Raw genomic sequence first — 144,179 nt, forward strand, 5'->3', positions numbered from 1 at the left:
GAAAAATTTTGAGCCAGAACTGCATTTTTGTGTAAAAAAATGTAATTTTTCATTTTCACTGCCCAGTTGTATCAAAATTGGTGAAACCCCTGGGGGTTTGAAATGTACACTATACCCCTAGATGAATTCCCTGAGGGGTGTAGTTTGCAAAATGGGGTCACTTGTGGGGGGGTTCCACTGTATTGGTGCTTTGGGGGTCTTGCTAATGCGACATAGCACCCACCAACATTCCACCAGAATCTGTGCTGCAAAATCCAAATATCACCCCTTCCCTTCTGAGTCCTGCCACTTTTTGGTCACACATGAGGCATTGCCGTACTCGGGAGAAATTGGGGCACAGATTTTGGGGTGCTTTTTCTCCTTCATACCTTCTGAAAATGAAAAATTTTGAGCCAGAACTGCATTTTTGTGTAAAAAAATGTAATTTTTCATTTTCACTGCCCAGTTTTATCAAAATTGGTGAAACCCCTGGGGGTTTGAAATGTACACTATACCCCTAGATGAATTCCCTGAGGGGTGTAGTTTGCAAAATGGGGTCACTTGTGGGGGGGTTCCACTGTATTGGTGCTTTGGGGGTCTTGCTAATGCGACATAGCACCCACCAACATTACACCAGAATCTGTGCTGCAAAATCCAAATATCACTCCTTCCCTTCTGAGTCCTGCCACTTTTTGGTCACTCATGAGGCATTGCCGTACTCGGGAGAAATTGGGGCACAGATTTTGGGGTGCTTTTTCTCCTTCATACCTTCTGAAAATGAAAAATTTTGAGCCAGAACTGCATTTTTGTGTAAAAAAATGTAATTTTTCATTTTCACTGCCCAGTTGTATCAAAATTGGTGAAACCCCTGGGGGTTTGAAATGTACAATATACCCCTAGATGAATTCCCTGAGGGGTGTAGTTTGCAAAATGGGGTCACTTGTGGGGGGTTCCACTGTATTGGTGCTTGGGGGGTCTTGCTAATGCGACATAGCACCCACCAACATTCCACCAGAATCTGTGCTGCAAAATCCAAAAATCACTCCTTCCCTTCTGAGTCCTGCCATGCACCCAAATGGTATTTTTTGGTCACATGTGAGACATTGCCGTACTCGGGAGAAATTGGGGCACAGATTTTGGGGTGCTTTTTCTCCTTCATTCCTTGTGAAAATTAAAAATTTTGAGCCAGAACTGCATTTTTGTGTAAAAAATGTAATTTTTCATTTGCACAGCCCAGGTGTATCAAAATTGGTGAAACCCCTGGGGGTTTGAAATGTACACTATACCCCTAGATGAATTCCCTGAGGGGTGTAGTTTGCAAAATGGGGTCACTTGTGGGGGGGTTCCACTGTATTGGTGCTTGGGGGGTCTTGCTAATGCGACATAGCACCCACCAACATTCCACCAGAATCTGTGCTGCAAAATCCAAAAATCACTCCTTCCCTTCTGAGTCCTGCCATGCACCCAAATGGTATTTTTTGGTCACATGTGAGACATTGCCATACTCGGGAGAAATTGGGGCACAGATTTTGGGGTGCTTTTTCTCCTTCATTCCTTGTGAAAATGAAAAATTTTGAGCCAGAACTGCATTTTTGTGAAAAAAATGTAATTTTTCATTTGCACAGCCCAGTTGTATCAAAATTGGTGAAACCCCTGGGGGTTTGAAATGTACACTATACCCCTAGATGAATTCCCTCAGGGGTGTAGTTTGCAAAATGGGGTCACTTGTGGGGGGGTTCCACTGTATTGGTGCTTGGGGGGTCTTGCTAATGCGACATAGCACCCACCAACATTCCACCAGAATCTGAGCTGCAAAATCCAAAAATCACTCCTTCCCTTCTGAGTCCTGCCATGCACCCAAATGGTATTTTTTGGTCACATGTGAGGCATTGCCGTACTCGGGAGAAATTGGGGCACAGATTTTGGGGTGCTTTTTCTCCTTCATACCTTCTGAAAATGACAAATTTTGAGCCAGAACTGCATTTTTGTGTAAAAAAATTTAATTTTTCATTTTCACTGCCCAGTTGTATCAAAATTGGTGAAACCCCTGGGGGTTTGAAATGTACACTATACCCCTAGATGAATTCCCTGAGGGGTGTAGTTTGCAAAATGGGGTCACTTGTGGGGGGGTTCCACTGTATTGGTGCTTGGGGGGTCTTGCTAATGCGACATAGCACCCACCAACATTCCACCAGAATCTGAGCTGCAAAATCCAAAAATCACTCCTTCCCTTCTGAGTCCTGCCATGCACCCAAATGGTATTTTTTGGTCACATTTGAGACATTGCCGTACTCGGGAGAAATTGGGGCACAGATTTTGGGGTGCTTTTTCTCCTTCATTCCTTGTGAAAATGAAAAATTTTGAGCCAGAACTGCATTTTTGTGTAAAAAATGTAATTTTTCATTTGCACAGCCCAGTTGTATCAAAATTGGTGAAACCCCTGGGGGTTTGAAATGTACACTATACCCCTAGATGAATTCCCTGAGGGGTGTAGTTTGCAAAATGGGGTCACTTGTGGGGGGGGTTCCACTGTATTGGTGCTTGGGGGGTCTTGCTAATGCGACATAGCACCCACCAACATTCCACCAGAATCTGAGCTGCAAAATCCAAAAATCACTCCTTCCCTTCTGAGTCCTGCCATGCACCCAAATGGTATTTTTTGGTCACATGTGAGGCATTGCCGTACTCGGGAGAAATTGGGGCACAGATTCTGGGGTGCTTTTTCTCCTTCATACCTTCTGAAAATGAAAAATTTTGAGCCAGAACTGCATTTTTGTGTAAAAAAATGTAATTTTTCATTTTCACTGCCCAGTTGTATCAAAATTGGTGAAACCCCTGGGGGTTTGAAATGTACACTATACCCCTAGATGAATTCCCTGAGGGGTGTAGTTTGCAAAATGGGGTCACTTGTGGGGGGGTTCCACTGTATTGGTGCTTGGGGGGTCTTGCTAATGCGACATAGCACCCACCAACATTCCACCAGAATCTGAGCTGCAAAATCCAAAAATCACTCCTTCCCTTCTGAGTCCTGCCATGCACCCAAATGGTATTTTTTGGTCACATGTGAGGCATTGCCGTACTCGGGAGAAATTGGGGCACAGATTTTGGGGTGCTTTGTCTCCTTCATTCCTTGTGAAAATGACAAATTTTGAGCCAGAACTGCATTTTTGTGTAAAAAATTTAATTTTTCATTTTCACTGCCCAGTTGTACCACAATTTGTGAAACCCCTGGGGGTTTGAAATGTACACTATACCCCTAGATGAATTCCCTGAGGGGTGTAGTTTGCAAAATGGGGTCACTTGTGGGGGGGTTCCTAAATTTTAGCATCTTATGGTGCCTAGAAACCTACATGGTGCCTAAAAAATAATCTCATAAAAAGGAGGCTCCAAAATCAAGTAGGTGCTCCTTCTATTATGAAGCCTGTGGTTTGGTCAACGTGCACACTAGGGCCACATATAGGATATTTCTGAAAACAAAAGAATTGGGGGAATCAATTTTTAGTCACATTTCTCTAGTAAAATCTACTGTGTTCCTTAGAAAAATGTATTAAAATTGCAAATCTGCAAAAAAAATGAAATTTTTAAATTTCATCTACACTTTGTTTTAATTCCTGTGAAACACCTAAAGGGTTAACAAACTTCCAAAATGCTGTTTTGAATACTGTGAGGGGTGCAGTTTTTGAAATGGCATCATTTATGGTGGTGTCTCACATACAAGTCCCTCAAAGTCACATCAGAACTGAACTGGTCCCTAAAAAAATCAGTGTTTGAAATTTTCTTGAAAATTTGAGAATTTGCTATTCATATTGTAAGCCTCCTAGTGTCCAAAAAAATTAAAAGGAAGTTGAAATAATGATGGAAACATAAAGTAGACATATGGTCTATGTTAGTTATTAACTATTTTGAGTGGTATGATTATTTGTCTCACAAGCAGAAAATTTAACATTTTGCAAATTGCTAAATTTTCCATTTTTTTACGACATTTTGGTATTTTTCACAAAAAAATACAGACTGTATCGACCCAAATTTACCACTAATTTGAAGTACAATGTGTCACGAGAAAACAATCTCAAAATCACTGGGATAAGTAAAAGCAAAAAAAAGTTATCCCCACTTAAGTGATACATGTCAAATTTGAAAAAAAGGGCTCTGTCAGGAAGGCAAAAACTGGCTGTGTCAGGAAGGGGTTAATGGGTGACGATTTGCGGCATAAATCGCACTTTTTGCCGCTAATTCGCACTTTCTGAAGTGCCGATTTACAACATCGCATCCAGATGTTTTACCATTGAAAAATATACAAATCGTTCATTTAATGTCTGCCGCATTTGGAAATCGACAGCAAAATGCGATTTTAGCCCAAAAAAAAAAATCGCCATTGTTTAAGCGTAGAAACGGTTAAATCTCTCACAGGTGACCCCAGTGGCGTAGCTACGTTTTGGGCGCCCCCCCCGCAGTTAGGGGGGGGCGCCCATACCCACCCCCCGCCGCCGCCCCATCAAGTACCCCCCCCCGGCCACCCCGTCGCCTATGCTAACCCCCTCCCCCGCAGTCTTACCTATCGCGCTGGTCTCGGCGGCTCCGTCCGTTCATCTGCTGAGGACCACCACAAAATGGCCGCCCCCGTACAGCAGACAGTTTCAGAGAACTGTTTGCTATATGGGGGCGGCCATTTTGTTGTGGTCCTCATCAGAAGAACGGAGCCGCCGGGACCAGCAAGATACGTAAGTCTGCGGGGGATTGGGGGGGGGTAACTATAGCACCGCAGCCCCCGGCGCCCCCACATGCACAGCGCCCCCCCGCGGTGGCGGGGGCTGCGGTGCTATAGTTACGCCCCTGGGTGACCCACATAGCACTTACTAACTCCCCTACATATACTCCCACATGATTATGGACACCTGTGAGGCTGTTTGAGATGGACATTTTGCAGAGTGGACTGGAGGTGCTAGTCTGTGAGCTGGGGCGTTTGGAGGAGCTACGCAGGAGGGATGCTGCTGCTGCCCACCAGATCCAGGTACCCCGACCACTCCGTGCTTCTTGTCGGTACCGTGCTAGGGTGTACCTGGACTCCCTCTCTTATCAACAGGTGGTGGACATGTTTAGGTTGAACCGACAGAACCTGTTGAACTTATATGAGCAGGTGAGAGATGATTTGGACCCTTGTGGGGGGGGGGGGCAACTATGCAGTGTCTGGGCTGCAGAAATTAATGTGCGCCCTCCACTGTGAGCTCATGGGCCTTGGGGGTGTCACAAGCCACTTTCTCTAAACATTTTTCTCAAGTGTTAAATGCATTAAAGAAGCTGTGGCGCACATATATCACATTCCCATGTTGTGAGTCCGAGTGGCAGGACCTGAAGGTGGCATTCTATCGACTCTCAGCATTTCCAAATGTGCTGGGAGCCATAGACTGCACCCACATTGGGATTCAGGCCCCGCACGTGAGGGAGCATGTCTATGTGAATCGCAGGGGCAGACATTCCCTCAATGTGCAGGTGGTCTGCGATGCCAACCTCAGAATTCTCAGTGTGGTTGCAGGCTACCCCGGGAACTGCCATGATGCCTATATCCTGCGGCACTCAGCTCTCTGGGACCGTTTCCACAACAACACCATGCCAGAGGGCTGGCTACTTGGTAAGTCACTTACCACTGTTTACATGCTGTTTGCTTACCTGTGTCTTTCCCTTTAACATCCATGTGTGGAACCTTCTATTCAAGAGTCATTTCTGTTGTAATTGTTTATACCAGGCCAAACAATGTAGTATAGGCTGCTACTATTATGTACCAATTACCCACATGATATGTGACCACACAAATCCCTTTACATGTTAGGTGACTCAGGATATGGGTGTCATTCGTGGCTCATGACACCTCTGCGGAACCCACAAAGCCCTGCACAGCACCGCTACAATGCTGCACATATTGCTACCTGCAATGTAGTGGAACGCACCTTTGGGGGTTTAAAAGCCGATTTTGGTGTTTGGACAGGTCAGCAGGTACACTGCTATACCACTCTGCCAAAGTGGTTTTGGTTGTCCAGGCTTGCTGCATGCTGCATAACATAGCTTTGGGTCAACCAAATTATGTAGATGTGGCCCCTGCAGCAGTCGTGCAGGAAGCTCAAACTACTGATGTTGTAGTGCGAGGTACACGGAGGGGGGATGTGGTTCGTACACGGATAATCCGGCAGCATTTCACAGGTAATTAGTGTGTGTACAATGATTAGTAATGGGGAACCTGTAACACACATACATTGGTAACATAACATTTTTCCCTGTCCATCTTAATTGCCCTGAAGCAGACCAACACTAATGGCCCACACCTGAAAGCTACCCCACCACAGCATACTTTATGGCTGGCAACATGATAACACCTATAACAATGTCAAGTAAGTACTGTAGTTTTCAGTGTGTGCAAATGTTGGCAACTACAAATTAACATAAGCTTCATGGATGGAGGTGACATGGATCATTGATCTCAGGTCCTTGAAATGGTGCAAAACAAGTGGTGCCTACATACAGTATGCAATCCCCTTCAAATGTGACTATTTCCTTAAAATCCCATTACTAATAAGCACACCCAACCCAAAGTCCCATGGCTGCTAAAATGTCACTAGTTGACAATACATAATAGAACAGTGTGGGTAATCATTTGGAAAAAATTACAACAAGTTTGCTGGATGCAAATATTTTTTACTTGCAGAAACATTTAGCCATAGGCCATAGCATTTGAAACATTTGCAGGAACAATCACTGCAACAGTGAATGCAAAAAAGAATAAACATGATACACATGCAAATGCAAAGAAGATTATTCATGTTAAAATACTGCCCGGGTATTAGCACCCTTACCAGTAGTGGCACCACCACCCCTAGTACGGACACTACGCCGTGGGGGAGTAGTGGGGGACCCACTCATAGGTGTGAAGGATACACTACTGCTTTGGGTAGATGTGGTTTGGTGCTGACCTAACAAAGTAGTTGCACTGAGGCTGATTTGCGTTTGTAGGGACATCAACGCAGTTGTTTGCCCATTAATTGCTTGGGTCTGTTCAACCATATTGGTATTTAGACCTCTAAAATTAGTAGTTTGACCCTGATTGGCTTGGCCAATTTCTGCTAAGCGTGTGTCTAATGTAGAGACAAGACAAATTTGTGTCCCTACATTAGCCTGCACACTTTGCGAAATTCTTCTCATTTGCAGATACTCATTTGCAGATTCCGCACATACCCCTTCACCATTTCTAGTTGGGTGGTCTGCACCTCCATAAAAGCGAGTTGTTTCCCCTTAAAAATATGGATGGATTGCGCCAACTCCTCCGCACTAGTGGGTGTGTTGGTGGGTGCAATGATTGTGGGCTGCTGCCTATGTGACTGCGTATAGGGGGCTTCATTGACTGGGTGTGCTTGGTTTTGTGCAGGCTTCAACGATGTCACCGTCTCCAGTATGATTTCACTCATGTCGTCCATATTTTGCATGGGATCCGTTGGTTCAGGCATCGGTTGTGAAGGACCTACACATGAGAAAAGAGTGGTAAGTATGCTATGCAGATTGGTGTATGATGGGTCATGTTACCTTAGTTGAAATGGTTAGGTGTTGCTCATGCATTATGCATTTGCACAGGCTACTGTGGTGGGGACAGGCATGTGTGATTTGTGCAATGTGTGTGTGTAACACTATGATATCTCACCTGCAGACTGGACAGTGTCACCAATCGGATGTGGCTGATGTTGGTCAACAGCAGGCTGGGACTCCAGAGCTGGAGCTGTTTGAAAGAAGAAGACATTTTCGATTATTATCATTTGCACCTAACTGGCACTTTTCGCATTATGCAGATAAAAACTTTTCATCAATCAAACTTTTTGACCCTGATATGATTACATAAGGAATTTGAAGACTTTGACCTAAAGTGCTTATTTGAGTATTATGACTGTGACCAATATTTTGAATCCACTTGCAAATAACAGGAAAGACCAGCAGATTAAACATGTAAAAGTGACTGTAAAGTGCTTTTCCAACTACCCAGAGGATTGATTTGGATTAACAATCAAGTACACTGCAGGCCTACAGTGTTTAGGACAGCACACATTAATTGGATCTGTGGAACTACATAACCCAGCATTATTTAGCAATGCAAGGTAGCAAAATGTGATTTTGCTGGGATATGTAGTTCCACACACAGCAATCTTTTGGACACATAAAGCATAGCAGCATAATAGCATGCGCACATGACATAGCAAAATGTGTAGTTGACATGTTTGGACACTTACCAGTTGCCGGTGGAGTGGGTGGCCTGTCTGTGTCGGCAATGTGGATGCCGGGAAGCACCTCCGGTGGGATGATTCGGCGTAGCAGCCTCTCATAGGCCTTAAAGCGGACCTCCTGCCTAGGGCCACCTCCTGTGCGACAGGCCTCTTTCTTCTCCAGGGCAAGCTTGGCTTTGAGGAGGCGCTTGATGTCATTGTAACGCTTTTTGACGTTAAGCACACTCCTCTTGTGTGTGCTAACTGCATTTACCGCGGAGGTGATACTGTCCCACATCCCCTTCTTCCTTGCCACACTTGTGCGATGATGGTGAGGACCAAGTAGGCGGTCATACAGGGGCAAGAGTGCACGCACCAGGGCCATATTCTCCTCATATGAGAACCTGACTTTCCTCCCACTAGCTGTACGAGCTGCATCATCCTCCTCCACATTTCCAGCCTCACCCTCTTCCTCCTCCTCCTCCTCCTCCTCCTCCTCCTGTCCTGGTTCTTCACCCAGCACCTCAAATTCAGCTTCCTCTGCCTCCTGCACAGGCCAGTCCACCTCCGAGAAATCCCCCTCTTGCAGCTCCTCCTCTGTGTGCCTGGCACTCTGTTCCTCCTGTGAGGACACCTGGCTTGTGCCTGCTTCCTCCTCATCCTCCATAGCCACCTGCTCAGCTTCCACCATGTGGCCTCACCCTGGCGCAGCTCTTGCTGGGAGCATGCTGGCTCTCCCTGTCCTGCCTCTGCCAGTGCTGGCTCTCACTCCCCTACCTCTCCCAGTGGTTGGGGTGTTTGGGCCCAAGCTGGCTGTCCCTGTGCCTCCTCTGCACCTAACAAAAACTCCTCTCCTCTCCATCTCAAACGCCTTACTCCCTTTCAAAGGGTAAAATGGCATCTGCGCCCCTTTATATAGGGGGTGTGATGCGTATTGCAAGGGACTAAGGTGGGCCAATAGGTTAGCATGTTGTATGGGCTGTTCAGGTGTATTGGTGTAAATCGCATTCCGGTTAGCCGCAAATACGCACATGACCTAACCCGGAAATCGCACTTTTATGGCGTATTACATCGACTCAATTCGCACCTTATCGCCGTCTATCGCCATGTATCGCACTTTTCAGGCGGCTTTGCGCCTGCCATTCAATACGCGATTTTTGGAAAAAAATGCGATATAAAAAAATGGCGATACACGGCGATTTGAGTTTAAATCGCATTTTCACAAAAACGGTCAACACAATAAATCTCGCCCAACCCGTTTAGAACACTCTCCCTATACTTTCCTATCTCTGCCATACTGGCCACTTTATATTCAGGGTACCCTGTATTCACTAAAAACTAATGGGTTGTAGCAAGCAACCTGACATTTAGGATGACAACAGTCACAATACTGTCAGAATCCCGACATATTTGGCTGGTTAGTATTGTGGTTAGTGAGTTAGGCCGAAGTCAGTAAGGTCGGATGGTGGGTTAGGTTTGTGCTGTAGTGGTAAAGGTTGTGGTTAGACTGTGGGATGGGTAGGTTAGGGTTAGGCTGCATGAGAGAAGGCTTTGGGTTACAGATGAGTGGGGTCAGGGCCGGCGCTACCCACTCAGCAGCTCCTGCAAAGCAGGGAGGCTCCATGCTGAAAAGGCGCTCCCTCCCTCACTGCTCTGCTAAAGCTGCCTCAGCCCTCACTGTCACTACCTCCTGCACGCCGCCCACAGCGCCTGTCTGACAGCGGGCGGGCGGCAGTATAAAGAGCTGCTCCCTGCACCGCGCACACACTGTCCTCCTCCTGTGACCTGCCCCATCTTCCTCACGGACACTTGCGCTGAGGCATTTAGCGCTGTCTGTGAATGCCTGGATGACATGTCATGTCCGGATCCGCCCCCTACCCATTGCTTCCTGCACCTGTCAGCTGTCAAACAAATGACGAACAGGCAGCAGCGCCGCCCTTCTTTCCCTCTTCTCAGTGTGCTGTTCCAGTGCCACTGCCAGTCCTCAAAATCCGCCCCCTCTATCTCCTCTCTCTTCTTCTTCCATCTCCTCCTTCTCTCTCCTCCTTTCCCCCTCAGTCAAGAGAGGGGTGCAATGGCGTCCTCAGCTTCCTGCCTACGCAGATAGAAGAGGAGGGATTTAACAAGAGTTAAACAGCAAAAGAACAGTGAGTCTTTTATTATACATGTTTATAACAATTTTTTTTATAATTGTAGATTTTTTTAATAATCATTTAGACACTTTTTTAAATAATGGGCTGGGTTATGTGCCTAAAGGTGGCCATACATGCCACAATAGCAGCGTGCGATGCGATGTGCGCTCCTGCGGGCATCAGACGGTACAAAAAGTATGTGCTGCACATACTTTTTGTACTGCTTTTGGATCGCATCGCACACACATTACATGCATGCCGTGCGATGAGATCTAGCATGTAACGTATGCGACATGCACCCGAGATCCTCCATAGGATCGCATGTTGCATACGCTCCCACAATTGGGCTGCAGCTTGTTGCAATGGCAATGTGAAAGGGCGCAAAATTTATGGTTTACAGGAGGGCGCCGGACACCCTAGCACCGGCCCTGAGTGGGGTTGGTTCTCATGAAACCAAGGCCAACCGAAGTTCTGGGATGCAAAGCTGTCTGATATGGGACTCGGATCTCCCAGCTGCATCAATCCCAAAATAATACAAAACATCCCACTATTGGATCTCAAATCTCACAGGTTTTGTATTAAGGTAACCTGTGGTTTCCAGCTGCTGTGAAACTACATATCCCAGCATGCATTGCCACCGCTTTAGCATTTCCTAATAACAAAAAAGTGGCAATGGATGCTGGGACTTGTACTTTCACAACATCTGGAGAGCCACAGGTTGCCCATGCCTGGTCTAGGGAATGTTTAAAGGGGTTGTTTATCCTGTATTAAACTTTTTTTAAATAGTATTTATATAATAAATATACTGTACAGTATACAGCAAGTCCATAACCTTTTTTGTTGATGTCTGAATGTGCTAAAGAGCCAGCATCTCAAAGAAAATAATGAAATGTCATATATTAGAGATATTTAGCTTGTACGCATATTTGGCTGCTGTGATTGGTAACTGACAAGTATTGCTAAATTATGTATAGCTATGGGACTTTATAGGCTGAAGTGTTAATGACCCCATTTGTACTATGGTAACCATATAATTAGGTGATATTTTTCAAATGTAACGCTCTGTTGAGTTATTTGAATGTAACACTGGGTGAGAGTGACTTTTTCACTATTAGAGTCCTCCAATACAATACAAGGAGTGGTTTTTCCATGCCAAGACTGGGCAGATATAAAATGTGTGACAACCAATCACAGGCCACAGTCCTACTGCTCATGCCCATTCCCTGATTTTTAGCCAGAGAAATGAAAAGATCTCTGGGAAAGGAATGGAGCAGACACCCGGGCTCTGGCTGGGATAATAGGAAACATAAGACAATACTTTCCTATGTAGTAATACAGCTTTAAATGAGATTTAAGAAATGGAAAGTTTGCATTAGGTGGTTGTTCCCCTATTTGCGGACAGCTGAAGAGCATTTGTAACCCAAAGACGTTCTTCCGTGTGCTGAAAATCAGACCTTGGGCTGTTCTTGCTATGGATAGATTTTTTTCACCTTCCCAGGTGGACTTCATATGGAAAAATATAATTGTATGTGCATTTAGAAAAACGCAATAAACATTAAATTCAAAAACACAATAATGATACATAATAAAGACGGGAGTGGATCATAGGATAAACAGTGTCTAGGATGACAACAAAAGGTCAACATTTCTGGTCTAGTTCTGGAGCAACAAAGATGGCTCATCCTTGGGGATTTCAATGCACACTGAATGCTCTCGGGCTCACACAAGTTATCACCTCTGCTACGCATAAAAGTGGTCACACTCTTGATCTTGTCTTCCATATTGGATTAGAAGTCTCTGACCTAAAGATAAACCCAGTCACATGGTCAGATCACCACTCAATATGGTTCTCAGTCGCACCCCCTCAAATTAGATCATTGCCCATGGAATTGACCAAATATCGCCCAAGGAGGGGTATGACTCCTCAGGATCTGGCACCTTACTTGGACCTCTCGACAGTAATGGGGACTGTAAAGATCCATGTTCCCTAGTCCATTATTATAACAGGGCTGTGACACCGGCACTGGATAGCATAGCCCCTGTGCATATACGACCCTGCAAACCACACCATCAAGTACCTTGGTTTGACAACAGTATTCGTGTTCTCAAGAAAAGGGGTCGTATACTTGAAAGACGATGGAGGAAGACAAACCTGGCAGAGGATAAATTAAATCTAATCAAACACATTGGAATATACCAATCAACAATCACCCGCAAGAAAACAGAGTTCCTTTCAAATGAGATCATGGCAGAAAAAAATAGGTCCGCTCAGCTTTTCCGAACAGTGCTCTGCAAACTAGCATGCCTGCAGACTGATGTAACCCTCTCCCAGTCAAGATGCAATGAGTTTGCTAAATTCTTTGCAGATAAAGGGAGAAATTTACTAACAAAAATTTGTAAAAAAAATCATATTTTCATACGAAAATACGATCGATAGAATACGCCAGTAATCACCATTCAAAAGAATGGTGGTTCCTGATTTACAAAGCTGCCGTATTGGCCGCCGGACCTTATCTAATAAGTGTCCCCCGGCTGTGACATTAACCTGCTGGTTTGGCCTGGGGCTGGTTCTTAGAATATGGGGGACCCCTAGTCATTTTGTCTGGAGCCTGGGGCTGGTTTTAAAAAATTGGGGAACCCCTATTTGTCGGGTTTCCTGATTTTTTTATTACCGGCCCGGCTCTTTCAGCCTGGTGCTGGTTACGGCTGTGGGGAGGACCCCACGCTGATTTTTTAAATTTTTTATTTCTTTTTCTTTTTTTTTTACACCTTGCAGCCTGCACGGATCTGACTGATCCGTGCAGACTGCCGGTAGGTTACAAAGCAGTCGTATTTGACTGCTTTGTAAATTCCCCTCCGGAACACGACTTTGCATACGACGTATGCAGTCATAGTCATTCGTATCAAGAATACGAATACAATTTTTTGTATTCGTATTCTTAGTAAATTTCCCCCAAAGTATCTATCATACGGGCTGGAATCCCCACAGTGACACTAAAGTAATACCAACATACCAAGCCTTCCAGTGTAAGACACCTGCCTTCATGGGACATCTTTGACCAAGTTGATGTACAATACAGTGCTGGAATTTCCCGACTGTTGCGTCCCTCCTAATGTGATCTAGACCCTGCCCCATCCATGCTTCTTTTAGGGTGTATGGAAATAATTGGCCCTGCATTCACACAAAAAGTTCAATGCTCTTTGCAGACAGGCATTTTTCCAGAACCACTAAAGGAAGCAATAGTCAGACCACTTCTTAAAAAATCTAATTTAGACCCTGACTACATGACCAACTACACACCAGTATCAAATCTTCCTTTTCTAGGAAAGTTTATTGAGAAAGTGGTTTCAACTCAACTAGAGACCCACCTGTCAACCCATGACATTTATGATCCATTCCAGTCAGGATTCAGGAGAAGACATAGCACATAAGCAGCTCTGGTATGTGTGCTCAATGATCTTCTAAATGCAAGGGATAGGGGACACTGTTCAATCCTAATCCTTCTGGACCTCTCTGCAGCATTTGATACCGTTGTCCATGGGATTCTAATTGAAGAAGAATTTCTGTGGTCTGCGTGGCACAGTCCTTAGCTGGTTCAAATCATTTCTCACTGGAAGGTCACAGAGAGTTTCATCGGGAGTATACTCTTCACCACCAGTGCTGTTGTCTTATGGTGTCCCACAGAGGTCTATACTATCTCCCATACTATTTGCAGTATACATGCTTCTATTGGGTGACATAATCAGACAGCATGGCCTGGTCTACCATTGCTATGCAGATGATACACAACTGTACCTGTCCTTTGCTCCAGGCACCAATAACACAATAACAACCTTAAATGGCTGCCTAGCTGAGCTCCAGGAGTGGATGAGTGCCAGTTGGCTGATACTGAACCCAGATAAAACAGAATTCCTGATGATAAATCACAATGATGATAAATAACTCTGATCATGTGCGGAATCTTGGTGTTGTCCTGGATAGTGGCCTGACACTTATACATCAGGTGTCAGCCACAATCAAATCCTCATTCTTTCATCTGAGAAACATAGCCAGAATCAAGCACTTAATTCCCTCAGAAGACCTGCCTAAAGTCATAAATGCATTTATATCATCACTACTAGACTACTGCAATGCTCTCTACCTGGGTCTTCCAGCAAAAGAATTGCACCGCTTGCAGCTGGTACAAAATGCATCCGCCAGACTATTAACTAACCAGCCCCACACCAGCCACATAACTCCCATTCCCTTCACTGGCTACCTGTAAAATGGCGAATCGTTTTCAAGATTGGCTTACTTACTTTCAACGCCCTACATGACCAGGGCCCAAGGTACCTGCAGCAGCAGCTACTGATTCCATACTGTCCTACTTGATTACTACGATCCGTTGAAGAAGGACTACTAACAGTACCCAGAATTTCCCTGAATTCATCTGGGGGTCGAGCTTTCAACTTTGTTCTCCAACTCTATGGAACTCTCTTCCTCGCACAGTGCGAGAAGCCCCCACTGTAGAATCTTTTAAAAAGAGACTAAAGACATACTTATTTACTCAAGTATTTCACTGACATCTACTGTTAAGCTTGTTTTGTATTTTGAGCTGTAAAGACAATGGTAAAGCACGTTGAGTCCTATTGGGAGAAAAGTGCTATATAAATATCATTATTACTATTATTATTATTATTAACAAGCCAAAGGTTGACATATAGTAGGTTAACATTGACAAAAGGCCACCACCAGCAAAATATCGACATGTGTTTCACAGTTTTTTTCTGATGTCATTGTCGACACCTGAGCACGTGGACCCCTAATTAGTTTAAATGAAACAGAGAAAACATGTTGGGTGTTATTCAGATGTGGCTGTAGTTTCTTTCTGATGTGTAAAGTACCGATTATCGGTGTTTTTTACATGTGCAGGACTTATTCTGCCTGTGTGCAAATGGGTCATGCAACACTGGATAGCAGTAGACTGTCAGTTACTGACATTCTGCTGCCGCTTGGAGGGCATGGAGGGGGTGGTGAGTGACTGCGATGGAAATCCAGCCACATCCGAATCAGTCCTACATTATAACTGCTTAAAGTTTAAGTCAAATCCATGAACAGTATGGTGGCATAGTGAATACTTGACACCATACTATCTGTTGTGAGGAAAAAAGGGGGTTGGGAGGAGCACGCCTCTAACTGGCAGCTGGTACTGGGGTTGTCAGCCCCGATACAAAGTAATACTATAGGAAAAAGCAGATGTACCAACGCAGGCTGTTAGTAGGGAATAAATACACTCAATATAAAATATATCGTCAATTTAATCCAAATATACATATAAAAATTACACATGGAATTCCATTGTAACAATGGAATTCCATGTGTAATTTTTTATATGTATATTTGGATTAAATTGACAATATATTTTATATTGAGTGTACAGGTTGAGTATCCTGTATCCGTGCGTCCATTATCCGAATTATTCCAAAAACCGTGGTTTTTGGAATCATTCAATTTTTTTTTTTACCCCCCTAACCCTCTTTTCATACTTACCAAGTCCCCGGGCGTCCACAGCAGGCCTCCGGCATCTTCTCCAGAGCCTCCAGCGGTCCCAGGAATGCCTTGCGCAAGTGTGCGTGCGCGCCGGTGACATCACCGGTGCGTGCGTGCGCACACCCACACAATGCATTCCTGGGACCACTGGAGACCCAGAGAAGATGCCGGAGGCCTCTTGTGGACGCCCGGGGACTGCGTGGACGCCGAGGGACCACCAGACACCATCAGGGGACAGGTAAGTATGCCTTAAAAAAATTATTCCAAAAACCGAAAAATTCCCCTATCCGGAATGCTCGTGGTCCCGAGCATTTCGGATAGGGGATACTCAACCTGTATTTATTCACTACTAACAGCCGGCGCTGGTACATCTGCTTTTTCCTATCTGTTGTGAGGGTAGGGTAATTCAATGGGTGGGATACGACAACCTGTATTTTAATGTCAAACCTATAAAACTACACCAAGTTCTGGAATAGGATACATTCTTGTACATGGTCCTCATGTGTAAACCGACTCTGGGCTTATATGGGCTTTTCAGAGAGGGATACGTCCCTGGCATGTGCATCACATGACGCATGAAGAAAAAACTCCCGGGTCACAAACACAGACATCCCCAAAACCGCAAAGGACAGAGAGCTGTCCTTTCCAGAATTATTCAGCATATGGCATTAATAAACTGTGATATGCATTTGATATGTGTCATGTCGCCCCTATGTAGCAAGAAAAAAATACATAACTGGTTTTACTGAATGAGCAATACAATCAACAACTTAATTAAAACACAAGGGGGAAGTACCCTTACCAGTAAAATCTCTACATGTACATGTATATTCCCAATAAAAAGTGAATGCCAGAGAACACATCTCCTTGATGTTGGATATGTAAGTATAGATGTAATCCACATATATGTACAGTTCTGATGAATGAGAAATCAGTTTCAGAGTTATTTCAATTTGGAAAATCATTTAATGGTGAATGAATTGTGGATGGATTTGCAGATGGATTGCAAGTAACGATTTATTCTCAATTCAACCACAGATTTGCAGAGAGCAGGTTATCACTCTGTCTGGGTAGCGGCTGTCTGTCTGGGTGGCGGCTGTCTGCTTGCAGTCACTTGCAAATTTGTAGATGAGCGATAAGGTCTAAATCAGGCGCTATATTAATTACTGCTAATTAATAAATGTCTGTCCCCTAAAAATTCTTTATTATGGGGCCCGGGACCATATGTCTCCAGTAATTGGGGAAATTCTCTGTTGTGCTGGATCAAGGGTTAAGAAAAATCTCAGTTAACTGTTTCCGTCCCAAAATGATGTGAACTGATGAGGCAGACATATTTGACATGTAATAATTACCAAGTCCGGCAAAGTTTGTGCTCCCAGACTGGTGGATGACAGAGCGAGTACCGTTAACTACCCGTAGATGGCATCGGCCAGACACCGGGATGCAGCGGCGTGACCACTGTTCTGGGAGCTCTCAGGAGAATGTATTAAAGCAACCCTAGAAAAACACTTAGATGTAAAGTAAGTGTTTCTCAGACACCAGATCTGTCAGGGACTGGATATTGGTCTGGGACTGGCTAAGCAGGTTACTGGCTGCGACCAGCTAAGAAGTAAACTGGACTGGGACCGGCTAAGCAGGATTCCAGGCTGGTAGTGGCAATGCAGGATACTAGGATGGGACCTGCTAAGAAGGGTCCCAGGCTAGGACACTTGTTAAGAGTACGAAATACTGTCTAATATAACCAGGCTTGAAATTGAAGTTTATACATTTTGTGGGAGCCTGGGGAAAGTGGTGTTGAAGAATTTTCCAGGCTCTATCTGGAAGTAAACTGGTGCAGAAATAAATTAGGCTTGAATTGAAGGTTGATTCACTGTCAGGAACCAGTGATACGGCAGTTATTAAACAGTGAACAGCAAATCAGGAGCTATACAGCGTAGCTACAAAGTGACGTTGCACTGGCAACTGGCCAGAGCCTCAGAAAGTCTAAATAGGAACTGCTCTTCATTGATTGGGGGATGAAGTCTTGTGACCCATGCCACTGTGCCATTGTGTGTCAGGGGGTCCGGTGACTGAAAGTAGATGGTGGTACCCAGGAGACAGTGGGAGAAGACGGATGAAAGGAACACTTGTGGCAGAACTGTAGCAGGGATTGCGTGGACCATTGGGAGGACAGCGGTGACTCCAGTACCCCACCAGGAGCATGCAGACCAGTAAAGTGGTAATAGGGGAAATAAATATCTCAGCTCAGCATCAGCTCAGCATCAGGGATTTGGGCAATTTCCCTCATTGCGATCTTCTTCGATTTGTTTGTGTAATAACTGTTAACAATGTTTAAATGTTTGTAAACGTATGAAGACTAACGAATAGGACATCTACAGGGTACTGTATATATATATATATATATATATATATATATATATGTATATATAAATAAATATATATGTATATATATATATTTAGAGAGTCTGGTGGTGCGGCACTCTCGGCTTAATAGTAAGAAATAAATACTCCGTACAACGGGATAGTGATCAACGTTTCAAATGACGTATATTTGTCATCAGGATGACAAATACACGTTATTCGAAACGTTGATCACTATCCTGTTGTACGGAGTATTTATTTCTTACTATTAAGCCGAGAGTGCCGCACCACCAGACTCTCTATCTATTACCCTTTGAGGGCATCGGCTGCAGTTTAACAGCGTTGTATGGGAGTGCCAGACCCAAAACCCCTCTATATATATATATATATATATATATATATATATATATATATATATATATATATATTTATATATTTATTGTAGGAAGTAAGCAGGAAAAGTGCTTGATTGCAGGTATGTACCACTGAGGCTGCTGATGTCACTGGTATAAATCCCAGACAGGTTTGAAATTAATGGTATGGTCCAGGGCCTTGGTATGCTTGTAGGGATTTAGTACTAGGCCATTTCCATACTACACACCAGGTTAATTATCTCCTGCTTCTGAAGATGAATGATGGTTGGGATCAAGCCTGCCCCTCCGTCCAGGTATGATGACATCATCCTATTTGGATGTGTCACCTGTGAACACCCATCACCATGAAAACCAAAATTAAACAACAAGAGCTAGAACCTGAAATAACGTAATGGTAACATACAAAGAAACAAAGTTACACATTAATATCATTTAAGCGATATTGTATCAATGCAATACAAAGTCGATACATATATATATATATATATCTCAATAGAGCAAAATTCTAATGACACAGACTATCTAAAAACATCCAATGGGAACTGTTCGTTAAGGCCACGTGGGGCAATAGTGTCCAATTGGTGAATCCACCAGGATTCCTTCCGAAGTAGTGCTCTGGCCCGATCTCCACCCCTCTTAGTGGGAGCGATACAGTCAATTATTCTGTATTTCAGACTTGATAGGGGGTGTTTCAAATTGGCAAAGTGCCTAGCCACCGGCTGGTCACTATTGCCGCTTTCAATAGCATTGCGTATAGCAAGTCTATGTACGGCCATCCGTTCCTTTAGTTTACGTTCCGTTTTGCCTATATAACATAAGCTGCAGGGACAGGTAATAATATACACAATGTAATTAGGTTTACATGTAAAATGGAATTTGATCTTATATAATCTACCTGTATGCGGATGATTAAAAGTGTCACCAGTTTGCAAGAACTGGCAGGTAACACAGGTGCATCGGAAGTTACCTGTCCGTTGTCCACCCAGCCATGTCGATTTGCTAGTGAACGGTTTGTAGCTAATGTCTGTTTTCACCAAAAGTTGGTGTAAATTGTGACCTCTAGTGAAACACGGCATCATCCGTTGCCCCTTAAATGGAAGCGATTGATCGCTTTCCAGTATTGGCCAGTTCTTTTTCACCGTAGAGACAATAGCGTCAGAAGCAGTGGTGAAACGGGTAACCATAGGTAACACATTCTCTGGGCTAGTTTCCTTGTTAACAGCATCACTCAATAATTCTTCTCTCTTAATACCCAGCACTCTTCTTTTGCAACTCAGCAATTCTTTGCGAGTATAGCCACGCTTATGTAGCTTCTCTATCAAATCGTCTATAAATGTGGCTAGAGGTTGCAATAAAGAGTCTTGTGCTGCCACAATAGGACGTCCTGGTGGTGGGGAGATACCTTTATGGACTTTAGGGAGCGTATAAAAAATCGGAATCTTAGGAGCAGTTGGGAATAGAATCTTTTTAATAGGAGGTGAAATGATTCCAATTTGTAATCCATTCTCAAGTATGTCATTTAGTTGTTGTTTGCATTTTGTCAAGGGGTTGATGTCCAATTTTCTATAAGTCAGGGTGTCAGATAACTGCCGCTGGATCTCAGAGTCATAATCGTCGATATCTTGTAAGACCACCGCACCCCCCTTATCAGCGGGGCGGATGATCAGGTTGTTGTTAGCCTTAAGATTTTTTAATGCATATCTTTCATCAGGTGACAAGTTAGGGTGTGTCGATTTTTGCTGACGCACCACTGTGTCGACTTGTTGGTCTACAAGTTGTGTGAACGTTTTTATGGTAGCGTTAGTGGAATATGGCTCAAACGTAGATGGAGGTTTGAACTTCTTGATAGCCGATGGTATCGGGATTGACTCTACTTCAGTAGGAGCATCAGAGGAATTATTTGAAAAATGTTCTTTCAGTTTAAGCTTGCGAATAAATTCGTGTTGGTCGATTTTCCATTGTAGATCATCATATGGAACTGTTGGAATGAATGGCAGACCTCTATTAAGCAGGTGGACCTCACTTGCAGATAATTCATAGGATGATAGATTGAAAATTAGCGTCTCGTCGGGGGGCGACCTACACCTCTTTTGCCGCCTCTGGTGTTGCTGACCCCTCAGTGTATAGCGCCTCTTCCTGTGATATTTTTTGTCGGGGGTCGTCTGGTTTGTGTCCCTAAAGGGATACTGTCGCCCAGCCTTGGTTCTTGATCACTGTTAGAACTCATCTGTTCCTGTGAGGATTCAGTATCGAATTGGCTAGGGGCATTTTTACCACGGAATCGGGGACGAAAGAAAGGATATATGTCGACATGAGAATAGTTTGGTTACCAGTGTCTATATTAAAACCACAGACCTTAACACATTCTTGCAGCCACAAAGTTGTCACCCAGTTAGGCTTCTCAGAAGTCTACCATACTCACAGATGATTCGGTACAGAAGGATAAATAGTGAGGATCTACATGTGTCAAGCAACTTGACGATTTGATAGAGAAGCTAATAAGCGTGGCTATACCCGCAAAGAATTGCTGAGTTGCAAAAGAAGAGTGCTGGGTATTAAGAGAGAAGAATTATTGAGTGATGCTGTTAACAAAAAAACTAGCCCAGAGAATGTGTTACCTATGGTTACCCGTTTCACCACTGCTTCTGACGCTATTGTCTCTACGGTGAAAAAGAACTGGCCAATACTGGAAAGCGATCAATCGCTTCCATTTAAGGGGCAACAGATGATGCCGTGTTTCACTAGAGGTCACAATTTACACCAACTTTTGGTGAAAACAGACATTAGCTACAAACTGTTCACTAGCAAATCTACATGGCTGGGTGGACAACGGAGTGGTGACTTCCGATGCACCTGTGTTACCTGCCAGTTCTTGCAAACTGGTGACACTTTTAATCATCCGCATACAGGTAGATTATATAAGATCAAATTCCATTTTACATGTAATTCTAATTACATTGTGTATATGATTACCTGTCCCTGCAGCTTATGTTATATAGGCAAAACGGAACGTAAACTAAAGGAATGGATGGCCGTACATAGACTTGCTATTTGCAATGCTATTGAAAGCGGCAATAGTGACCAGCCGGTGGCTAGGCACTTTGCCAATTTTAAGCACCCCCTATCAAGTCTGAAATACAGAATAATTGACTGTATCGCTCCCACTAAGAGGGGTGGAGATCGGGCCAGAGCACTACTTAGGAAGGAATCCTGGTGGATTCACCAATTGGACACTATTGCCCCACGTGGCCTTAACGAACAGTTCCCATTGGGTGTTTTTAGATAGTCTGCATCCTTAGAATTTTGCTCTATTGAGATATATATATGTATCGACTTTGTATTGCATTGATACAATATCGCTTAAATGATATTAATGTGTAACTTTGTTTCTTTGTATGTTACCATTACGTTATTTCAGGTTCTAGCTCTTGTTGTTTAATTTTGGTTTCCATGGTGATGGGTGTTCACAGGTGACACATCCAAATAGGATGATGTCATCATACCTGGACGGAGGGGCGGGCTTGATCCCACCCCCACCGCCGGGATCTGCACAGTCAGTGTTTGTATTGTATTTTATCCTGAAGACAAAAGAAATAAATTTTTAAACGTTGTAATATATACTGGCTACAGTCTAGTATCTCTGTAAGAGTCGTGAGTGCCGCACCTTGGGTCTCTCTCTCTCTCTCTCTCTCTCTCTATATATATATATATATATATATATATATATATAGTGAGATCAGCGCCAACTTTGTGGATGCTTCTGTCTGACTGAAGCATTATGCGCATCATTATGGTGGCGAATAGGGAGCTATGTGTATCAAGAAAAAATGCCAGTGTGGATGAAACTTTACATCTGGTCCTGGTTTTTTGCAAGTCAAAGTACTGTGTTAACATACTTTTATACTGATTTTGTATTTTTCAACACCTGTGTTTTGTACTTCCTAAGAAAGATGCAGTTGCTGTAATTGGACCATATATACACTGCAAGTACTGTATATAGTAATGTACTACTATTTTTATTCATGTGAATATGGCAGGTGTTTACCACAAATTACTATTTAACTGGGTGGCATTTCATGACTGAATTTCCTCACATATATCATTGTTTCAAAAAAATGAAATGTAAAAAGCACTGGAAAAAAAAAAATAAGAGACCAAATATTTAATACGGAAATTAAAAGTAAATTGAATTAATGTATATGTGTTTGAATTAGATTCTCTGGTGTGTTAGAGATTGGGAGGATTTAAATATAGAGCTGCTCCTGTGTAATCTTTTCTTTTTTAGACCTGCAAAGAAAACAAAGCTGTTGATTTAAGATAGTTAGCACAAAGGATTGAAGTGGCTTGCAGGAGGCCAGGGTTAAAGTTCACAACATGAGGCCTACTGATTTGGGATTACAGTCAAGTTTCTGTAGTGATGGAAAAAACGTTTGACGCTTTTCCTCAATGACTCCTGCTAACATGAGCCAGCTGAGTGAACACAAACAGAGGTTCTGGAGCAGGCACAAATCCTCACTTCCTCTGAAATTTCCAGCGCACTTTTTTCCTGCCGAATTCCAGACAGATGAAATTTTCCTGGCTCCCTCCTATTGTTGGCAATATCTTTTATCTACATGGCTGTAAATCAGGGGAAAATGAAGGATTTCTCTCTGACTGACAGCTCAAAATGATCTAATGTACATATATTCTTATTGTGTGGCTCAAGTTTAATTATTTATAATAGTGTTCAAAGGAATATCTCCATAAGGTTGTAAAGGGATTTCTGCAGGTGCGGAGAGGTGAGTTTCTCTACAGGGGATTTACTGGTCAGTGTTTGCTAGTCTTCCTACTAACACCCCAACCAAGCTCACAGATATATACGTAATCAACACTTTAGAAGTATTCTCAGTTTTATCTGTTGAATATAATTTTTTTTAATTTGTTTTTAGAGAGAGAAATTGACGGCTTTCATAGGGTAAAATAAGGCAACACAAAATACAATTTTTTAAGTAATCAAATATGTGATTTTAAAACCAATTTTTATTTATTATCCTTTAGAATGTAAGTACCTGCGAGTTGGGCCCCTTACTCTTGGCTTCTCTATGTGCGTATGTATATTGCAGAATTAATCATATAAAATTGGGAGCCTATCTGTAATAGTTTGTACATTGTCATGCGCTATAGAGTGTAAGCTTCGAGCAGGGTCCTCATACCTTTTGACTGTCTGTAAATACCCAGTTTGTTGTATCACTGTCTCCTATTGTAAAATGCAATGGAATGTGCTGCGCTATATAAGAAACTGTTAACAAATAAATAAATAAATTATGTGTTTTAGCCTTGTGTATGAACTTATGGAATTTGTGTGGTGCCATAGAAATAAAAGAAAATAGCAACAATGTCAGACATTTTTCTTCTGCGTAAACTAACCTATGTCCGTGCATGTTACTTAACACATAAACCAAAACCTCTGTATATCAATAAATTAAATATTCAGTTTAAATGGACATAAATTATTATTATTATTATTATTATTATTATTATTATTAATATTATTATTATTATTATTTTGATGTAGTACACACTCTGTTATTACTATAAGTATTCTAAATTAAAATGTAAAATTGGGGGTTTCTGTCTGTTATATTTATCTGGTATTACTGCACATGCAGGTCCACTGTGTTTAAGTAAGAACGGTAAATGTGCCCATACACAGGGCTATTTGTGCTAGGTGTGTTTTGTAGTAGATTGCATTGCAACTAGTTCAAATTGCATGCGGTACACTAAAACAGCACGCAATTTGAACAAGATGCAATGCGATCTAGTACAAAAAGGTACAAAGCACATACTTTTTTGGCTTGCAAGATGAGCTATGTCAGAGCACACATTGCATCACAAACCAAACACGGTGCAATTTGAGCTACAAGCGATGCATTTTGAACTAAAGGTTCAAACGGCATCAGAGAATTGCGCTATGTGTGGGTTCCATCAGGCCTTACTTTACGACAACTATTCTTTCATTCACTTATACAGCCATACACAGTGGGGGAAATTTACTAAGATGGGAGTTCAATTTCACATGGGATGTTGCTATGGGCAACCAATCAGAATCTGCTTCTTATTTAGTTAGCACCTGCTACAAGAAAATATTTACTGGGATCTGTTTGGGGATTCTGACTGTTGGTACTCCGCTGTAATGCTGTGTACACACGGTCCGATTTCCTTTCCGATGTTGACGATATAGTCAACATCGGATCGGCATCGGATCAACATCGGATGCAGATCGCAAGGGTTTTAACCCTTGCGATCCCGATCCGATCCCGATGCGCGTTCACGTATCGGAAGCCAGAAAGTCTTGGCTGCCTTGTCTATATAGTGCAGATCTGCACTATATAGTCAAGATAGGATGCAAATCGGATGTGCCTTAAGATCCTATCCACGATCCTATCTGATCAGATCGTGGATAGGATCTTAAGGCACATCTAACGTGTGTACACACCATTAGCCTTATAATTGTCAGGATACCGGTTGCTGGAATTTTATACCCAAAGCAGAAGAAATCACAGGTTTCTAAAAGGTAAATAAGCACACTTTTACTGAATGCATTAATTACATTAAAAATGAACATGATATTAGATTTATCAATTTACTAAACTGTGCACTTGGTATATTTTTTACTTTCAGAATCCCAGACAAAGCAAAGAGTTACTTTTCTTAAATGTTATATATATAATACATACATTTCTCTCTCGGCAACATTAAGATGAACACGTTCTGTTCACTCACACACGTGTTAGAAGAATACAATCCTAGTGGAACTCTGTCATCACACAGAAAAGTGTCTTATGATGAATTGTTTTGTCAAATTAAAAGAACGGAAATGTGCTGCAGTCTGTTAGAATCGAGCTCTGACCGCAGTGGAACGGCAAGTTATTTCACAAACAATATTGGAGGAAACAATTTCATTATAAATGGCCCATTTACTAATTACGTTGTCTTATTTAATTCATGCAGTGGACATTGTAGCAGCAACAATGTTGCTAGGTGTTGCAGTAAATACTGTCCTATAGTTTGCTGCAGTGTATGCAGGTCTGACTCTAGTTAATAATTGCCTACAGCTTTCAGTTACCAACTAAAATCCAAGTACATTTTTAACTTTAAACCATATCAAACAACAACTTTTTGCTGAATTTATATTGTGTGTGTGTATATACAGTGTATATGCAATAGCATGTGATATATGATTAGACTAGGAGCGCTTTGAAGTACACATATTGCAAGCCGCAAATAAGAGACATGTAACATAAATATTCAAACGTGCTGAGATTCTTTTATACATTTTATCCTACGCACCCAAGCATTTGGCCCTTATTCTAATCGGCTCGGTACGGCCCGCGTGCGGCCGTACCGCCGATGTTTTCTCTCTGCACATGCGCAGAGGTCACTCTGCGCATGTGCAGGGGAATTCTCCGTGATAAAAATTTAGACGCCGCAAAGGGGGCGTATAGGGGCGTGAGGGGCTTCATCCCCTCATTTCCCTATGTGTACGCCCCGCGTTTCATGGGCGTTCCCATGCAAACGCGGGGCGTACGCATGGTAATGAGGGCATGACGCCACTCATGGGGGCGGAAAGCTGACGTCGCCGGATGTCAGCTTTCAGCCCCCATACAAGCTACCACACGGACGATTGTCCGTGTGGTCTCAGCTTGCGGGAGCTGCCGCGGCGTGCGGTCCTGCCTTCGATGGTCGTCGACCATCGAATGCAGGGGGCAGCTCCCAGCATGGTGGAGGCGTACGCCTCCACCATTTTCGTGCGGTTCGCCAGCCGTCCGTGTACGGACGGCCGTGGCGAACCGTATGGTGGGCGGGGATTCGTCTGGTGCGGTCGGAGCCGCATATGCGGCTCGACCGCACCAACCAGAATAAGGGCCTTTATCTAGTAGCTGCACGTTTTATATTTCAAGTATTGTAATAGTTTGTATCACATATCCAACAATTTATACTGTTGGTCTTAATTTTAGAGCACACGCACGGCAGACCCGGCTGACTTGGTATCAGGTGTCTAGGGTTACCATGACAACAGCCGGACGTCACAGTGGGCTGAACCGTGGGTCCCGGAAGCAGGATCCCGTGCACGCCGGGGAGCTACACAGACCAGCTACATAAAGGTAAGAGAGCAGACTGCTCGGTTTATTTCACTGCACAGGCACTTTTTGCACTTTATAGCGCATCATGAGGAAAAGGCTAACCAGCATCGATAATGCTGTACACGATGTCACTTTGAACTTATAAAACCTTATCTTCAAAAAAATCTGCGAGTGCCGTTTTCCTTCCCCAGCACCTGGCTACAGGACAGGGGATATGATTAAATATATATATATATATATATATATATATATATATAGGTACTTATGTATTATCTGGGCTCCCATGTTAAATGCACCCCAGTTTTTCATACCCCTACTATCCAACTACGCACGGAGTTGATATTATATAGTGTGGCGAGCGCAGCGAGCCACCGTGCCCGAAGCGTGGCGAGCGCAGCGAGCCCCGCGAGGGGACGTGGTCTCATAAGAAAAACGGGAGCCCAGATATTACATAAGTACCTATATATATATATATATATATTCACCCGTATAGGCCAGCACACCTCGACAGCAGCAGCTGCAGCGTTGCCTTCCCCTGGTCTCCGGCAGGATTCAGCGACTGGGAACATTGTCTCCTGGTGGGCTGAACGAGGCACATGGACTCCATTGTTTTTTGTAAGTCTTGCTGTTTTATGTAGAGATTCTTTATGTAAAAAAATTTATGGAAATTTGGTATGTGCTTAATTATCTGGATTATGAGATTAACTTGTGCTGCAACTCTTTTGAATGCTCTCAGCTAACTTCTGCCTTTTATTTTATTTTGTTACATTTTTTCTGCATGACATTTTTTCTGTATGACATACATTAATACTGTGTGACAAACTGTAGTAGTATAAATCAATGCACACAGCAACTATTTATATTTGGCATCGGGCGCTTGTTGATGATGTTTTTCCCTGCAACATCCGGCATCATGGGTTCCGGGCGTCCTCGTGCACGGTGATCTTGGTATGTATAAATATGCTGGTGTTTTATTTATTATTTGTATGTCCTGAAGACGGAGTGTGATTAAAGAGCTCCGAAACGTAGACCTTATAACTCCACTTGTGAAGTGTCTTTATTCAAGCGAGTGCTGCCCCACAAACTTGGTATCGGACCGGCACTCAATCACTTCTAGTACTTTGCTCCAGTGCCTTCCAAAACAATGGATGCAGCGTGGAAAAAATGGCGGAACTTGGAGACTTGCAGTAAAAAACAATTCTTCTTTATAAGTACATGGTGCAAAACATACCAACGTTTCGTGAAGACCCCGTTATCAAGGTGCAGAAATACAACAAGTGCACAAGTGAAAAGACCCTTACCTTTATGTGGTGAGGGAAGCCTGAGAAGGGAGCCCGTCCCCCCTGACCGTGTCCAGCATGTGGCAGGAAGTTGCTGGTGCAGCACTTCCTGTCCTCCACCGGCAACGCGCGTCAGGGGTTGTCTAGGCAACCTGTGTAATACATGGTGAAGTGAATATTTGTAAGTGCTAGTGGTGACAACATTAAAACATAAACAACAGCGTAAGACTGGTCTAGCACATATATATATATATATATATATATATATATATATATATGAAAATAACTCACAACAGCGGCACTCTCAAGGAATTTTTCAGCGTGTATTGAAAACCAAATCCAACGTTTGGTGTGGCACTTCCCTCAGTGTAGGTAGATTACTTGGAGGCTGCCTGCTTGCCTGCACAGCATACAGAATTCCAATTTAGAAGCAGCACTCCATCAATGTTAGACAAAATTGTATTTCTACAGCAACATTTCAATGCTACACACACATTGAAACATTGATAACAATGCGTGTGTGCTTTACATTGATCGAGTGCTGCTTCTAAAGGCCCATGTATACTGGGCGACTTTGGGCTGAAAGCTGCTCAAAACAGCATGTTTGAGCGACTTTCAGCTCAAAGCCGCCCAGTGTGTATGGTCCAGCGATGAGCGGTGAAGAAAGCTGGGAAAGCCGCGCATCTGCTGGTATGAATGGCTCAGTGTGTATGCACTGAGCGGCTTTCCGCCCAGCGATGATAGTGATGAATGCTGTCCATACACGCTGGCCATAATCGCCCAGTGTGTATGGACCTTTAATTGGAGTTATATAAAAGTATATTCGATATGGTTCATGTTGTCAAACATGTATATTTTGCTATATTTTGTATATTATAATAATATAAACTGTGTTAATGGTGCTCTCCTATGGGTGCCTTTCACTCATTGATTTAAGCACAATATCGGCCCCATAGAAATAATTTATTTCTATGAGCAGAGTATATTTTCTATGAGCAAAGAATAATGCTCATAACATTATACTGTGCTCATAGAAAAGTATAAATGCTGTCTGGGACAATAGACTGTTATAAACTTTTTTGCCGTCTTTACAAAATCTACACAGACGTCATCAGAGCTTTGCGCATAGAGTCAGAACAAATGTCTCTAAAGAATTCTATGAAATCTAAGGCCGGACCATGAAGGATTTCCTCAAATTGCCTTCCATTGTCTTTCCCTTAAACAAGTCAATTCATGCTGCAGAGGATGTTTCTCTTAAAGGAAATGGTTCTAGCTTGGAGACATTCCACTCTAGGCTGCCTGGTTGCATTTTCAACCCTTCATCCTATCTCCTCGGCAAGCCAAAGTCACAGTATTCAGTTGCCCCCTCCAGTGGTATAAATACACAGACACACCAATCCACCGTTTGAGTATTACATATAAGGTATCACTTCTAAACTTTTACAGTGGTTCTTCCATTGGGTTTGGATTTATTCATATACTGTAGGACCATTGCATTCTTATATTGTGTAGTCATCAGTACCAGGACCTCATTGTCTTTGGATTAGGTCCAGTTTATTAGAGTTAAGTATCTGCCTTTCCAAGCACACTGTTCACTTTAGGGTCTCTGTATCGTCTTTGAATTTAGCCTGAATTTACCAGTGGTTCCTGTAATTACTCTTCAAAGTGCAACTTTTTGTCCGGCTTTATGAGAAAGGCATTACACATCACAGTATACTAAGCTAGATTATTCACATAGACATATTTCATTTGCAAATGTTTTATTTTTTGTATATTCATCATGAAGATTATGGTGCATTTAACAGATTGAATGTGGACTAAGCCTTTTTTTTTATTCTGAATATTTTTTTTTGTAAGCTTAACCCTTTGAGTGCCAATGGAATTTGTAAAAATAGGTGTGGAAATTGGCAAGCAAACCTTTTTATTACCCTTTGAGTGCCAACGTTGCTGTGAGAGATCCTCAAAATATCTGTTAAAAATGCCAGTGCCACTCACAGCGACTTTTTTTTGGTTGCTATATTTAACTTAACTTCAATTCATTGACTTGGCTGCATTTGTATTTATTCATACTTAAACGAACAGTCGCTGTGAGCGATGCTGGTTTATTTAATGGATATTTTGAGGACCGCTCACAGCAACGTTGGCACTCAAAGGGTTAACCACAGCTGCACCTGGTCCATTGACAAGAAAAGTTGTTGGTTTGTCTCTGTGCTACACATTGCATGAGAGACATCAGGTTCAAACCTTTTATTAAAGTACGGGACTTAATGAAGTGATGTGCGGAGATGTTGGTCAAGAGGCTTTATTAACTCCAATTTCAACATTTCTTAAAGGAGACTGTAGATCCACTTGTAGGAGACCCACTGTGCAACTGCTAAGGAAAGCAATCTTTGAATAGTGATTCCCAGTCTTCTCTCCTTCCTTTCTACCACTAATAAAATCTGTCCAGATGTCTCGCCAACAGCAGGACACCCACAGCCCAGCTCCAGGAAGACCAAGCTGGAAGACAAACGTGTTTGGAAGAATGATGTCACTCTGTCTGTGCCTGAAAGAAAGGTATGCAGAAAATAGTCACCAAGAACACTAATGGAAGGAGCAGACATTGCAGACATCTATTTAGAGAAGGGGAGGAGTGAATTCTATATAGTTTATAGGTCTAGATTTTTTTTTTCCTCCTATAGCAAATGTCTCTACTTTTATAATATGTAATGGAAATAGTCTGTAGCAATGTTGGTAGTCAATTCATACATTTTTTTTTTTTTATATTCACTGTTTTTTAAAACTTTATTTATAATTAGGGGTTTATTAAATCTGTAAACTGCAACGTTCACAAAATATAACTACATTTTATTTATAAGTACAGTGACTATATGTTTTATTACACATAAAGCATTTTTTACTTTTTTTTTGTATTCTTTAAATGTTTATGCATTTTTTTTGTGCAAAATAGCACTGAGCAAAATGTGCAGTAGATTATTAAGGTATTGTCCATATTAGAGAAGCTGGATTACTGAAATGAAATAACAGGATGAAGAGGGAACATTTATAGGCTTATTCACTGCACATTGGGGTCATTCAGGTGCGGTTGGATTTGCTATCAACGGAAGAAGCAATGATAGCGCTGCAGCAGGAGGCATCTATTACAAGCAAATGCATCATGATGAATTAGTGATCACGCCTAGAACGCACCACCGGACCTCTCTACCACCATCAGGCAGCTTACAGCACCCAGAGGCCAGGAAATCTCCTATGATATAGATCCCTGATCTCTTCCCACCTCTAAACAGCAGTGACACACCTCCTTTTTCATAAACAGAGGCCATTGCAGCACCCGCCCTATCCCCCGAACAGCAGCAGATTGACAGTAATTTACAGTCTGCTGCTTCCTGATTGTGACCTCACAGGACCCATTTGTGCAAGCAAACATCGCCACTTTGCACATGATATTGCAGGTGCAAGCAGACCAGAATGACCCCCTTAAGGTTTCCATTACTTGAGTTTTGTATCAGGTCAGAGTTGGTAGACTTCATGGCTCCTCATTTACTTTTTATTGGCTCATATTGTAATGCCAACTGCATATTGAAGCTACAGTAAATGGGCATCACTGTAAGAGACAAATGGACAGGTTTATTTTATTGTAAGATGTGCAATAACATGTTAGTAAATAGGATTTTGATGTTACATGTATGCTTTTGCATAGTGCACACCCAAGAGTGCAGAGCAGACTTGCAGCTTTGATATTAACTGAGTGCAATGGCGCAATATCAAGACATTGCAAGGCGTACAGACAGACAGTATGCAGGTACAGATGTATTTTATATAAACAGTTATTTATAAAGTGCACATATATTGCACTATTAATCCCTACCTCCACGCATGTAGATATGCCAATACCCTAGGGATAAGATAAGCCTGACCCCAGCTCCACCTAAACTTTTTCCCATTCTACCAAAATCATGTTAAATCTTCCACTACTACACCCTTCCTACCACCGCTCTGTACTACAACTCTCATACTGCCCACTCCTCTGCACTACTTATAATATTCCCATCCTCTACCACAGTGGAGTAGCTCCCGTACAGCAGCCACCGCGGCTGCTTGGAGGAGCAAGCGCCAGTGGGGCGCCGCCGGTTCTCATCAGGGCATACTGCTCAGAGCCGACTCCCTTACCCCTCCGCATGCTGCCGCCGCATCCCTGCATGGTCCGGCATCGCAGATATCCTCCTGTCGTGTATTGAAAAATTACACGGCAAAATGGCTGCCCCCATACAGCAGACAGTTTTTTAGGAATGTTAGAGGAGGCAGCCTCCTCTAGCATCCTTAAAAACTGTCTGCTATTAGGGGGGGGGGGGGGGGGGCAAAAATATTAGTTACGCCACTGCTCTACCATGATCTGCACTACTCGGATCAATCCCCCTGCTTTCCATTACTACTACCATCCTGTCCCAGCTCTGCACTACTACTACCACCACTACTTTTACTTGCATTCTACCCCTTGATCTGCAGTACTACTTCTACCATCTCGACTCCTGTGCCCCACTACTACTACTACTTTGAAGCCTGCACTCTGATCTACACTACTACTCCTGTCCCATTATCTGCATTACTACTACTATATCCTGTCCTGTGCTTACCACTACTGCTCCCATCCTGTCCTATGCTTACCACCACTACTCTCATTCTGTCTTGTGCTTACCCCTACTACTCCCATTCTGTCCCCTGCATCCCATTATAACTAATACTCTCGCCCTGCTCCCAGCAGTGGCAGAAGTGTATGGACCTCATGCTCCAGGCATGGCTCTGGTCAGCAGCAAGCTGACCTAAGATTGCTTTGCCTTCCATCCCCAGTGTCATACACTACTCACCATACCCCCCTGGCCCCAGGGAAATGTACTGCCAACCCCACCCCCTGGCCACCTGTTTTGTCTGTGGAGGTCAATGTGTTTGTTTTATTCCTGAGGGGGGAATGTGTTTTTTTTTTTGATGTAGGCTAATGGGTTTTAACTTTTTTCATGTGGGGGGTCTGTATGTTTTTTTCATATCAGGGCCAGTTATTTGTACTTATTTCCAGTGGGTGCCAATGTCATTTATTGATTTCTGTGGGGGCTAATGTCCTTATGGCTGCCCCGGCCGCTCATCTGTCGCAGATGAGGGAATGGATAGCTCTCCATAGGGTCCCGCTATAAAAAGCCATCTGCCCTGGGGAAAATCGCTGAAATGTGTGAAAATGCTCAGTGTGGCTGAGTATGCACTGAGTGTTATTCAGCCCATCGGTTTCCCCCATAATTGTTATCCATACACGCTTGGTACTTGTGGAAAAGTGGCTAAAACGAAAAAAACAGAATTTTGGCTGCATTTTCAACAAAAAGAGGCCAACCAGAAAGGTAAATGAAGTTACAGTGTCCATCCATATAATCCTTGGGAACCTTGAAAAGGACAGATTACTTCCAATGAAATGCATTACACACTTGTAAAATATCCATTTGGCTCCACCCAAAAACTTACCTGTATCTTCTGCTGGAAATGCAATATAAATTGAATACAACTAATTTGGCCAACGTTAAATATCTAGGTTTGTTTATAATATGATATTGTACACATAATTACTGTCCTTTATTCCTCACATTTAATCTGGCTCTAAATCCTGTTACATGCATCTGAAAAACATATCATATCCAAAATTCTTCCGTACCTTACACAGGGCCGAAACTATTGTTTCCGGCGCCCGGGGCAAGGCAGTCTTTTGGTGCCCCCACCCCCTAGTGATTCTGGGGGGCGTGGCCTAATTTGGGGGCGTGGCCTATAAGCGCTGCTCTCCCGCGAGGCCACGCCCCCATTTTGCCGCTATGGGGGCATGACCCAGAGGCTCTGTGAGCCTCTAGCCATGCCCCCAGCCCCCTGGCTGCGGGAATAGACGCTGTGCGCATGCGCACAGCGTTTATTCCCCGCTGCTTAGTTAGCAGCTGACAGGGGGGACCGACCAAATGACGCCTTGTCCCTGGCGCCGGAGACCCCCCTCCCCGCACAGTCCTCTCACCGTTGAAGCCGCAGCCGCATCTTACTTTGACTTCGTCCATCTCCTACTAGCGCTGCGGCGGGAAGCGCTGATGACTTCAAAAAGACTTGCCGGACGCTGATTGGCTGAATTCAGCCAATCAGCGTCCGGCAAGTCTTTTCGAAGTCATCAGAGCTTCCTGCAGCCGCGCTAGTAGGAGATGGACGGAGTCAAAGTAACATGCCCGCCGCTACAGCGTCCACATACACCGGACCTCACAGCGCCCCTCACCTCCAGCGCCCGGTGCGCGTGACCCCCAGCCCCCCCCTAGTTACGGCCCTGCCTTACATGACCCTGCAAAAACTCTAATCCATGCACTCATTATATCACGCATTGATTATTGCAATGGCCTCCTTACCGGTCTTCCTAAGAAAAGACTCTCACCACTACAATCCATGTACAATGCTGCTGCTAGGCTGATCTTCCTGTTCATCATCTGCTGATCCATTCTGCCAGTCCCTCCATTGATTGCCTGTATATTACCGCATTCAATATAAAATACTTCTACTTACATACAAAGCCATTACTCTGACTATACTGACTTATATCTCTTCACTTATCTCAAAATATATTTACATCCAACCTCTCCGCTCTGCACAAGATCTGCATCTCTCATCCACACTCATTACTTGCTCCCACTTACACTTGCAGGATTTTCGTCAGGCAGCACCCACCTTATGGAATGTCCTTCCACGCACACTAAGACTCTCCTCTAGCCTCCAAACTTTCAAGTGTTCCCTGAAAACAATCATACTCAGGACCCCCACACAAACTCCTGTAGCATTTATATCTAATTGCATCCCATCAGTACTGTGTTGTAATCTGATGGGACTACCATGCTATGAAATTCTATCCTTATGTATCTATTTTCCCTATAGATTGTAAACTTGCAAGCAGGGCCCTCCTACCTCTATGTCAGTGTGTTTCTACCCAGTTTGTTTAATCACTGTTGTTTTCACTTGTAAAGCGCAACGGAATATGCTGGGCTATATAAGGAACTGTAAATTAAAAAAAATAATTGTTTTGTCAAGTTGAAAGACAATTTGAGTGTTTTTACTCTTTCAAAACCCAAATGGACAATGGTATACGTATTTTCCAGAATTGAAGTTGCTGAATTTGCAGTTGGTAAAGATGACAAAGATTTTACCATACGTTTTATTTGTGTGATTTCATGAAATAAGGTTCAGAACTTCCTTTTTATTATTAAGATGCTTGTTTCCATGGCCATGGAACTGAAATTTCCATTTGAAGGGCTGAAGATTGCTGGAACATGAAGAGTGCTGCCAGGAATTGGAGAAATCCAATGCTATGTTTAGACCCCTTTTCTAGCTTATAATGACAAGTTGAAACATCTTTCTACTTAATAATAAACTGTTATTCAATTTTGAGAAACTCCTGCTCACTTTGCATCTGTACATGTGTTTCATCCGATATAATAAAAGGCTTAAGCTGCTCCTAGATTGTGCAGGGGGTGTTTCAAGTGTTATTCAATTTTGAGAAACTCCTGCTCACTTTGCATCTGTACATGTGTTTCATCCGATATAATAAAAGGCTTAAGCTGCTCCTAGATTGTGCAGGGGGTGTTTCAAGTGTTATTAAATTTTGAGAACCTCCTGCTCACTTTGCATCTGTACATGTGTTTCATCTGATATAATAAAAGGCATAAGCTGCTCCTAGATTGTGCAGGGGGTGTTTCAAGTGTTATTAAATTTTGAGAACCTCCTGCTCACTTTGCATCTGTACATGTGTTTCATCTGATATAATAAAAGGCTTAAGCTGCTCCTAGACTGTGCAGGGGGTGTTTCAAGTGTTTTGTACCCCAGCGGCCACTACATGGCTCACAAAGGAGAAGTTCAAGAATTCAAGTGTAGCTCCATTCAGGCATGCACATCCACCGGCGCTGACATTACATGTTATTTCATCAATTTGATGGGCTGAAAACCAGTACACTGCAATGCTTAATTACATTTTTTTTAAAACATAACACATTATAGCAATATTAAATGTACAGTAATAATGAGTATTTTGACCTAGGGGGCAAATGCAATAGCGGAAGTTATTCTGTAGCCGTTACAGACACCAGAAATGAGAACAAATTTGTGTCACAGGAAGCTAAAGGGGTGTCATTAGCTCTTATCCAATCTGTATTTAGCCTAAATACTTTTACATTTAAAGACTAATAGGGCCTACACACATCCCGATTTTGGCCAGAGATATAGCATGCCAGATTTAGCATAGCAGATTTCCTTTGAGCACAAAATCATCTATATTGCTTAGAACGTGCAAAATGTGTCAACGATATGCCTCAGCGATTCTGCTTAGCGATTTAAGCATGCCAGATTCTTCTCAAGCATGGGAAAAAGAAAAAAAAACTCATTTAAATAAAAATGGGCAGTTCAAAGGGCTGGGGGAGTTCTTGGGGAGTTTTAAGGGGAGAGAAGTCAGGAGAAGTGTTGCAAAGAGTACCTGTACATAATAGCACCTTACCAGAGTGTTTGCAGTACTTTCTCTTCACTCCTCACCCCTTGAAAAAGATTATTTTTCAAGGGGAGAGAAGTCAGGAGAAGTGTTGCAAACAGGAACCATACCTGTACATAATTGAACTTAAAATTAACAATAAATAACATTTTGAAATGAAATGACACCATACCGTGTTTTTTATAATTTTTTATAAATACTATAAAAGTATAAAATTGAACACCACTGGGTTCATCAACAATATCAGGCCGAGAAATGCCTCTGGCCCAAAGACTTTTCAAACAAACAAAGGGATCAGGCCAACAAACTCACAACAGTATACTAGAGCCAACAGAAGTGATGACTCACAAAATGTGCAAAGAAGAGATAGCAAAGGTAAGGACAGTCTTCAGTGAAGGACACACAACAGTGACTGATAACGCATCATTCTGGAGTCAGGGCCAAATGACGTATACAAGCAGACATTATAGTCTACACAGAATCGAAAACGCATGGAAGAGCAATTTTTTCAACTTTTAAAATTTGGAATGTTTTTGGTTTTGAAAATTATAATGGATAATAAACAGCATCGTCCTGTCCTTGTGTACTCGAGAACGCTGAGTACATTCCACTGGACAGACTGCTGGTGGTGGCTGATGTGGGCGGGTTGGGTGAAGGGGCTCCCGTCGTGGTAGCTGGGGCAAGCTGCGGAGGATTTGCCGCCGGATTAATATAGGGTTGGTGGTAGGGATACTGTGGTGTGGGTCCGCCAGATGCGTAATGCATCGGGTCGCGCATTAATTTGAGGTCATCAGGAATGTTTTTATCCTGTGCCCGAATTATTGCGTCGTACACGATGCATTTGAATTTCCGACGGGTGTCGTCATCCATAGAACGCATCTCCGAGTCTACCGTGTTTGAAAATTGCCGAATTGAATCAATAGGCTTATTAAGCCTTGCCTCCGCGAATTGAAAAAATTGCTCTGAGCTGCCGGCTACAGATCTTTTGGCTGCCTTCTTCCTCTGCCTGGGTGGTGGCGTTGGCGTTGGCAGGGGGGTAGAGGTCGAGGGTTCCACTTCCTCGCACTCTAGATCTGTAGCCGCTGTAGTCTCGGACGTCTCCGCAAACAGCTCCGGAGTAGCATCCTGTAAAATAAAATACTTTAGGACCATGAATAATGATGACATGTAGCATATCTATATGTGTTCACACTTACCAGATCCTGGCTCTCCTCCTCTTGCCTAATTGGAGGCACAGGATCCATGCTATTCTGTCCATGCGTCTTCGATTCTTTCTCCAGCAGGAAGTGCATCTGGTCGTAGTACCATAACGTTGGCTTGTATACGTCATCGGCACCGGCTCCAGAACTCTGCGACTCAGTCACTTTTGCGTGCTCCTTCACAAAGACGGTCCTCAAATTCGCTATCTTCTTCTTCACACATTCCATGGTGGCATCACTTCTGTTGGCTTTAGCATAGGCCAGCAAAGCATTGTAGGCCTGATCCCTTTTCTGTTTGTTTGAAAAGTCTTTGCTTGTAATTTGCCACAGGCATTCATGGGCCCGATATATGTCGATGAACCCAGTGGTGAATTTCTTGGAACTATTCTGTTTTGCCATTTCTGTGTGAATAATATGGTATAAAATGTAAATACATAATTAACAAATATGCATCCACCATTATGTACATAAACAGTCCAAACTAGGTCAGCTTACAATCTATTGTCCCTACCACATGTACATGCGCACACATTCACTGTTTTTGTAGGGGGTCTGGTAAGACAATTTACCCCATCATAGACATGCAAGTAAACAACACATGACTAGCTTTTGCAATGTGCCATCCCCCCAGACCATGCAAGTAAACAACACATGACTAGCTTTTGCAATGTGCCATCCCCCCAGACCATGCAAGTAAACACCACATGACTAGCTTTTACAATGTGCCATCACCCCAGAGCATGCAAGCAAACACCACATGGCTAGCTTTTACAATGTGCCAACACCCCAGAGCATGCAAGCAAACACCACATGGCTAGCTTTTACAATGTGCCAACACCCCAGAGCATGCAAGCAAACACCACATGGCTATCTTTTACAATGTGCCAACACCCCAGAGCATGCAAGCAAACACCACATGGCTAGCTTAGCAATGTGCCATCACCCCTCTCCAAACTTGCGCTGGGGGCAGCGGGCTTCACATGACACCCTCACCCTCACCCATGCTTTATTTTATAACATTGGTGGCACAGTGGGCGCCTCACATCCCCCCAAACATCATTGTGCCCATATTCTTGCGCTGGGGGGGCAGCGCGCGGCGGGTGCAGCGCGCATCACGTGACACCCTCACCCATGCTTTAATTTATAACATTGGTGGCACAGTGGGCGCCTCTCATCCCCCCAAACATCATTGTGCCCATATTCTTGCGCTGGGGGGGCAGCGCGCAGCGGGTGCAGTGCGCATCACGTGACACCCTCACCCATGAAGTTTACATTGGTGGCACAGTGGACCCCTCTCATTACCAACCCACCCCACCTGTGATCAGTGCGTTTGTGGTGCATAGTGGAGAGCAAAGTACTTACCAGCTCCAGAGGGTTCACAGCGCGTGGTGTCTGACAGCAGCATGTGCAGAATGGAGAGGAGGGCTTCAGGGAGTGTCCAGATGAGCAAAATCGGTGGTCAGTTGAACACAAAAAAAAGACACCACACAGAAGGCGCCCGATATGCAGGGTCTTGCTAAACGATTTTGCTAGATTGATGGGACATGCTCATTCTTCATCTTAATGCGATTTAGACGCGCGGGGCCGCGCATCTATATCGGTTTAGCCCCCACACACACACCGATGTATGCTTAGTTTCTAAGCGACCTTGCTAAATCGCTTAGAAAATGGCACAAAATCGGCATGTGTGTAGGCCCCATAAGGGTGACATTTAATGAGATGCGAAAATGTGTCTTGTGCGATTTTTAGGCAAAAAAACGGCACACATGCAGACCAGGTTCTGACAGGCGAATTTGCCAGAACCATGCACAGATCATTGAGCTCTGTGCATGGTCCTGTCTTAAAAATGTGTAAAAGTTATTTTTTTTTTTTAAATGGCGTGAGGTCCCCCCTCCTAAGTATAACCAGCCCCAGACTCATTGAGCAGAACCTGGATCCAAAAATATGGAGGGGGGGGCAAAAAATCGTAGGGGTCACCCGTATTTCTGAAACCAGCCCCAGACTCTTGGACCGGTCCTGGTTCCATAAATACAGGGGACAAAAATCTGGGGGTCCTCTGTATTTTGAAACCAGCACCGGGCTCCAACAGCCCACGGTGTCATGCCACAGCCGGGGGACATTTTTTTAAATAAGGTCCCCTGGCCGTACCATGAGCACCCTGGCTGGTCAGAGCCAGCTCACCCCGCACTGACAGCGGGGTGAGCCGGCTTCCTCCGGTGCTGATCACAGCTTCTATAGCAGTGTCCCAGCGCTACAGAGGCTGCTAGAGTGGTTGATTGATGCATCTCCATAGAGACGCATAGCTCAGCCATGTTTGGCTGAGCTATGCATCTCCATGGAGACACATCAGCCAAGGACGCTAGCAGCCTCTATAGCGCTGGGACAGTGCTATAGACACTGTGATCACCACTGGAGCAAGCCGGCTCACCCTGCTGTCAGTGCGGGGTGAGCTGGTTCTGGAGGAGTGAGTCAGCGCTGGACCCTGGGTCAGTAAGTATATTAGTGTAAAATTGAGGTGTGTGTGTGAGTGTTTAATAAAGTTCTACTTTTCTGTGTGTGTGTTTTATTTTAACAGTCTTTTTACAGGTGGACTACAAGTGCCATCGGGCCCATTAATGTGATGTATGATTGTTTTAACCCTATCAGGCCGGCGTCCAATGGCCAGGGATGCCGGTGAAGCCTGGGGGGGACCCCTTTATTGGGAGGGGGGCAATCCCCCACGGTGCTCATGGTACGGCCGGGGCACCTAATGTAAAAGTGTCCCCCGGCTGTGGCATGACACAGCGGGCCGATGGAGCCTGGTACTGGTTTCAAAATACGGGAGACTCCCAGATTTTTGTCCCCTGTATTTTTGGAACCAGGACCGGTCCAAGAGTCTGAGTGTCAGCAGCGCTGACAGATGTTGTGCTGCGGTGCCGCCGAAGCAAGGTTCCCCGGCGCCCTGAGAAGGGCGTTCCGGGTACAACTGTCAGCAGCCCTGACATTTGTCTGGTGCTGCGGCACCACCGCAGCAGGAGACTTGATGTCCTTAGAAGGGCGTACCAGGCACTTCTGCCCGGCGGTGCGCAACCCCGCCGCGTCACTTCCGCCCAGCCGGTGCGTGTCATCGCCGGCCGGGCAACAGTACTGTTAGCACTCAGAGTTCCCCGGCAGCCGCCCAGCGGTTCCCAGGCAACAGGGGACGCCGGGGATTGTGCGCCCGGCCACCTGATAGCCATCAGGGCAGGTAGGCCGGGTGCTGAGGTGGAGGCTGATAGGCTGGGCTATCCCTCTTAAGGGATTCAGCCCTGATGAGCCTCTCCGGTTATATTGTCCTGTCCAGTTCAGTTCTGTCCTGTCTTATCTGGTTCTGTCCTGGTCCTGTTAGTCGTGGTCCAGTCAAGTGTCTTGTCCTGCTGCAGTCTGGGTCCAGTCATCTCCCAGTTGCTGTCCTGGTCCGCTCACAGTCCTGCCTTGGTCCAGTCTATATCCTATCATGGTCCCATTCTGATCTGGACCAGTCCTGTTCCTTTCCTGATCCGGTCCCGTCTTGGTCCCGTCTTGGTCCGGTTGTGGTTCAGTCATTGTCTAGCTGTGGTTCAGCCATTGTCCAGCTGCCATCTTGCTGTGGTTTGCGTCCAGTCCTGATCTGATCTCAGTCCAGTCTTGGTCCGGTTACCGTCCCGTCTTGGTCCGGTCCAGGCCCAGTCTTCATCCGGTTCCGTCTTGGTCAGCATGGCACCATCCAGTCCTGCAATTCGCTCCCGGCGTGCACGTTACCATCCTGTGCTGCCGGAGGGTTTGGTCCGGTCATGAAAGTGCTCCAAGTGTAGCCTGGTTCCTTATTCTTTATTTCTGCGGGCAAGCTGCCCTTTATCCTGTTATTATTATTATTATTGTTCTTGTTCAGCTCTCTGTGATTCGGAGAGGCCCAGGGCTGTGGGTCCATGCCTGTTTTGGGGTGTATTTTGTTTGGTGGCACCCCATTATTACTTGGTCCGGTGCTTGTGACTCGGTCACACTCCCCGTCCATGGCCTGGTGCCGTTAGCCAGGGTGTTTAGTCCAGATAGACCCTGTTAGTAAGATCGTCCTCTTTGTCCTGTTCCTGACGGTTGCCGTAGGTTTGTACCATCCTAAAACCTGGTTGCATCGGGGTCGGAGCGGGCTTAACTCGCTCCTTCAAACGCAGCGACTAAAGGAGAAGCCTAGCACCTAGCAACCTATGGTCACCTGCCAGGATGGCCAATAGAATCAGGGTAGGGTTTTGCTGTGGCCGTTCTAAACAGCGGTCCTGGCTGAGGGCTCAGCCCACCACCATCGTCCACATGTGCCTGTCCCAGTACTCCAACGGTGGGTTCTCACCCAGATCCGTAACACCGGGGCTGGTTTCAGAAATACGGGGGACCCCCACGCTTTTTGTCCCCCGTATTTTTGGAACCAGGTCAATGAACCCAGGGCTGGTTATGCTCAAGAGGGGGGACCTCGCTCCATTTTTCCCCCTTTTTTAACACAAATTTGCACATTTCCTCAAATTCGCCCATTTTCATGGCTAAAATCGCCCATTTTCATGATGAAAAATCGCTCATTTTCATGACTAAAAATCACCCATTATCGCACTTTATTGCCCGGAACATGCAGCTCATTAAATATGTGATTTTGCGGCAAAAAATTTTGATTTAAAAAAATGCGATAATGGGCGATTTTGGAAAGTGACTAAAACTCTCATCCTATTAAATATCACCCTATGGATCAGATGTATCAAGCTTACAAAAGTGATAGGGCAGGATGTACTAACTGAAAATGCGGTAAAACCCCCTTATCAGGGTTTTTACCACATTTTCATATGCATTAAAGCCCCACAGCCATGTATTCACCACGAGCAGTTATGATAACTCTAGCTGGCCTAACCCCATAGAAGCCTATGGGCTTCTTTTCGCATCCGCTGCTACACCGACCCCTGCCACCCTCACCTGTGCTGGGCAGACCAGTGACCTCCTCCTCTCTGCACCTCTCTTGCTTGCAGGGATGAGCCCCTGCAGCCATCTGAGCAGGGGACTGCCGGGCACAGAAGGAGGGGGTGTGCCCCAGAGACCCGCTCACCCCCCTCCGGCTGTTATTGCAAGAACTGCCATTTGTGATACTAATCGCATATGTTAGTACATATGCAATTAGTAGAATTGCAATGTGTGGCTGGATGTACCGAAGTTGCTTGGTACATCCCGTCCATAAAGTGGAGAGTGATAAACAACCAGTCAATCAGCTCCTACCTAGCATTTTTCAAACCCAGTCTGTAACCTGACAGAAGCTTATTGGCTGGATGCTTACCACTCTCCATTTTATCACTTTTTAAAGCTTGATACATATGTCCCTAAATGTCACTTCCTCAACAATACCTGCAAATTTTCCATTTTCTCACTCTTTTTATCTTTTCAATTAATTTTTTTGTATGCTCAGAAAAAAATTATTGCCATTTATTTTGCTCATAAATGGGTGGTACTCCTTGAAACTAGACAGTAATTAGCAATGCAATAATGGGGCTGTTCCTTCCCTATGCAGCCATGCCCCCTGATCAATGGTGGTATAGATGAGGGTGCCTGCCTGGAATATCTAAACGATGCTTCAACTGGATTAGCAGCAGAGATCCTAGGCACCCTGCTAGCCAAATTTGGGGCATTTGAGACAGTGACTGAGCCATCACGCGATCGCTGTGTAAAACGCACCACTCACACACACCCACCCAGTTATGGTTCTGGTTTTAAGCTAGTGGTCTACATAAAATGGAGAGGAAATTCACAAAGACAATTCAGATCATGATTTCCAGCCATACCGCCAAACCCACAAAGGTTGCATATACCGTTTTTCCATGACAACTACACAATCCAGACTAAGGATGAGCTCTTTGTTATGCTCAAAACTGACAATTAGGCACATTTACATAAGCAGATATTTATTATAGTACTTAATTTGCAGTTCTTAAATGACCTTTACTGTGTCCATAAACATCTGGTTAAGATAAATTGATGATATATTATTTGGAGAGGGCTTGAAGATCTATTGAAGGAATTTATCTTCATCCTGAATAGCAATATCATTCTTCTTTACCTGACCCTGGGTTTCAGTTGTGAATATACTGTATTTCTTTCTTAAAACTAAAAATAGATGTGGTTGAATCAGGATTAGTTTAAATTACATTTTCAAAAAAATTGACAGCTATCTAGAGTTTGTGACCTTCTAGCAGATGAATTATTTGAATTGCGTTGGAAATTGCTCTGATTTTTAGTTGTAAAGCTTTTTCAGAAAAGTGATCAGTGGATATATTTTATAATTATATTAAGCATAAAATAAAACTGACATAATCGACTATATTCACTAAGGCAGGGTTTTTTAGAAGTGAAGATATTGCCCCTAGTTACCAATAAGGTTCTACTTATTATTTATCCAGCACCTTATCTAATTGTTTGCTATGAGCAAAATCTCCACTTCTGAAACCAGCACCTTAGTAAATTTACCTCTTACCATTCCGGTTCCCATTGAAGATGGGTGCAGCCCATTAATTTGGACTTCACCCATCCTCAAAATGGGAGAAGATAGGAGAGCATATTCATATATGATCGATGATCTTGGTAGACTAGATTAATGGTTAAAGTGTGGCGAAAAAAGCTAAATCATGGACTTGGGTCTTAAAAACCAAACCAAATCTAAGATCTATCCATATTGGAAAATATGGTGCTGTACAAAGTAAGATTAATAAAAAAATTACCAACAAATGTTCTGCTCTCTATGTGCAATGCACACTTGCTATAAATTTTAGAATTTAGATCAGTTAATTTTTTTTTTTTTTTTACAACAAGAAACAAAAAAAGTAGAATTCTCTGATACCTGTTCATGTATTTTACCTTGTACAGCACCATATTTTTTCCCTTGCAAGTAATTTTTTTCATGAAATTCTATTTCCCATGACTTGAAAGTTTACGTAATACAATGATGTGTCAAAAGTCATGGGTTAGGTGCCAAATATTGAATAATACTATGTCTAATCTGGTGAAGTGAAGCACCTCAATGTGAGATTGATTCCACAAGTGGACATAAGAAATGTTGACCCATGCTGTCTAGATAACTTCCCCACCTCCATGATATTTGTAGGTGCAGGATCTTGGATGTAAATGGACCCCTTCGCCACAACCCATAAATGTTGATCAGCCCGTAATAACTTGAACCGTGACTCATTGGACCACACCACATGTTGCCAGTCCTCCAGGGTTCAATTAGCCACATCCCATGTCCAGGAGAGAAACTGTATTCTGTGTTGTATTGTTAACAGGGGAACTCTGGTGGTTTTTTTGCTCCTATACTGTATGTCATGGAAGCTAAAGAAACTAAAAACCTGTTGGATATGTGTCTGGTATCTATTACATTGAATGTGGATGTGATTTGGGCCAGCGTAGCTTGGCTGTTTTTACAGAAAATTCGGGCCATATGCTGCTAGTTACAATCATTAAGCACCAGGGGTTGTAAACGATCAGCCTAGCCAGTGTTCTGACATCCTATGAGTCCGTTTTTCCATGGCAACTACAACTGATACAGATTACAGGATGTCACAGTATGGTGATGCCATCTACCATTACTTTTACATACTGCCATCCCTTGACTTTTTGCTCTTCAGTGTAAATTTGGTAATTCTGCCTATTAATTGAATGCAAAAAAAATACTCATTACAAAAGAAAAAAGATACTAGCAAAAAATCAGATTGTACTGTATAAAACAAAACATGCCCCAGAGACTGCTGCCTATTCCTTTTCCTGAATCACACTGTTAAATCCCATACACACTAGGCAATATATTGTAGTAAAAGATATCGATCAGAACGGACCTTCTGAGTGATATATTTTACTATATCACCTAGTGTGTACAACAAGTATTACATACAACCCTCTCTCTTGTCTTACATGTTCTGATGAGGTAGGTCCTCATTAAACGATAGCCAAGCTGTGGCTGCAGCATGGCCATTGCATAGCACTGTCGGCGCTCCCTTCCATGCCACCAGGCACATCATTAATGATATTCAGTGTACACTCTAGGTGATAAGTCTAAGGGGGTCTTTCTGAGTTATAACTGTTATTATATTGCCTAGTGTGAATGGGACTTAAGACATTGGAAAAGGCTCACAAGTGCTGTCTGTCTTAAAATATTCCACTCAGTGCAAACCACACTAGACTTCATCATTTTGTTTCTCTGAAAGTAGCCTTCCCTGAGTCACCAGTGCATAGAGAAGAAAGAGGGAAGACAAATGGTCGAATCTCTTCACAAAATTCTTGGAAGTGCCATAGAGGATATATATGAAGTCTGGGCTTTTATTTTGCAGCAGGCAAACAGCATTCCAGGTTAACAGCTCAGCAAACAAGTTAACAGCATTGCAGAGTTTTCAACAGATTTCACAGTTAGGGTACACTCCAAAGCACCTAACCGTTGGCGTAACTAGAACTTTGTGGGCCCCATAGCAAAATCTTGAAAGCCCCCCCCCCCGGCCGGAGGAATAGGGGGAATGGTTGAAGAGATAGACGGACAAATGGTAGAGGGCATTACCGAACGCATTGACAGGAGGGTGCATAGCCGGAGAGGCAGGCTGGACCCTTTATCTACAGATAGTACAGGGGATGCAATTCATATGGGGCCCAATGACTTGTGGTGGCCCCAAGGCAATCCCACTGCACCCTGTGTCCTATTTTTTATCTTTAACTACTGCTGCTGCAGACCAGTTTGGGCCATCACCTCCTCCCATTATTGTGCCACCCTCTACATAGACCTAATTGTTCTCCAGACATGTCCTGGAGTGTATAACCATTGTTGTGTCACCCTCTCCCCCATATATCCTTTATTATTCCAATATTGCCAATATTTCCCCACCATTCCAATCCCCCTCCCCTCCCCATAGTTTTTAATGTAGCTGCCGCTGCCCCATCTTGTGAGCCCTGGCTGTCAGTATGTTTGAGCATGTATGTCACTTACTGGGTGAGAGGACGGGACGAGGACAGAGGTGAAGCCACTTCCTGTGCAGTCTCTGAATCTACAGTAGCTGCGGCGCCGGCTGTGCGCGGCTGATGGACTGTTCAAGCACTTCAATTCGCGTCCGTCAGCCGCGCACAGCCAGCGCCGCAGCTACTGTAGATTCAGAGAATGCACAGGAAGCGGCTTCACCTCCGTCCTCCATCCTACGTTCTCTCACCCAGTAAGTGACATGCTGTTCTCACTATACTATAGAGGTTGCAGGGGATTGCTGTGGGGCCCCACAACCCGCCGGGCCCCATAGCAACTGCATCCCCTGCACCCTCTATAGTTACGCCACTGACCTAACGTAATACTATATTACTGTTCTATCTCCCAGCTGCTTTTCAGCATTGGGAGCCACGACCTCCTGCCCTGGGCACACATGTAACAGGAAGCCATAAGTGCTGCTAATCAGCCAAACCTTGATCACATCAGTTTAGGAAACCTTGGATGGACCTTATTTTCCTGCTGCTGCTCTAAAACCTGAACTGGATCTTCCACATTATCCTCATGTAAAAATATGTTGTCCCTGTCACAATATATATATATATATATATATATATATATATATATATATATATACAGTATATATATATATATATATATATATATATATATATATATATATATGCATTCCTTTATGCTCTCCTCTGCTCTCCACTGTGTTGTGGCAGTGCTGTGTATGACTTCTCACTTACAGTAGAACACACAGACAGAGAGAAGCCAACAATAAATGGTGAGGCGTGCTATCAGTAGCACCAGCATAAGTTCCCCAAATCAGTATCCACTCCTTAATAACTTCATGTTATGTTGGCGAAGTGGAGGAAATTTTGGGTGGTGAAACTATGTAGAAAAATATTATTTGGGCCCCCTTCTCCACCCCAACCCAAGTTCACAATATGCAACATGGCAGTGGGTGACAGGGAGAGGCAGAGGGTGACAGGAAAAAAACAGTGAGACAGGAAGATAATGATAAGGGCAGCAGTGGACCCTTTAGTCCTCAGGTGCCCCAGTGCACTGCACCTGCTGTACCAATGGTAGTAATTCCTCTGCATTGGTTGTGGTTGGGGTTGTTGTTTGCTGCAACATTCACCTGCCGGAGGGAGTTGGGGTGATTTATTGCAAGCATATAATGAAGGCTAAATATATGCATGCATATCAGGTATGGGGAGTAGGATGACAGGTTTCCGCCACAGCACACCCCAGCCAAGTATGATGCTCAGTAAGTACAAAAATAAGAGAGAGTATAATTTGGATAGTCTAAACAAGCATAAAAATGAATCACTTTATTTTTTTAAAGTAGTACTGATAATGTTCATTGCAAAATATGGTACACACCATACATTGCACTGCCATAAATACTGTACAATCGTCTATATGATGACGCAATGTATTGTAAAGTTCTCCCTGTAATAACCAACATAATGTTGGTCACTGAATCATCTGTCAGTCAATATTATTTTTTTTTAAATGTGGCCCTCGCTCCCTCCGTTCTGACACACAGCTTTTGCCGATTCACAAAGTAGAGTACACAAAGCTGCAAAAACTCATCTAAGGCAGGTGTCCATCTACTGTACATCCATCTGTTACAGGAACAGTAGAGGTTGCTAACAATGTCTGGGTTGCTTCTGGGCTCCATTGAGGGAAGGGGGGTTGATATTTGGGAGATTATGGAAATTAGTTGTCTGCTTGATAAAGGTTTTGGAATCTGTGTTCAGTCTCAGTGGGGGAAGGGGGTTATTATGTGAAATGTGGAGGTTTGGGATTTGTCACATCAGCTTAAAGCTTTGATGGAAAAAACAACAGCTTCCCCATAGGGGTAGTGATGTAGTAATCCTACCTATTTTATTCTGGTTCCTCCTACATTCGATTTGTTGCTGTCCACTTGAGGCCACTGCTAGACATTTTTCCAGGGCCACTTTTAGTTCCCAATCCACCCCTGCTTGCAATCCATCATGGGTTGCAACATCATATATATCGTATATAGGCCCCATCGTAGCTTACCGATTGCCTGATACACCACCAAGCCGAATACCCCATGCCTCCACTAGCAGGACAACTGACAGGCAGGCACTGACCCGCCCTCGCACCCATGGGAACACCCAGCGTTTTCAAAAGGATGCCCAATAAAATGCTGGGTATTCCCATGGGTGAGCCCTGTTTTCATCCATGTCCTCCATGACCGCCCCCGCCCTCCCTCCCCACAGTGATTGGAGCGAGTATGTAACTTGCCAAAGCCTTTCACTGTCAGAGTTTGTGCATGTGTAGAAATGCACATGTTCATGCACAAACTCAGACCATAGGGGCTGAGGACGAATTCAAATCGCTGCAAGTGATCCTGAATCAGCCCCATAGTGTGTACCCAGCTTTAGATAAGAACTGTTCTTACATCTGTGAAAGCGTGTTAACAAAATGCTTACATGCTAAGTGCTACATGTAAATGTCAGTAGCTGCACTTACAGTATTCATACCGTATAAAGATATGCATATCGCAAAATGTGGCACACCACCAACATCCCCACGATAACAGCAGGACATAATATTGCATTTACAGTACATTTACAATTCCAACTGTCAGCAGCAATAAACTGTAGTAATGTTATACAGCTTTAGTGCACTGGATGGTTTTGATGTTCATCTGTTGTCCATGTTCATATCTGAAGCCATTGGCATGTATTCAATGCTCCTATGTCGCTGTAAAAAACGGTGAGAGTGCATGTTTTTTGGAGAGTGGTGAACTTTTCTCTCCTATTTTGTGCTTCCCTCTATTCAGCTCTGTTGCTTCTCCAAAAATATTTTGCGAAGCTAACTCAGTTCACCCTTCACTTCTCACCATTTCTGTTCAATGGGGATTTTAGTGTCTCTCTCCAAAAGTGTATTCAATGCACAAATTGCGAGTCCTGCTGGTTTCTTTTTTTACAGCAGTTCACCGTTTTTCCCTCGGCATCTTTTTTAGGTGAACTGTAGGACTATCTTTGTTAAAGTTGTTATTTTTTTTATTTTTTATGGCTTATAAATTAAAAAAAATGTACTCTAATGTATTTATTGCAAGTGCCATAATGCTGTACTTCTATATTAATTTATTTTGAATTAATAAGTTATTTTAATGGTAACCAATAAGAAATCATTTTGGAATGCTCCTAGTAATTTCCCATGCTTCCTCACCTAACCCCCAAACAGGCTTTTAAACACACTAACAATGATAAAATAAATTAAATAAAAACACAGGGCAAAGAAACAATGCTAAAAGCACAACACAAGGATAAAGGCCAAACAGAACAAAATACACCCTGCACAAACCCAATTAAAATAGTCACACAGCCATTTGTTGTAAAATAAATACTGAACAAAACATTTACCTTTCTAAACCTTTGTAAAAAAATACAAGTCCACAAATGTGAGGAACACGCTGCTGAGAATATCCCAGTCTGACCAGCTCACAGAGCAGGAGATAACAGAAGTCTCCAGTTACAGCTCTCCCATTTGAACTCGCATAATTATGCTAAGTTCGCAAAAGGGGTCAGTGAGCTGGACACACGTTGAATACTGAGGAAGCCAGAAATGAGGAGATAAGAAAAAGTGGTGAGCACTTCAGCGAGATCACAGGGACACAGAACAGTGAGCGGTGAGCCAGACTCTCAAAAAACATTGAATACTCCTAATTGTCACAGCGCCAAAGGCGTCTTCATTGCTGAGCTACAGTGTACCGTAAATCAAAAGAAACATGCTCCATCAGAATAAAAATTAGAAGTAAAACCTAAACATGGGAGTTGGCACATAGCTCTAATTCATCTACGGGTTTTGCCACAACTGACCTAACTGGTTTTGGAGCTGCATTTTTTCTCTCAAAAATACACATAATATGGGCATTTGTTTTTGTCCCTATAGTATTATTAACCTCAATAACATTCATTATTTTCACTCAATTTTTACCTACTCAGCTCATAATGTTGTTTTTATCCAATTTAGACCTAAACGTTTCACCAAGCTTGCTAGCTGACTAAGATAATTTACAGCAATGGGTGGCACAATCACCTGGCAGTTTAACTTCAAACAAGGCACTCCTGCAACACATTGTGGCACTGCAGTGGCAGATAGGATGGCGGATTAACAAACTATATGACCTCATAGATAGTAACCATGAATATTTTCATTAATCATGAAGTATATCAGAAGTTACAATTAATTTTTAGGTCAATTTAATAAAATGTTGCCAAAAATGTTAATCAACGGAAAGATAGACGACAGTATAGAATATTCTACTTTTATTACCTTTTCTCTCCTCAGTTTCTGTAAAATGCTAGAGTTCTTGAATGAGGACTTTACACATGTTTATTTTAAGAGATCAATCAATTTATAATTCTGGAGTTCTATTATAGCCTTTTCACTCTTCAGTTCCTACAAAATAGACTTTGAAAAAATAAATTTTAGAAAGACAAGCACAGTTTAACCAACCAAGCACTTTTCTGACACCTACTACCAGGGCTATTTTTCTGCAGGCTCCAGCAGGAACTGTGGCCATTATTCTAGTTCACTCTTTCTGACAAAATATTTCTTAGATGGACAAAACTATGTGCACTGCAGGTGAGGCAGGTGTAAAACCCCACCCCAATCTAATTATCTTTGCACAAGTAACACCTGCCCCACCTGCAGTGCACATGGTTTTGTCCATCTAAGAAATATTTTGTCAGAAAGAGTGAACTAGAATAAGGGCCACAGTTCCTGCTGGAGCCTGCAGAAAAATAGCCCTGCCTACTACTGCTTTTGTGGTTGAAGTGCTTGGTTTGTTTGCCACCACAAATCAAACTACCAATGAGCTTTTTACTGTGTTAAGCCCAGCATTAACAACACTGTTAGCAGCTCATTGGTAGTTTGATTTTTCGTGGTAAACAAACCAAGCACTTCAGCCACATAGCATCATCTCCCTGTTGCTGGAGTGCTTGTTTTGTTAAACTGTGCATTTCCTTTTTAATATACACTATACGCAAGGGATTCAGTATGAAATCCCGGCGGTCGGAATCCCGACAAGGAGGGGACGTGCATCGCCCCCCCCCTTGCGGGCTCGCTGCGCTCGCCACGCAGTGTGCCCGGTGCCTCGCTACGCTCGGCACGCTAATTTATTCTCCCTCCAGGGGTGTCGTGGACACTCACGGAGGGAGAAAGTGTCGGGATTTCGACGGTCGGGATTCCAGCGTCAGGATTCTGAACGCCGGGATCCCGACCGCCGGGATTTAAACTGCATCCCATACGCAAGGTTGGGATGTCCATATTGCAATGCTTTTCTTTAATTATGGCGGTTAGCAGTGTTGTTAATGATGTGTTGTTAACACAGTTAACAGCTATAATTAAAGAAAAGTTGTGTAATATGCACCTCCCAACCACACTTATGTTGTATAGTGAAAAGGAAATGCACAAAACAAGCACTTCAGTGAAAGGGACTGCCACTTTGTGCCTGAAGTGCTTGTTTTGTTTGGTCTCCTCAAAACTATTTTTTGCGAGGGCTACCTCCTATCACTAATGGTGAGGTTGATGATGATTAGGTCAAATACATCAAATTATTATAATATTGTTAAATGAATTTCAGAAACTTGTTGCAAATTATGTGACATGGAGGAGGTGCCTAGATGGTTGGTGTCCCTATGTCTACAAACTGTAGCCGCACAAATGAAGCAGATGCCTTCACAACTTTTATCAGGATGTGGGTAAAAATAATCCCACACCGAAGACTTTTTTGTTCTTATGCCCAGGCTTTCATTTTATTATGGAGAAGAACTGCAATCACTGGTTCCTGGCTTACACAAACAACATATTCAACATCCTCATCATTGTCAGTATCAGTACACAAATGTCCCCCACATCCTTTTCCACACCAGCACCCTCAATTTAAATCACATAGGGTGAAATTTAAAAGGATGAGAGATTCAAAAAGTGAGAGATTTCGTAAGAGTTTTTTTTAAAGCGGCAATCATTTCCACTTCCACTTCCACTTCAAAATCAAACTGGTTTTGCAGTGTAAATTATAGCTGCTTTAAAAAACCATGGAGATTTCTTACCAAAACTTTCACTTTCTGAATCTCTCATCCTATTACATTTCCCCCATAGTTTGTTTTTTAGCCTAAGTGTTCTTTTTTTTTGAGGTGTTGTTGGTTTTTAATGTGACATCCCTACCTTTTATCACAGTGAGACATATTTTAATTTCAGGTGACCTTTCCAAATCCATCTGTCCCCTGAGATTGGCATATCTATAATGGGTGGAAAGTGTGCATTGGCAGAAGCTGCAGTGGGTGGCCATTTTCTTGGTTTTTCATACATGCACAGTAGAAAAGTCACTGGGAAAATTGTCGCTGTGCTATTTTCCCAAAGACCTATGCATGCACACTAGACTTTGGGACAGTGTTAGAGTCTTCTAGTCACCCAATGTCTAGTGTATTTTGCTCTGCTGGCTTGAAGAGAGGTGTCTGTATTAAGACTGGCACCTGAGCCTCCTTCTCTCTTGATTCTCCCCTGCTCCCGGACTACCTTTACTGGGTGCTGTAGTACTATCATGACTGGCAGCAGCCATTCTAATGACTGATGATGATCCATATCGACACAGTGCTTATATTTATGTGAAAGCAGTGGGACACAACACCTACAGCACATACAAAAGCAACTTTAATTTTTAAACTTTTTTCAATAACTAACTCTGCGGACTCATATTGATTCTATTTAGTGAATGCAGTGTGGCATAGCAACTACACCACAAATCATTTGTACAAAAATGTATTAGATATGGGGTGCAGCTTTACTGTGGGCAGTGACAAAAAATACATCATCAGTGTGACACGTAGGTTTTTTTTATTTGCATCGTTTTAGACTGAGCCTGTACATTTCTAACAAATATATATAAAATACTAGTGTTTATTTCAGAGTGTGGGGAAAGAGTAATCAGCCTTGAAATGTGATAAAATTGAGAGAGATAATGTGCAATCCAAACAGCTCCTGATTGCCACATTACAGGCGGTGTTTAAAAAATGACAGTTAGGAGCTGCTGGTTGGTACTTTACTTCTCTACTTCTGGTGTGGATAGTGGTAATAGCATATTAAAATATCACATATTATTTATCAAGTACCAACTTTGCTATAATTACACTTAATTAAAAATATCTGACATTTTCCTTAATATAGATAGAGATACAGGGGTAGATTTATTTAGCTCGGTGAAGTGATAAACTGTCTGTTTTTTATCACCAGCCAATCAGCTCCTACCTGTGAAGTTACAGACTTCGTTTGAAAAATGACAGGTAGGAGTTGATTGGTCGGTGATAAAAACCATGCAGTTTATCACTGCACCGAGCTTAATAAATCTTCCCCACTCTATCACGAGGACAATTATGTAATGACTAAGATATTTTACATCCCGCAATGTCCTTAGGTATCTATCACTGTACCTGCAATTAAATAAACAAATGTAACCCACCATAGGTCACACTATACTATTTATGCATATTAATGTTTTTACTAATAATATTTTTGTCACATTTGTACTGTAAGATTATTTCTTTTATATGCAAATCATTTTGTAAGAGGCTTTCATTTATTGTGTTCACAGCCTCGACCATTGTTACCGTAGTTATTTCCGAAACTGATGGTACAGATTCATATGGTTTTAAAAGCATAGCACAGTTTATTACTAAAATTGATGTGTCAGGGATATTTTTGCATTTAGGTCTAATCTCAGTCGCCTTGTCTCTTAAAATCTGAGAAAATCATCCAGGTCTTTAGAAGGCTTCAGTCTCTGGAGCTTCCAACTTTCAACCACACAGTATATTGCCTGTTAAATGATGCAAGCCATCTATAAAGACTTCACATCTGGATCTGATCAGCCTTGTGAGCCTTAGCTTATTAATTTAATAGGTGGATTCACAACTTAAACCTGCAATGAGCTGTTGAAACAAATAGTGGCCTGCATTCTGATATGGTCAGCACATAGTCACGCTAAACTTCCCCAAACCTCTGTTATTAGTATGAATCTCTTTAGGAAAGAGTGCACTGGTGCGAGCACTGTCTCATAGAATTATAGTCTGCATTAATAAATATTGTATTGGGTTATTATAAGATTTATTAAACAGTATTTAATTTCTAAGCGGAAACCAATGAATAGAGTTGCTGAGCCAGCACATGACAAGGGCGATGATATTGTACAGATATTACTCACTGCTGGGTTCCAGTTGTTTCTCATGCTGTATGTGTGACCAGGGCTGACATCAGAAATTGTGTGGTCCGGGACATACCAAATAGAAATGATCCTACATTTAGGTGACAGAGAGAGGCAGTGGTTGATAGGGAAAGTGTGACAGAGAGAGGCAGTGGGTGATAAAAAGAGTGTGGCAGAGACAGGGAGAGGCAGTAGGTGACAGGAAGAATGGGGCAGAGAGAGAGAGAGAGACAGTGGGTGAAAGGAAGAGCAAAATGTGCAGAAGTTTATGGGGAGAGGGTGACAGGGAGAGGCAGAGGGTGATGGGCTGAAAGTGATCCAGAAAGGCAGAGGGTGACAGGGAGAGGCAGAAGGTGACTGGCAGAGCCAATGGGTGATGAGCACAGGGTGAAAGGGAAAGACAGAGGGTTACAGGGAGAGGTAGATGGTGACAGGAAGAGACAGTGGGTGATGGCAACAGGAGAGGCAGTAATTGACAGGGAGTGGATGAAAGGGCAGCACAGAAGGTGATACTGTGAGGATTATTACACCAAGCATACATCTATAATTGAACTGCACTTCTAGGACTACAACACATACACCTAACCTATTAAAGTGGCACCTTTAGGACTAACACATCAAGCATACAGTACCTCTATAATAACACTGCATGTCTAGGAATACCAAACATACATCTAATAACATTGCACCTTTAGGTCTAGAGAAGTATATTGAAAATGTGTTTTTTGTACAATGACAGGGGGTGGCTTATCAGATGCACAGAGATGGTCTGTGTTAAGGGGTGTACACACGGAGCGATTGCCTGTGGGATCGAATCTGTATTGAATCACATGGCAAGGCAAATGCATTTGATTTAGACTATATAGTATAGATCTGTACTATATAGTCTTGCCTGCACAGTCTTTTTTTCTATTCGATTTCAATGCCGCGGGCGCACGCATCGGGATCGAATCGAAAGAATTTTATTTCCATTCGATTTTGCTTATATAAGATATTCTACTAGTAAAAGACCCAGACATGGATGTGGCTGCCCCTGACTCCACACCCAAGCCCTGTCAATGGTCCTGATTCCACAGGACATTCTACTATAGCTTAAGTCAGGCATGTCCAAACTGTGACCCTCCAGCGGTTGTGAAACTACACATCCTAGCATTCCTTCCCATAATTTAGCAATCCCTAATAGCAAAACTGTGGCAAGGCATGATGGGACTTCATAACAGCTGGAGGGCCATAGTTTGGACATGCCTGGCTTAAGTCAAGTGATTGTGGATGTGCCCATACAGACCTGGGTGTCCCTTATGTGGATGTGGGTAACCTATTTTATACTGAATTCTAAATAAGGAGTGTTAAGATATATACAATATACTTGATAAGAAGTTGAGAGTGAAAGCATACGAGCCTCAATATATCCAATTACAATGTAAGTCTATTTATACCTTGTATTTTTTAAAGATCATTGTTGTGACAATTATTGAGATGTATTAATTATTTTAAATATTTCAACGATTTAAAAAATAAAATAAAACTAGATAATTCAGCTTGTTTGCAATGATACATTTATTAGTCATCCTTTTCTTTGCTATAATGTTGATCATGGAATACATGAGCCAAGAGTAATTCAATTCCAAATCTGAATCATAGTCTAAAGACTTGCTTTTAAGTTCCCACTTTAACATTAGTAGGTGACCACTTGGCTGTTCTTTTATGTTACTAAATCCAGATCATCCAGCAATGATGTCAGAAACACAAATGATCTAGTCATATTGTGCCAATGAACATTTTAAGACCTTTAAGACTGCCATGTAAACCATAAAATATAAATATTTATACTATTCCCTGTATTATTTGACTATTAAGTAAAAAGAGGGGTTATAATGTATGATTTCTAGTGATCTAATATAAAGTGTCTTATGAAAGAAATATTACATAGCAAAGGGGTTCGTGCAGCCCTGTTTTATAGCTGGTTTATAATGCTAAAATATGTAAAAGGTAGCATCCACTTTTAAGAGCCTTATTCGTCTTTTTAATATACTGTAGCTCCAGTCTGCCCATTGAGCTTCAGCAAAGTGTTACTAAATTCATATGAGAGTAGTAATTTGGCTTAACTGTTTGTTACGCTTCTGGCTACATGGAATAATACTATTAAAAGCAGCCACACTAAAAAAATTGGCGCAAAAGGAGCTGCACACACCAATTATACCAGCACGACAGTAAGATCATGGGTAAAACATCGCTTCAGAATATAATAATATAAATTATCTTTATTGCATAAATCATAGACATATTAAACTTAAATATATAAAAAAAATCAATGCAATGTTAGGCATAATAAGGCTCACATTTCCGAGATCCAAGTCCCCCAATCTTCCTAATTCGGGGCAGGATCCAAGTCTGGCTTGAGTTTTCCCACCAGATTTGATTTTGGATCGTATATAAGACCCTACCAAACGGCGCTTTCTTCACTCCAGCATTGGGAAGGGTAGAGAATGGACCTCTGGCTGTCTGTATGCAGGGAGTGGGTTGGGTGTTGGGTGCTGCCAGAAACAATACAGGGTTGCTGTCCTGTGTGCTATAAAAATAAAGGGGCAGAGTCCTCTGTGCACCATAGAAATATTAATAAAGGGTTGCTGTCCTGCCCATCTCACCCTGCCCTGCCCATCTCACAAATGTTAACATATTCCTAGGCAGGCTACGCTGTATCACTGGTATCACTGGTTTCTGTTAGAGGCACACCCATGAGAACCTTTTAGAGAAACTGCTGGACATCATTGGACAATGGCTTACCCCACTTAAACTCTCCTGGGGATTTGTGTTATCTGACAACACCAGCAATATTGTATGGTCATGCCCATTTTTTTTAAATGACAATAGCATGTAGTAGACGCTTTCGGTGGCCTGAAAAATTTCGGGCCGCGTTCGACATTCAGCCACTGCATGTCGAAGAGTGGAGCACCAGCAAACACTCCTAAACCTGCATTGCCGTCACGGCACCTACTGCCTATGGTGTATGTCCTGCCAACCTGGCACAACGCGCCTAGTTGCAAGGCAGCGCAATAAGTATCACAGCTTGGCGTTTGGCAAATGGCGTTACCGGATAAGTGCAATACCAGCTTTTTTAAATCTCCACTGCGCATGTGTGAGATGTGTAATGCAAAGCTATAGCAAAATAATCGGGGCGTGGCCTCATGGGAATGAGGCGTGGCATCACAAAAAGGGGTGTGGTATTACACTTTAGACCATACACAGTAATGCCCATTACACATTTTAGCAAACTCCGTAATACCCATTACACATAAAGCCACACGCCATAATGCCAATTACACATAAGGCCACACACCATAATGCCCATTACACATTGTGCCACACATCATGATGCCCATTACATACTATTTAACAAACCGTAATGCCCATTACATATTTGCCACATAAGGGCGGCTTACCTACATGCTCATTGCTAGGGGGTTCTTGCTTGATGGCACCATAGTACCCATTACACATGATGCCGCACACCATAGTACCCATTACACATGATGCCGCACACCATAGTACCCATTACACATGATGCCGCACACCATAGCACCCATTACACATAATGTCGCGCACCATAGTAACCCCATTACACATGATGCTGCACACATAATGTCCCTTACACATGATGCTGCACACATAATGCCGCTTACACATGATGCTGCACACTGTAATGCCCCTTACACATTAAGCCACACATTATGCTTAATGCCCCCACATACCGCCACTTGTAGGGTCCCTTAAGCAATGCCCCCAAAAGTGGCACTTACTGTAAATTTTATATGAGCCTTCGATGCTGCTGCAGGGAGAGATGGAGAGCGGTGCAGCTGCTTTTATGGGGAGAGGAGCAGAGAGCAGCGCAGAGCACGCTCCCACTCCCCTCCTGGTATTCAGAGCACTGCAGGTCACGGCTGTTTGAAATAATACCCCTTTCACAACAGAAAATGCAGAAATTTACCCGAGAATATGGTCCCAGGATCATGTAGGGACATTCCCAGGCTGACCCCTTATACACCAGCCTAGTCCCTGCATTTTCTGGTGTGAGGGGGAGAGACAATCACTCCGCTCTCCCTACCCCCCTTTAACCAACCAGCTATATCTTCGGAACCAACTGACCCATTTACATGAGACCAGTATCATATTTATCATAACTTTTGAGTTGGCTTCGAATGATTTTGGTCCCGTGAAACTGGGCTGTTTGGTTCCAGAGAAATCTGCCCTCAAAGAGCATAAACAGTCATGAAATTACATTTAAGAAATTAAAAAAAAAAACGGTTTAACCTCAATATCCCTGAAACCAATTAACCCATATGGATCCAGCCTGGTATCAGATTGAAGGCCCAGCGATTTGGGTTCGACTGAGATCAACCTCGAGCTTCAGTGATGCCAAAGGGGGAACTGGCAGCCTTTGAAATGGGTGGGGGTCGGAATTAGCGGGTCCCATGTTATCCTATAGGGAAAATGTTCCAGCTTTGCCTGGCAGTATCTCCGGTTCCCAGGGGGCTAGAGACACGGGGCTGGGCTCGTTGGAAAGCCCCATCCCTCAGCTACAAAATGGGCCAATGGGTGGTCCTGTGCATCCCCAAACCACCCTCTAGATTCACCTATGCATAGGTATATGATCCACAGATATACAGTGCGCTACAGCAGGAATAACTAGTGACACCCAAAAGTGGGTGTGACCATGTGTCATAGGGGGGCATGGTCATGTGAAACTAGATGAGTGGTTACACAACAATAGGGACATGGTCACATAATGCCACACAATGTAATGAATCTTACACATTATACCACATGCCATAATGCCCATTACACATTATGCCCCACATGGTAATGCCCATTACACATTCTGTCCCACAGCAAGCATAATGCACGCTTCACATTATGCCCCACACTGTAATACCCGTTACTTATTATACCACATAACATAATGCCCATTACATATTATGACACACACCATAATGCCTATTAAATATTAAGTGACATGTGCCACTTACCTACAGTACATGCTAGTTGCCAGGAGCTAAGTTATCATTGCCAGGAGTTTTGTGCTTGGTGGCACCAGGGGTTTCATGCTTGTTGCCATGGGAGGATTACATGCTTGTTGCCATGGGGTTCCATGCTTTTTTCCAAGGGGAGATTGCATGCTCATTGCCCAGGGAATGGAAAGGGTTTACATGCTTTTGTTGTCAGCTCTCCAACAAATAAATTGGTAACAACTAATTGATCTATCTATCTAAGTTTGTCTCTGAAAGAGAGATTCCTTTTTTCTTCTCATTTACTAATATGTAAGATTATTCCCTCTTTTTCTATACATACATGTCTTTTTATAATCCATATGCTTTTACTTAATTTTGTTGGACACACTGCATGTATTTTAAATGTTAGTCTGTACGCTTTAGGACCATAGAGCAAATGTAAATTAAATGAAGTGACTAATTGATTAATTAAACACCTGAAGTAATCACACACCTATAAAGGTAGTACACCCTCAGAACACAGCTATCCGTCTTGAAAAAGTTCCCAGCATACAACAGGGGACGAAACGCGTTGACAAGCTACTACCCTGTACCTGAGAAGGTGTCCCAACCAGCCGTACCACAGCAGAACTTCACGGAGGCAGCGCTAGCCGCACAACATCACCGGCAATTAGCCGCCTCGCGTGCTCCCCAGCCAGCAGCACAAATCTTGTGCATACATCAACGGCACTTAGCCGCCTCAAGCTGATTTAAGCTCCGTTTCCCCGGCTCTATTTGAGTGTGCATCCCACCACCATCCTCCCCTGGTCTTATCGCCGACTGCGCTTCCCCAGCTGAAGTGCGGCTCACCTCTGCCCTGAGCCGCCGGCCATCAGCTGTGCACAGTCCAACTACACTGCACAAAGATTACCAGGGTTGATTGCTGGACGGCGCATTACCCTCCAAACTACTCCGTGTCACCGCAGATCGAACGGTGTCTGCACCCCACACCGCGGGGTCACCTTACCGGCGTGCTGCCGAGGAGAGTAGTCATTTCCATCTGAGGAGCTCCCTGATTCCATCAACCGGGACTACCAGCATTAAGCACCTACTACTAATTTGGTGAGCATAAAGTATATGTGACTGCTTAAAAATTGCCTGAAAATCTTATGTATATCTGACTGGCCAGTCCTGAACGAACCGGACTTATATATACGATTTTTTCTATATATACATATTTTTTTGTTGCAACAAGTACCTGCAGAATACTGCCAGCTTCAAACCACTTTCCATTCACTGAGCTCATAATTATATTCTGCTGTGAAGTTATCCAAACTAAAATAGCTGCTTTGGGATCCCAACTTTCATTACATGTATATGCTACATTTTATATTCATTATTGTATTTATTTGTTGTAAATTTATGTGTTTTTTCTAGATATAAAATTTATAAAAAAACTGCAGTGTGTCCTGCATTCATCTTTATACAGTCACCTAGTGTACAATTATCTATATACAGCAGCGCAATTCACTCCTACCCCCCCTTCCATGGGAGGATTACATGCTTGTTGCCATGGGGTTCCATGCTTTTTTCCAAGGGGAGATTGCATGCTCATTGCCCAGGGAATGGAAAGGGTTTACATGCTTGTTGCCCAAGGGTAGATTACATACTCATTTCCCAGGGGACTTCCTCCAACCATGCCGGCTCATGCCTCTCTCCACACACAGCAGCACTGTCATGTGTAGTCCCGATCCCAGGCTGCTTAGCACTGCAGGCTTCCCTCATCCCTCCAGTGGCTCTTGGGTATTTAAAATATGTTGCTGATTCGTGAGCCAATCGGAGCTCGTGTCCAGGCAGTCAATCACCATGGCTGCTTGTATGCGAGTTCTGATTGGCTCAGGAGCTGCACCATATTTAAAATGGTGGCAACCACTGGAGGGGTGGGAGAAGCACAGCAGGAGATGCGGGGTGGTACGGCGTACTGGCAACATATTGCTTAGGTATGCTGTACCACTCCATATCCCCTTACTTGCACCACTGGGAATACCATACTGTACTGTACAGTACAATATGAGCCGGACAGACTCGAGCACAGAGGGGGTTAACAAAATGGCTACCTGGTGTGAGCCAAGGCTTCATGGAAGCCCACAACTATGTAGAAACAGTAGCAATGGTATACAGCAGGTTCCACATGTGTAAGGGCACTGCTGTTCAACCTCCTTCTTTGTGAATAGAGCAGAATACTGTGAACACAACTTCAGAACGTCTGAGATGCTGATGCATCTAATTTTCGCTACATCTAAATGGGAGCATTGTTTACATGTACTCAGGAGCACTGGTCGCTTTCACCAAGTGTCATAGGCTAGTGGATAAGTGCTGCTCTGTATTTTATAGGCCTGAGTACAATTCATAAAGGGATATATATATTTTTTCTTATTTTATGAACAAATTTAGATGTTATATTTAATATAACTAGGCACACACAAAAAATCATGCTTTCTTATATAGCTTTCCGTGCATCTCCATGTGCTGAGCAGTGCTCATGCTTACTCTACTGTAATGTACTGTATACCGTAGCACCTTCTCCCAGCAACACTGACTGAATGTTGTATTGGCCCTTCCTTTGCATTCATGCCAACCTCCTTCTTTTTGAAAAGAGAGGTCTACTGTATAACAAATAGAGAATCGGACGCTTGTATGTTTGGGACGCTGGAGTGTCTAATTTTTTTGCAAAAGGTGCTATGGTTGCATATAAATGGTCGTCTCAGAAAATCCCATTGGGCATTAGTGTTCAAAGTATTTAGAACACCCCCCACCCCGCCTCCCTTCCCCTTTCCCTGGGAGACTTTTCACAGAGAATGCAATGGAAGAGACTGATTCAGTCGATCTGGCAGGGGGAAGGCGCTATACTAAACACACAACACAAAAAGAGTTTTATGAAAACAGGTTTTTTGTGTGTGCCTAGTTTTATTAAATATAACTTTCATGAATGTTTCAATAAAAATAAAAAAAGCAAATGACACTGTAATCAAACATGGGTTTCCAGCATTTAGAGCAGCACAGTTATCTAATAGCCTACACAGAGGAAGCCGTAATGGTGTTCGCCGAGAATGAGACAGTCCATGGTTTTGTGTTCACAATATTCAGCATCAGCTACGTGAACTGTAGGCCGCAGTTATTATTTGCCTAAGAGACTGGAACACTACACGGCCCATTTGCCTGAGCATGTATTGTAAAGTACAGTTGGAGCTGCAGAGATGTTCATGGCAATGAAGCACACAAGCATCTTATATGTAAGCGTGCCTCATACGCAAGTGCGTTCCATTATTGGAGAATGGTGATTGGTGGAGCATTATCCATCAGTGGCGATATGTATTGCATGGACATTATATGGCTTGCATCCACCCACCTTGGCGCACCTGAGCGCACAATAAAAGGGGTGCGCCAAAGCCGTTGCCATGGCACGCTGGTGGAAACGATGAGAGCAGCTCCATCTGTATCAGAGATTTAGTTTTGCAAGACTAAGGCAGGTGAAACAAAATTACTGCTAAGCAATGGCATCATGGCTAGTAGGATAGCCCTGGGTGAGTTAATTAACTGCAGTAGATTACCACGGCTAATTGGATACTGACGTTTATCAAAATGTGGTATTAAAATAATACTCATCTGCTTCAGTAGGTTAACTTAATTTTATCATGTTATAAAGAAATGTCAGCTTCTTGCTGGCCTGGCAAATTAGCCATCTATATAGTATTACCACTGTCTATCATTTAATGCAAATAGATTTTTATTGTTTTAGGTGTAACAAACACAGTATAATTCTATTGTAAATTTGACAATTGAAGAGCAGTACATTAGCTTAATAGAATTTGCAAAGGCTGGTATGGGGGGGGGGGAAGAGAAGAAAAAAAAAAGGGGAAAAAGGGGAAAAAGGAATGGGTATCGGGAGGGGGGGGGGGGGGTGGGGGAATTCCGGTTCGTAAATTTAGTTATCAGTAGTTAAGATAAAAAGTATAGTCGTGGATGCGGTTCTACGGCCACTTCCGACAGGGAGGGACGGCAGGAGAGTAAGCGTGAGAGGGGAGACGACCTATGACCCGGTCGATAGAAAAGGGGGGGGAGGGGGCACCAAAAGGGTTAGGGTGTTATTGCTTCTTTGTAGGTCTTGGTGTCCTTAAAGAGCAGCCAGCGGGACCATGTATTCCTGAACTGGGCGTGTCTGTCCTCAGCTGAGGATAGGATGTCTTCCATGTCCATGTAAAAGTCTATTTTTTTGAACCAGTCCTTTATTGTTGGAGGAGAGGAGGAGCGCCACCTCACCGGGATAACCGATTTAGCAGCATTGTTCAGGTGGCATAACAGGGAGTTTTTATATCTCGATATGGGGGCTGGTGAGAGGTGGAATAACCAGAATAGTTGGTCAGTGGGGATCTGGTCTCCCAGGATAATCGCAGACATTCTGAATATCTCCGACCAATAAGGTAGGATAAGAGGGCACTGCCACCAAATGTGTAGTGGGTTTCCTGGGGCCCCGGAGCAACGCCAGCAGATATTGGGAGCTCCTGTGCCCATTTTGGAGAGGGTGTCTGGGCATCTGTACCAGCGAGATATTAATTTGTATTGTGTTTCGCGGACACCCACATTGGTGGAGCATGCGTGAGCCAGGCATAAAATCTTTTCCCAGTTGGCGTCACCTATCTCCTCTCCCAGTTCTCGGTCCCAGGCTACCGTAAAGTGGGGAGGTTTGAGGCTGATATCTGCCAGGATAAGATTGTATATTGTGGAAATGGTGTGTTGTGGGGGGGTCTTATTAGCGCAAAGGAGTTCAAAGGGTGACGGGGGGCTGGTTAGCGTGTTGGAGGGACCAAGAGAGTGGAAATAGTGACGGACCTGTAGGTACCGCCAATACTCCAAATCTGGTAGGCTCCATTCAGCTTTAACTTCATCAAAAGACAGAAAACGTCCCGCGCTCACCAGCTGTCCTACTCGGAAGAGTCCCCTGTCTAACCAACGGCTAAAGGCCGACAAATCCGTACCAGGAGGAAAGCAGCTAAGTGCAAGAAAGGACCTGTACGGGGAGGTCTTTGAGGAAATGGAGGGGAATTTCCTAAGGGATTTCCATGTTTGCATGGTGGGTCCTATAGTGGGATGGCTTGAGGCAGGTAGGGAAGGGAGCCATGGGGCTATGTATACCGGGGTGCGAAGTTCCTGCTGCTCGATCCGAACCCATTGTTTTGTCGTATCTCTTCTCGACCATTCAATGATCCTAGTTAGTAGCGAGGCCTGATAGTATCCTTGGATATATGGGAGTCTTAAGCCTCCCCTAGATGTTGATCTGTGTAGGAGATCTAATCGCAGCCGTGGTCGTTTTCCTGCCCAGACAAAATCACGTATTATGGCCTGTATATCTTTAAACCAATGTTGGGGGATCTTAATGGGAAGGGTCTGGAGAAGGTAAAGGATCCTGGGGAGGAAGTTCATCTTCAGGATCCCCAATCTAGCGAACCATGAAAAGGGTCGAGCTCTCCATGAACACAAATCGTGCCGCAGTTTCGTAAGGAGGGGGGTGAAGTTAGCTTCAAAGAGCCAGGAGGGGCATCTGGTGATGACTACGCCTAGGTATTTTAGTTGGGAGTCGTGCCAGGTGAAGGGAAACGCTGATTTGAGACCGGAGATGATACTAGGGGGAGTGGAAATATTTAGTGCAATTGACTTTGTGTAGTTAATTTTAAAGTTGGAAAGGGCCCCGAAGAGACGAAACTCCTGCATTAAGTTAGGGAGGGAGATGGTCGGGGACGTGAGTGTTGCGAGAAGGTCGTCGGCAAATAGGGCTAGTTTATATTCCTGGCCGAGGAGGGTGAAGCCAGAGACATCTGGGTTCGCTCTTATAGATAGGGCTAGAGCCTCCATGCAGAGAATAAATATTAGTGGTGAAAGGGGGCAACCCTGGCGAGTGCCGTTCTTAATATTAAAGGAAGTGGATAAGGAGCCGTTGACCTTGACCCTGGCTGATGGAGTACGATAAAGGGAGAGAATGTGTTGGGAGAAAGTGGGGCCTAATCCCATGTGCTGGAGGATACCTGACATGAAGCTCCAGTCGATCCTGTCAAACGCTTTTTCAGCATCAGTAGAGAGCAGGATCGCTGGGGCACCCGTCTTAGAGATGTGGTGGACTAGAGCCAGGATTTTGGAGGTGTTGTCTCGGGCCTCACGTCCCGGGACAAACCCCACTTGGTCACTATGTATGATGCTCGGGAGGAGCAACTTCAGTCTATTTGCTAAGAGTTTGGCAAAGAGTTTCAGGTCAGAATTCAAAAGTGATATGGGGCGGTAACTGGGGCAGAGGGACGGGTCTTTGCCCTCTTTAGGGATAACTGTAATGATGGCTTCAAGGGACTGTTTGGAAAAGGGGGACGAGTCTGAGATCGAGTTGAAGGCTTCCAGGAGCATGGGGAGCAATTTGTCCTTGAAGGCCTTATAATAGACAATGGGGAAACCGTCTGGGCCTGGGCTCTTCCCAGAGGGGGAAGATTTTATAGCTTCCTCTAGTTCGAGGAGTGAAAATGGTTTTTCTAGTTCCTCTATAGTGGCTGGACTAAGTTTCGGGAACCCTACTCTGGTGAGATAATCCCCTATCGCGCGTTGCTTCTCCCCAGCCTCAGGGAAGGAATCTGTAGGGGGGAGGTTATAGAGCGAGGAGTAGTAGGAGCAGAAGGCTTCCGCTATCTTATCCGTCTCGTGGAAAGTTCGGTCCGTCCCATCCCTTATAGAGGATATGAAGGAAATGGCTCTTTTTTCGCGAAGAGCACGGGCCAGCATTTTGCCAGGTTTGTTGCCCCATTTATAGTATTTGCTACGGCATTTTCTGTAGGAGAATTTGATCTTATCTAAGAGGATCCTATTCAGTTCCGACCGAGCAGCAAGGAGTTCACAGTAAGTGTCGGGAGAGAGGGAGGACTTGTGAGAGGATTCAAGGGTCTGTATGTCCCCGAGAAGTTTCTCTATCTGAGCAGATCTCTGCTTCTTAAGGAAGGAGCTTAACTGGATGCATTTCCCCCTCAGTACGCATTTGTGCGCCTCCCAAATTGAGAGCTTGGCAACTTCAGGGGTCGAGTTATTGGTAATGTAATCCTTGATGGTCTCTTCTAATTGTGATCTGCAGTATGTGTCATTGAGTAAGGACTCGTTAAAGCACCAGGGTCGGTGACCTGGTATGGTAGGTCTTAGGGAGAGGTCTAGGGAGATCGGGGCGTGGTCTGACCAAGTCACTGGGCCGATTTTAGCATTGTGTGCAATCTGGAGGTGGCTATGGTCTATTAGTAAATAGTCTATTCTGGAGTAGGATTGGTGAGGGGGAGAGAAGTGAGTATAGTCTCTTTCCGAGGGGTGCAAGATACGCCAGATGTCGGACAGCTGGTGAGTGTGGAGTAGCCGCCTTACTCTGCGTAGTGTCCTCTCAGGGCGGGTGGGCCCAGAGGAGGCGTCTAAGCGGGGGTCAAGAGCCCAATTCAAGTCACCACCAATGACCAGAAGGCCGACACGCGTGGATGATATCTTATCCAGCATTTTCTCTAGGAAGGCCGGTTGGCCCTGGTTAGGGGCGTATATATTAACTATGGTAATGGTGGAGTCGGCTATAGTACAGGTAATGAGGAGGCATCTCCCCTCCTCCAACTCGTGTGCAACAATATTGGATACTGGTAGGTGCTTAGCAAAAAGGACTGCTACTCCCTTAGACTTGGATTGGGAGAAGTTAGAATAGTGGACAGTGGGGAAATAGTGATTGTTAAGTTTGGGGGAGGTTTTGGACCGGCGGAAGTGGGTCTCCTGCACAAGGACTATGTCGGCCCTTTCAGCACGGAAAGAGCGAAGGGCCTGTGACCTCTTTTCTGGGACATTCAGCCCTCTAGCATTTATGGATAGAATCCTGAGAGAGGTGGTCATGAGGGAGGAGGAGGGCAGAGAAACTTAGAGCTAGGATACCGGAAGGGGGGAGAGGAGGGGAGGGGAGTCAAGGAAAAAGGATAGTAGTGGAGGAGGAGGTGAAGACAAAAATAAACAAAGGCAATAACATTTCCAATACTGAAGATTAATACACAATCTGAGAACAAAAAAAAGAAGAGCCGCATCCGGACAAAAATAAAGGGACTACCAGAGCCCTTATGTCACGGAAAAGACGGTTGCGGCAGGGGGCACACTGGGGGTCAGTGCCTCCGTCCACCCAAGAGGGAGGAATAGTAGGAGCAAACAGTAATATGTAACAGTAAAATGTAGCAATAAACACAGTGCCTATTAACAGGTAATGTAACATGGGGTAACACAATCAAATAAGTTGCAGTGACGTATGGTCAACCTTCCAACGCATCGGAGTGGAAGAGAGACAGGTATGGGCAAGGAGGGGGGTCCCAGCAGGTCACGGGGGATCAGGAGTTGAAGAAGGGCCCGCATCCCTGGACTTTTTCTTGGGGGATTTAACCAGATCCCAGCGGGGCCTTCTCGGTAGGCTTGGTGTGGGAATGGCGGGAAGTGAGAAGGCCTGCCAGTCCGGTAGTTGTATTGGGTCCAGACCAAGTGTGGAGCAGAAGTCCGGGAGACCTGAGGGATCTTTGAGGGTGAGGGGTTGGCCGCTATGCGAGACCTGAAGGGACATCGGGAAACCCCAGCGGTATTTAATATTTTTTTGGCGAAGGGCCTCCGTGAGGGGCTTCAGTATCTTACGTTGCTGAAGAGTGCGCCAGGAAAGGTCTTGGAAGATTTGGATGTTGGTTCCTCCAAACTCCACTGCTTCCAAGGAGCGGATCTTGCGGAGGATTTCCTCCTTTTGGGAGAAGTAATGGACACGGCAGATGACATTCGGGCGGTCCGTTGCCGCTCCTCTCGGACGTAAGGCCCTATGAGCCCGGTCAAATTCAATTGAGTCGTTTGGGTCTAGGTTCAGTATTTCTCCAAAGATTTTGTTGAGAACGTCCATTAGGCCCGACGGGGGGATGTCTTCTGGTAGGCCGCGGACGCGCAAGTTGTTCCTACGTCCACGATTGTCCAGGTCGTCTAATTTGCTTTGCGCTGCCCGCAAGTCTAGAGATTGTTGAGTTAGCGATTCTTGTATGTGAAGGAGCTGGGAATGCACTTCGTCCCTGTCATCTTCTAGTGCGGCAACGCGTGTGCCTATCTGGGTCACATCAGTCTGGACTAGCGATATTTGGGATTGAAGAGATTCGTGGATCCTCGATTTAAGGGCCTGCATGTCCTGTTTAGAGGGCAGAGATTTAACATGAGAGAGGATCTCTGATATTTCACCTCTTAACTGTGTTATGGCGTCCTGAGAGGGCCCTGGTGGAGGGGTTGCGGTCATGCTGGAAGAAGTGGAAGCGGCGTCGTCCGAGGGGGCTTCTGGGGAATCAGCGGATTGTGGAGCGGAAAGAAAGGAGCGTAAACTCTGCTGGTAGGAGCTGGTGCGCGGCTTCTGAGGGGTTCGGCTTTGAGATCCCTTCCCTCTTTTGCCCATTTAAGAGAAGTGGCTAGATGGCGGTTACATGCAGGTGAAGCACTGTGTGTCCTAGGGGACAGAGATCACATTCCCCCGTTAGTGGGGCGGCATGGCAGAGGGGGGGCTCACATTTGTCGGCTCCTGGGGGTCACAGTGTGAAAGCGCAAACTGCTTATGAGCTGAGCGTTAATTCTTCCTCACTTTTTATTTTTTTATTACTCTTTAATCTTTATATTTTTTTGTTATTTTTTTTTATCAATATATATATATATTTTTTTTAATTATTATTCTTTATTCGTGTGTTAGTTTTCCCCCTCAGCAGGGGCAGTTCAGTGACAGTTCTTAAAGGGGGGTCAGAGGTGTCCAGTGAGCCAGAGGAGGGAGCACCTGGTGAGGGGAGATGGAGGTGAGCGAACTGACTTTGGGAGCTGATTGTGCTGGGAAGACAGGGGGGGATCCTGCCTGGGTGCAGGGAGGCTGTGCACTTTGGATCTTAAAGTCCCCCGCCCGCCGTGCAAGGCAAGGGTCAGGGAACTGAAAAGCCGTGGGGGAAGCGGAGATCAACGCACGTCACAGCGCCGACCTCCGACCCCCCGCAGGCAGCCGATGCGTCCTCCGATAGGGGTGGCGGGGAGAGCCCGGTGTACTGCGCGGCAGTCACGAGCACTGCCCGCTATGTGTGCGGTGCTGCGGTCTCCCAGGCAGCCGCAGGATGGGTGCACGAAGGGAGCGCCGGGAGCGCCGGGTCACAGTGCGACCCCCACCTCGCAGCAGCAGCAGCTCGGGAGTGTCACTAGCGGGCGGGGGGGGCGAAGTACCTGTCCGGAGAGTCCGCAGCTGGCGGCGGGAGTTCTTCTGGGGTGTTAACCCCGCGACGTCTGGATCGTCTGGGGGACAGCCAGGAAATAGAGGCCCCGGCCTCCGACCAAAGGTAGGCTGCAGTCCGCAGATGCCTTGAAAAAGGCACCCCGACTCCGCAGCTCGGTCAGTCCGGCGCCGGAGGGCTCAGGGATGGATGAGGGATATCGTGTAGGGTCCTGTGGGCACTTAGGAACCCGCAGGGGGCAGATGCAAGTGAGACCACACGGAGCCCAGCAAAAGAGCAGCCTCTGCCGATGGCCGCCAAGCCACGCCCCCACTGTCTATCATTTAAAGGCGGCTGAACATCTAAATATGCAAATGTAAACACTAAGATTCTGGATTTTCTGGTTCATAACCCCCAGATGAGGTCAATACCCTGTAAAACGAAGAAAAAAAATTGGAAATACAATTTATGCAATATGGCAAATCAGTTAAATAAAAAAGCCCACACTTATACTTGGGAGGTTTCAATAATGATTGCGCAGTGACAAAGAGCAGGAATATTCCATTATTTTCATTTTTGTGGTTAAGATACAATTGAGATCAACAGTATGGAAACAAATGAAAAAACACTAACGAGTTTGGAATATTCAAGTTAGTTGTAACAAATACTGTAGCCAAAATGTTCTGGAATTAAGTAATTTTCTATTACTAAATTTACCAAACAATGTAGACTTAAACAATAAAATCTAAAGATTATTACATGTGTAATGACAGTGTTAAATTAATTATGTTTGAATCAAATAATAAATTCATAATACAATTTTTTTTTGCCATAGTCGAAAGTCTATATAGATGACGTATTGTTCTGATTCTGTGAATCCCTCCCTAAATCAAAATGATTCAATATAAAATAAGTTTTTTTCTGTCAGCAAGGAACTAATTACTTTTCTTGATCTCAGTTTGTATGTTAAAAATAACAACCTTGAGACCAGAATCTATAGAAAATCTACAGACTGTAATGGGTATAGCAAAAGATCCAGCCAATACCATGATGATTGGTTGGATGGTATCCCTTACAGCCAATTTATAAGGGCTATAGAAAATTGTACAGAACCCAAATAAAAGAAATCAGTAAGGGATTCAACTATAAAGGCTACAAGAAAGAAATAATAGAAAAAGCTCAAAATAAAATCTCTATTGTATCTCGAAAGGATCTTTTAGATGAAAGAAAGAAAAAACTCAAAAGTTAGTGAAGAAGCAAAATGGCCGTTTATAAGTCAATTCCATGTGCAACACAAAGAAATTGAATATATTTTCAATAAACATTGGAAAAAACTTAAACAAGACCCCACCATTGGTGCAAAATTACCATCCAGACCCCATTTTATCTATAGAAGAGCACCCTCTATAAAGGATAACATTGTTGCAATTGCTATTGACCCTCCAATAAAGAGTAGTAGCATTTAGAGTAAATGATTTTACAGATGTGGTACTTGTAAGATTTGTAAATGTACAAACGGAGTAAGATTAATTAATTTACAATTAGAGACATAAATTACCTAAATAAGGATTTTATTACCTGCAACCCCAAAAATATTATCTATGGATTAGAATGTTTGTGGCCTCATCTACAGTATGTTTGTAAGACAAGAAGATGTATGAGAATTACAGTAGACTAGCCAAACATATATGTAACATACAAAAGTGTTTAGAGACCCTTACCCTTTTGGTGCATTTTAAAATCAAACCCAATTGTGAGCCTACTAAAATAAAATGATTTTGGGTATGCAGCAATTGAAGGAAACTTGGAGGTGTAAAGATCTGGAAGATAGATTAGCGAAATTTGAGATTAAATGGATTTATAAATTTAAGACACTTGTTCCAAACGATCAAAAGCAGAATTTGAGCTCAAGCGGTTTATCTAATTGTATTTATTTTACCAATTTATAATCATTTTTAAGAAAATAATCGTCTTGCTCACTCCTTTTATTTTTTATCTCCCATGTTTTTTACAATTACCATGTTTTTTTATAAATGTATGTATATTTCATATATTTTAAGTTTTTATGAAAATCGTGTCTTTATTAATCCATTTATTAAAACCAGTAATTGTTTTTATTGATCTTTGTATTTTTTTTATATATCTATAAATTTATGGATTTGCAATGACTTGGACTCTCATTCTCCAGATTTGTAGGCTCTTTTGAATTAATTTGGATTCCAGCAGCTGACGTCTGGTATACATTGTGCTCTTAAAAAGCCCTCTTTGGACTACATTACCCATGCGCCTCATGGAAATAAATTTCCGGGTCCTTGGAAAGCATAAAACCAGATACTTCCTGCTTCCGGTAATATGGATTTTGCTATGAGACAGCTGGAACGCATAGAAGAGGACTTCCACTTCCGGTAAACCGGATTTATCTATTCAGCTGTGCGCACACACAAAAGATGTTTTAACAAGGACATCAGAGTTAGAAGCCTCCAATATTTATCATAGATGTATTTTATGTACAGTATAATTACTTGCTTTATATGACATGGTTAGGATTACCTAGCTAAGTGATTGCAAATAATAGGATGGACCGTCCACTTCTGGCGGATGTTCCTCCGGTTGGGGCTGAAAGCAATCTGTCATTCAATTGACTAATTAAATATTTGGGGAGAGACCTGTAAACCCTTCGGGAGCCATTGGAGGAGCCAGCACCTCGGGCTTACCTATAGCAAGTATCCCCCTGAACAGTTATCTGCATCCAATGTTCATTCTACACCTTCCTTGGGATTTTATGCTGGTTTTTTTTATATATATTTATGTGAGCACATATGTAATAAAAGTCAGTGTTGCACTATTATATACTCTTTTGAGTTTTCAGAGAACCGCGGGATACCCTTTGTTTGGAGAGGTTTATCTATGCAGGACAATCAGTGTCCATATAACACTGTTGAAATATTTGGATCCATGTGAGTGCATATATTGGCTATTAAATATCCATGGTTTAAACCACGGCACTATGATTATTTTCTGTTAGAGATTTTTAGGGAAAACTTCTGGACTCATGAATATCATATAGAGAAACAGAATTCCCAGGTAAGAAGGGATCTATATGTCTATGCTGTATCTGTATTGTAGTATCACTCCGTGTGACCAATTTCTGTGTACAATACTTGTTTCTAAACTTGGTGAAGGTTTTTCATTATGTTACTATAGACAGAAACTGCGGGTAGCGCCACAAGGAAGTTAAAACAGTAGATATAAGGGGGTTATTCAGACTCGCTCGGTTCAGGCCGAATTCCCTACCCCATCTGATTGTTGTGGATATTTGCCTGTGCAAACCCCAGGAACAAACACCTCAGTGAGTTTTACACTCGCTGGGGGGTTTGCTCCACAATGGGTAGATAGGAGGCAGGAGCAGGGGAATGCACATTGTTTCATGAGCATGCCCACAAAAACGTTGGGTACACACCTAGAAACACTGAGCATACCCCTGTGAGTGCAGGTATGTTGATGCCTGCTTGAGATGGGCATCAACATGACATCAGAGCCATCCCCAAATTCGGCCATCTCTGGCCAGAATAAAAGTCAATCTAGACTGACTTTGATTTGTAAAGGGAAAAAAAAAATCATTTGATGTTGAGCCATCCACGATCATATATGTATGGAGGACGCCGCGGGTCCGGCGCACGATCTCTGCACTGCAATATAAGGTGAGGTTTTATGTGGTGTGTTCATGTTCTGTTACCTGACGATGGGGGCTGTGGACCCCCGAAACGTTGTTGAATAAACGCATGTTTGTGAAAGACCCTGTGAGTGCCGCTCATTGGTCTCCTGCGCCGGGATCATTTGCCATTTGTATTTCTCCAGAGAAGGCACCAGGGCATTCATATCTTCAATTTGGAGTGCCAGCTCGCAGCACCAATATATATATATATATATATATATATAGAGAGAGAGAGACTGGGTGGTGCGGCACTCCGCTTGTCTGTGCAGCTGCAGTAAAGTAGTGATGCGGTGCCCCCCGTAATTTTGCCCGGAAGGTGTCCGGGGTAGATAGATTCTTGGTGACGGCGGCACTCGATGCAAAAAAAAGGGACCAGACAACTGGATGGTGACCCAACGTTTCAAGGCTGGTGCAGCCTCTTTATCAAGGTGCAGTAATAGTAATATATATATATATATATATAAAACATCTATTCCAATGCACTCACAGTTCTCCTTCTCCACTGCTGGGGTGTTGCTGTATATGCCTCTGCAGGCTTGTACAAAATCCAGGAACAAGGCACTCACCAGACTTTTTAAATATTTCAAAAGTATTTTATTCCTTTAAAATGACAGCATTTTATACTCCAAAGTTTTGGGCCCTCACAGGGACCTTAGTCATGGTACAGTCCATCAATAGAGACCTAGGTAGCGAACCTTTCCTATCTTTTTTATGACACCTACAGTAGAAAACAATAACATTTTACCTATCCCAATACAGATGGCATTTTCCCTTTTTAACTTTTACAAGTGGTTACCGCCAAAGAAAGAATGACCACTTTCAGTTTTTAATAGTTTTCCAAATAAAAAAAACATCAAAGCAGTTTTTTATATGGAAAAATGCATTCCTGCACGAAATGTGTTGATAGTTGAAAAAAATTTCATCACTGCCACCTCTACCATTACCGAGCACAACTGAACATCCAGCTGCGAGTATCTGCATGACGTCATTGTGCGATGGCCCTCATTGCCGTAACAAGACATCAGAAGTAAGAGGAAGCGCACAGCATCCACTTACCACTTGCTGACTACACAAACTGCCTCTGTTCACCACACAAGGATCCAGGTAGCAGGATACAAGCAGCACACCATCCATTTTATGTTCATCCAGACTACCAATGGGAATTTTAGAAGTAGGGACAGACTAGTCATACATCATCCTCCACGGACATTTACCATTTTTACAAAAGAGCGGATATCGTTTACCTCCTTTTTCAGTAAAGGTGCCATTTTTTTCAGTTTTATGTTCTATCCTGTTTTTGTTTTCTTTCATTTCCCCTCGGATTCCTTCTTCTTATAGCACATATCATTGTAAGAGAGTCAACACTGGAAGCAGGTGAAGAGAATGCATTAAAAGGACATAGGAAGCTTGATTATTAAGCTCCATGTAAACCTGGAACCACAGCCAAAAACTGTAGTAGTCAGGTTGTCAAGGACAAGTTCATACAATAGTTTGACACTGTGCTACAAGAGCCCAGAGTTTAAGCAGGGTGCCTAATCAGAGAAAGAGAATCCCAATGAAGTGGTGCTGACAGAGTAGCACACCAACCACTTCCTTTCCTGAGGTTACATGATCAATCTCCAGCAAGATGGCAGCCACTAGAGGCCAACGAGTAGAAACCACCAGCAAGATATTGTCACCAAGTGGAACATTGCAGACCTAGAGATACAGTACAACCACTCAATGGGGGGAGGATGTCGGTGCAGAAATGCTTTTTAAATCTTTTGGTTTCTTTTACATGTAGAAGCATTTGCAAGCAGCAGGAAAAGGGGGTATATAATATAAAAGAAGTATATTTTATACTGTCTGTCTGAGTGGAAAGGATTCTAACCTGCTTGTTTAATAAGAAAGGATAAATAGGTATTACGCAATTAACAATGACTATTTCCGCAGGAAGAATGAAGTATTGTTTTTTTATTACCACCAGTACAACACCTGCCATTTAACAGTGTAAAGTGTCTATGGCTTTGAAATATTTTAGTTTAATTTTTCACTTTGGAACACTCCATACTTCTAAATGCCATGAGCTCATCTTTTATTGGCACATGTTAACTTACTGGCAGAGAATACACGGACATTTCTACTCTCTCAATATGTTAATAACAGATCTCATTTTTTTCATCTTAAAATAATGCTATTCAGCTCGGTCTAAACACTTGCCAATGGCAGTCCCAGGCTTGCCAAGTTTTTAGATTTGGATTTATTTCCACGATCCACATCTAACGTTTATTAACCTTACATTGTTTTTCAATTCTTTATGAAAGTGTTAAAAGTGGCAACGTATCTGGGACAAAAATGGGGTTATTTGATTACAAAGCTTTTCCAAGTTTACATTACCAAATATAAAGGTATGTGTTAATTTTCCAGTTTTTGCATTGGGTGATGGTATCTAAATGTCAGGCAGTATACAAATTAAAGCAGTCAGTGGGATGGAAAACAAATGTTCTGATGTAATAAACTATATTTTGTTAATTATTTGTGCGTAAAATGGTGGGTTCTTGTAAAGGTATATTATTAAAATGAAGCCTATGCATATATTGCAACTGTTAAAAAAGTGTTCCTCTAGGTAAAATCTAAATTCTATGCAACTCTCTATGAAACTCAGGCTTAAACCCTGGATTCATTGCTCTTTTCAGCCACTTTTCCTGAGATGTCAAATGTTTTCTATGCCTCTACTCCCATATCTCTCCCTGAATATTTAATGGATAATATATACAGTACTCCACAGTTGCCATAGAAGATTTATATTTTATCTTTATCTAATAAATTTCGGTACTTATTTCCTAGCACGGCGCCCACGATCTAGATTGTATGTGTCGGGCCGATATCGCAAGAATTGCATGCATCTTATGTGTTTGTGCGGCATAAGATGCATGCAATGCAATCGACGAGATTTTTACATTGGAATCAATGTGAAATGGTCCCTGAGACCCAATTTTACATTTATTCCAATGTAAAAAGCCCCCAAAACCCCGATTTTAATTGCTAACCCCCCCACTCATCGGTGAAATGCCCCCCCCCATTGTTAACGCCACCCCACTATTGACGCCAACCCGAAGCGTGGTGAGCGCAGCGAGCCCGCGAGGGGCGGCGGTACGCGTCCTCCGACCTTTTCATACCCCCACTATCCATGTCAGCGTGGGGTTGACTTTATATAGTGTGGTGAGCGCAGCCGAAGCCAGAGCCGAATTTCCCATTAGGCACGTGAGGCACGTGCCTAGGGGCGGCACATGTTTGGGGGCGGCATTTAGATGCCTGTGATAGGACTGTCAGCCCAAAATGTACAAATAAATGCAAAATATCCACTGTACTATATTCCATCTTAAATAGAGTGTAAATGGATGGGACATGCAGATACTGCCCCTGTAAACTGTCCTACTTAGTGAATATGTATTCATAATAAAAGAACATGTCACAGTTAGTGGCTTTTTTAATAAATCTATTATATTGGCTATTATCAAATGAGGGCTTATAAGGGATCAATAAAAATAATACAATTAGGCGGGGGGGGTGTGAACATTATTGTTGTGCCTAGGGGTGCCCTCATCCCTAAATCCGCCCCTGCCCGAAGCGTGGCGAGCGCAGCGAGCCCCGCGCGGGGACACGGAATACATGAGTAGCGGGGCACGCTGCGCTCGCCGCGCTTCGCGCTCGGTGGCTCGCTGCGCTCGCCACACTATGTACAATCAACTCCACGCCAACGTGGATAGTGGGGGTATGAAAAGGTTGGAGGACGCCTACCTCTGCGCTCGCCACACTATATAGAATCAACTCCATGCCGACGTGGATAGTGGGGGTATGAAAAGGTCGGAGGACGCGTACCGTGCGTACGCGTGGTGTTGATAGTGCCAGTGGCGTTAACAATGGTTATTGGGGGTTTTATTACGATTTTTATGTTATGGCATCTTATGGATCTCATGGATCTTATGCATCTTATGGATCTTATGGATGCATAAGATCCATGAGATCCATAAGATGAGATCCATAAGATGCGATATTGTACATACAATTAAAAATCTTTTCAATTGTATAGATTATATTCCTTAATTAAGGCATTCAATCTTATGCGATGGGCGCCGTGCTAGGAAATAAGTACCTAAATTTCTTTATTATCTTTTTTTTTACTGATAGATGTTGGATATTGTTTTAATATTCTCCATTTTCTCTCTATTAACAGTATGAGATGCAAGAAACTCAGGAACTCAAGAAACTGAGAAACTCTTGTATATTTTATATTTCAGACCTGTCTTTCTGCTGTTAACTAACTGTCAAGTTAAATTTACATAAGTCACATTCCACTAAAAATGGCCAAGACCACCTTTTCTTTGTAGGTATTTAAGTCAGAAATTCAGTTTGTGAACCTGCATTAGGGAAATGGTATTTTGCTTGTTTGAACACACAAGGGTGTAGCATTCCAATGCACCTTGGAGTCTGCTCTTTCCCTTGTTCGGGCTTCATTTCAGTCTTAAATATGTGGATTTCTTCAATGTAACACCATATAAGTAAAGGAATACCATTGGCAATAATGTTGCAGATGTATTATAAAAACACTTATCGTAGTGCTATAGCTCTTTCTGATTCACCTCTTATCAAGGCAAAGCGGGAAGCAATACTGCCAGTATATATCAACATTTTTGTCACCATAGTGGGGCAGAGAAAATTCCCCGCTTTGGCAAGATCTTGGGTATGCACGACTCAGGGAGCTCATGTCCAACAGCCAATCAGATGCTGCTGTGACTGCTCCTGATTAGATGGGAGTCCGTGAGTGCCAATTGGCTCATAGAAAGCTCCAACTGCATCTTCAATCTTGTGCCAACTATCTATGAATGCCTGGCTTTGCATTTGCTGTAACCACTGCTACTTGGGTCATCACTTTCTATTGCTGGACTTGACCTGTCTTTGGCCCACGAACTGAGGCCGGATGGCAGGACATCGCTCGGCCGTGAGTGCTGCTATTAGGTTGGGTGAGAGTGATCACGCTGTGGCGAGCGAGGCACTTTGCCACTGCGGGTCACATTTTAGCCTCTCTACGCTACATTATAATTGATCACATTCCTTTGCTACCACGAGGTGGTGACAGATCATAGAAGCCCCTATAACGGGAATCAGAGTGGATTCATAGATTAGGAACCTTAACTCACATTGGATTAAACTTGGGTCTACATTGATTCATGTAAGGATATTATGTTGGAGGTGTACATTTCATGCTATAGTTTATGTGTTACGAGGCGTGATTGTGCGAATTTCGTGTCTACATTTTGCTGCTGTCATTTTAAATGTATATAGGTGTTTTGATACAGGTGTTCTGGATAGTCAGGGATGATGTCACTGGTTGTGGACGTGTCCTTGCTTCTGGACGCCACTGTGCTCATTTAGTTTGTGTGTTTGTGTGTGTGTGTGTGTGTGTGTGTGTGTGTATATTAAAAACTGATGACAGATGTGTGTGTGTGTGGATTTGTGAAACTGATGACAATGCAATAAATATCGAAACGTTGGAATAATCCACGACACCTGAGTGTCGCTGACATCACTACTTAACATGCAGAAATAGTGCAATTTTATTGAGGTCAGTTTTGAAAGGCAAAGACATTTCCCAGGAAAAACATTCTACTGACACACTTTCAAAGCCTGGCACTGCCCATGGAAAATAAATATAGTTGGCGACCAAAGGGCCTTAAGTGTCAAATATTCTCACTGTTATGGAGGATTAGTTCAATCTCACGAAGTGTCTAATCAGCAATATTTGTAGTTGTACAAATATACAAATACCTATATACAACACTGTGATTAATTTTTACTATCCACTGACTGGTAAAGAGACAATTAAAATAAATGCAAGAAGTGGGCAAGAAAAAACAGTGAATTAAGTGGCTAAATCAGTAAGCCATGACAAAAGTGAAAATAACATACAGATGATAGTTGCACTCCTGTGCAACACTTGCAGCTCACGTGCACAAAACCGCAGTTTGATTGACAGCGGCAGGAGGCGATGTAGTGTTTGGATGGGGTGCAGTTTTGACAACACAGGCATGTCAGGACCATTTTAGAGGCAGCTGTTTACGTTACACACAGCCACGGCTGTTATTGGCAGAACAGGCCCGACAGCTTCTGAAGTTGGGCCCGTTCTGCCATGATCCCGCATCAATGCTGTCGTTAATGACAGCATTGAATAGGGAGCCGCCGCTATTTCCCATGTCGGAAATAGCGGCAGCAGATTGCATACCCCCCATAATCTACCAACCACTCTCCAAGCGTGACAAACTATTTATGGAGCATATACAGTAGGTTCTAAGTTTAGTTTCTGACTATGGGGGAGATGTATCAATATATAAATCATCCAAAGCAACCAATCAGCAGTTCTTTTATTTATTTAGTACAGTCTTTGAAATGACAGTTAAAAGCTAACTGGTTGCTTTGGGCCATGCTCAATTTGTTTCTCTCCAAGGCTTGCTAGGTCTGACCTATGTCTCTGAGATGAAAAATGATTATGCACCTGACTCTCTACAGTCACAATGATGAATAGATTGTTAATTCATTTGTGAAGTGGACTTCAAGAGGATCAGGTTCTGGCATTGGAAATCGGCAGCTAAAAGACTAATGGGCACCGCTTGCTACCAGTTCTGCCAAAGTGACTGGAGCAGCATTGCACTATGTCTGATTAAATTATATTAAAGAGCAATAAGTGTTAGTAAAGCATTAGAAAAACACAACCTCAACAACTTTGTTTCATGCACTCTAATGAAAGAATCTTTAAAAAAAAAGATTTTCTAATCCAAAACCCTGTAATTGTTAATCACCAGGCGTTGATTGCCTCAAACCACACAGAAGTGTTATACTGCAGCTACTGTAGCCAAGTTAGAATAAAAATTACAATGACCTCATTTTGTAATCTTGACTGGACGACAAAAATAATTTAAAAAAATTAACAATGATTCAACCGCATGAGATCATTCTGAAATCAGTACTGGGCTTTAATAAAATTGTAAGTAATTCAATTTTTATTTTAGAGTGGCTCACTTCTCAGGACATAATTATTGTTAATAAGGTTATTCTCTGAGCTCTAGCATTCCATTGTTCCCCTCTACCAAGAAGTGCAATACAGGAGCACTGTATTTTGCGCTATAACTCATTTGTTTTGGAGACATTTTGCAAGTAGGTATAAGAAATGTTTTGCAAAACAGCATTCTGTTACTTTGTTGCACGTTTTTAGAGATGCAGCGTATTACAAAACAATCTATGTTATGGTTTAGCGCAGGGCTGGGCAATAAGCAGCCCTCCAGCTGTTGATGAACCACACATCCCAGCATGCTTTGCATCAGTTTTGCTATTTGGCCATGCTGAAACTGATACAAGGCATGCTGGGATGTGTAGTTTATCAACAGCTAGAGGGCCACTTATTGCCCACCCCTGGTATAGCGGATCGATGGTGTCTAGATCGACCATGTTGACCATGCTTTGTTGAACTCATCTAGTTAGATGACTTAAGATAGTGGACAGTGTCTTGTTGATCTGTCGACCAGATACGGAATTAAGTGCTTATTCTTAGTGACGGACAGTGGCGGATTGGCTTGTGGCTGGGAGAAGTTAGAGGGTGACAGACTGGTGGTGTGGGTGTGCTAGGGGCTAGAGGGTGGCATGCTACTGTGGGTTTGTTAGGTGGTAGAATGTGGTAGGCTGCCAATGTAGGTGTGTAAGGGAGACACGTTTTTGAAACTTCTCCAGAACCAATTGAAATTACGAATCTACCTGTGGTGGCAGAATAGAATTGTGTTACATCATGCTATAGAAACATTATGATATAATAGTAGATTAACAGATATTAATAAATGGAAATGTCAAAAATATCTTCGCATCCATTGTTTACATTCTAAATAAGCCCTTTGTTTCCTGAAATTATCCAAATAGAAATGTATATAAATCTGGGCAAACATTATCATATACAATGGCCACTATTCAATGCTCCCGATTCACAGTTTTTTTTGGCGAATCGGGCTTTTTTCACTCCTTGCGGTGAATTTTTTTAACTGAAAATATGATTCACCCTATTCAATGTTCACTGTTCGCCGAAAGCAAACAGTGAATGCCGGCCAGTTCTCCGTTTCATGCTCGCTGCAATTCGCTGGTGTATTTCAATGGGGTTTTCACTGGGATTCGCCGAGAGTGTAATCAATGCTAGGATGGCGAATTGCTTTCTCCCTGATTTTTGCCATGATTCACCATTTTGCATTCGACATCTTTTTAAGGTGAACTGGAAAGTGATCTTTTAAAATAAAGTTTTTTGGGGGTTTTTTGGTATCAAAAAATCAGATTTTTTTTTCTGTGAATGGGCATGCTATTTTTATTCATGTGCTTGAAGCACATTAATATATATTTAATTTTTATTTTATTTTTTAAACATATATATATACTGTATATATATGTATATATATATATATATATATATATATATATTTTTTTTTTACACTTTCACCAGCAGGGGGCCAGGAGCCAGGAGCCACTCTTTAAATATTCATATATTCACTTCACTCTGGTCCCGGCTTGTTACGTGCGGGACCAGATGAGCGGCTCCCTGCGCCGGCTCCCTACCCCTGCCCTGTGCCAGCTTTCCAGGGGGGCAGCCTCTGCTGCCTGTGCCCCGGGAGCCCTCTACCACAAATTCTGGTGCAGGCTGGGAGGCTTACATCTCCCTGCCTGCCTCCGTCCCTCGGCTCCCTGCGGCATTTGCCGCAGGGGTTAAAATTCGCCAGCAGGGGCAGCGAGCATTGAATAGGGTAACAGGGAGGGCTGGCAGCGAATGCTGCAGCCCTCCTGAACCCTGGGAATGTGCAGTGAATCCTAAACAGGATTCGCTGCACATGGAGAATACAAACATTGAATACTCCCCAATGTCTGTCAGACTGGCACACATTTTATCTAACAACCTGATTCCAGCAAATATTGTGTCCATCCATTATGAGATATCTCACAGTGTATAGACACAAGACATCTGGCTTTCTCCCCTGGGGAGGAAACACTTTTTTGTTTCTCCCCTGTGAAGGAACAGGAGAATTGTTGGGCAGTCAGCAGTAACAGAGCATGCACTGCCAGATGACCAATGATCATATTAGTTGGGCATTTAAGAAGATTTTTCTATGCCCGACTGGTTGTTCATCGCAGATCAGTCACAACCCTAAACTATGCAATTATTGGCCCAATATTCCAAGTGCAGTAGAGTCACTTATCATTTCGGTACCAGTTGATATCTGTTCAGAAACACACTCAATGAAATCTGCTGGGAACGATCAGACTGTCCTTAAATGTAACAAATATTTTGTAGTAGTTTTCTAAAATATTTAATTATTTCCACATATATTTAGTTTCACTTTGTTTTCTTTGTGAAAAGTATTTCCAACAAAATGACAATATACTGTAGATGGTGATCTCTAAAGTGGGCTGATTACTTCACTCACTTGGGGCCTCAGGGGCGGATTGGGATGGAAAACCAGCCCGGGAAATTTCAGGGAGCAGCCCTAATGGGGGTGGAGTCTGTCGATGGGGGCGGGGTTTGTAGAGTAAGCAGAATTGTTAACTGGAGAATGAATAATTAACGATAATGAGCATAAACTACACAGTATTTTAAACAATTTCACACACAAAAACCGTGTTGTATGTACGGGACTTAAAACATTTGTCCCATGGTGCATAACCCCCTGCATAATACTCATTTCCTTTTTTTTTTTTGCAAATAAATTTACATCAACAATATAAATATGGGAATAGGTTAAGCCCCATACAGACTAGTCTATATAGTAAAAGATATCACTAAAAAAGGGCCCTTCTGAGTGATATGTTACTATATCGCCTAGTGTAGACACTGATTATCATTAACAATGCGTGCTCCTATGCATTGTTAATGATCCATTCCCTCGTCCTGCATGTTGTCGCTCCCAATAATGGTGTCAGCAGGGATCGGCAAGTGTGTTTGGGGCTTTACACTATATTTTTGCTGGTGCAGTGGATTGTTTTAAACTAAAACAAGAGTTACAGCAACTCTAAAAAATGGGAATATTTAGAATCAGGATGGATAATTAAATAGAGAAATTGCAGGGCAGATAGCTACTGTACATACATTTGCATACTTTATAAAATAAAGCATACACTGAAGGTATACATGAGCAATTGCTACAGAAGCCATGGGCTTCAAACAGTTAACTCACCACTTGTGTGGGGCATTCTTGCCTACTTTTGAAAACTAGTTTCAGGGAGATTTTATCTGCTAGTAGAATGAGGCACTTAGAGGTGTGTCATGCTCCGCCTAGGGGGGTACTTAACGCTACTATGGGGGGTGTTCTCCAATGGCTGGAGAAAACTCTGGAACACTCTGGGCCTAAATCAGATGTGTATGTTGCTGCATGTAGCACTGCACTAAACCTTTGAAAGAACGTGTGTGTGTGAGTATGTGTGTGTGTGAGAGAGACAGAGAGAAGAAAAGAGAGAATGCATGAGTCAGAAACTGAGAAGTGTGTGAGAGACACAAAGGTGGGAGAGAAAGAGGGAAAGTTTGAGAGACAGAGAGAGATAGAAAGAGAAGGGTAGAGCGTTTGTGGAGGGACAGAGGGAGAGTGTGAGGGAGAAAAAGAGGGGAGAGAGAGTGGAAGAAAGATAGAGTGTGAGAGGGGGAAAGAGAGAAAGAGTGTGAAGGGGGGAGAGTGAGCGTGGGAAAGAGTGAGAGAGTGGGAAAGAGTGTGAGGGGGAAGAGAGTGTGTGTGAGGGGGAAGAGAGTGTGTGTGAGGGGGGAAGAGAGAGAGTGAGAGTGGGAAAGAGAGAGAGTGGGAAAGAGAGACAGTGAGAGTGGGAAAGAGAGAGAGTGAGAGTGGGAAAGAGAGAGAGTGTGAGAGTGGGAAAGAGAGAGTGTGAGGGGGGAAGAGAGAGAGTGTGAGAGTGGGAAAGAGAGAGTGTGAGGGGGGAAGAGAGAGAGTGAGAGAGAGAGAGAGAGTGTGAGAGTGGGAAAGAGAGAGTGTGAGGGGGGAAGAGAGAGAGTGTGAGAGTGGGAAAGAGAGAGTGTGAGGGGGGAAGAGAGAGAGTGAGAGAGTGTGAGAGTGGGAAAGAGAGAAAGAGAGAGTGTGAGGGGGAAGAGAGAGAGGGGGGGGAGAAAGAGAGTGAGAGGGGGGGTGTTATGGAGAGAGTGTGTGAAAGAGTGAGGGAGGAGGAGAGGGGAGTGTGTGTGAAAGTGGGTGTGTAAGAGGGAGAGAGTGGGTGTGAGAGGCGGAGAGTATGAGATAGAAACAAAGAGGGAGGTAGAGAGACAGAGGGGTAGATTTATTATTTATTAATAGGCGATCAGGGGAATATGCGCTATCCCCTGATCTATGGCACCCACTGAGCGGGTGTCTAGCGTGCAGCACTGTGGGGCAGGAGGTATAGCGCAGCTACGATATTTCGTAGTGCCCGCCTGCCTCCTGCCTAATTTATGAACAGTCAGCATCGCTGACCATTCCGCCGCCTGCAGCTATCGACTTCGACAGCTGCAGGCAACGATGCCCTATGCCTACACAGGGACAGCGCTGTCCATGCTGCTGGATCTGAGCTGCGCTGGGGATTTCGTGTGAGTAGCGAGATCCCGCGCATGCCCGCTTCAGCCGGCCGGGGAGAAGCAGACAGCGCGTCAATGTCAGCTGGAGGAGGCATCGCCGGAGGGGGGAGTTAGTGCTCCCCCGCTTCGGCAGCCAAGATCTTAGTAGCCTTTAGCGCCTCTATAATAAATCTACCCCAGAGTGAGTTGCTCTCAGGGGGTAAAGACATAGACTCAGAGTGGGCCAGGGAGGAATGGCGACAGCTGCTGTATTGGAGGGACCAGGCACACCCTGCACACACTAATAACCAGGGAGGGGGAGTGAGAGTGTATGAAAGGCTTGAGACAGGTTGCACTGTGCCCTTCCCCTTCTGTATAGGCAGCGCTGTGTACCTGAACCACTGGCCGCTGGGTCTTCTGCTCATCGGCGCTGGCAGCTCAGGGTCTTCCACTTGCCAATGCCTATGTGGGAAGAATAGGATAACAGGCGACGGCAGCATGAGCATGTTACTGCAGTGGAATGGGGCTGCAGCATCACCTTGTACAGGGGGATAACAGGACTGCAGCATCACTGCCTGTGTCACTACATTTACATTTTTATTTTTAATTTGAAACTTCAAAAGGATGCAGGGGAGTGCCTGCTGGCCATTGGGACTCCCAAACATCTCCCCCTGCACCCTTCATAGTTACAGCACTGTGCCCCTACACATAACACACATCTCACCCATATTAAAGCCAGTACACCCATCACATTAGTAAATTATACATAGCAACGGTACTTGTTTCCTAGCACGGCCACACCGATTAAGATCGGGGTGGTCGGGCTGAAAAAAATCGGGTCGGTCGCATCGCATGCGATGCGATCGACGCGACCGACCGATTTTTGACCCGATTTTTTTCATTGAATCCAATGTAAATTGGGTCCCTGGGACCCAATTTTACATTGGATTCAATGAAAAAAATTCCCAACCCCCCCAAATTCAAGCGCGTAAACAGCAGCCCACGATAGACGGCAACCCGAAGCGTGGCGAGCGCAGCGAGCCCGCGAGGGGCGGCGGTACGCGTCCTCCGACCTTTTCATGCCCTACTATCCACTAGGGCGTGGAGTGAGAATAGAATAGTGTGGCGAGCGCAGCGAGCCACCGAGCCCGAAGCGTGGGGACGCGGATACCTTCACAGGTAAACGCGTCCCTTCGCGGGCTTCACAGGTGTCCGCGTCGCCACGGACACCTGTGAAGGCCGCAAGGGGACGCGTATAACTGTGAAGGTATCCGCGTCCCCTCGCAGGGCTCGCTGCGCTCGCCACGCTTCGGGCTCGGTGGCTCGCTGCGCTCGCCACACTATTCTATTCTCACTCCACGCCCTAGTGGATAGTAGGGCATGAAAAGGTCGGAGGACGCGTACCGCCGCCCCTCGCGGCCTCGCTGCGCTCGCCACGCTTCGGGTTGGCGTCTATCGTGGGGCGACGACGGGGACATTTATAATGTGAAATGGGTCATATTGACCCATTTCACATTTTTTGACATTTTTACACCATTTCAATGTTAAAAATTTTTTTAACATTGAATCCTATGCAAAAATCGGGGGCATCGCGTCGGTCGCGTCGGGACCAATGTTAATGGTCCCGACCGACGCGATGCCCCCGATATTTTACCGTTCCCGACAACATTTCAATGTTAAAAAATTTTTTAACATTGAAGTCAATGTAAATATCGGGGGCATCGCGTCGGTCGCGTCGGGACCAATGTTAATGGTCCCGACCGACGCGATGCCCCCGATTTTTGTTTCCTAGCCGGCAAAATGGACCTGATTTCAAAAGAAATCGGGTCCATCGGGGTAACCGTGTCCCTTAATTAAGGGACACGATTACTTAAGATTGTGGCCATGCTAGGAAACAAGTACCATAGCAACCACCCCATTATACAAACAACACACCCCAACTCCACATTATAAACACAACACTCCCCCCCACTACCCATTATACACACAGCCCCACTCCCCATTATATATACACAACACACCCCCACTCCCCATTATGCACACAGCCCCCACCAGGGGCTGGCTGGCAATTTTTAGCCTGGGGGCAAATCCAGAGCCCTGGCCCATAAGGAGGCTGGGGGCTGTGGAAAGAGCGGTTGATTCAGACCTGTTCTTTTGGATCCAAAATTCGTCCCTTTCCCCGATGGTCAGGGTCTACATATGCGCAGGTGCACACTCTGGGAGCTAATGGCTTTGGCAAGTATCACACTCGCCAGGCTGTTCTCTCCATAGTGGGATTGAAGGGGGTGGGAGCAGGGGAACTCCCAGCGTTTTTTGGGCATCCCCATAAAAATGCAGGGTATTCCCCTGGATAAGACGTCACATGGCATCAGCGCTCGCCCCGAATTTGCCAATCTGCGGCCATATGATAAGTAAGTATTGACTGACTTTGCAGACCAAAGGCTGCAGAACTCATTTGATGGTCAGCGACCATCAAATGATTTCTCCTCGGTTCGGGCACATGCGAGGGGATGTGTTTGGGAACAAATCCCCTTGCATACTAGCGACAAGATTCAGATGGAGAGGGAGAGGGAGAGAGAAGGAGTGCATAGCGAGAAGGTGAAAGGAGAGAAGGAGAAGAAGTGGAGATAGGAAGAGACTACAGTGAAGGGAGTGTGGAGGGGGAGAGAGACAGAGAAGGAGAGCGGGGGGAGAGAGATAGAGAGAGACAGGGGCTGCAACAGGCATCACTGTATCTCTGCCCTCCCCCAGGAGAGGTATTCATAGGGTGCAAGAAAGAGACAGGGAGCGAGAGACGGTGCAAGAAAGAGACAGGGAGCGAGAGAGGGTGCAAGAAAGAGACAAGGAGCGAGAGAGGGTGCAAGAAAGAGACAAGGAGCGAGAGAGGGTGCGAGGAAGAGACAAGGAGCGAGAGAGGGTGAGGCAGGGACAGAGAGGGTGTAGTGGAGAGACAGGAAGTGAAAGAGGGTGTGAGGGAGAGACAGAGAGAGAGTGTGGGGGGATGGATGAAAGACGGGGCGAGAGAAAATTTAAAAGGGATGGGCGAGAGAATAGAGACGGGAAAGAAAAATATGAAAGAAATTAGAGGGGGGGTGAGAATTGGGGTGGAGTGAAAAGGGGAGAGGGGTGAGACAGGGGGAGTAAGAGGCAGGGTGAGAGAGAGGGAGGGGAGGCTATAGAGAGAGGGATAGAGAACAGGCATTTAAAAGGGATGATTTTTCCCCCAGAAAAAGTGGCCTGTGTTCATCTGACTCACCAGTCACTCGTCAGAGGCAGGCTCCAGGGCAGGGGCAGTCCCAGGTTCTCCAGAGTAGACGCTGTGCCGGGGTCTCCAGGGTAGAGGCTGCTCCGGAGTCTGAAGGGCAGCGGTGGTCCCGGGGTCTGCAGGGTAGAGGCTGCGCCGGCATCTGCAGGGTAGAGGCTTCGCTAGCGACTGCAGGGTAGATGCAGCGCCGGCGTCTGCAGGGTAGCGGCGGTCCCGGGGTCTCCAGCGTAGAGGCTGCGCTAGGGTCTGCAGGACAGTGGCAATGCCAGGGACTGAGCAGCGGCTGCGCCTGGTTCTTCAGGCAGCAGCACCAACGGGTCTTTTATCTCCCGCCGGTCTTTCATCTTGCACCAAGTAATACAGTACGTGCCCGGGTGCCCACCTAAAGCCACTGCGGCCCGCAAAAGTACCTGTAGAGCGGCCCGGGGGAAAATGGCACCCTGCCCCCCCGGCCCAGCCTGCCCCTGTCCCCACTCCCTATTATATACACAACACTCCCCATTATAAACACAACACACCCCCACTACCCATTATACACACAGCCCCCACTCAACATTATATATACACACAACACACCCCAACTCCCCATTATAAACACAACACACCCCCACTCCCCATTATGCACACAGCCCCCATTCCTCATTATATACACAGCCCCCACTCCCTATTATATACATAACACACCCCCACTACCCATTATATACACAGCCCCCACTACCCATTATACACACAGCCCCCACTCCCCATTATATACATAACACACCCCCACTACCCATTATACACACAGCCCTCACTCCCCATTATATATACACACAACACACACCCACTAACCATTATACACACAACCCCACTCCCCATTATACAGAGCCCCCAGTCCCTATTATAAACACAGCCCCACTTCCCTAGTACAAGGTACATCAGCCCCCACAGCCCATTATACACACAACTCACTTGTGTGACTGTGTTGCTCTTCCTGAGAGGAGCAGGGATTTGACAGCGTGCTGGAGAAGAAGCATATGCTTCCAGCAGCTCATCGCAGAGAGAAGAGAGGAGCAGGAGAAGAATCAGGCTTCAAACAGCTGAGCTCATCGCAGTGAGAAGAGAGGAGCAGGAGGTGCAGGCCTGATGCACGTTGTTGTTGAGGTGGGCGGGGCTAACTTCAGTATGTGAAGCAGGGCCCTGGCTGTGCTGCTGCTGCTCCCGATGTGACTTCCTGTCACTGTCAGCACACACTGCAGCTCGGCTACCCACAGCGTCATGTCCTGCTGTGAGACGCTACGACCTCTCAGCACCCGGCCTCAGCAGTGTATTCTAGCCAGACTGCAGGCGGCCGTATTCACTTCTCGCCGGCCTGACAGAGGGTGGAATGGGTCCGGCCCACCGGGATTTTTCCTGGTATCCCGGTGGACCAATCCGCCCCTGTGGGGCCTTATTTTGGTTCATTCTTTCTGACAAAATCCTTCTTAGATGGGCAAAACCATGTGCACTGCAGGTGGGGCAGATGTAACTTGTGCAGAGAGAATTAGATTTGGGTGGGGTTTTACTTCAAAGTGAGATCTATATTGCAGTGTAAAAATAAAGCAGCCAGTATTTACCCTGCACAGAAACAAAATTACTCACCCAAATCTAATTCTCTCTGCACATGTTACATCTGCCCCCCCTGCAGTGCACATGGTTTTGCCCATCTAAGAAGGATTTTGTCAGAAAGAATGAACCAAAATAAGGCCCTTGATAATGATAAAAATTACTTTCGTCAGCAAGAACACATGGCATCTGCACATAGGGGGTACCATAAGACAGACATGTATAGCACATTTCTGCCAAATTATGTACTGCACACATGAACTTTTCTTGGTTCATAAATATACTTTCATTTCCTTGCCAGTCGCCACTAAAAAGTATATATAGTTCTGGTAAGTCCCCCCTACCTGTAGCCTACTGTGGCTAAATTTTCCAAGTCTTATTCACAAACACTGATGTTCATGGGTCTCACTTTTATATAGTCATTCACATAACTGTCACATGTCATGTGACTGACACTCACACTATAGAGAACATACAGTATAGTCCTACTCACCCTGATATTCTACCCTTCCTACTTCAACTGAGCACTTTCTATATGTTTTGGGGTCCTGAAAATAAATATGTGGTTTACTTTATACTCATAACACATCTTCTTGATGCATGTTGATAAATCACAGCAGATATACTTTATCCACCATAAGTTTGACAGAATTCTCTACAGCTTCAATTTTGTTCTCGAGGTCATAAGGAAAATGTGTAGAGTACAAAGATTTAGGGCCTTATTCTGGTTGGAGCGGCCGGGCCGTACGCGTACGTCCCGGGGTTTTTTATGATCTGCGCATGCGTACATTCGCTAATGCGCAGGCGCGAACACTCCACAACGCTTACGGACTGGTCTCTACGTGCGAAAAAACCTATACGCGAGTGTACGGGCATTGGGGGCGGCATAGGGGCGTGATGAGGGGAGCGGCCGAAATAATGAGGGAAAATGGGCGTAAATATGGGCGTACACGGGGGTGTGCACCAAAAATGAGCGATGCTACTACCGCACGATCGACTAAGGCACCGTTCATTTCGGACACAAAACAGGCGGCCGCCAACCGCCATCTCAAATCACCCCTACAGATACCGCATGCCAGCGTGCGCCTGGGTTTGCTAATTTACGCTGATTACTACCAAACACATACACCTGAATGTAATAACCAATGCTGCAGTCTATTAAGTCCAAACCATGATTTCACTACCTGCAAGCCACACACAGCACTCAAACACATTGGAAGCTTATCTTTCTATACTTCTCTACATTTAAAGGTTTGTTTAATTTAAGGTAAGAATCTTTTTAAGACCTGCTTATATATGCTAAGGTAGGTATTTGTTAAACAGTTATACACATTCACTATGTGCTTTCATAGACTTTACACAGTAGCACACTCAATCTACACAAGTCGACATGTGTCCACGTGTTCACTCTAATACAAACATAGGTTTTGTATTTATGATACAGTAACATAAACCACATCTAACACCTACAAAGGATGTTTCAGCAATGTTTTAAGCCCATGGGCACTATTTTGCCCATTAATTAATTCAATCAATTAATTAATTTTCATAATTATAGTTGAAAGGCAAGATTTGCAGGTCCATATATGTGAAGGGTATGCCAGCGTACACGGACGTACGCTCACTCTCACGAGTGGTGACATAAGCTGACTTTTCTATTGAAAACAATAGGGACCCGTCCGTGCAAGCTGGCGTACGCTCAGATAGCCGCAAGAAGTCGGTGGGAAGACGGTCGAGAGACGTCCGTAAACGGTGGTGTACGCTCAATTGTACGCCAGTTGTCGGAGTGTAAGGGCTGGCCCGTCCGTGTACGTTGGCGTACGCACATTTGTACGCCACTCCCCTTCGACGTTGTTTCTGCCTGTACGTATGCGGCTGAGTTGTGGGTGGACTTAACCCCAACGGCCGCGTACGGATAGCGTACGTTGTTTTGGAACGTACGCACGTTTGGCCGCTCCAACCAGAATAAGGCCCTTAGTGTAATCTTAGACATAGTGCATCAGTGGATAAACATCCCCCAAATGCCTTATGTCCTGAAGAAGGCGCGACAAGCGAGTTGCACAAGAAATAGAGAGGGTTATCACTACCATACCTCTGCTGCTAATGCTTTCACCTGCTATCTCAGGTTCTGTGACAGCTCACAATGAGGATAACAGATAAGTTTAATTTTTTTTTTTCCAGGACACTACATGCTGAATGCTTTAATGATAAATTCATATAAAATCTGTTTAACACAACTTTATGTTTTCCACGCAGTCTTGGTCCAAGGAATATAAGCCAGACCCCATTGGTTGCAAGTTCAGCAAGATGTGGTGTATACGTAAGCTGTAGTTATCCTGATGACATCTTTATCACCAAGTTTAGTGGCATCCAAAACCTTTTGCTCACTGATTCTCTCTGGATCCATCTCATTTACTGAACATAAACAAGATTTTATTAACACAGTTCACTTAGAGGCTGAGTCTTATTTGGACACATCTGCGGCAGCTTTTCCATATAGCAAGAGCTTACTGCTTACTACTGTATCTTACACCGGTCGTTACTCACATTAGTATAAGCCGAGTATCTGTGTCTCTACAGGTGGACATCATCAGTAGCCTCTGTTCTTGCACCCATTTCATGCTGGGTGCAATAGATCTGTTCCATCTCTGGTTGCACACTACAAACAAGTGTGGAAGTTCAGTTACACCGCGAAGACTTCCCCATGACACTAACAATAGACTAACCAATACCGTGATATCGCATTTCACTGGCATACATACATCACATTTCCTTTTGTAGTGCTGCCCTTGTTTAACCCTTTGAGTGCCAACGTTGCTGTGAGAGATGTGCAAAATTTCTGCTAATGAATGCCAGGGCTGTAATCAAGGAACATAAATCAGTTTAGTTATTGCCAGCAAATGATCTAAAGTCAATTAATTGAAGTCTAGTTAAAAATTACACCCCACAAAAAAAAAAAAGCCACTGGGAGCTAGACTGGCATTTTTAACAGATTATTGCACATCTCTCACAGCACTGCTGGCACTCATAAGGGTAAGAATAGCTTCATACACAGAAGACAGAAGGCATTTTATATGCCGTAAGGTATTTACATGCTTAACCTTTGCTCCTAAATATAATCTAGCACAGTGTAGCAGTTTAATCAGTATCCCTATTTATGATGTGACTTGTGTAGTTCTATTACAACTGATCGGAGTTTTGGGGCTAGTTGCTAGTGCTTAATGATGATTTCCTGGTTTGAAGCAGGGGTGTGCACCGGGCACTTTTCGTGTTTCGTGTCTGTATCTCCAGCCGTGTTTTGGATCTGGACTTATACAGCACACTCAGTAGCACACCTGGATTGATATGGCACACTTAGGGGTTTATTCTAGTTCATTCTTTCTGACAAAATCCTTCTTAGATGGACAAAACCATGTGCACTGCAGGGGGGGGCAGATGTAACATGTGAAGATAGAATTAGATTTGGGTGAGTTATTTTGTTTCTGTGCAGGGAAAATACTGACTGCTTTATTTTACACTGCAATATAGATCTCACTTTGAAGAAAAACCCCACCCAAATCTAACTCTCTCTGCACAAGTTACATCTGCCCCACCCGCAGTGCACATGGTTTTGTCCATCTAAGAAGGATTTTGTCAGAAAGAGTGAACTCGAATAAGGCCCTTAGCCTCACCCCTGGACTGATACAGCATACTTAGCTTCACCCCTGGACTGATACAGCACACCGGGCATCACCCCTGGACTGATAAAGCACACTTGGCAGCAACCCATGAATTATAGGGCATACATGGCTCACCCCAGGAATTATATAGCACAGATAGTGGCACCCCTGACCTGATACAGCAAACATGGTGGCGCGCAGAATTATATGGCACAGATGACGGCACCCCTCGTAACAGTAAAGTCCAGTACCACGTGACTTTAAAGGCAGTTCCACTGGACTTTAATGGCAGTACCACTGGCTTTCAACCACAGTATCACTGGACTTTAAAGGCAGTCCCACTGGATTTTAATGGCAGTACCACTAAACTGAACTTATGCAGCAGTATTAGACTGGACTTTAACAGCAGTACCACTGGACTGGACCTCTGCAGCAGTATCACTAGAATGGACTTCGGCAGCAGTAATCACTGGACTGGAATTTAACGGCAGTACCACTGGACTGGACCTCTGCATCAGTATTACTGGACAGGACTTCTGCAGAAGTATTATTCAGCACCAATGGAGCAACACAGGACACCAGCAGCACTAGCACTAGGCAGCACAGGACACCAGCAGCACAGGACTGGACTTGTATAGCAGGTCGCCATCCCCACAGACCACCACAGATCATCACAGACCACGACAGCTCCAGAGCACATTCACCCACTAAACTCTTCAATGCTGGAGTGAAGATGGCAGCGCCATTGTGGGATTTACTTAGAGTCCAGATCTCACGAGATCCGACGGCGGGATGATGATGTTTTGGCATGTCCTGAGCTCCGGACAGTGTTCGGGTCTGTACTCGGATTGGAGGTGTCCAGGTGTATTCGGATTCCCAAAATCTGAACCCATTCATTCCTAGTTTGAAGTCCCCCAACATGTAAATCTGACTATCGGCTCTTTTGTTTTACAGTAAAGAATGGCAACAATGGTGATCTTGCTGCAGGTCTTGAGTTATTCGCTTTAACAATGATTCTATTGTAATTTTTGTGTGGTTTTGGCAGAAAAGTTTGACACCTCCAGTTGTTGTTATTGAACTGTCAGTTTGCCTCATCTTTCATAGGATTATTTTGGAAAGATGACAACAAGTGCAATAGGCAAGTCTGTCAGAAGCTGACGCTTTAATGGCTATACATGGTAGTGGTTTTACTTTCACTACTACTTTATATAAATGTTGACTATCTGGTGTGAACCTACTGATTGTCGACCTAAACATTGTCTGTCAGTCTTCTGGATACTGATGCATAACAAGTTTTGGTACTTGTTTCCTAGCACGGTGCCACCGATTTTAATTGTATAAAATCGGATCGGAAAAATCGGGTCGATCGCATGCGACCAAATCGCATGCGATGCGATCGACCCGATTTTTGCATTGGAACCAATGTTAAATGCTCCCTAGACCACATTTTTCATTGTATACCCACCCTGATTGGTAATTACTATGTGAAATGTCCCCTCATTGTTAACGCCACAATCAACGTCAACCCGAAGCGTGGCGAGCGCAGCGAGCCCGCGAGGGGTGGCGGTACGCGTCCTCCAACCTTTTCATACCCCCACTATCGACGTCGGTGTGGAGTTGATCACATATAGTGTGGCGAGCGCAGCGAGCCACCGAGCCCGAAGCGTGGCGAGCGGACGCGCATTACTTCTGACGTAGTACGCGTGTGCTTGCCACGCTTCGGGCTCGGTGGCTCGCTGCACTCGCCACACTATATACAATCAACTCCACGCCGACGTGTATAGTGGGGGTATGAAAAGGTCGGAGGACGCATACCGCCGCCCCTTGCGGGCATGCTGCTCTCGCCACACTTCGGGTTGACGATGATCGTGGCGTTGCATTAACAATGGGGGGGGGGGGGGGGCATTTCACATAATTTACCATGAGGGTGGGTTTACAATTAAAAATCGGGTCTGGGGGGCATTTAACATTGTTTCCGATTTTCAAAGTGCGTTAAAACGTCTTTAAAGCCCGAAAATCGGGTTAGTCGGGTCCCATCGCATACCTTAAGTAAAGGTATGCGATGGGACCCGACGGGTGCCGCTTTAGGAAACAAGTACCTAAGTTTTCATTGTGCGGCAGCATCTTCACAACTTTGGAATTAACTGACATATTTTGTAAAGTGTACATGTCACCTGACATATGTGATTTACATATCAGAAAATGTAACATTTACTACATGTTTCAGCATATACTTCTCTCCAGATACATCTCTTTCCAGATAACAACAGTCCCAAGCATAGTACCTGTAAAGCTCCTTTCCACTTCATTATAGGTTGTGACCCTGATGGAATCTTGATGGAAATACATTGACATTTCACACTAGGACACATGGCTCCAAGTATATACAAAGTATCCATAAAATAAGGTCATCATGTGTGCACTTCATCCTGAAAGGACATACAGTGATGTATAGATGTTTTCCTTTTGCAAATTAAGCAAAGTCACTAGTGACATAGACACGAAGGACGAGTCTTATTAATAGGAATTAATCTGCAATCAATCATTTCTATTTGATTTAAATTCAGGAATAAATGGAAAGGCGTTCTGGTGTAAATGCGTTAACTGGTGTCTGGGGTCATCTCACACTGTCAGTATGAATAATATTGTAGAGGAGCTTGTGACAGTAAAATAGAGAACGCATGTGTAAGGAAGTCTGAAGAAAACTTCCAGCAGAACAGAATCAGTGATTAATTAAACCGGACAAATTTAAAAGAAGACAGAAAAGAAAAATATGACTATGATGTGAGTTTCGTTTATCTGTCTGAGATCTTTATGTCATAGCTTCTAAATTCTGGAAAAAATGTAGTAGCTTAGTTCATTTTGGCTATAAAACCATTTTGTAGCCAAAATATCATAACACGTAGGAATACAATTATATTAGTAATATTTTTGTTATTATTAGTAATATTAGTTGTTATTATTATTATTATTATTATTATTATTATTATATAGAACCTTTCTCTCAAAGGTGCTTTACATACATCAAAAACATGGTATATAGGGCTTTATTCAGAGTTGCTTGCTAATGAGTATTCGTAAATCAATCATACTGTGAATGCATACTGTTCGAGTAGTGCATGCACAAGGCGAAACAGCAACAGAAAATGCATATGCATCATGAACGCAATGTGAGCTTGACTGACAGGAAGCTGGAGTTTGGGGTGGTAACAGGGCTGAAGCCAGGATTTTTGACACCTGGGGCAAGGCAGTAATTTGGCTCAACTCCATCAATGGTATGGCATACCGACACTTTGAACACTGACATTTTTAGTTTTTTTTCTCTCCCCTGCAATGCTTCGAATTTGCAGCCTTGTGAATAAACCAGAATAACCCCCATTATGTGAGGTAGAGCCGCTTATACACACTACACAAGTTAGAGGTTAGACACCATTTGCAAGCAGTCCTGATCACTGTGGCCAGCAGTAATCAGGTAGCTTGGCAACCAGGCTCGAATCTTCCCTTTCCCAGCTCATTTGGCCTCAACCAACATCGGCCCGTTGATGCTACCTTACTTGGATTGGAGGACGGGAGTTTGACTGGGGCGGTACACATGTCAAACCGTAACGCAGGTGTCCTAAGGCGAGCTCAGGGAGGACAGAAACCTCCCGTGGAGCAGAAGCGCAATACATATATTTGATGATAGGTGCTATGCTGTGGGTGCAGTGCTCGGTCAGAATAAGTGGTGGTGTAGCTGGTGCAATGCACTGAAACCCATCAAAATGAAGGGGCCCACTGCAGATGGCAGTATAATAGCACTAAGCTTGGTGGTGGAATTATCTACTACAGGGGCACCAAATATTGTTTTGCCTGGGACCGGTTCTGATAATCCAATTATTATTATTAGCTTCTATTTATAGGGTGTAACAAGGGTTCTACAGTATTAAACAGGAAGCATATATATAAATGACAATACGTTGCATAAGTACAGACTAATACCAAGACCAGGGGCGGGCTGGGCCAGGGGGCAGGGTGCCATGTGCCCCCCCGGGCCGCTTAGCCAGTCACTGGCTGCGGGCCACGCTGGTCACCATCCACCTCCTCCAGGCACAGGCAGCCCTCCTGCGCTGGCCGCGGCTTCCAGAACACGGCCGCGGCTACAGGAAAATGGCCGCCGGCCCCTTGCACTGAGGACATGTCCTCAGTGCAGGGGGCCGGCGGCCATCTTCCTGTAGCCGCGGCCGTGCTCTGGAAGCCGCGGCCAGCACAGGAGGGAGGCCTGGAGGAGGTGGATGGTGATCCAGCGCGGCCAGCAGCCAGTGACTGGCTAAGCGGCCCGGGGGAGCAGGAGGGCTGTCTGTCCCGGACCCCCCAGCCCAGCAACAATGGTGAGTTGCTGGTGGGGGCATGTGTGTCTCCTCTGGCACTGTGGGGGCATGTGTGTCTCCTCTGGCACTGTGGGGGCATGTGTGTCTCCTCTGGCACTGTGGGGGCATGTGTGTCTCCTCTGGCACTGTGGGGGCATGTGTGTCTCCTCTGGCACTGTGGGGGCATGTGTGTCTCCTCTGGCACCGTGGGGGCATGTGTGTCATCTCTGGCACTGTGGGGGCATGTGTGTCATCTCTGGCACTGTGGGGGCATGTGTGTCTCCTCTGGCACTGTGGGGGCAGTGTGTCTCTGGCACTGTGGGGGCATCTCTGGGGGCATATGTGTCTCTGGCACTGTGGGGGCATATCTGGCACTGTGGGGCATATGTGTCTCTGGCACTGTGGGGGCATATGTGTCTCTGGCACTGTGGGGGCATATGTGTCTCTGGCACTGTGGGGGCATATGTGTCTCTGGCACTGTAGGGGCATATCTGGCACTGTGGGGGCATATGTGTATTTGGCACTGTGGCGGAATATCTGGCACTGTGGACATCACATTGTGCGGTGTAATGGGCATCATGGCATTGGGCGTAATGGGCATTACGGTGTGGGGAGCATTGGGTAATTGCCATCACAGTATGGGGTGCAATGGGCATCAAGGTGTGCGGCATAATGTGTAATTAGTATCACAATGTGCAATCTGCAGGTACACAATACAATCAAGGTACAGGCCACGGCCCCTTATGATAGGCCACACGCCTAATTTTTCTGCGCGCCACAAGAATTCAGCTTTCCAGAATGATGAGGGGTATGGGCCAGTGCTCTGGACTTGCCCCCTAGGCTAAAAGTTGCCAGCCAACCCCTGACCAAGACCAAGACCAAAAAGATAACAATATACAATGCAAACATATAGATTCCTAGTATAACTGGATTACTTTATTTAGCACTTTAGATTCAAAAGGATGATGGATTTTATGTCTTGCATTAACTTAAAGAAACATGATTGTTCCTTCATTTCAAAACTAAATGTGATCCATAGAGTTAAAGTTATAAGAATCCTTCATGTCTGGTACTGTTGTACACCAGCAGGTAACCCTGGTTGTAAGGGCCTCACTGGCATCAAGCATTGATTGGTATTGGCTCATAGATGTTTTTAGCATGAGAACTTTCCACTATTGGAATGGACTGCTTTGAATGTGATGAAGTAAATAAAGAATTGCCATGCAGCTGTTTTAGTTCCAACCTTTTACTTAGCATAATAAGATGAATAGGGGTTTTCATCACTGAAGTCCTTATTACCTCAAAAAGCTTTTTCTGGCCAGTGGCACAAAGTCAAGCTTTAAAGATGCCACCTCATTAAGTTCATGTAGCGCAAACCAAATATCCTTTATTTTTCCTCTAAATAACTATTAAAATATGAATAATTAATAAATGCAGACCATTCTTGTTAATGAGACATTCAGTCATAATACAGGCCTAAATATATATGGGCACATATTGTTAAATGAAAGCAAAACCCTAGTACTACAAATTATGGGCATACCAAAGCAACAGTAGCTGATTACAAGATGTCATAAACAGTCCCATTAATTTGATTAAAAAACTTAAAGATCTTGATTTCTACCTACAAGCATGGTTCCTTCAGTCAGTATTATACACAGTGGCGGAAGTCTCGGAGGCAATGGAGTCATTTGCCGCCGGGCGCCACGTTTGAAGGGGACACCCGGCTGACATCCATTGCCTCTGAACTCCAGCCCCTGCGTGCCAGCAGCCAGCCAGAATATTGTATAAGAAGTTTTAGAACAGCGCTGCAGTGATCAGCAGCGCTGCTCCAGGAGCTCAGTCAGTGAGAGGAGGAGACGGGACTTCCTGTCACACACAGAGCCCCTGTCTCCTCCTGACAGCCCTGCAGCCCGTCCAGCTCTCCACCCCCCACGATCTTCTGTTCATGCTATGGAAGGTAGTGTAATCTTTTGTAGTGTTTGTTAAACTATTTATGTGTATTGTGTGTGTATGTGTGTGTATCTATATAGGGCTATGTTTATGTGCATTTGTTGCTATGTGTGCATATGTTGCTGTGTGTTTACAGAGGTGTGTGTGGCTGTGTGTATACATGTGTGTGTGGTTGTGTGTATACATATGTGTGTGTGGTTGTATGTTGCTGTGTGTATACATGTGGGTGTATGTGCATATGTAGCTGTGTGTATACATGTGTATGTGTGTGTTTGTGGCAGTGTATAATTGTGTGTTTACGGTATGTGCATATGCACTGTAGCTACTGTCTGTGTATACATATGATGTACAGTATGTGGCAGTGTGTATACATGTGGCTCTATGTATGTGGCTGTGTGTATATGTGTGTGGCTGTGTGTGTGTGTATATGTGTGTGTGTGCATGTGCCTCTGTGGTTGTGTCTGCATTACAGGATGGCTAACCAATAGTCTTAAGAAAGTAGGGTTTTTTTTGGGGGGGGGGGGGCAACATCACACTTCTGCCTCCGGGCATCTCTTATAAACTTACGCAACTGGTTATACAATTTGGAATAGGTTAGGTTTTGACAGAGTATAAGATTAACTTGGCCCATATAGTCTCCACTAAACACATTTATCACACACTAGGATTAATTTTTGTAAGGAGCCAATTAACTTACCAGTATATTTTGATTCCAAATTTTGATGATTAGGTGATCTCTTCCCCTGCCTCTGGACATTTCTGTGACGTTTCTGTTAGGGACACGGGAGATCTCGCCAACCCTAACTCCGTTGTCACCTCTTGGAGTTGGCGGATGCGTGCTAAGCTAACCTTCACCAATAATAGCCGCGTTCGTGGGAGCCCGTTAGTCAGGCTCCCACCCCGATGCCACCTGGTCTTACTAGTGACAACGCAGCCGCCAAGGCCCGAGGTAAACAAGGGGAAAGCTAACTAACAACAAGAGGCGAGAACTACCCTGCCCTACGGAGGAGGGTGCCAGTGGATAACACTCAAAGCTGGAACCCCCTAGGCAAACGCTGTTGGCAGCGGGTGAAACAATACACAGTAGCCAAACTGACAGGTGTAACAATACACAAGGTGCTGACACAATAAGAACTGCTGACGGGTGTAACAATACACAGTATGCTGACACAATAAGAATCTGCTGACGGGTGTAACAATACACAGTATGCTGACACAATAAGAATCTGCTGACGGGTGTAACAATACACAGTATGCTGACACAATAAGAATCCACTGACGGGTGTAACAATACACAGTATGATGACACAATAAGGAAATAGGAGTACTGAGACCAAGAGTGGGAATCTCCCAACTTATCTGGAAACAGGAGGATCTGCAGGCAGGAGCAGACAAGGATCCTGGAGGCAGCTGGGACCAGGTCACTGGAATGGGAGCCAATGCTGGGTAGGAGCCTGGAACCGGGAACACTCTAGACACCAGGTCAAGAACTATAGCCGGCGTCTGAGTGTCACGGCCAGGCAGTTTAAATAGCGCATAAAGCGCTACCCAGACGCTGCGTGCGGCGTAGTATCCACCCCTTCCTCCCTGCGGCCGCCAGGCGTCCCCCGTCGCCTTGGCAACCGCTGCGGCAGGGGAGGAAGGGGTTGCACCCGGGCTGCCTGACGCCCGTCACCGTCCGCCGGAAGCTCCCGGCTGGTGACGCAACGGCGTCGTGGTAACCCAGCAACCGCTGGGACGGAGCTAGTGGAGACTGCCGGGCGAGCGGAGGCGCTGCCCGTGCAGCTCCTAACAGTACCCCCCCCTTGAGGAGGGGTCACCGAACCCTTAGACCCAGGTTTGAACGGGAAGGTCTTAAAGAACTCTGCTTTGAGCCTGGGCGCATGTAAAAATCGCTCAGGTACCCAAGACCTCTCCTCTTCTCCGAACCCCTTCCAATGGACCAAAAATTTAAGTTGACCCCGAACAATCTTGGAATCTAATATCTGCTGTACTATGAATTCTTTATGCCCTTGAACGAGGACTGGTTTACGGTTCAGAGCAGGCCCTGATTGGGGAACCATCGAGGCTGGTTTGAGAAGAGAACAATGAAAGACATTATTAATTCGCAGTGCTCTGGGAAGCTGCAACCTAAATGCCACCGGGTTGACCTGAGCCGTGATCAGAAATGGACCGATAAACCTGGGTCCTAGTTTTGGGCATCTCTGGCGAAGCTTGATGTGGCGGGTTGACAACCACACTCTTTGCCCCACTCGGAAAAAACATGGTCTCCTATGCTTGTCAAAAAAAATCTTAGAACGTGCAGAAGACTGTCTCAGAGCTAAATGAACCTTTTGCCATGACTTCCTAAGGAGGGACACCGTGGACACAGGCGACCGAGAGGAATCCCTAGGTACAAAGAAGGAGTTGCATTTGGGATGGAACCCGAAATTACACAGAAAAGGCGAGCTCTTGGAAGCCACATGATAGGAGTTGTTATAAGCAAACTCGGCCAAAGGTACCAGCTCAGCCCAATTGCTCTGAAATTTGGAGACAAAGCAGTGTAAATATTGTTCCAGGGCCTGATTGACCCTTTCGGTCTGTCCGTTGGACTGTGGGTGATACCCGGAAGAAAGACTGACCTGTATTCCTAACCCAGAACAAAAACTTCTCCAGAACCTGGCCACAAACTGAGACCCCCTGTCCGAAACTATATCCAAGGGAAGGCCATGGAGTCTGAAAATATGAGAGATAAAGAGCTGTGCCAATTCTTTGGCAGTGGGAAGCTTACGTAAGGGTATAAAATGTGCCATTTTGCTAAAGCGGTCGACCGTGACCCAAATGGTGGTAAAACGAGTCGATGAAGGAAGGTCGACAATGAAGTCCATAGAAATATGGGACCATGGCCTTTCTGGAATAGACAATGGCAGGAGTGTACCCAGTGGTGATGATCTGGAAGACTTATGTCGAGCACAAACAAGACAAGAAGAAATGAAATGAGTAACATCTTGTTTTATGTTAGGCCACCAAACTGCTCTGGACAAGTGCTCAAGGGTCTTGGTAACGCCAGGATGTCCCGTGACCCTACTGGAATGAAAGTCCTTGAGGACCAATTTTCTAAGATGTTTAGGGACAAACAGGCGATTATGTGGAGTTTCCTGAGGGGCTGAAGGCTGAGAAGCCAGAACCCGGGAGGCCAAGTCCTGAGTCAGACCTGCAAAAATGACAGAAGACGGGACAATGGGTGCATCCTCCAGTTCAGCACTCTGACAAGTCTGGAAACTGCGAGATAACGCATCAGCTTTGACATTTTTGGGGCCGGGTCTGAATGTAATGATGAACTGAAACCTGGTAAAGAACAATGCCCACCGAGCTTGTCGTGGGTTAAGCCGTTTAGCCGACTCGATGTAGGCTAAATTTTTGTGGTCAGTGATCACGGTGATGATGTGTTTGGCCCCTTCAAGCCAATGACGCCACTCCTCGAAAGCCCACTTAATGGCCAACAATTCACATCATAGTTCCTTTCGGCTGTGGAGAACTTGCGGGAGAAGAAGGCGCAAGGATGAATCTTCTGATCATGAAGGTCCTTCTGGGAAAGGACAGCTCCAGCCCCTACATCCGAGGCGTCAACCTCCACAAGAAAAGGAATTCTGGGGTCCGGGTGATGTAAGACGGGAGCCGAACAAAAGGCTTTCTTTAACTTATGAAAGGATTCGATGGCCTGTGGGGACCAAACTTCCGGATTGGCTCCTTTGCGAGTCAACTCTACAATGGGGGCGACAATGTCAGAAAACGAACAGATTAATCTCCGATAATAATTAGAGAATCCTAAAAATCTTTGGATAGCCTTAAGGTTGGTAGGACGAGCCCAGGCCATGATGGCCTGAACCTTACTGGGGTCCATGGAAAAACCCTTGGGAGAGATGACATAACCCAGAAATGAGACTTGAGAGATTTCGAATTCGCACTTTTCGAGTTTGGCGTATAGTTGATTCTCACGCAATTTCAAGCGGACGTGTTGCCGATGTTCAGGAAGTGACTTGGAAAAAATCAAAATATCGTCTAAGTAAACCACAGCAAATACCCCCAGGTAGGGCCGGAGAACCTCATTGATAAAATCCTGAAAGACTGCAGGAGCATTGGCCAAGCCAAACGGCATTACAAGGTACTCGTAGTGGCCTGAATGCGTATTAAAGGCAGTCTTCCACTCATCTCCTTTTCTAATCCTGATGAGGTTATATGCTCCTCTAAGGTCGATCTTGGAAAAAACTACCGCCTCCCGGATTTGGTCGAACAAGACAGAGATGAGTGGTAACGGATAGGAATTTTTTATGGTAATTTTGTTCAAGGCCCGAAAGTCTATACAGGGACGTAAAGATCCATCTTTTTTTTCAACAAAAAAACCCCCTGCGCCTACGGGAGACTTAGAAGGACGAATAAATCCTTTTTCAAGACTCTCATTTATGTATGAATCCATGGCCTGGGATTCCGGTGCGGAGAGGGCATACAGGCGTCCCTTGGGCAATCTGGCATTGGGGACTAGGTCTATGGCACAATCGAAGGGACGGTGAGGGGGCAAGGTATCTGCTTCTTTCTTGGAAAACACATCGGCAAAGTCTCTGTAGGGTAAAGGTATGGGAGACAAAACAGGAAGAACAAGACAAAGAGGAAGGGAGAGACAATGGTCAGAACAGGAGGGGCCCCAACGTGTGATTTCTCCTGTGGTCCAATCAATACTGGGATTGTGCTTCCTAAGCCATGGTAACCCCAGGACGAGTGGCGTGAGAGGACAGTGAAACAAAAAAAAGGAAATCTCTTCCGAATGAAGAGCCCCCACCGAAAGCTGAAGAGAAGGAGTGCATGCGGTAACACTGCCGTTGGAGAGTGACTGACCATCAAGGCCACAAACCGACAAAGAATTGACCAAGGGAATGGGCTCGAGCCCCAACGAATGAAGCAGACTCTTGTCAATAAAATTGCCGGCTGCGCTGCAATCAACAAAGGCAGTGGTATCGACAGTGCAGTTATTACAGGAGACAGAAACCTGAATAATTATCGAGTCTAGGGGAGAAAAACAAGATAGGCCCAAGTGAGTTTCCCCAACCACACTTAGGCCCTGTCTTTTCCCGCCTTCAACGGGCAGACAACTGCACGGTGACCCTGGCCTCCACAATATAGGCAGAGACCCTTCAGCCTCCTGCGATTTTTTTCTGCAGCTGACAAACGCGTAGCCCCAATCTGCATGGGTTCGTCACAAGCAATCTCCGAGGTTTCCCCTAGTGAAGATGAGGGAAATATCCCGGACTCCCTCTCCCTCTGGCGTTCCCGGAACCTCCGATCTACCTTGATGGCTAATTCCATAATTTCATCAAGGGAGGTCGGGGTAGGGTAGTGAACCAATGCATCTTTCAACGTTTCAGAAAGACCAATTCTAAACTGGCTGCGGAGTGCTGGGTCATTCCAACCAGAATCAATGGCCCACCTCCTAAATTGGGTACAATAAGCCTCTGCGTTACCCTGACCCTGCCGTAGTGCCCTCAGGTTGGCTTCGGCTGAGGCAGCACGGTCCGGGTCGTCGTAAAGTAACCCCATGGCAGAAAAAAAAGCATTCACAGAGGTAAGGGCCTCAGACCCTGTGGGAAGGCCGAAAGCCCAGGTCTGTGGGTCCCCCTGTAACAAGGAGATAACCATTCCCACCCGCTGGGACTCCAAGCCGGAGGAGGCCGGGCGGAGTTTAAAGTAAAGCTTACAAGATTCCCTAAAGTTAAAAAACTGGGAACGCTCCCCGGAAAACCGGTCCGGGAGACTCAACTTGGGTTCGGGGTTTCTGGATGAGGATAAGACCCCTTGCACCCGTTCCTCTTGTGAGTTCACCCGGAGAGTCAATTTCTGGAGCTCTTGTGTCAGAGTATGCATCTGTCCCGCCAAAGTGTGACTAGCGGCCTGCTGGGCCGGATCCATGACAGCTGACTGAAAGCTAGGTGAAGTATGGGCCGGCTATAATGTTAGGGACACGGGAGATCTCGCCAACCCTAACTCTGTTGTCACCTCTTGGAGTTGGCGGATGCGTGCTAAGCTAACCTTCACCAATAATAGCCGCGTTCGTGGGAGCCCGTTAGTCAGGCTCCCACCCCGATGCCACCTGGTCTTACTAGTGACAACGCAGCCGCCAAGGCCCGAGGTAAACAAGGGGAAAGCTAACTAACAACAAGAGGCGAGAACTACCCTGCCCTACGGAGGAGGGTGCCAGTGGATAACACTCAAAGCTGGAACCCCCTAGGCAAACGCTGTTGGCAGCGGGTGAAACAATACACAGTAGCCAAACTGACAGGTGTAACAATACACAAGGTGCTGACACAATAAGAACTGCTGATGGGTGTAACAATACACAGTATGCTGACACAATAAGAATCTGCTGACGGGTGTAACAATACACAGTATGCTGACACAATAAGAATCTGCTGACGGGTGTAACAATACACAGTATGCTGACACAATAAGAATCCGCTGACGGGTGTAACAATACACAGTATGATGACACAATAAGGAAATAGGAGTACTGAGACCAAGAGTGGGAATCTCCCAACTTATCTGGAAACAGGAGGATCTGCAGGCAGGAGCAGACAAGGATCCTGGAGGCAGCTGGGACCAGGTCACTGGAACGGGAGCCAACGCTGGGTAGGAGCCTGGAACCGGGAACACTCTAGACACCAGGTCAAGAACTAAAGCCGGCGTCTGAGTGTCCCGGCCAGGCAGTTTAAATAGCGCGTAAAGCGCTACCCAGACGCTGCGTGCGGCGTAGTATCCACCCCTTCCTCCCTGCGGCCGCCAGGCGTCCCCCGTCGCCTTGGCAACCGCTGCGGCAGGGGAGGAAGGGGTTGCACCCGGGCTGCCTGACGCCTGTCACCGTCTGCCGGAAGCTCCCGGCTGGTGACGCGACGGCGTCGTGGTAACCCAGCAACCGCTGGGACGGAGCTAGTGGAGACTGCCGGGCGAGCGGAGGCGCTGCCCGTGCAGCTCCTAACAGTTTCCTCCTACTGTGGACACCATTCAACGTTTATTTCCATCTGGACACTATTCCATGGCAGACACCATGCTCCACAACCCCTGGTAAACACCATCCATACCAGGGAGGACTGACATTGGGCACGGAAGCCACTTCCTATGATACTGCTGGAACTTTTACTGGGTGCATCGCTTCAGATATTCCTCAGGTGATTGAGACAACCAACATCTATTCTCACACCTTCAATTAGAGGACTGAAATACATCTTGCGAGCCACTTCTCCTCCAGCGGCAATCTACATAGCCACATACATCGTGAGGACCCTCCAGCTTCTTCTATTCCACAAGGATCCAAAATCTTCTGTTGGTAACGTGCACTTACCTTCCCCCCAAAAAAGTGATCACAAATTGCATTCAGACGTGTCCATTGAGGCGGGGTTATATATATTTATTCAATTTATTTTATTTATTCCAATTTAATTTTATTCCCCACCTACTTATTATACCATTATACAATATTGTTTTTTACTTTTATATATGTATTATTGTACCTTGTATGTATTTTAAAACAGTAAAATTTGTTACATTTTCTAAACCATTGAGTAATGCTCATTGATACAAGCGCTGCTCGACCTGCCTAGTGCGTGTCTTTTTTTCCTTTATTTTGATTCCAAAGCACATTATTTGTGTACCTGTATTTATAAAAGACATTTTTGGAAACCAATTTTTTTTTCATTTGAATTTTATAGATTTAACTGATAGTCTTGGCATAACGAAAAGTTGCGAGATGATGCCTCAATAAATCACTGCAAGGTACATGCCTACATTTTGGAAAGCAAATTGTATGCATTTATTACATAGGTACATATTTTTTTATTTTCTTATTAATAGTTTCTAATATATAGCACAGCAAATTCCATTACTCTTTACAATTGCAAACAACAATATAACAATATAACTTTATAACAATATAACTTTAACAGACAGTTAAAGTTATGAGGGCCCTGCTCAGAAGCTTACAATCTATAGGCAAATAGGCATTGATACAAAAGAATACATGTTTTCTATAGCATAAAGTCCAACAGAATGCAAAGACTCTTGGGCTTCCGGTTCCGGTGGGGATGTGAGCAGACGTGCACCTTGGAGCTCCGCAGCCGCCCCAGCACTACTAAGCTTTCCCGGTGCCCTCTCCGTGACATACCGACTCGCTGAGACTGCAGTCCCGTCTCCTCGGACATCAGCCGCATCGCTGTGACAGCCTCAATGGAGCAGCGTAAGCCAGAGGGGGAGAACAAGCGGCGTACACAGAGAGATAGAGCCGCGCCCAAGATGGCGGACGCACCTGAATTGGAGCCGCAGCCGCAGCGTTCTCAGCCACACCACTCGGGGAGCACAGTGAGTACAGGGAGAGAGTCTGACCTGACAGATACACAGGCAGACTTGTTCAGCCAAATTCATACCCCCGCTGCCCCCCTGCTACCTGTGTCTCCCTCTCTTCAGCATACTGCTCCCCTGGCATACGAAGACATTGTACGCGCGGTGGGCGAGACAGTGAACCCCATAATGGAGGCCCACTCAGCCAAACTAACCTAGGCAATCCAGGATGTTAAATCCCAGATAAAACAAGTTGCCAAAAAGGTACATGTGACAGAGCAAAGGCTGGGAGAAGTATTCGAGGACGTGGCCAAATTAAAATCTTGCACTGACTCCCTACAGAAGTCTCAGTTTCAGCTTATGAATAAGGTAGACAGTCTTGAGAACCGCTCAAGAAGAAATAATCTTAGGATTATCGGTCTTCCTGAGTCTATCAAGGGTCCTGCTTTGTACTCATTTATCGCACAAACACTCCCTGGTATTCTTGGGGTGCAGGAGCAGTGTAGTGGAATTGTGGTGGAGAGGGCACACAGACTGGGCCCATCACGGCAAGACTCAGATTCTAGGCCTCGCCCAGTGATCTTTAAGTGTTTAAACTTCTTGCATAAAGAATCTTTATGGATGGCATACAGGAAAATTAAACGCCTTCAGTGGAATGGTAGTAATTTACTAATGTTCCAAGACTACTCGGCTGAGGTGCAGAGAGCCCGAAAGGATTTCTCCCCAATCTGTTCAAATCTAGTAAAAGAGGGCAGAAAATTTGCGCTTTTGTTTCCAGCACGGCTCCGCCTATTCCAGGGAGATGCATTTAAAGATTTTTCAAATCCTCAGGATGCTGAATCATTTCTCGCAGAGGAAGCTCAAGGCGATTCTCATCATCCTTCTTCTGAGAATGACTGATAACAACTCACCACAATGGATGATAGATTTCTATACTACGGTGATTAGGGCACGGTCTATAGGTTAAGGTTTAATATGGTTACATAGGTTTGTCCCGTGATATACCAATCGGGGGAAGAGAAGGAGGAAGGAGGAAGGAAGAAAAAAAAAAAAAAAAAAAATATCACATAACTTTGGACCCTTTCTTCCCTTATAATTGATTTAACTTGAAGTAATGTCTCTTATCTCATGTGGTTTAGAAGGCTCAGGAGGTTTAATTCATAAAGCTTCCCTTTTTTTTTCTTTTTTTTTTTTTTTTTTCTTTTCTTTGTTGGTTTGAAGTTTGATCAGGCTGAGTTATATTACTATGCACGGAATGAGTATTTGTTAGATCATTATAACCAAGGTTTTAGAATGTTTTTTGAAGTTTTGTAAATTTGAAAATTGCTGGGGCGGTTAGCGTCGCTTCAAGGCTGAGATTGAGGGAAACTTGGTCTCTGCCTCTGTTATGTTCCAAACTGGAAGACCGGGAAACCCATTGAGGCCCTGGTTTTTCGGAGGTCCAAGTGGATTACTGGAGGAGTTGGGCATGGTTGTGCTCGTGTTCAGTCTTCTGGTCTGGTACCGGGTTCTGAACCTGAGCTCAATAGCCAAAAGGAACACCCCCATGTCTTTTGACGAGCAAAAAGATGTTATTGTTAGTGTTTTTTCTTATATTATCCTTTATCTTTATATTGATTTGCTTTTCCCCAATGTGTCTTGTCTCTCCCGCTTTTTACTTCACTCCTTAGAGAGTATTGTATGGGTTCGGTCTCTACAGAAAATTGATCTTTTTCATGTATACTATGCTTTACATTTGTACTCAATTTATTTAATAACCCCATGGTGCAATTGAAAATTGGTACACTTAATGTACGTGGTCTCCATCTACCTTCGAAAAGAAAGAAAATTTTACACTACTTAAATAAATTAAAAATGGACGTAATTTATCTCCAAGAGACACATTTGTTGCCCCCTGAACTGTTAAAATTAAACACTCTGGGCTGGACCTTACAAGCTGCAGCCCATTATAATTCTAAGTCAAGAGGGGTGGCAATTTTGACTAAGAAAAACATTCCCATCATTGTTCATTCAACGGTTAAAGACCCAGAAGGGCGGTATGTCATATTGGAAGCTACAGTCTATGATACTCGATATACACTTTGTAACATTTATGCACCGAACACTCATTCACCAGAATTTTTCCGTAATGTTATGACTCTTTTATCTCCTAATATGGCTGGTTTTATTATTCTAGCAGGCGACTTTAATGCGACCTCCTCCTCAACACTGGATAGATCTCCTTCCCTCCCGGGCCGTCGCTCATCTCCTAAAACAGGTATCCCCTTTTTGCTGGCACAATTACATTTAACAGACGCTTGGAGAGCTCAAAATCCTCTGGAAAGGGAATTCTCCTGTCACTCACAGGTACACGACACCTTATCCCGTATCGATAATATTCTAATATCCACTACACTATTCCCTAGGGTGATTAAAACAGGGATTGAACCTATCTGCATTTCCGATCATGCCGCCTGTTGGATTGAAATTGATTCACGAATAGATAAGGGGTCATACATCCAATGGAGGTACCCAACCAGATTAGCAAATTCTAAAAAATTTAAAGAGACAGTAGAGCACTCCTGGACGGTTTATGAGTACGAAAATGCAGACATGGCTACAAGGTCGAGCCAAGTTTTTTGGCAGGCCTCGAAAACTGTCATAAGGGGTGACATTATTTCATACACTGCTAGTTTTAATAAGAAAATGTCTCAGCTGTACTTACAAACCCAAGCCCAGTTAACAGATGCTTATCAGCTATTTAAGCGTAATCCTACTCAAAGAAATAAAACTGCCTATGCACATTGTAAACAACTTTTCGACAATTTATTGACACAACAAGAGTCTAGGCAAACTTTCCAAACGAAAAGCCGCATCTATAACCTAGGTAATAAAGCAAATAAACTATTATCTAATCTTTTGAAAGGGCAGAAACCCCCGACAATTATCACAGCCTTAAAGGACTCGAGTGGCAATACACATAACTCAGGCCCCCTTATTTCAGGTATTCTTCATGACTTTTATAAGGCCCTGTATACTCAACCAAAGATAAATGAGACTAACAAAAGTTCGTTTTGGAACTCAATTCAAACCCCAAAAATTTCTGAGGAAGAGGCGCAAACACTACTAACCCCAATATCAGAAGAAGAAATTTTAAATGTGATTAAAAACTTAAAGTTAAATAAAGCACCAGGCCCAGACGGGCTCACTAATGAATTTTATAAACTCCTAGCTCCAAAAATTGTAAAACCCCTAACAATAATGTTTAATGAATTTCTGCAAGGCTCCCCCTTCCCCCAATATTTTAACGCAGCCACCATTAAGCTTCTTTTAAAACCGGGGAGAGACCCAGCTTCACCTGCCTCCTACAGACCAATTTCTTTGATGAATACTGATTATAAAATATACACAAAAATACTAGCCGACCGATTGAAAACCTTATTGCCCTCAGTGATCCATATTGACCAATCGGGGTTTATCTGGGGGAGGCACTCTACAACAAATATCAGACGTGTACTAGCGGCAATGCACTGGGTGCAAGCCAATAGCAGCACAGTTCCACAAGCCCTTTTATCATTAGACGCCGAAAAGGCCTTTGATCTTGTTACCTGGGATCATTTGTTTGAATCATTATCTCGATTTGGCCTTCCAAAAGAATTTATTAAAACGATTGAGCTGTTGTATTGTAGTGCCTCCTCACAGATTTTATCCAATGGTTATCTCTCTCCAAATTTTCCCATACTGCGGGGTACACGTCAGGGGTGTCCCCTCTCCCCTTTGTTATTTGCTGTCGCAATAGAGCCGCTGGCAATTTGTCTTAGAGCTTCTTTGGAGTTCAGGGGAATTAAGGTACATCGGGAGGAGCTGAGGCTGGGTCTCTTCGCTGATGATCTTTTATTATTTATTTCCGACCCGCATACGTCTGTCCCTAAAATAATGAACACCATAGATTTCTATGGTACATTCACAGGTTTTAAGGTTAATTATGACAAGTCCCAATTGCTTCCCCTTAGCGGCCCAACAACATATTTCTTATCAGACCCCTTGTTTGTTCAATTCAAAATATGTCAAAACACACTAAAGTATTTGGGAATTCATATCCCTACTCATATTGACCTCATATACAAAATGAATATCTGCCCAGTCTTAGTCTCTATCTCTAAATTACTAGGTAACTGGCAATCTTTGCCACTCTCATTAATGGGAAGAATTACCGTTATTAAAAGTATAGTTTTTCCCAAACTTTCATATATCTTACAAATGCTACCTCTTATTTTAAAAAAAAAAGACTTACAAAAATGCCAATCCATTTTCAGGAATTTTATTTGGGGAGGGAAAAAACCAAAAATCCCCTATTCAAGACTATGTCTACCAAAGGGTGAGGGAGGGTTTGGATTGCCTAATATCTCATACTTCACACAAGCTACGCATTTCCGTTATATTACGGACTGGTTTTTGGGTAATTCGGTGTACACTAACAGTAAGTTAGAAGAAGCCATTGCTTCCCCCTATTCCCTTGCAGCGCTCTTACATTTACCAAGATCCTCTATCCCCCCGCACCTGCTTAAATCTATTCTTTTTCAAAATACATATGCTTCTTGGTTGGCATTGAATAAGAGAATGGGTCGCAGATACGATGGCTCCCCCTTTGTTACATTTTGGGGAAACCCTAATTTTACCCCCGGCTTAGAAAATAAAAAATTCTTGCACTGGAGACACAAGGGCATATGTGCTGTGCGGGATGTCTTCGACCCGGGAGGGACTATCTTTACTTATTCTGGCCTAAAGGAGAAGTTTAACATTACGGAAAACCAATTCTATATGTTTTTACAAGCACGTCATTACGCCCGCTCTATACCCTCGCCTTGGACTAGAACTGATCTTACAGACCCAGTGGTTTCTTTGTTGGGTACACAGGGAACATTGGGGTACAGATTACGTAACCTATATGGGTTCTTGGTGACATGTGACTTGTCTTCCCAAAGGGCTGCAATGTTTGATAAATGGAAAGCAGATATCCCATTGCTTCCGAAACCAGAGGACCTGTTAAGAAAATGCGCAAGCACCTTAAAGTATTTATGCTCCACGTCCCTACAGGAAACTCATTTGAAATTTATTAATAGGGCGTATGTAACACAAAAACAGAGAAGCCATTTTGTTCCAAACGATGATGGACTATGCCCAAAGTGTGGGATAATGGGAGCTACCCTGTTACACAACTTCTGGGAGTGTAGAAAGATAAGAGTGTTTTGGCACAAACTGATTAACTATATAAATAATATGTTTAAGCTAAAATTAAAAGCCCTCCCAATTCCCTGTTTATTTATTTATTTGAAAGACTGGGATATGGGCTGTAATAAAAAGCTAATCCTCCCAGCCTTAACGGTTTTATTAACATTAGCGAAGAAGTTGATTCTCCGTCATTGGATAAGTAGAAGGTCCCCATCTATTGAGGAATTCAAACAAGCGTTGCTTGATATAGTATTATTTGAAAGGCAGTCGGCTCTTAAAGATGTAGAGAAAGGTGTAATAAAATTTTACAAAAAGTGGGACTGTGTAATAACAACTTTTGATGGGGATACTCAATTGTTCATACAGAAATTATTTGAGAATACCACATGGTATTTACAACGCCGAATTGCAAGTGACAGCTCTGTGAATAATTGAGTGTGTTTCATATTGACATATTCTGAGACCTAAACTCATGTGATATGAAGATTGTTGTAAGGAGGAGTTTTTTGGGAATTCATCCCCCCCCCCGGTATGTTATCCTTTGTGTCCCCCCTCCCCTCATGTTTGTTCCCCCCCCCCCTTTTTTCTTTCTTTCTTTTTTCTTCTTTTATTATTAAGATTTAAGCCCAATTTTATATTTCGTTGTTTAACTAATAATATCAATCTGTTGAGGGAATTTGTGTAAAGCACAGGAGATATAAAAGCCAATATAAGAATAATGGTTTACCTTGTTTTGTAGTCCTCTTATGATAAATACTTGCTGTTAGCGGAATTGAAAATCAACACAAAGGACTTCTCAAGAGAAATTCATATATTTTATTAATATTTTATTCATAACATGGAAGAATCATACTTAAACTTTTTGACATGCCTTTAGAAAAATTTGCATTATGATGAATATGTCTCCTTCACCAATTTGATTATTTTTCATCTGTTATTTGCCGATAATGGAGGAGCAGTACCTGTTCTTAGTACTGGTTTTGTGAACAAAAAGAAATCTGTGTATAATTCCACTTACAGCTCTATATGTATGTTTATATGCAATGTTTTTCAACGAAAACTTTTGAAAATAATAAAAAATGTTTTACAAAAAAAAAAGAATGCAAAGACTCTTGGGAGTTAATTTACTAATATTGGATATGCACTCATTTGTATTGTAATGCAATTTCATATACGGCTGGGATCTGTGCCCGGCTTATTTACAATCAGCCGAATGCAGATGATTTGGCATATTTATATACGACAAGATCAGCCAAATTCAGCTGTACAAATGAATCCACCATCTATAGAATTCGGCCGTATGTGACCATAGAGTTCTATGGGATAAGCAAAGTTACAATCATTCGTTATGGTATATTTGGAAATGAGTAAGGGACAGTAAACACGAATGACAAGTAGACCACGTTTTTGCTTTGAGTCTTCCATAAGCCTGCATGGATCAGTAAGATCCCTGCAGGCTTCCATGTGTAAAAATAAGAAAAATAAATAATTTAAAAAATCAGCGTGTGGTCCCCCACCCAGCAATAACCAGCCCCAGGCTCATTGAACCGGTCCTGGTTGCAGAAATACAGGGGAATAAGAGATGGGGTCCTCCTGTATTTCTATAACCAGCCCAGGCTCATGGCTGTCCCCGGTGCACCAAGGCAGTGGTCACTGGGCTGATGCCATGGAAAGTGTTAAAAATAGAATGATAAACATTTGATTTTGCTGTGGAACTACAAGCCCCAGCAAGCCTCTCCCGCATGCAGGGACTTGGTGAACCACAAGTCCTAGCATGCGGGGCATTAATGGGCCCACTGGGTCTTGTAGTTCTACAACAAAACCAATGTCCCGATAAATCACACATGTAGAAAAATAAAACTTTATTACATACTACAATCACCCATACATAATAACTTATAGGGCCCACCGTAGGACTGCCATCTTCTCCAGAAGAAATCCTTAGGGTACCTGTAATAATAAATTATACTCACCAGATCCTCCGACATAGATCGCGTCCTATTCGGCATCTGTGAGTATTTAAACCACTAACTCTTCTGGTTGAACGATGGTACTTGATTACAAAATACAGGGACAAAAATGGAACCTGTCAAGTCTGAGGTTTAAGTTTCATTGGTTTGTGAATCTATTCCAGGAACTGGATGGTAAATGAAACCAGGATTCTTGATAGACTTAACCCACATTAATGGGAGCACCTCAGAGAGGGAGGTACGGTCCAGGACCTGAAGGTGTCACTATGAGTACAGGAGATTTAGGAAGGTGAGTATATACAGTACTTTGGTGTGAGTCTATGGTAATAGCATAACAGCCACTGGACTGGATTGGAACCGGGGATAGACAGGAGTTGGCTTGAACCAACAGATGAATAGATTCATCTGGAACCAAAGAACTGCTATTAACAGAAGGTACAGGAATGCGGTAATAGGTTTCAACCAATGGTGAACATTTACAGGATATTGGATATAATGGAGAGCACTGTAGATAAGTATCAGCTCAGTTAAGGACCACTAACACAGGCACATGGAGAGTTCACTGATGATGACAATGATTCGATGTTGGGAGCACTGATGGAGACTGATATCGATGACCTTTTCTGAATGGTGACTGGTAAAGTGGGTGGTACTTGGGTATGAGTGAAGCAGGTATGGCGCATGGAAGGCTGCAGCAAGAAATGATCAGATGTTGAATCTAATGTATCGGAGATGAATCAGGAAACTTGGTATAGACCACAGGAGGATCGATATTGAATTGATGGTGACACAATTGAATCGATGGTGACTGGGGATCCCACACGGGTAGCATTTAAGCTGCAGAAGTATTCTGGTAGTCGGTTAGAACTGGTGGGATATCAATGTTGAATCAATGGTGACCCGATGTTGGGTCAATGGTGGCTTGGTGAATTTCTAACCGCATCCTTATAAGGTGATGTTGTTTGGATGCAGAGAAATTATGTCTGAATAAAGTTTCCCATATTGGCTGCTGAATATCATATGATTGCAGGCAAGATGGCGGTGCCCATGTTTTGGAATTATAGGAAAATGCAGCGCACAGGAAGCATGGTTTCTTTAATGACTGCAGTGGAGTACGGTCTGGTGTTCAGCAACATGGTGTGCACCAGAGTGACATGATAGGTGCTACTAGATGACTGTGGGTGGCGGCGGCTGGACACCACAATATTCAGCTTTCAAGGGTGTTTGGCTGAGAACACAAAGATAAGCCTTCATTTAAAACCTAAGGGCCTGATTCAGCTTCAGTTGCAGTTTTGCTAAAATAGCAAAACCTCAACTGCTTTCATTCACATGCTGGTGCCCATCACAGGACAAGGGAGCCCAGCATAAAAAGTCCTGCCCTGCGCTGCATTGACTGCAGCGATTAGGGATGCAAAGGCAGACGCACTGCCGTGTTTCTGGTCACAGCTACTGCGTTTCATGTCACAGTCATCACGAAACGGTCCAGACCCCACTGCTGCACCATCGTCACTCGTTGCTGCCCATAAAACTGGGATCACATCTTGATCCTAATGCATGCATGCTTTGGCAGCAGCGCATGCACAGAAATACGAAATTTGCCTTGTTGTGATTTATGGAATTCTGCGACTCATTTTGAATCAGGCCCCAAATCATTTGAATGCATCAATGATCTCACTCTTTCCTCTAGTACTTAGTTGGTTAACAAGTGAGTCATAGACCTCAGTTCAACTCAGCATGATACAATGTCAGCTCTCCTCCCAATAACTCAACCACCATTATCTCTTTTACAATCCTTTCCCATGAGGTTCTGCTAGACACGCCAGCTGTTTTAGCTTGTAAAAAAAAACATATGCCCCTCTGTACAGAAGTACTGGGTCTGGGCCTGAAGAGAGGCCTTTTCCGGCTAAATGAAAACAACGTGGCAATGTGTGAGACAGACGTGTGCTGAAAGGAAACCAGGAATTAGAGAGACTTTGAGAAGTAAGCACCTGCACCTCGCTAGGCTATGGATACTGTTATCTGAACCACCGCTCAGTCATTACTGAGAAACACAGCCATGAAAAATGATAGCCTGGCAGAGATTCTGGTTGGCAGCCAATATCAGTCAGGTACAAAAAGGACTTAAAGTTATACAGAAGCTCTCCTGTTATAATTGCAGAGGGACACATAGGGTTACTGTCTGTTTCTGTAGACATTTAAATGACACATATGTTTTTATTCTTTAAGACAACAGATAGTAATTGTTTCAAAAACCAATGCACAACGTCTGAATCATACAAATTAATTTTCAAAATGTTTTCATCAAGAACTCAAAACAATTTTATATTGTATTGACGTAGGCACTGTAGGGTCCAGATCATAGAAGATTATGTTAAAACTTCATTTATTTTGCTTTATAGTAAAAAAGTGGTAGTTTAGGTGTGATCCTTCTCAGCATGACAGTGATTGTAAGCCCTTAGCGTGCATGCAAAGCTGTTTTCACCTATAGTATGCTGCTTTTAAACCCATACTTTAGGCGGAATGTAATAATGTGCATGTTTGTGACTGGACAGTTGTAACAGGACAGATGTGTCCAGTTACAACTTTTGTGCAATGCATATGCACAAGCAGCAATGCTATGATGTGCTGGGTTGCACTCACAGCACTTACAATGCAGGTAACGTAAACAATATAATTTTTCTGCAAACATCTAATGATTTTTGCCTCCACCATACTATTGTGTGGCACCAGAAAATCATAACAATTTTATGAAATAGTGCCCTTTTGTGGCACGATTATCTACTGGTATGTGTACTAACCTACAGGGCTGTTGAAGGACAGACATCGCTCTCAGATTTATTCAAAATCTCCCTTATGGCCCGTACACATTAGGGCAATCCCGCCGATGCCGATATTGGATGTACCGGGACCAGGCGGCAGGGACCGGCATTGGCAAGTGCATAGATACTTGACGATGCAGCACACAGGGGGGCGTGACGGTCATGTCATGACCATCGTTGAGGATGTCTCCCTTGTCGGAACATGCTTGGATGAGGGGGGGGGTCATTAACCATCCACGGTGTACACACTAGACAATATTAGTCGCAATATCATTCAGAAAGCCCTTTCTGAATGATATTCTGACTAATATAATCTAGTATGTATGGGCCTTTAACATGATGACCTGTTTTATCTAGCACTTGAAAATGGTTCTAGAGATAACATTTTAAAAAGGTATATTAGGCCTAAAGCCACCAATCAGTTATTTGCATTTATCTTCTTAAGTGGTAATCTAAATGGATCCGATACATAATCCCAGCGGTCGGGATCCCGGCGGTCGGAATCCCGACACTGGAATCCCGACCGCCAAAATCCCGACATGGGGGGGACGTGGATCGCCCCCCCTTGCGGGCTCGCTGCGCTCGCCACGCAGCAGGCCCGGTGCCTCGCTACGCTCGGCACGCTATTTTATTCTCCCTCTATGGGTGTCATGGACACCCACTGAGGGAGAAAGTTTCGGGATTTCGGCGGTCGGGATTCTGAACGCCGGGATCCCGACCGCCGGCAAATTGACCGCATCCCATCTAAATGGCTGATATGTCCATCTTCATAAAAGTTGTTGTGCCCAATCATTTTCAAAAATATTCAATATACTCATTGTTGATTGTTAAACACAGAACTGTACCTAGAGGTGGATTGGGTACAAAATCCCGGCATTCAGTACCCTGATGGCCAAGATGCTGACAGCGGCATCTTGAAAGTGGTATCCGGTAAGATTTTAACCCTAACCGTCTGCATCCTACCACTAATTTCCCATAATTTCCCTGCAGTCTAACCCTAAGTCTCACCCTAGTGCCTAACCTTTCACCTATTGTCTAACCTCCCATACCTCCTGGTGGGATCCAGCATCAGGATTACATTTGTTGTATTCTGGCTGTCGGGATCCATACTGTATACCCCTAGAAGACATCTCATTACTACCTGAATTGGCAGTTTTGGTTTGCTCATATTGTTATAGTGCCTTGGAAAATGGTCTCAGCTCAGACCTAAAACATGTTAGACATTATTATTGCAAACCCCTTGCCTTCAATGACCCCTCCTGCACCACAATTTCAGTACAAAGGTAATAGAGAAACCAGTATGTAATCGATATAGAATAATAGAGAATGAGCACATAGTGGATAACAGAACATTTGGTGCCAAGTTCAACTACACAATAAAGGCTCAACAAATATGTGGGAGTGGGAGTCTGCGTTTTCCATTTCAGTATTTAGATTCTCATCTACATTTATGCTCCTGAGAAAATAAGAGTGTTGGTTTTATGGTTCTTGTCTTATAACACTGGCATGTTTAATAGTATTGTCTTACATTGAGATTTGTAGATATAAATTATGCAAACCTACCACTTCAGTTTCAAAAACAATGTATTTGAGAAGTGAGGTCTCAATATAATTTTGTATTAAAATAAGTCAGGTATTCAGTATATTTAGGCTTTATATTGAACTTGGAGATCTGCTTTTGATTTGTAGTGCATCAGTCTTTCATATGGAGGTCAGGAACGGATCATACTTGACTACTCTCCCGCACTTGCTCGAAGACTCGCGTTTTTATGGGCAGTTCTCTGCACCCACAGAAGGGAACAAGCTGCTGTAGGTAAAAATGTTGTCTGTAAGCTTCTGGTCCCAGGTAATGCATGCCTGGACCACACACACACTGTCTCCCTTTGAAATAATCCGTTGGTACTTATGTAATATCTGGGCTTCCGTTTTTCTTATGAGACCGCGTCCGCTCGCCACGCTTCGGGCACGGTGGCTCGCTGCACTCGCCACACTATATAAAATCAACTCCATGCGTAGTTGGATAGTAGGGGTATGAAAAAATGGGGTGCATTTAACATGGGAGTCCAGATAATACATAAGTACCTATCCTTTTCTTTGGACCTAAAGCATTTGCCATATGACCACTCCATTACGCAAGTACCATCATGTCAATCCCATGCATTATACTTAAATGGACTAGCAATTCTTCCCTTTGTCACTAAAAGAATGGGAGTTATTAATTGTTTTTTGACCATTTGAGTACTTTTCATGCACACATGTTTGTCTACTTCCTAAATAATATTATTTAAAGAGGCATAAGAGTAGGTAAACCAATTACTCCACCTCCGCTGTACACTCTACCATGACTTTCATTGGGACCCTGTCAGCTTTCCCCTGCACTGGCTAATACTATCAGAGGGAGCTGCCTGGCTCTGCCAACGGTAGATCTTGGTCCAATCACTTCTTTCTGCTGGGAAGATAATACCTAGTAGACAGGCTCACTCCTAGGGTTCACTGCCACCTGGCACACACAGGAGAAGCAGATTTTGAAACAGTGACATTATCCTAACATTATATTGACATTAGATTGGCTAGGCAAAACACATTCTGGGAAATGTAAAGATTGCTAAACCAGTTATACTATTTTGATTTATAATTTGTTTATCCAAGGGAGATACAACACCTTGATTTGTCAAGCAACAATATACTGTTTATATATATATTCTCATCTGCTGCTACCTTGATTTTGATCACATGCAATGTGTACAGAAGAATAGAATAGAATCAACTTTATTGGCCATGTATGCTTGCGCACACTAGGAATTTTTTGTGGATTACAGTGCAGCATCAAGCAGGGATGAAAAGGGGGGGAGGGAGAGATTACATATATTACATAAAGACATTACATGCATTTAATTTCTAGCTATGACTATGGTAGTCAGTCGCCGAGTAGGGACTCATTGTTTGGCTGTTGATATTGGGATTGCATTCGCTTTGATTGGATTGTTCAGGTGATGGACAGCTAACGGAAAGAAGCTTCTTGCGGATCTGGACATTTTGACGGTTATGGACCTGAACCATCTTCCGAATGGTATGATGTTGAACAGGTTGTGACCAGGATGCAGCTTGTCCTTCGCGATCTCAGCGCGTTTCCCTACCGTGGATGAGAACAGATCCCTTATCGGGGGGATGTCGGTCCCTATGATCCTTTCCGCAGTCTTCACTACCCTCTGCAGTTTTTGTTTGTTGATCTTGCTTGCGCCACCGTACCAGATTGTGATTGAGTAACATAAGACTCCACGATGGCGGAGTAGAATATGCACAGCAGCTCCTGTGTAATGTTGAATTTCCTGAGTTGCCTTAGGAAGAAAAGGCGCTGTTAGGCTTTTTGATGTTTGTGGTCATGTTTAATCCCCATTTTAGGTCGCTGGACATGGTTGTCCCTAGGAATTTGAAGGATTCCACCCGCGAACTGCATGGGGTCAAGGTGAGAGTTCGTCACTTCTCTCAGGTGCTTCAGTACTAGTCTTTTGAATGCTTTCATGGCCACTGAGGTTAGTGCAATTGGCCTAAAGTCATTTAGGTCCTTCGTGGGTGTTTTGTTAGGGACCGGGATGATGATAGAGCATTTGAAGAAGGGAGGAGTTGAATATAGTTGTGAAGATGGGGGAGAGCTGAGCTGCACAGGTTCTAAGGCTGGATGGTGACACACCATCCGGTCCCACAGCCTTCTTAGGTTTTTTAATTTTGAGTACTGCTTCTACCTCACCTTGGTCCATGTGGAGGGCCTAGGTGTGGTGGTCTTTGTGATGGAGTGGGGGAGATGTATATAACACCTATTAAATATTGCTGGACATGTTTCACATATATTATTCACTGATGGGTTTTCTTTCCTTTAAACCCATAAAACATATTTAATGGATCATACAGATGGGTCAGGTCCCATCTTTGCAGGGGATGGCGCTGGCATCGCCAGCCGCCATCCCCCACCAGCGCCATGGCGATGGTGAGAAGGGGACGCGCGCGCACGAGCGGTGCGCGCGTCCCCTTCCGACGGCGCTTCCATCCGTTCCCCCGGGTCCCCGACGGCTTGCCGGCGGTAACCCGGGGTCCCCGCCGCCTGCCCGCACCCCCCCTAACCCCCCCTAACCCTGTCCGTCTCCCTGAGGCGGAGACGGACAGGGTTTCCGTCGCGCTAGCGACGGAGACTGAGACGCGCGTGCGCGTGAGACGCACGCGCGTCTCAGTCTCCTCGCTGGCGAGGCTGCTGGCGGGTCGCCATCGCGTACGTTCTGGCGACCCGCCAGCAAGGATGTAAAACATCACATACTGTACATATGGATTTTTGTCTTTATTTGCAACATGGGGCCTCTTCTACTCCACTTTCCCACTTCACAATGTCAACACAGTCCCACTTGCAGCAGTGTGCTATGGGGGGGTGGGGGGCTAGGCATGGGGTGTATATTCAATTTAACCAATGGTGTACATTCAATTTATTATAATAATAGTTGAATAATGCCTGGGTACAGTTTTATACATTTTATTGGGATATGCAAGAATAGCAGCAACCTCCTTACTACTTACACACACATACACCTATACACACTCCTGCCACAGTGCATCTTTTTCTCTATCTCTCCAGTCACTAGTTCTCTAATCAGATAATAGGTTCCAAAGGATCCAGGCACATCAGTCTAGCCTGTTATGTATGGAGTGGGGACACACTGGCATCCCTGGGTTACATACAGCCATTTCTCCCCTCATATATCTCCTCTTTCCGGAAGCTGCTTCTGCAAAAGAGCTGGTGATGTCAGTGCGCTGGCTTGGGGGCCCCCTGACAGAGAGGGGCCTGGGTTACATTGTCTCCTGCGGTTCTGATTGTGGTTCACAGTGAGGACAGCACGCAGGTTAAAGACTCACAAAATCCCCAATTTAGAATATTCAAATATTCTTGATGGCATATCTTATTGTACAGTTTTAAACCTATGTTAAAAAAGTTACGTTTGACACTCCAAATCTATTACAGCTGAAGCACCAGATTCCTCATCTGTATGACAGTGCCCTAATGGGATCTAATGCAGGTCAAACAGCTCATACTGCATCATTTAAGATGCTGTGTTATCACTGTCCCTATACTTAAATCAATGGTTGGAATTCCTTTGTTTTTGGGCCCCCTTAACAAAAAGGGTCTGACAGAGCTATTCAAATGTTTTGCCGATAATGGGCCCCATACATCAGCAATTAATTGTGACAATCCTCAGATCTGGAGATGATTGCCACAATTAATTTTAGATGTGTGGGCTCCCCCTTTTGGCAATCCCAATCAAAAATTAATAGGGATCGCCAATCGATTGCTTAATCAGATTTTTAAACATGTTTAATAATCTGGTATTATCTGCGGATCTTTTTTATATGTGTGGGCATTCTCAATTTGTCTTCTTCATCTATTTACATTATGAACAGCTGAAATGACAATCGATTGGGCAATTTTCAGTTATGAAGATGCAATCTTTAGATGGAAAAATCTGCCGATCACTGAAATAAATCTGTAATGTGTGGGCAAGTCAAATAGATTGTAGAAACCATTTATCTGGCCAAAAAAATCCACTGGATCTGGAAATCCATTAATTGTGATTGCTGATGTATGGGGCCCATAAGTATTGCACTCATGGGCCCCATACATCAGCAATTAATTGTGACAATCCTGAGATCTGGAGATGATTGCCACAATTACAGATGGGGCAGGCTTCTTCTTTGCTGGCGAATCGTCAGAACGTCAGCGCTGGCGATCCGCCAGCAGCCTCGCTAACCATCTGACTGAGACGCACGTGCGTCTCAATCTCCGTCGGCGGGGCTACGGGAACCCTGTCCGTCTCCGCTTCAGGGAGACGGACAGGGTTAGGGGGGGGGGTGCGGGCAGGCGGCAGGGACCCCGGGTTACCGCTGACAAGCCGGCGGTGACCCGGGGGAGCGGCTGGAAGTGTTGTCGGAAGGGGACGTGTGCGCCTCTTGTGCGCGCGCGTCCCCTTCTTGCTATGCAGATGGCGCTGGCGGGGGATGGCGGCTGGCGTCGCCATCGCCATCCCCTGCCAAGATGGGACCTGCCCCATCTGTAATTTTAGATGTGTGGGCTCCCCCTTTTGGCAATCCCAATCAAAAATTAATAGGGATCGCCAACCGATTGCTTAATCAGATTTTTAAACATGTTTAATAATCTGGTATTATCTGCGGATCTTTTTTTATATGTGTGGGCATTCCCAGTTCGTCTTCTTCATCTATTTACGTTATGAACAGCTGAAATGACAATTGATTAGGCAATTTCCAGATATGAAGATGCAATCTTTAGATGGAAAAATCTGCCGATCACTGAAATAAATCTGTAAATTGTGGGCAAGTCAAATAGATTGTAGAAACCATTTATCTGGCCAAAAAATCCCTGGTTCTGGAAATCCATTAATTGTGATTGCTGATGTATGGGGCCCTTTACACTCATCAGCAAAACCCCTCAATAAATTTCCCAAAGTAGTACACAGTACATTTGTGCACAGCAAATCAGTCACTCTGTCAGAGACACACCTACTTACATCGCAATCATGTGTAGAGAAATGAGTTATTACAGTATATTATGTTTGTGAATGTAAGCTGTCACTATTAATATTAAATATTGTTTTTTCATTTGCACATTATACATTTTGTGTAACACACCTGTGAATAACCACATTCCACTAGTTATACATCAGCACTGCCGTGATTACTCCAGTTATTCCTGTAAAAGTAATGGACGGCAGATTATTTAACCATGTCAATATAGGAGGTTCTAAACATTATAAAATAATGTACATTAACAAAGGGATTGTCTCATATTTATATACTAGTTTATTCTCATTCAAACTCCCTGAAAAACTAAAACACAAAAACCCAATGAACAAGAGACTTTGGAGACCAACCAGATGAGGGCTCTTGGTTGACTATACGCTAGAGGCTTCTATCTCCTCAGCAATTAAGGAAAATGCCTATAAAATCTACTATAGATGGTATTTGGTTCCATCTTGTTCCTCCATGTTGGAGAGGATGCCGTGAGGAGGGTACTTATAGCCATATTTGGTGGACATGTCCCAAGATCGCTCGGTTTTGGGATGATGTCTCACATTTATTATGCCAGGTTTTTATAACACAGGTTACGAAATCACCATGGACTTTCCTCCTTGGCGGACACATAGATGGGTTAGATAAAAATTCAGACAAACTATCTGTACATATCCTGCTTAATTGCCAAGTACAGGAAATTTGAGGATCCACCACCATTTCAGCAATTACTGAATAAAATGTGGTATGTGGCAGCCACGGAGAGAATATCAGCCTATTTACACGACACATCCTATAAATTTTTAGCTCTATGGAGTGCTTGCTTTACATTCAACAACCTGACCCCATATAGATCCATACCAACTGGCTTTTCAGACCTTTTTATTTAATATAGTATAACCTAGGTTTTATGTTTATTTGAAATTTGAAATAGTAATCCCCCCCCCCCCCTACCCATATTAGGCCTCTTTCTTTTTTCTTTCTTCCTTCCTTTTTTTCCTTCCTTCTTTTACTATCTATCTATTTTTATACAGTTCAGGGTATATATAAATATGCTTTTCCCTTATTTGAGTAGCGGATTAGGTAACCCGAATATTATACATACAGGTATTTAGCACTTCTGATTTTGATTGAGTCGGGGTATTATGAGCTGGTTCCCTGTTAGCTACACTGTTTTATTCTCTTTATTATCATAGCCAGATTCTAAATATTTGGTGTGTATCCACTTGTGTACTTTTGTCAGTGTTTATGTTTGTTTTATATTGATTATTATTATACCTTGTTATGTATGTTTGTGTTTACTATAAGCATATGTGAAAATCATAAATAAAATATGAAGTAATATGTACATTAACAAATAGACTTAATTAACTCACAGTGAAAATAAGAGTGTAGATAGTGCAGTGGTTTTGACAGATCAGAGCTGTGGAGGAATGTGATCGAGGCATGAACTGAAGAATGATAGAAGGGAGACTCGACATGGTAGAAGGAGGGGGCAGGGTGAGGAAGGTGTTGTGATACCTTGTGGTACCTTCTGTGCCTTGGTGTAGCTAGATTTTAAAATGATGGCAGTGAAAAAGAAAAGAAAACAGTGCTGATACATAGAAAGATAAAGGGGGCCCAGAGGGTACATTACCTGGAGTCCCCCTGTCCCATATGGGCCTCCTGTGTCTGCAGGCACCACATTTGTTTTTAGAGACAGGCCTGGCTCACTGATGGGAGCATGGCTGCTCCTGATAACAGAGGCGGATTGGCCCACCGGGAAACCGGGCCGTTTCCCGGTGGGCCGGACCAGATTTAACTCTGGCTGGGCCGCTTACCTTTGTAGAAGCGGCCGCAGCACAGCCTGGTCACAAACGGCAGCATTGCCCAAAACAAATATGGCCGCCGCCTAAATGCATATATTAAATGCATATAGGCGGCGGCCATATTGGTTTTGGGCAATGCTGCACGCTGGATGCCGACTAGGGTTACCACCCGTCCTGCCCCGGACTATGAAATGTCCGGGAATTTGCTCCCCCTCCCGGCGCCGGGGGAAGTCAGGGAGCATGTGTCACTCAGCGCCGCTCAGCGCCGCAGCGCCGGGTAAACATAGACTGTTGCCGGCTGAAAGGAAGGGGTGAGGAGTGGACATGGAGTAGGTCCGCGACGGCGGTGACGTCATCGGCGCTGTGAGGCCCTCCCCAGCTCTGCTTGTCCACATGCACTCTGACGCTGGGAGTCGGGACCAAGGATGGAGGGCTGCAATGGGAGCTCAGATGTCCAGGAACAGCCTGCCGCCAGCATAACAAGTAATGTATTGTACACAATACACACACACTATATATATATATATATATATATATATATATATATATATATATATATATATATATATATATATATATATATACACAGTATGTGGGGGCATATGTGTGGCACTGTGGGGGCATATATGGTACTGGGGGCATACTTAGCACTGTGGGGGCATATATGTGTGGCGCTGTGGGGGAATATCTGGCACTGAGGGCATACTTAGCACTGTGGGGGAATATGATATCTGGCACTGTGGGGGATAAATGGCACTATGGGGGCATATATGTGTGGCACTGGGGGCATACCTAGCACTGTGGGGGCATATATGTGTGGCACTCTGGGGGCATATCTGGCACTGTGGGGAGTCCGGACAGGTGGTGTTCCCGGACTATTCAATGTCCGGGAACAGGCAGTCAGGCAGGCGCAGCCGTGCATGGACCACACCCAGGTTCGCCGCCAGGTGTTCAGCGGTAGCTCGACTGAGCTCCGACGTTTTGCGGTCCTCACTTGGCGGCAGTGACCTCCTGCCGCTAAGCTGTCGTGTAGCATTTCCTCGCTTGGCAGCAGGAGGTCACTCTCTTGCTGAGTGAGGTGACTTCCACAGCGCAAGATTTTGCGCCTTCTCCGTTGCCGCATGCTGTACTCATTTGTCGCCGCCATCTCCGCTGATCCAATTGGGCCTCCTGTATCTGGTAAACTTTCTTTTTTTTTTTTTAAACCGTGTTTGTGCTGGCTATTTGTGCAGTGCGCATCTGCTTTGTGAAGTGCGCAGTAGTTCAATTTGCCTTTGACTCCAACCTGTGGGGCATATGTATAATGGGCATCATGTGTGTGGCATATGTATAATGAGCATCAAGGTGTGGGGCATATGTATAATGGAGCATCGTGGTGCGGGGCATAATGTGTAATGGGCATCACGGTGTGTTGAGTAATGTGTAATGGGCATCACGATGTGTGGCATAATGTGTAATGGGAATTACAGTGTTTGGTATAATGTGTAATGGGCATTATAGCGTGTTGCGTGTGAATTACGGTGTGTTTCATAACATGTAATGGGTATTATGGCACGTGGTATAATATGTAATGGGTGTGTGATGTGTAGCAAGCATAACGGTGTAAATTTTTGGTGCGCGCCTTCGGCGCGCACTATCCCTGTTGTCCTTAGTTTTAAACAATTGTTGAGCCCTGGCATAACTCGTAATGGGCATCATGGCCTCTGGTGTGCACTGTCACTGTTGTCCTTTTATGAAAAATTGTTGAGCCCTGGCATAATGTGTAATAGGCACTATGGCATGTGGTATAATATGGATGTGTGACGTGTAATAGGCATTATAGGGCAAATTTTTGGTGCGCGCCTTCGGCGTAACATGTAATGGGCATCACGGTGTGTGCCATAATGTATAATGGGTATCAGTGTGTGGCATAACGTGTAATGGGCATTACAGTGTGTGACATAACGTGTATGTGGTATTACTGTGTGCGAAATCAAGAATAGATTTGAAGCAAATGTAAAAAAAAATAAAAATAAGGTGGGTCAAGGGGCAGGCTGTGGGTGTGGTTGAGCTACTAGCCATGCCCCCCAGAGGCGAAAATGGGGCGTGACCTTGTTGAAATAGGCCACGCCCATATCAATAGGCCACACCCCTTAAAATCTGGCGCGCCTCAGGCGCGCAAAAGTTATCCCCCCGTACCCCCTAGGGCTGCTTCAAATTATTTCCCGGGCTGCTTTTAATTCCCAATCCGCCCCTGCCTGATAATTCTCTGCATAACACAGCTGAGGGAGCTATGGAGCATGTGCAGTCATGGCAGAATCAGCTCCTTGCTAGGAATGGACATTGTGTTTGATGCACTGTGTGCTTGTTTATTTAGTCCTAAGGCCCCCCTCCATCCACTGTCTTAAGTACCTCAGCAACCTGGAGCCCTAATCCGGTTCTGCCCTGACATTACGGAGGACATTTACCAAAATGGATTCGTAGAAAAAAGGTGTATTCGTAGGGAGAAATACACCTTTTATTTACGAATTTGTATTTTCGGGATTTACAACAATTCGTATTCCTAAAGATGGAACATTCGTATTTGTATTTACAAATACGAATGTCTACACCATCGATAGGATACGACAGAAATCACCATTCAAAAGAATGGTGGTTTCTGATTTACTAAGCAGCCGTACTGATAATACGGCTGCTTAGTGGTGTAAAACAGGCATGCAAATACGACAGGAAAATAGAACACCATTTTCCTGTTCTATTTGCTTTAAGCCTGCACGGATCAGTCAGATCCGTGCAGGCTTCAGTGTAAAAAAATAGAAAAATTAAATAAATAATAAAAAAAAACGGCGTGGGGTCCCCCCCACAGCCGAAACCAGCACCAGGCTGACAGGGCCTGGAGCCGGTAATTAAAAATCAGGGAACCCGACAAATAGGGGTTCCCTGATTTTTAACAACCAGCCCCAGGCTCCTGCTCTGGGGCTGGTTCCCAAAATACGGGGGACAAAATGACTAGGGGTCCCCCGTATTTTAAGAACCAGCCCCAGGCAAAACCAGCCAGCAGGGTAATGCCACAGCCGGGGGGGGACTTTTTATGCAAGTCCCCCCGGCCAAAGCATTAACCCTACCGACCAGTCAGCCTGGCCAGGGGCCCTGGGGGAGTGGGGACCCCCCCAATAAAGGGGTCCCCCCCCTCCAGGACTTACCTGACCAGGCTGAAGCCTGGTGCTGTCCTCGATGCCCCTGGGCGGTGGGCATCGAGCTGATAGTGGTGTAAAAAATAGAACAAACTATTGTTTTTTACTGTGGCACTACAAGTGCCAGCAAGCCTCCCCAGCAAGCTGGGACTTGGAGAACCACAAGTCCCAGCCTGCTGGGCATTAAAGGGCCCGCTGGGTCTTGTAGTGCCACAGTAAAAAAAATAGTTAAATAAAACACACTGACACCCATTTTAAATAAAAGTTTAATACACACATTACACACATACTGATACTTACCTATCTTGATCCCGTTGGTAGGTCGCTGGCTCCGGTGTTGGCGGCTCCGTGTCGGCGGCTCCGGTGTCGGCGGCTCCGGGGACGGCGTCCTGTCCGAGGATAATCCATGTTGGACCTGTGGAAAGAAATCCTACTTACCCAGGTCCTCCATGGATGGTCTTCTTTCTTCATCTGTCGACATCCAGGTCTTCTGGCAGCTGCTGACGACTTCCAGCAGCTGCCGGCATCTCCCGCGACACCGTCCCCGGAGCCGCCGACACCGGAGACTGACCGGCACTGACAGGCAGCGGGGAGAACCGGCTTTCACCGTTGCCTCTAACAGCTTCTGTAGCGCTGTCCGAGTGCTACAGAGGCTGAGAGCGCGATTGGCTGAGCTATGCGTCTCCATGGAGACGCATAGCTCAGCCAATCAGGACTGAGCTATGCGTCTCCATGGAGACGTATCGGCCAATCGCGCTCTCAGCCTCTGTAGCGCTGGAACAGCGCTACAGAAGCTGTTAGAGGCAACGGAGAAAGCCGGTTCTCCCCGCTGCCTGTCAGTGCGGGGGGGGAGCCGGCTGTAAAGCAGCCAGACTAGCGCTGGATCCAGGAATGGTAAGTAACGCTGGTGTAAAAGTGAGGTGTGTGTGTGTGTGTGTTATAAACTTTTACTTCTCTGTGTGTGTGTTTTTTATAAACATTCTTTTTACAGGTGGACTACAAGTCCCAGCGGGCCCATTAATGCCCCGCATGCTGGGACTTGTGGTTCTCCAAGTCCCAGCATGCGGGGGAGGTCTGCTGGCACTTGTAGTTCTCCGGTATAAAGCAATGTAACGTATGATGGATTTAACCCTATCAGGCCGGCGTCCACTGGCCACGGACGCCGGTGACAGCCCCGGGCTTCAGCCCTGGACGGGTGAAGCCTGGGGGGGACCCCTTTATTGGGGGGGGTCCCCACTCCTCCAGGTACCCCGTCCAAGGCTGACCAGCCACGGTGCTCATGTTTTGGCCGGGGGACCTTGTATAAAAAGTGTCCCCCGGCTGTGGCATGACACCGTGGGCTGTTGGAGCCCGGTGCTGGTTTCAAAATACGGGGGACCCCCAGATTTTTTGTCCCCCCGTATTTTTGGAACCAGGACCGGTCCAAGAGTCCGGGGCTGGTTTCAGAAATACGGGGGACCCCTATGCTTTTTGTCCCCCGTATTTTTGGAACCAGGTCCGGCTCAATGAGCCCGGGGCTGGTTATGCTTAGGAGGGGGGACCCCACACCGTTTTTTTTAATAAAAACACTTTTACACATTTTTATTAACAGAACCATGCACAGATCTCAATGATCTGTGCATGGTTCTGTGAAATTCGCCTGTCAGAACCTGGTCTATTTTTTTTGCGATTTTTGGTAACATTTACCAAAAATCGCACCCTATTACATTTGCAAATTGTATACTTTATAATGGGAAAACATCTGGATGCGATTTGAAATGTGACTAAAAATCGCACTTCTAAAAGTGCGATTTCGCGGTAAAAAGTGCGATTTCGGACGAAAATGTGCGATTTCGGCCGTTTTTGACCAAAAATCGCACATGTCTAAAAATCGCACCCTATTACATTTCGCCCCATGTGTCTCTCTTCTCTGATAGGTGCAGTTTTTAAATCTTCTCCAGCAAGGGGAGTTGTTGCTAGCTGGCATTTTTCTGATATGACAAGTAAAATAGGGATTTGGTGCCAATGTTATTAGTAAGGCAGAATTAAATATTTAAAAAAAAAATAGAAAGCTGTTCGTTTTTTACCACAAATTGTTGCACTGGCAACCACAACCAAGCCAGCTTAATAATGGTAATAGCTTAGAAAAAAATAATTTTGGTTTAATTTGAATTTACCCATGAATGCATGCTCCTTTAACCTGCAATGTGTGTACACAAGGCCTACTGAATATATTATCTACTCCTGTAAATTTCAGGGATTATTTTTAAATGTATTTTAGGATCATAGATGGTAAATTAGACTTTTGTTTTGATAGCATTGATTGCTTGTTTTATTCTTTGGTGCAGTAGTTCTCTCGCTCCAGCAAGAAGATACATGCGCTGATGTGATTCCTGTATTATACTAAATGTACTCGCTGCTCTTCCCCTGTCTGCACCTCCTATGCTACAGTACATGCAGACTATGCCCATAAACTCCAAGGTCTGAGGACCTATGCAACAAGCTTGTTGTTACCGTATGGTTATTCAAATGAAAAAAAGAGGTGCAGTATTAATTTATTTAGGGGCTTTCTCAGGCAATTCAGACCCACTCGTAGAGGGTAGAATTTGTCCCTGTCCCCGATGGGGGCCAGGAGGGGTACCCAACCTTTCCGGAAGGGTAGGCAAGTATGTGTAAAATGGCTCTGAAACAATTTGCACTGCCTTCGCTTCATATAAAGTACTGTTGTGCTTCATTTGGTCTTTATAAGTGTGCAACTGAAGTTGCATCCTAGTCTGTGGTACACTGTGAATGGCTATATGATGTGTTTGTGCTGCCACTAAGATGCAAAATTAAAAGAGACATATGTTGCTCATCGCTGAGCATCTCAGTTGCAACAGGTATCTCACACCAGTCGGTGAGGAAAGACCTGTGTCTGAGACATTTTCATTCACTATCAACTCCACACAGTGGAGATGATTCTTAAGGAGCCCATACACGGTCCGTTGTGGACCGGCTCCGTTCTGTACTATGTGATGCGCGCTCCCGCGCATCACATAGTACCATAGTACGATACAAAAAATATGTGCTGCACATACGGTAAACATTGTATCGGATCGCAATGCATGCACAAGGGATGCGATCCGATACGATGTGTGCTGTTTAAGCACAGAACGGATCCAATGAACGGACCGTGTACCGCTTTACTCAGATGCAGTGTTGATACTGGATACAGTTGGCATATGTTTAAAGTCTGTGAATGCATCCCAGTCCCACTGCACATGTGTACCAATAATATACGGTCAGAAACGCAGTCCCATACATTGTGATTGCTTCTACATGACATATTACAACTTACTGTGAACAGACTGTGGACCAGATGTATCAAGCTTTAACCCCTTCAGTGGCAATCCTGAGAATTTTCCGGGCTGTGCCTCAGTGCCAGGGGCGGATCCAGGATAAAATGACAGGGGGGGCACCATGATAAAAAAGGGTTTGGGTGGGGGTGGGGCGGTGTTAGTGGTGCCAGTGTACATGCTAAGAGAGCGGCAGGAGAGGGTGGGAATGGAATTAAAAATAGGCCCTGGCATTTAAAGTACGCAGGCCCACCATGGCGACAAAAGTGAAGGATGTAGTTGTGCGCGCGCCAAAGGCGCGCTCCAGAAAAGGGTGTGTGGCCACTCAACAGGGGGCGTGTCAACACCATATACAACTTCTAAACATTATGCAACAAAATACTAGTCCCCATTATACTTGCCCCTTACACATGATGCCAAATGGAATGAGCCAAAATTTACATAATGCCACATGGATTGAGCCAAAATTCAAATAATGCCACATGGATTGTGTCAAAATTCACATAATGCCACATGGATTGAGCCAAAATTTACATAATAACACACACGGATTGAGCCAAAATTCACATAATGCCAAATGGATTGTGTCAAAATTCACATAATGCCACACGGATTGAGCCAAATGCATAAAATGCCATACGGATTGAGCCAAAATTCACATAATGCCACATGGATTGAGCCAAAATTCACATAATGCCACACGGATTGAGCCAAAATTTACATAATGCTACACGGATTGGGAAAAAATTCACATAATGCCACACGGATTGAGCCAAAATTCTCATAATGCCACATGGATTGAGCCAAAATTCACATAATGCCACACGGATTGAGACAAAATTCACATAATGCCACATGGATTGAGCCAGAATTCACATAATGCCACACGGATTGAGACAAAATTCACATAATGCCACATGGATTGAGCCAGAATTCACATAATGCCACACAGATTAAGCCAAAATTCACAATACACTTCATAAACAGGGACATTGTCCACCAAAGGCGCGCATTAAACATTTACACCATAATGTCCATTACACGTTAAGTTACACTCCATTATGTCCATTATGTGTTATGCCAAACACCATAATGCCTATTAAAAATTATGCTACATAAGTGCTGCTTTTCTACATGCTCATTGCCAAGGGTTCCATGCTCATTGCCAGATGTTCCATGCTCGTTGCCATGTGGGATTACATGCTCATTGCCAAGGGGGAATACATGCTCGTGGTAAATGGGGGACAGCCGCCACCAGGCAGAAGTGATAGCCACTGACAGTGGCAGAGCCTGGCTGTATTCAGAGCACTGCAGGTCCCGGCTATTTGAAATAATACCCCTTTCACACCAGAAAATGCATTCCCAGGTTGGCCCCTTTTACACCAGCCTAGTCCCTGTATTTTCTGGTGTGAGGGGGAGAGAAAACCACCCCTCCCCCCTTTAACCAGTTATCTCATTTAACCGGCTATATCTTTGGAACCAACTGACGCATTGACATGAGACAAGTATTATATTGAAGAACTTTTGAGTGGGCTTTGAATGATTTTGGTCCAGTGAAACTGGAACGTTTGGTTCCAGAGTAATCTGCCCTCAAAATCATGAACAGCCATGAAATTACATTTCAAAAATAAAAAAATTGGTTTACATGCAATATCTCTGGAACCGATTGAAGGATTTGGACCAGCCTGGTATCATATTGAAGGCGATTTGGAATTGAATGATATCAACGACAAGCTTTTGTGATGCCAGGGTGGGAACTGGCAGCCGTCGGAACCGGGTGGTGGTCGGAATTGACGGGTCCCATATTATCCTATGGGGAAAAAACGTTACAGGTTTACCAGGCGATATCTCCGGTTCCTGGGGGGCTAGAGACACGGGGCTGGGCTCGTTGTAAAGCCCTGGTCCTCAGCTACAAAATAAATGACAGGGGGGCACGTGCCCGGATGCCCCCCCTGAATCCGCCACTGCTCAGTGCCCAGTCTGGCAAGCCCGGAAAATTCTCGGGATTGCCACTGTTTGGAGCCAGGCAACGCTGCTGAGTTCACTCACTGATCTCAGGCAGCGTTGCGCTGCCCGGCTCCCTCCCCTCTGCGACGCCACCTCCTCCTTCCCCCTCCCCTCCGGGTTTCTTATTGAAGCCCCCGGCGTCAGCTTATGACAAGCCGGCTGCCGGGGACAGGTACCGGGCACGGGGGGGCGCAGGTCTGGGCAGCCGCTGATTGACAGTTCAGCGGCGCTGCCCGGACCTTGGGAGGTAGTGGTGTTTTTTTTTTAAGGGAGTACTCCCCATAAAAAACTCGCCCAGTGGGGAGCGCTCCCCCCAAAAAAAACCACCACTGAAGGGGTTAAAAAAGTTATTAAGTGGAGAGTGATAAACAACCAGCCAATCAGCTACTACCTGTAATTTTTTCAAACCCAGCCTGTAACCTGACAGGTACAGTAGGAGCTGATTGTCTGACTATTTACCACTCTCCATTTTATCACTTTTTTAAGCTTGATACATCTGCCCCAGTCTGTTCACACTAAGTTGTAATATGTCATGTAGAAGCAATCACAATGTATGGAGCTGCAGTGTCCACAGCTGGGATCTGCACCTCCGCAATTAATAATATCACCATTATAAGTAACATAGAACGTGTATTCTCAGCTGGTGAAGCTAATTATGAGAGGTTGATGATTAGCATTTTACGAGTGATCAACATTTATATTTCCCAATGTCTGGTTTCTAAAATGAGAGACAGTTCCCCAAGGACTTGTTGCCTGTGGTGCTTTTACATACTGGTGGAGGTATTTTTCAAGGAATGAAGGTCAATCACAGAGAAGAAAATGGGCAAGGCATTGAGCGTATTGGGAATGAATTTGCAGCTAATTACAGCCCTTCTAAGCATATCGCAGGCTTTCATGGGGCAGGATTTCACTTTGGCAGGGTGACCTACATCTGACGTACATCTGCACGGAAAGGCTCCAACAATTAGCAGCCGTCTGAATTAGGCCCTACATTTCTACTAGAGTATGTGAGTTTCTGGAGCTACAGTAGCATTCTTTGCTTAGTATGAAGCTGATGAAAAGCAGAGTCAAATGCTGTCATTCTGTACAACTCATTGAAAAGTAGATGTGTGCGTTGGACCATTTTTTTTTTTTATAAAGTATTGTTATTGAACACAATAAAAGTACAGAACAAGAATCACATCAAATATTATGCAATGGCAACACATTAGCATCACCAGTTTCTTGACATATGCATTGTATATTATGTCAGTAGAAAATGCCCTCACATCAACTATTCATACGTAATAAAATATCTTTGATAACAACATATGATGTCTCTGTTCTGTCAAAACTTCATAACAATACAGTAAATTATTAATTTATTAACAAGTAAATATAAAGATTAGAAAGAAAAGAAGGAGGGGCTCACCACCACCTCTAACTCACCACCCCTTAACCTGGCAGAGCAATGGGTGCTCCCTTGTCCACCCAAATGGGAAGGACAAAACCCACTGTCCCACCAAAAGGGGGTGCCCCACAATGACCGCTTATGCCATTCTTTGACCGCTGGCTGGTAGCGACTTCCTGCCAATCTGGCTGTAAAAGCTAACAAAGTCGCACTGAGAACCAAAAGAAAAAAAGAGAGAACAAATCAAAAATAGTGCAAAAAGTCATAAAATTCCAGGGCGGGAGGGCTTCCAAAAAGGCAAGAGGAAAAGGACCACCTGACCAAGCCTATACCCTCTTATCTGTGAATGCCTCCTGGTACCCTGATAGGCCCCTGACCTGTCACCAGGCCATCACCGGCCACCCACCTGAAACTGAAACTAGCTATGCTCTGCCTGTACTTAAACTGACCCAAAATATAGGGCTCTTACAGTATGTGGCCACAGGCTTATTCAGCCCTCAGCCAGCTTAAACAATAAAACAACAAAATATTTTGTTTCTATTTTTCTTATTCTTATTGTTTCACTTCATAGCTCAACTGTTACTGCAGCAATTCATAGGGATTTTATTTTATTATGTATGTGAATAAGAAACACACAGGGGTACAGGGCATGCAGGTTGTGTAAACTTAAAGTAATACATTTTTTTAAAAATGTCCACATCCACTTTAGATGGACACAGCTCAGCCAATTAATAGCAGAGTATACACAGCGTACTACGAGCATGGCAGGTAACTACTCAGATCCCAGAAGTTTGGAGCGGTTTGGATTCCAGGTAATCCAAATCGTCCATCTATATCATGGGTCTTCAAACTGTGCCCCTCCAGATGTTGTGAAACTACAAATCCCAGCATGCCTTGCCAAAGTTTTGCTATAAGGGAGTGTTAAACATCTGGAGGGCCACAGTTTGAAGACCCATGATCTATATCAAAGAATTGATAGATAATGCCTTTTTAAGGACCTTTCTTGCTGTGCACATTTATTTCCTCTGCAAAAAGATGAATGGGATGAGAGTAAAGTGGTAGGATGTAGGACATTAATTAAAATTAAAACTTTTTTTACATAGGCATCTTTTTATACAATGGAGATGAGCGCACCAGGGCACTTTCAGTGCACTTGGTAAGTGGGGTTCCCAACATTAACATGCGTGAACTAAGAAATAAGAGTTCACAAATGCAAATTGTGCAACAATCTAAGTTATAATCTAATGATGGGTCCCATTTAAGAGATCAGTTTACCCAATGCTATAATTAAGACACCAGGTTCATGGATGCAAAATGGATTTGTAATATTGGTTGTTGATCTTTTCATCACAAAGACCCTTTGTGCATACCAGTCCCATTACTGCCACAGACCAGTTTTAATTTCTATGAATCAAATATTATGTATTGGCCTATGACAAGATTCTCTTCATTGCATATCTCATATTGAAACAAAGAAGTGGTGTTTCGGGCGCTTAGGTGATGAAACCAGTGCTTATGTGATATAAATCATAAACAGTGATTACTCAGCTTTGTCAATATAATCTCCTATTGGGGAGAAAATGATCACACTTTTAAGCCGCAGGTGGTCCTCATTAGATAAGAGGTCAGTAAATGCAATCCTGGGCCCAGTGGCTACCACAACAGCCTGGGGAATCTGCTGGAATCTGCTGGATGTTGCCCCTGAGGCTTGTTTAGCAGGAGACTGTATATCTGGTTGACTAATGCTGCACAGGTGGCACCTCTACGCCGAGAACAAGCCTCAGGGGCAACATCCAGAAGATTTCCCATGCTGTTGTGGTAGCCACTGGGCCCGGGATTGCATCTGTGGCTTAAAAGTGTGATCATTTTCTCCCCAATAGGAGATCATATTGACAAAGTTGAGTAATCACTGTTTATGATTTATATCACATAAGCACTGGTATCATCACCTAAGCGCCCAAAACACCACTTCTTTGTTTCTGTATATTGTTGGTGGACGTAAAGGCCCCCATACATTAGGCCGACTTGTCCATAGGACAAGTCGGACCCAATTCTCCTGTGAGCCGCCCGGCAGCTCCCCGGGAGGCTCACATACAATTTGTCACTTGATGAGCCAATTTTTACATGTGATAAATCGCTTGCGATTTATCACATGTAAAACAAATGGGGAGCTGCAGGGCGGTGAGGAGCAGTGGGGTGGGCAGCGGCAATGCCAATGAGGAGCAAGGCAGCTGCAGTAGTGGGGGCGGGTGACGGCTCTCAAATGTGTTCCCGGCGGGTGTCGGGTGCTTGCGGCGAGTGCTGCTGACCTGGCCGGGCATGTGATCACAATAGCAGCAGCAGGGACGGGCAGTGCAGTGGTGGCTATTAGATTTTCAAAATACCTGTTAAATGACCGGCCGTTCTCTAATTGGCTGAGAGAGCTCTCAGCCAATCAGAGAACGGCCAGTCATTTGACAGGTATTTTAAAAATGTAATAGCCGCCACTGCACTGCCCGTCCTGCAGCGCTATTTGTGATCACATGCCCGGCCAGGTCAGTGTGCTCAGGGACCCGCTGCCCGCCGTGCTGCTTACGGTCAGTCTGCATGCATATGCCTGTCAGGTGGGCAGGCATATGCATAGCATACAGGGAGGTCAGACCTGATCGTATGTACTGACCGTCTGACCGCCCCGATCCGGTCCGATGCGCACGGGACCGCGCATCGGATCAGATCAGATGTCACACAACTGCGATTTTGGGCCGATTTCACCCGGTTATCGGCCCAAAGTGCCGAAATCTGATGAAATTGTCCCAAAATCTCATAGTGTATGGGGGCCTTAAGGGTGAAGGTCTCGTTTTGTTTTGGGCTGAATTGGTGAAAATCTGCGCCGAAGTATTTAAACCAATTTTTTCTTGTACAATTATATCTCATATTGAGTAAAATTAAGTAAAATTAAGTAATATTTTAAATTTAAGTTGAAAAAGCAATGGAATAAACTGCTCACAACTGAAAGAATGTTGTTATGATACCATGTCTGTCTAGGTTCAACATCAATCTTTTCAGTCTTTAAATGATCTTTGTGATGTGGTGTACCTTTGACCTTTAAATTGCTTTCCTACTGTTGAATGTATGTATCAGTCTCTAAGTCACAGTAATATTTGTAAATGGCATTCCTCATGCTTTTCCGTTATATGCAGTTAAATTACTTGGATCTCACTTCAACAATTCGGCATGAAAACCTAATTATGAACAAGGTATTCTGAAAAACATGAAGTATTTTAACTGGGATATATTTATAATAACTTTCCAAAGGAAACCGTTTAATAAAAAAACTACCTTAATTCTCAATGTACGAATGTTTACAGCAGTGGCTCCAAAATATTTTTTAATCACAGTGCCATAAAGTATCTAGATTTTTTCACGTCACCCTTGGCTAGAAAAAATATAAAATTAAGTAAATTGTGTTTATACAGTATGTCAACCTTCGGTTCAGCTATGTGGTGAGGGACAGAACAAACCTATGTCAACATCTATAATTATAGCAAAGGACAGCTCTTGCGTTAAGAGCTGTCCTTTGCGGTGAGAGTCGCCGGGTCCCAGCAGGTCCCGGCGGTTCCCCCCTCCCTCCCACACCCGGCGCTGCTGCTTCTGCGCCGGGCTCTCCACCTCCCTGCACCCGGAAGAGGATCAGTGCAGGGAGGAGGTCACAGGTCCGGGCAGCACAGGGGGGGGGAGGGGACGATGCGGGGCGGCGGGGGTCCGTGCGGGGCGGCAGGGGTCATTGCGGGGCGGTGGTGGGATGCGGTAGAAGCAGATTTTTTGGGCGATGCCCCCCCCACCGCGGTAACCTTGCGGGGGATGCTTACAGCATCCCAAAATGTTGTAAAAACCCTGATAACTGGGTTCTTACCGCATTTCTAGCTTAGAGAATCTCCCCCTTAGTGAGAGTAGCACTGCTTTTGCCAATTCTTTTGACCATAAATAATTTGAATTGTTCTTGGAACATCAACCAACAGTATCCATGTTAGTACCCCAGGGTGCCACCCAGTTTGAAAACCATTGGTGTATAGTAAGAAAGCACAAAAAAAATAAGGTTTACTTACTAATATTTTGGACCTATCTTTTTTCTGAGTAATTATCTGCTATATGAGCGTGGGGTGGAGACCTGGTCGCATTGGTGGTGTCCTGTGCAGTTCAGTGCAGTCCAGTCCTATGGTACTGTGCTGTCTGGTGCTGGTGTCCTGTGCTGCTGGATAAGTCCATGCAGTGGTGCTATGCTGTCTAGTCCAGGGGTACTGCTAGTCCAGTGGTACTGCTGTTAAATCTAGTGTTACTGCTAGTCCAGTGGTACTACCGTTATGTGCAGTACTGCCGTTAAGTCCAGTGGTACTGCCAGTCCAGTGGTACTGCTGTTAAGTCCAGTGGTACTGTTAGTCCAGAGGTACTGCCATTAAATCCAGTGGTACTGCCGTATAAGTTCAGTGACAGTCCAGTGTATACTCTTACAAAAATAATAGGGTTATTTTAAATCTGTATAATTTTTTCAGGCATTGCCGTCTGTGTGTGTGCGATTTAGGTTGAGTACACTCTCCTGTGCTGCCCTCATATAATAATTTTTTTTATTAACCCTAAAATAAAAAGGTTATTTTAAATCTGTATAATTTTTTGAGGCATTGTCATGTGTATGTGTGGTTTAGGCCAAGTATACACTCCTGTGCCTCCCGCATATAGGGGGTTATTCAGGTTGATTCGCAAGGCTGCGAATTCGCAGCCTTGCGAGTCCACCAAACCCCGCCTGGCGAACGCACGCCCCCCCGCCGCCCCAGCAAAGTGCGGCTTCGCCCGCACAGCAGCGAATGGATGTTTTGCATAAACATCCATTCGCTTTGCTTGGGTGTCCGCCCACATCATTCGATGGTCGTGACCATCGAATGATGTTTAGCGTGCACGCTTATATAAGTGACTTTTAAGTTACTTACATTTGCGTGCACGCTGGCGTGATATGGACGGGCAGCTAACATCCGGTGATGTCAGCTACCCGGCCCACACACCCGCGTCACTGCCTCATTACCATGAGAACGCCCAGCGTTCTCATGGAAACGCCCATGGAATGCTGGGCGTTCCCATATGGTAATGGGGCAGCCCGGCACTCCCCGCCCATCTCCGCCCCCCCCTCACTGCCATGGGTGCGTGCACCTGGCGACCCGAAAGGTAGCCGTGGGTGCACGCACCATGCGCCTGCACATGCGCAGAAACACACCTGCACATGCGCAGACGCACAACATCGGTACTGCGTGCGAATGCGCGCAGTACCGATGAAATCTGAATAAGGCCCATAATCATTTTTAAATAACCCCAAAATAAAAGGGTTATTTTAAATCCGTATAATTTTTTCAGGCACTGCCATGTGTGTGTGTGGTTTAGAGGTACACTCCTGTGCAGCATATTATTATTATAACTCCAGAAAGATAATGGTGAACAAAAATCTGGATGATAAAATAGTGAAAGAACAAGAACATGTCATGACATAGAACATGAAATGCCATGAACATCGTCTGCCAAGGCTAATGGCAAGTGTCATCGTAGAGAGCATTTAAAATCTAAAAAGTTCAGTAACAGGAATAAAAAAAAAAAATGTAAATGGTTTGAGAAGAAACGTAAGCTTACCTTGACACGGAGTGGCAAGGAACGGCTAAGGCCCTGGCCTATGTTCCTGACTAGAGGTTCCACTTCACATGACGATTAAAGCCCTTCTCCTCCTCCTTAAGAGAGTTAAGCTGTCATCAAAAACACAGCAAACATCTGTGCCTTCTAAAGACATGGTACCACAAATCCCCAAGTCCAAGGGTGTTGGTAGTTGCGATGCCTGACCTTCCCATCACTGTATGGGAAGAGGTGGCTCCTTCCACTATTTGCAGCACACCCTCTGCATATACAAGAAGGATCACCCACACCAGGAGGAGGATATTGATGTAGCTGGCGCTGAGGAAGAAGTTGACGAGAAGGATGCTGCTGATTGGTTTGCTTAAATGAGGCACCGGGTGAGACAGTTGTTGTATGTGGGATGCAAAAGGATGTCACCATGCCTTGACAGAAAACCAAAAATCCACCTCTTTGGTCTGGGAATTTTTTTATCCAGATCTGGACTACAAATGTCTCACCATATGTAGCTTATTTAATGCTGCAATAAGCAGGGGTAAGGCCTTTGGGCACCTAGGGACATCCTTGCTTATGCGTCACCTGAAGTTCGTTCATAAGTCATTGTTTAGTTCAGAAACTATGGCTAGGACCATAAGCAGTCCAGGGACAACTAAATCCCTTGATCCTGTTGTATCCAAGCAACTGAAAACCACACCAACAAGTCACTCCTTGTCCATTTCCTCCTCGATCCAAATTGGAGGTAGTCCTGCAGGCCATGTCACCAGCATGACTGACTTCTCTTCTATCCGGAATTCCTCCGGAGGATCCTGCAGCGCTACGCCTACTGCTGCAGCTGCCTCTTTTGCACCTGGGAGTCGTTCATCATCACAGAGGGGAAGTCGGAACACCGCTACCTCTTTCACTAAGCAATTGACCAACAGTCGTTTGTGATGAGGATGAAGTATAACAGCTGTCATCCTATGGCAAAGTGGATAACTGTGGCCCTAACAGCTATGTTGGTGTTAGACATGCATCCAGTGTCCACCATCAGTGGAGTTGGATTTAGATGATTGATAGTGGTATTGTGTCCATGGTACCAAATCCTGTCTAGATTCCACTTCACTAGGTAGGCGATACCCAGGATGTACAGAGACATCCACAAAAGGGTCCTCAGTGCCCTGAAAAATGCGGTTGTTCCCACTGTCCACTTAACCATGGACATGTGGACAAGTGGTACAGGGAAAACTAAGGACTATATAACTGTGATAGCCCACTGAGTTGATGCATCCCCTTATGCAGCAACAGCAGCAGCAGCATCTTTGAAATGCCAGCTCCTTCAAAGGCAGGCTATGCTGTGTATCTCCGGTTTCAGTAAGAGGTACAATGCTGACAACCTCTTAGAGAAAGTGAAGGAAATTATCCTGTAATGGCTTACCCCACTTAGACTCTTCTGGGGATTTGTGGTGTCAGACAACACCAGTAACATTGTGCTGGCATTACATATGGGCAATTTCCAACACGTGTCATGTTTTGCCCACACAATAAATTTGGTGGTGCAGCATTTCCTTAAAAGGTGACAGGAGC

General features: G+C 44.4%; 1 protein-coding gene across 1 annotated transcript; it reads right to left on the bottom strand.

The window, feature by feature from the left end:
* Window positions 1–29,699: 29,699 nt before the first annotated feature.
* LOC146007106 (uncharacterized) lies at window positions 29,700–90,224 on the bottom strand. Its single transcript, XM_083145488.1, has 3 exons — window positions 89,769–90,224; window positions 85,946–86,014; window positions 29,700–30,561 (listed from the first exon to the last, which is right to left on the bottom strand). Exons 1-3 carry the CDS (start codon window positions 89,849–89,851, stop codon window positions 30,309–30,311), a joined length of 405 nt encoding a protein of 134 aa, XP_083001614.1. The 5' UTR covers window positions 89,852–90,224; the 3' UTR covers window positions 29,700–30,308.
* Between the last annotated feature and the right edge of the window lie 53,955 nt (window positions 90,225–144,179).

This window comes from Crinia signifera, chromosome 6 (assembly GCF_055691185.1).
Source record: "Crinia signifera chromosome 6, ASM5569118v1, whole genome shotgun sequence".
NCBI classification, from domain to species: Eukaryota; Metazoa; Chordata; class Amphibia; order Anura; family Myobatrachidae; genus Crinia; species Crinia signifera.

Excerpts from the sequence above, each read along its gene's own strand:
- LOC146007106 (XM_083145488.1), bottom strand. The coding sequence starts at position 89,851 with ATGAGCTGCTGGAAGCATATGCTTCTTCTCCAGCACGCTGTCAAATCC. Across the intron at positions 86,015-89,768 it reads AGAGCAACACAGTCACACAA|GCATTGGCAAGTGGAAGACC; the intron begins GTGAGTTGTGTG and ends CTTCCCACATAG. Across the intron at positions 30,562-85,945 it reads CCCAGCGGCCAGTGGTTCAG|GCACAGACAGAGTGACATCA; the intron begins GTACACAGCGCT and ends CCTTTCTTTCAG.